This window comes from Schistocerca piceifrons, chromosome 5 (genome assembly GCF_021461385.2).
Source record: "Schistocerca piceifrons isolate TAMUIC-IGC-003096 chromosome 5, iqSchPice1.1, whole genome shotgun sequence".
Taxonomy (NCBI): Eukaryota; Metazoa; Arthropoda; class Insecta; order Orthoptera; family Acrididae; genus Schistocerca; species Schistocerca piceifrons.
The window spans coordinates 594,403,771-594,547,949 of NC_060142.1; positions in this window are offsets into that span (position 1 = coordinate 594,403,771).

Consider the following 144,179-nt stretch of genomic DNA (forward strand, 5'->3'; position numbering starts at 1 on the left):
CTACGAATGAGACTATGTGGTCGTTCCATTCCATGTAGACTGCATTTCCCTAGTATTCCACCAATGAACCGAAGTCTACCACCTACTTTACCTACGAATGAGACTATGTGGTCGTTTCATTTCATGAAGACTGCATTTCCCTAGTATTCCACCATTGAACCGATGTCTACCACCTACTTAACCTACGAATGAGGCTATGTGGTCGTTCCATTCCATTTAGACTGCAGTTCCCTAGTATTCCACCAATGAACCGAAGTCTATCACCTACTTTACCTACGAATGAGACTATGTGATCGTTCCATTCCATGTAGACTGCATTTCCCTAGTATTCCACCATTGAACCGAAGTCAACCACCCACTTTACCTACGAAGGAGACTATGTGATCGTTCCATTCCATGTAGACTGCATTTCCCTAGTATTCCACCCATGAACCGATGTCTACCAAATACTATGCCTACGAATGAGACTATGTGATCATTTCATTCCATGTAGACTGCATTTGCCTAGTATTATGCCAAAGAACCGAAGTCTACCACCTACTTTACCCACGAATGGGACAATGTGGACGTTCCACTCCATGTAGACCCTATTTCCCTAGTATTCCACCAATGAACCGAAGTCTACCACCTACTTTACCTACGAATGAGACTATGTGATGGTTCCATTCCATGCAGACTGCATTTCCCTAGTATTCCACCAAAGAACCGAAGTCTACCACCTACTTTACCTATGAATGAGACAATGTGGTCGTTCCATTCCATGTAGACTGCATTTCCCTAGTATTCCACCAATGTTAAGAAGTCTGCCACCTACTTTACCCACGAAAGGGACTATGTCGTCGTTCCATTCCATGTAGACTGCATTCCCTAGTATTCCACCAATCAGCCGAAGTCTACCACTTACTTTACCTACAAATGAGACTATGTGGTCGTTCCATTCCATATAGACTGCATTTCCCTAGTATTCCACCATTGAACCGAAGTCTGCCATATACTTTACCTACGAATGAGACTAAGTGGTCGTTCCATTCCATGTAGACTGCATTTCCCTAGTATTCCACCAATGAAAAGAAGTCTACCACCTACTTTACCTACGAAAGAGACTATAGGGTCTTTCCATTCCATGTAGACAGCATTTCGCTAGTATTCCACCAATCAGCCGAAGTCTACCACCTACTTTACCAACGAATGAGGCTATGAGATCTATCAAGTCCATGTAGACTGCATTTCCCTAGTATTCCAACATTGAACCGACGTCCACCACCTACTTTACCTACGAATGTGACTATGTCGTCGTTCCAATCCATGTAGACTGCATTTCCCTAGTATTCGACCAATGAACCGAAGTCTACCACCTACTTTACCTACGAATGAGGCTATGTGATCGTTCCATTCCATGTAGACTGCATATCCCTAGTATTCCACCATTGAACCGATGTCTACCACCTACTTTGCCTACGAATGAGACTATGTGATCGTTCCATTCCATGTATACTGCATTTCCCTAGTATTCCACCAATGAACCGAAGCCTACCACCTACTTTACCTACGAATGAGACTATGTGGTCGTTCAATTCCATGTTGACTGCATTTCCCTAGTATTCCACCATTGAACCAAAGTCTGTCACCTACTTTACCTACGAATGAGACTATGTGATCGTTCCATTCCATGTATACTGCATTTCCCTAGTATTCCACCAATGAACAGAAGTCTACGACCTACTTTACTTACGAATGAGACTATGTGATCGTTCCATTCCATGCAGACTGCATTTCCCTAGTATTATGCCAAAGAACCGAAGTCTACCACGTACTTTACCTAAGAATGAGACTATGTGATCGTTCCATTCCATGTAGACTGCATTTCCTTAGTATTCCGCCAATGAACCGAAGTCTACCACCAACTTTACCTACGAATGAGACTATGTGGTCGTTCCATTCCATGTAGACTGCATTTCCCTAGTATTCCACCAATGAACCGAAGTCTACCACCTACTTTACCTACGAATGAGACTATGTGGTCGATCCATTCCATGAAGACTGCATTTCCCTAGTATTCCACCATTGAACCGATGTCTACCACCTACTTTACCTACAAATGAGACTATGTGGTCGTTCCATTCCATTTAGACTGCAGTTCCCTAGTATTCCACCAATGAACCGAAGTCTACCACCTACTTTACCTACGAATGAGACTATGTGATCGTTCAATTCCATGTAGACTGCATTTCCCTAGTATTCCACCATTGAACCGAAGTCTACCACCCACTTTACCTACGAATGAGACTATGTGATCGTTCCATTCCATGTAGACTGCATTTCCCTAGTATTCCACCATTGAACCGATGTCTACCAAATACTATGCCTACGAATGAGACTATGTGATCATTTCATTCCATGTAGACTGCATTTCCCTAGTATTATGCCAAAGAACCGAAGTCTACCACCTACTTTACCCACGAATGGGACAATGTGGTCGTTCCACTCCATGTAGACCCTATTTCCCTAGTATTCCACCAATGAACCGAAGTCTACCACCTACTTTACCTACGAGTGAGACTATGTGATGGTTCCATTCCATGCAGACTGCATTTCCCTAGTATTCCACCAAAGAACCGAAGTCTACCACCTACTTTACCTATGAATGAGACAATGTGGTCGTTCCATTCCATGTAGACTGCATTTCCCTAGTATTCCACCAATGTTAAGAAGTCTGCCACCTACTTTACCTACGAAAGGGACTATGTTGTCGTTCCATTCCATGTAGACTGCATTTCCCTAGTATTCCACCAATCAGCCGAATTCTACCACCTACTTTACCTACAAATGGGACTATGTGGTCGTTCCATTCCATGTAGACTGCATTTTTCTAGTATTCAACCATTGAACCGAAGTCTGCCATATACTTTACCTACGAATGAGACTAAGTGGTCGTTCCATTCCATGTAGACTGCATTTCCCTAGTATTCCACCAATGAAAAGAAGTCTACCACCTACTTTACCTACGAAAGAGACTATGTGGTCGTTCCATTCCATGTAGACAGCATTTCGCTAGTATTCCACCAATCAGCCGAAGTCTACCACCTACTTTACCAACGAATGAGGCTATGAGATCTATCCAGTCCATGTAGACTGCATTTCCCTAGTATTGCAACATTGAACCGACGTCCACCACCTACTTTACCTACGAATGAGACTATGTGGTCGTTCCATTCCATGTAGACTGCATTTCCCTGGTATTCGACCAATGAACCGAAGTCTACCACCTACTTTACCTACGAATGAGACTATGTGAACGTTCCATTCCATGTAGACTGCATCTCCGTAGTATTCCACCAATGAACCGAAGTCTACCACCTACTTTACTTACGAATTAGACTATGTGGTCGTTCCATTCCATGTAGACTGCATTTCCCTAGTATTCCACCATTGAACCGAAGTCTACCACCTACTTCACCTACGAATGAGACTATGTGATCGTTCCATTCCATGTAGGCTGCATTTCCTTAGTATTCAACCAATCAGCCGAAGTCTACCACCTACTTTACCAACGAAAGAAACTATGTGGTCGTTCCATTCCATGTAGACTGCATTTCCCTAGTATCCCACCAATGAACCGAAGTCTATCACCTACATTACCTAAGAATGAGACTATGTGGTCGTTCCATTCCATGTAGACTGCATTTCCCTAGTATTCCACCAATGAATCGAAGTCTACCACCTACTTTACCTACGAATGATACTATGTGGTCGTTCCATTCCATGTAGACTGCATTTCCCTGGTATCCCACCAATGAACCGAAGTCTACCACCTACTTTGCCTACGAATGAGACTATGTGGCCGTTCCATTCCATGTATACTGCATTTCCCTAGTATTCCACCATTGAATCGAAGTCTACCACGTACTTTACCTACGAATGAGACTATGTGATCATCCCTTTCCATGTAGACTGCATTTCCCTAGTATTTCACCATTGAACCGATGTCCACCACCTACTTTACCTACGAATGAGACTATGTGATCGTTCCATTCTATGTGGACTGCATTTCCCTAGTATTCCAACATTGAACCAAAGTCTACCACCTACTTTACCTACGAATGAGACTATGTGATCGTTCCATTCCATGTAGACTGCATTTCCCTTGTATTCCATCATTGAACCAAAGTCTACCACCTACTTTACATACGAATGAGGCTATGTGATCGTTCCATTCCATGTACACTGCATTTCCCCAGTATTCCACCACTGAACCGATGTCTACCACCTACTTTACCTAAGAGTGGGACTATGTGGTCGTTCCATTCCATGTAGATTGCATTTCCCTAGTATTCCAACAATGAAAGGAAGTCTACTACCTACTTTACCTACGAAAGAGACTATATAGTCGTTCCATTCCATGTAGACTGCATTTCCCAAGTATTCCACCAATCAGCCGAAGTCTACCACCTACTTTACCAACGAATGAGACTATGTGATCGTTCCATTCCATGTAGACTGCATTTCCCTGGTATTCCAACATTGATCCGACGTCTACCACCTACTTTACCTACGAATGAGACTATGTGGTCGTTCCATTCCATGTACACTGCATTTCCCTAGTATTCCGCCAATGAACCGAAGTCTACCACCTACTTTACCAACGAATGAAACCATGTCTTCGTTCCATTCCATGTAGACTGCATTTCCCTAGTATTCCACCAATGAAAAGAAGTCTTCTACCTACTTTACCTACGAAAGAGACTATGTGGTCGTTCCATTCCATGTAGATTGCATTTCCCTAGTATTCCGCCAATGAACCGATGTCTACCACCTACTTCACCTACGAATGAGACTATGTGTTCGTTCCATTCCATGTAGACTGCATTTCCCTAGTATTCCACCAATGAACCGAAGTCTACCACCTACTTTACCTACGAATGAGACTATGTGGTTGTGCCATTCCATGTAGACTGCATTTCCCTAGTATTCCACCATTGAATGCAAGTCTACCACGTACTTTACCTACGAATGAGACTATGTGATCATCCCTTTCCATGTAGACTGCATTTCCCTAGTACTTCACCATTGAACCGATGTCTACCATCTACTTTACCTACGAATGAGACTATGTGATCGTTCCATTCCATGTAGACTGCATTTCCCTAGTATTCCAACATTGAACCAAAGTCTACCACCTGCTTTACCTACGAATGAGACTATGTGATCGTTCCATTCCATGTAGACTGCATTTCCCTAGTATTCCACCATTGAACGGTTTTTTACCACCTACTTTACCTACGAATGAGACTATGTGTTCGCTCCATTCCATGTAGACTGCATTTGCCTAGTATTAGACCAATGAACCGAAGTCTACCACCTACTTTACGTACGAATGAGACTATGTGCTCTTTCCATTCCATGTAGACTGCATTTCCCTAGTATTCCGCCAATGAACCGAAGTCTACCACCTACTTTACTTACGAATGAGTCTATGTGGTCGTTCCATTCCATGTAGACTGCATTTCCCTAATATTCCACCAATGAATCGAAGCCTACCACCTACTTTACCTACGAATGATACTATGTGGTCGTTCCATTCCATGTAGACTGCATTTCTTTAGTATTCCACCATTGAATCGAAATCTACTACGTACTTTACCTACGATTGAGACTATGTGATCATTCCATTCCATGTAGACTGCATTTCCCTAATATTTCACCAATGAACCGAAATCTACCACCTACTTTACCAACGAATGAGACTATCTGGTCGTTCCATTCCATGTACACTGCATTTCCCTAATATTCCACCATTGAACCGAAGTCTACCTCCTACTTTACCTACGAATGAGACTATGTGATCGTTCCATTCCATGTAGACGGCATTTCCTTAGTATTCCGTAAATGAACCGAAGTCTACCACCTAGTTTACCTAAGAATGAGACTATGTGGTCGTTCCATTCCATGTAGACTGCATTTCCCTAGTATTCCACCATTGAACCGATGTCTACCACCTACTTTACCTAAGAATGAGACTATGTGGTCGTTCCATTCCATGTAGATTGCATTTCCCTAGCATTCCACCAATGAATGGAAGTCTACTACCTACTTTACCTACGAAAGAGACTATATAGTCGTTCCATTCCATGTAGACTGCATTTCCCTAGTATTCCGCCAATGAACCGAAGTCTACCACCTACTTTACCAACGAATGATACTATGTGTTCGTTCCATTCCATGTAGACTGCATTTGCCTAATATTCCACCATTGAACCGAAGTCTACCACCTACTTTACCTACGAATGAGACTATGTGATCGTTCCATTCCATGTAGACTGCATTTCCCTAGTATTCCACCATTGAACGGATGTCTACCACCTACTTTACCTACGAATGAGACTATGTGTTCGCTCCATTCCATGTAGACTGCATTTGCCTAGTATTAGACCAATGAACCGAAGTCTACCACCTACTTTACGTACGAATGAGACTATGTGCTCTTTCCATTCCATGTAGACTGCATTTCCCTAGTATTCCGCCAATGAACCGAAGTCTACCACCTACTTTACTTACGAATGAGTCTATGTGGTCGTTCCATTCCATGTAGACTGCATTTCCCTAATATTCCACCAATGAATCGAAGCCTACCACCTACTTTACCTACGAATGATACTATGTGGTCGTTCCAATCCATGTAGACTGCATTTCTTTAGTATTCCACCATTGAATCGAAATCTACTACGTACTTTACCTACGATTGAGACTATGTGATCATTCCATTCCATGTAGACTGCATTTCCCTAATATTTCACCAATGAACCGAAATCTACCACCTACTTTACCAACGAATGAGACTATCTGGTCGTTCCATTCCATGTACACTGCATTTCCCTAATATTCCACCATTGAACCGAAGTCTACCACCTACTTTACCTACGAATGAGACTATGTGATCGTTCCATTCCATGTAGACGGCATTTCCTTAGTATTCCGTAAATGAACCGAAGTCTACCACCTAGTTTACCTAAGAATGAGACTATGTGGTCGTTCCATTCCATGTAGACTGCATTTCCCTAGTATTCCACCATTGAACCGATGTCTACCACCTACTTTACCTAAGAATGAGACTATGTGGTCGTTCCATTCCATGTAGATTGCATTGCCCTAGTATTCCACCAATGAATGGAAGTCTACTACCTACTTTACCTACGAAAGAGACTATATAGTCGTTCCATTCCATGTAGACTGCATTTCCCTAGTATTCCGCCAATGAACCGAAGTCTACCACCTACTTTACCAACGAATGATACTATGTGTTCGTTCCATTCCATGTAGACTGCATTTGCCTAATATTCCACCATTGAACCGAAGTCTACCACCTACTTTACCTACGAATGACACTATGTGATCGTTCCATTCGATGTAGACTGCATTTCCTTAGTATTCCACCAATGAACCGAAGTCTACCACCTACTTTACGTAACAATGAGACTATGTGGTCGTTCCATTCCATGTAGACTGCATTTCCTTAGTATTCCACCAATCAGCCGAAGTCTACCACCTACTTTACCAACGAATGAGACTATGTGGTCGTTCCATTTCATGTAGACTGCATTTGCCTAGTATTAGACCAATGAACCGAAGTCTACCACCTACTTTACCTACGAATGAGACTATGTGATCGTTCCATTCCATGTAGACTGCATTTCCCTAGTATTCCGCCAATGAACCGAAGTCTACCACCTACTTTACCAACGAATGAGACTATGTGGTCGTTCCATTCCATGTAGACTGCATTTCCCTAGTATTCCGCCAATGAACCGATGTCTACCACCTACTTGACCTACGAATGAGACTATGTGTTCGTTCCATTCCATGTAGACTGCATTTCCCTAGTATTCCTCCAATCAGCCGAAGTCTACCACCTACTTTACCAACGAATGAGACTATGTGATCGTTTCATTCCATGTAGACTGAATTTCCCTGGTATTCCAACACTGATCCGACGTCTACCACCTACTTTACCTACGAATGATACTATGTGTTCGTTCCATTCCATGCAGACTGCTTTTGCCTAGTATTAGACCAATGAACCGAAGTCTACCACCTACTTTACCTACGAATGAGACTATGTGATCGTTCCATTCCATGTAGACTGCATTTCCCTAGTATTCCGCCAATGAACCGAAGTCTACCACCTACTTTACCAACGAATGAGACTATGTGGTCGTTCCATTCCATGTAGACTGCATTTGCCTAGTATTAGACCAATGAACCGAAGTCTACCACCTACTTTACCTACGAATGAGACTATGTGATCGTTCCATTCCATGTAGACTGCATTTCCCTAGTATTCCGCCAATGAACCGATGTCTACCACCTACTTGACCTACGAATGAGACTATGTGTTCGTTCCATTCCATGTAGACTGTATTTCCCTAGTATTCCTCCAATCAGCCGAAGTCTACCACCTACTTCACCTACGAATGAGACTATGTGTTCGTTCCATTCCGTGTAGACTGCATTTCCCTAGTATTCCACCAATGAACCGAAGTCTACCACCTACTTTACCTACGAATGAGACTATGTGGTTGTGCCATTCCATGTAGACTGCATTTCCCCTAGTATTCCACCATTGAATGCAAGTCTACCACGTACTTTACCTACGAATGAGACTATGTGATCATCCCTTTCCATGTAGACTGCATTTCCCTAGTACTTCACCATTGAACCGATGTCTACCATCTACTTTACCTACGAATGAGACTATGTGATCGTTCCATTCCATGTAGACTGCATTTCCCTAGTATTCCAACATTGAACCAAAGTCTACCACCTGCTTTACCTACGAATGAGACTATGTGATCGTTCCATTCCATGTAGACTGCATTTCCCTAGTATTCCACCATTGAACGGATGTCTACCACCTACTTTACCTACGAATGAGACTATGTGTTCGCTCCATTCCATGTAGACTGCATTTGCCTAGTATTAGACCAATGAACCGAAGTCTACCACCTACTTTACCTACGAATGAGACTATGTGCTCTTTCCATTCCATGTAGACTGCATTTCCCTCGTATTCCGCCAATGAACCGAAGTCTACCACCTACTTTACTTACGAATGAGACTATGTGGTCGTTCCATTCCATGTAGACTGCATTTCCCTAATATTCCACCAATGAATCGAAGACTACCACCTACTTTACCTACGAATGATACTATGTGGTCGTTCCATTCCATGTAGACTGCATTTCCCTAGTATTCCACCAATGAAAAGAAGTCTACTACCTACTTTACCTACGAAAGGGACTATGTGGTCGTTCCATTCCATGTAGATTGCATTTCCCTAGTATTCCGCCAATGAACCTTGTCTACCACCTACTTTACCTACGAATGAGACTATGTGTTAGTTCCATTCCATGTAGACTGCATTTCCCTAGTATTCCTCCAATCAGCCGACGTCTACCACCTACTTTACCAACGAATGAGACTATGTGATCGTTCCATTCCATGTAGACCGAATTTCCCTGGTATTCCAACATTGATCCGACGTCTACCACCTACTTTACCTGCGAATGATACTATGTGTTCGTTCCATTCCATGTAGACTGCATTTACCTAATATTCCACCATTGAACCGAAGTCTACCACCTACTTTACCTACGAATGACACTATGTGATCGTTCCATTCGATGTAGACTGCATTTCCTTAATATTCCACCAATGAACCGAAGTCTACCACCTACTTTACGTAACAATGAGACTATGTGGTCGTTCCATTCCATGTAGACTGCATTTCCCTAGTATTCCACCAATCAGCCGAAGTCTACCACCTACTTTACCAACGAATGAGACTATGTGGTCGTTCCATTTCATGTAGACTGCATTTGCCTAGTATTAGACCAATGAACCGAAGTCTACCACCTACTTTACCTACGAATGAGACTATGTGATCGTTCCATTCCATGTAGACTGCATTTCCCTAGTATTCCGCCAATGAACCGAAGTCTACCACCTACTTTACCTACGAATGAGACTATGTGATCGTTCCATTCCATGTAGACTGCATTTCCCTAGTATTCCGCCAATGAACCGATGTCTACCACCTACTTGACCTACGAATGAGACTATGTGTTCGTTCCATTCCATGTAGACTGCATTTCCCTAGTATTCCTCCAATCAGCCGAAGTCTACCACCTACTTTACCAACGAATGAGACTATGTGATCGTTCCATTCCATGTAGACTGAATTTCCCTGGTATTCCAACATTGATCCGACGTCTACCACCTACTTTACCTACGAATGATACTATGTGTTCGTTCCATTCCATGTAGACTGCTTTTGTCTAGTATTAGACCAATGAACCGAAGTCTACCACCTACTTTACCTACGAATGAGACTATGTGATCGTTCCGTTCCATATAGACTGCATTTCCCTAGTATTCCGCCAATGAACCGAAGTCTACCACCTACTTTACCTACGAATGAGACTATGTGGTCTTTCCATTCCATGTAGACTGCATTTCCCTAATATTCCACCATTGAACCGAAGTCTACCACCTACTTTACCTATGAATGAGACTATGTGATCGTTCCATTCGATGTAGACTGCATTTCCTTAGTATTCTACCAATGAACCGAAGTCTGCCACCTACTTTACGTAAGAATGAGACTATGTGGTCGTTCCATTCCATGTAGACTGCATTTCCCTAGTATTCCACCAATGAATCGAGGTCTACCACCTACTTTACCTACGAATGAGACGATGTGGTCGTTCCATTCCATGTAGACTGCATTTCCCTAGTATCCCACCAATGAACCGAAGTCTACCACCTACTTTACGTACGAATGAGACTATGTGGTCGTTCCATTCCATGTAGACTGCATTTTCCTAGTATTCCACCATTGAATCGAATTCTACCACGTACTTTACCTACGAATGAGACTATGTGATCATTCCATTCCATGTGGACTGCATTTCCCTAGTATTTCACCATTGAACCGATGTCTACCACCTACTTTACGTACGAATGACACTATGTGATCGTTCCACTCCATGTAGACTGCGTTTCCCTAGTGTTCCACCATTGAACCGAAGTCTACCACCTACTTTACCTACGAATGAGACTATGTGGTCGTTCCATTCCATGTAGACAGCATTTCCCTAGTATTCCACCAATGAACCGAAGCCTACCACCTACTTTACCAACGAATGAGACTATGTGGTCGTTCCACTCCATGTAGGCTGCATTTCCCTAGTATTCCACCAACGGACCGAAGTCTACCACCTACTATACTTACGAATGAGACTATGTGGTCGTTCCATTCCATGTAGACTGCATTTCCCTAGTATTCCAACGTTGAACCGACGTCTACCACCTACTTTACCTACGAATGAGACTATGTGATCGTTCCATTCCATGTAGACTGCATTTGCTTAGAATTAGACCAATGAACCGAAGTCTACCACCTACTTTACCTACAAATGAGACTATGTGGTCGTTCCATTCCATGTAGACTGCATTTCCCTAGTATTCCACCAATGAACCGAAGGCTACCACCTACTTCACTTACGAATGAGACTATGTGGTCGTTCCATTCCATGTTGACTGCATTTCCCTAGTATTCCACCATTGAACCGAAGTCTACCACCTACTTTACCTACGAATGAGACTATGTGATCGTTCCATTCCATGTAGACAGCATTTCCCTAGTATTCCACCATTGAACCGATGTCTACCACCTACTTTGCCTACGAATGAGACGATGTGATCGTTCGATTCCATGTAGACTGCATTTCCCTAGTATTCCACCAATGAACCGAAGTCTACCACCTACTTTACCCACGACTGAGACTATGTGGTCGTTCCATTCCATGTAGACTGCATTTCCCTAGTATTCCACCAATGAGCCGAAGCCTACCACCTACTTTACCTACGAATGAGACTATGTGGTCGTCCAATTCCATGTTGACTGCATTTCCCTAGTATTCCACCAGTGAACCGAAGTCTTCCACCCACTTTACCTACGAATGAGACTATGTGATCGTTCCATTCCATGTAGACTGCATTTCCCTAGTGTTCCACCAAAGAACCGAAGTCTACCACCTACTTTACCTGAGAATGAGACTATGTGGTCGTTCCATTCCATGTAGACTGCATTTCCCTAGTATTCCACCAATGAAAAGAAGTCTACCACCTACTTTACCTACGAAAGAGACTATGTGGTCGTTCCATTCCATGTAGACTGCATTTCCCTAGTATTCCACCAATCAGCCGAAGTCTACCACCTACTTTACCAACGAATGAGACTATGTGATCGTTCCATTCCATGTAGACTGCATTTTGAATCGAAGTCTGCCACGTACTTTACCTACGAATGAGACTATGTGATCATTCCATTCCATGTAGTTTGCATTTCCCTAGTATCTCACCATTGAACCGACGTCTACCTCCTACTTTACCTACGAATGAGACTATGTGATCGTTCCATTCCATGTAGGCTGCATTTCCCTAGTATTCCAACATTGAACCGAAGTGTACCTCCTACTTTACCTACGATTGAGACTATGTGGTCCTTCCATTCCATGTAGACTGCATTTCCCTAGTATTCCACCATTGAACCGAAGTCTACCACCTACTTTACCCGTTCTCGCTTCCCGAGCACGGGGTCCCGGGTTCGATTCCCGGCGGGGTCAGTAATTTTCTCTGCCTCGGGATGACTGGGTGTTGTGTGATGTCCTTAGGTTAGTTGGGTTTAAGTAGTTCTAAGTTCTAGGGGACTGATGACCATAGGTGTTAAGTCCCATAGTGCTCAGAGCCATTTGAACCATTTGAACCTACTTTACCTACGAATGAGACTATGTGATCGCTCCATCACATGTAGACTGCATTTCCCTAGTATTCCACCAATGAACCGAAGCCTACCACCTACTTTACCTACGAATGAGAGTATGTGGTCGTTCAATTCCATGTTGACTGCATTTCCCCAGTATTCCACCATTGAACTGGAGTCTACCACATACTTTACCTACGAATGAGACTATGTGATCGTTCCATTCCATGTAGACTGCATTTCCCGAGTATTCCACCATTGAACCGATGTCTACCACCTACTTTACCTACGAATGAGACTATGTGATCGTTCCATTCTATGTAGACTGCATTTCCCTAGTATTTCAACATTGAACCGAAGTCTACCACCTACTTTACCTACGAATGAGGCTATGCGATCGTTCCATTCCATGTAGACTGCATTTCCCTAGTATTCTAACAATGAACCGAAGTCTACCACCTACTTTACCTACGAATGAGACTATGTGGTCGTTCCATTCCATGTAGACTGCATTTCCCTAGTATTCCACCATTGAACCGAAGTCTACCACCTACTTTACTTACGAATGAGACTATGTGGTCGTTCCATTCCATGTATACTGCATTTCCCTAGTATTCCACCAATGAACCGAAGTCTACCACTTACTTTACCTACGAATGGGACTATGTGATCGTTCCATTCCATGTAGACTGCATTTCCTTAGTATTCCACCAATGAATCGAAGTCTACCACCTACTTTACCCACGAATGAGAGTAAGTGATCGTTCCATTTCATATCCCACTAAAGTGTTCCACCCACGTATTTATATGAGTTAACTTACTCCGGCTGTGACCCAGTCTGCCTGACTGCCATGATTCGTTCATTTCAGCACTTCATGTGAAAAAAGTGCGAGCTGGATTTCATATGATCGATGTTTTCGGAATCCATGCTGTTTTGCATGGACGAGGTCATTGTGTTGGAGATACCTGATTATGTTTCAGTTCATAATGCATTCTATTGTTCTGCAACAAATAGGAGCCAAGGATCTTGTGCCGGCCTAAGTGGCCGTGCGGTTAAAGGCGCTGCAGTCTGGAACCGCAAGACCGCTACGGTCGCAGGTTCGAATCCTGCCTCGGGCATGGATGTTTGTGATGTCCTTAGGTTAGGTAGGTTTAACTAGTTCTAAGTTCTACGGGACTAATGACCTCAGCAGTTGAGTCCCATAGTGCTCAGAACCATTTGAACCAAGGATCTTGGGCGATAGTGTTGCGGATCACTTCTGCTGTGCCCCTTGTAGACAGGTGTGACCTATGCTTTTTTGCAACCACTGGGCACGGTTTTTTCTTCGAGGATTCTACGGTAAATTATAGTTAAAAGGTTGGCGAGCTCAGTCACAAATTCAGTATAAAATCGGAAAAGATTCCATTGCTTCCTAGAGTGTTGTTAAATTTTAAGAATTTCAGCTGTTTCTCAACGGCACTGTCACTGATATTTATTTCACTCATCTTTTCAGTGATACTAGAATTAATTTGGGGCAATACTCCTAGGTTTTCCAGTATAAAGGATCATTTGAAAATGGAGTTAAGCGTTTGTGCTTTTGCTTTGCTACCCTCAGTTTCAGTTTCTGCCTCGTCCGCGAGTGTCTGAACACTAACTTTGGTGCCACTAACTGCCTTCACATATGATACGAATTTCTTTGGGTTTCTATTACGGTAGTCAATGAAGGCCTCGCGCATTGCTCTCTTGACAGCCAAAAGCTTTTCATTCGGCAGGTCTGTCTATAGCCCTCGGCTTTGTTTTGTAGTTACTATGCAGTAGTCTCTGTTTGCTTAGGAGTTTGTTTACAACGACTGTATATCATGGAGGGGTCCCTCCGATCACGAACTGTTGTACTTGGGTACATATCTGTCAGTGCATGGTCAACTGTCCATTTAAACTTAAGCGGTAGCTTCTCTACATGCTCCAGTCCTGACCAAAGAGCTTCAGGTTCGTCATTGAGATGTCAAGTTCGTCTTCATCTAACTTACTGAACATTCTACTTTGGAAATCATCCTTGCTACAACTGCCTCATCGTCACTGGTTTGTTTTGATCATCCTGTCCCTTCTTCTTGTGAGTGTTTTCCTTACACTCCTTTCCTCTCCGATTCTGCGCAGAACCTCCACATTCCCTACCTTATTAGTCCACTTAATTTTCAACATTGTTCTGTAGCACTACATCTCAAACGCTTCGATTTCTTCTGTTCCGGTTTTCTCAGAGTCCTTGTTTCCCTAGTATTCAATACTGTGCTTCAAACGAACATTCTCAGAAATTTCTTCCTCTAATTAGTTTGTTTGATGCTAGTAGTCTTCTCTTGGCCAGGAATGCCCTTTTCGCAGATGCTAGTATGCTTTTTTATATCCTCCTTGCTCCGTCCTTCATCGGTTATTTTGATACCTAGGTAGCGGAATTCCTTAACTTCATCTACATCGTTTTCATCAATCCTGATGTTAAGTTTCTCGCTGTTCTCATTCCTGCTACTTCTCATTACTTTTGTCTTTCTTCGATTTACTCTCAATTCATATTCTCTTGTCATTAGGCTGTTTATTCCATTGCGCAGATCCTGTAATTCTTCTTCACTTTCACTGAGGATAGCAATGTCATCAGCGAATTTTATCATTGATATCCTTGCACCTTGGATTTTAATCCTACTATCGAACCTTTCTTTTGTTTCCATCATCGCTTCTTCGATGTATAGGTTGAACTGTAAGAGCTACATCCCTGTCTTACACCCTTTTTGATCCGAGCACTTGGTTCTTGGTCTTACACTCTTATTATTCCCTCTTGGCTCTTGTACATGTTGCATATTATACTCTCTCCCTATAGTTTACCCCTATTTTCTTCAGAATTTGAAACATCTTACATCATTTGAAATCGTCGAATGCTTTTTCCATGTCGACAAATCCTATGAACATGTCTTGATTTTTTTTAGTCTTGCTTCCACCATCAACCGCAACGTCAGAATTGCCTCTCTGGTGCCTTTAACTTTCCTAAGCCAAATTGATGATCGTCTGACACATCCTCAATTTTCTTTTCCTTTCTTCTGTGTATTATTCTTCTCAGAAACTTGTACACATGTGCTGTTAAGCTGATTGTGCGATAATTCTCGCACTTGTCATTTCTTGCAGTCTTCGAAATTGTATGTGTGCAGTCCTGAAGCATCGATTGCACACAGACCAGCGCAGCACCGCGAAACGGCACCAAAAAGGCGCTGACCCTCACGCCAGCGGAGAGAGCGGGTAGCGCCACATCTCCAAGAGGACAGCGGCTCTGCCAACGCTGACTTAACGAGCCGCCCATCGCAGGTTGGCCCCTGTTCGGTCGCAGACTTCGAGAGCATCAGTAATGAGTAATAGGAAGACGTTACTCAGCCTGCGTTCTGCGAGAGGTAATAAAGAATAAATGTAACTGCATGTAGTAGGTACAGGAAGCACATCCAGAAACCTCATAACGAGAAGTTATGTTTCCTCCCTTTTTAGAAGTAAAGTGTTCCATTAATTTGAAAGTTTTATGTATAGATCATTTTGGATTGCTGCCACAGGCCATCGCAAGTTCTCCTCTTCTTTGTTTGTGTCGATGCTGATTCCCACAGTAGCCGACACAACAATATGGATGATGTTTTTCGGAAAGTCAGATGGAGTATAGTCAGACTCATACACTGTACACACCAACACGAGTAGTCGTTTTGTTGCCACTTCCCCGAAAGATTTTAGAAATTCTGATGGAATGTTATCTATCCCTTCTGCTTTATTTGGTCTTCAGTCTTCCGGAGCTCTTTTAAATTCTCATTCTAATACTGGATCCCCTGTGTCTTCTATATCGACTTCTGTTTGTTCTTCTGTCACGTCATCAGACAAACATTCCTCCTCACATCGGCCTTACTCTTTCCACCCATCCACTCTCTCCTCTGCACTTAACGGTGGAATTCCAATTGCTCTCTTACTGTTACCACCGTTGCTTGTAATTTCACTGAATGTTGTTTCGACTTTTCTGTATGCTGAGTCTCTCCAGCCGAGCGGTCTAAGGCGCTGCAATCATGGACTGTGCGGCTGGTCCCGGCGGAGGTTCGAGTCCTCCCTCGGGCATGGGTGTGTGTGTTTGTCCTTAGGATAATTTAGGTTAAGTAGTGTGTAAGCTTAGGGACTGATGACCTTAGCAGTTAAGTCCCATAAGATTTCACACACATTTTTGAGTCACTCCTTCCAACATCATTGATTTTGCGGTTTCTTCTCATTTTTCATGCAGCCATTTTGTCTTAGCTTCCCTAAATTTCCTTTTTATTTCGTTCTTCATCGAACTGTATTTCTGTATTCCTGATTATCCCTGAGTATTTTTGTACTTCTTTCTTTCAGCGACCGGCAGAAGTATTTCTTGTGCTACCCATGGTTTATTCGCAGCTACCTTCTTTGTACGTATGTTTTTCTTTCCAACTTCTGTGATTGTCCTGTTTAGGGATGTCCATTCCTCTCCAACTGTACTGCCTACTGAGCTATTCCTTATCGTAGTATCTATATGCTGACGGAACATCAAAGGTACCTCTTCATTCCTTAGTACTTCCGTATCCCACTTCCTTGCACATTGATTCTTGCTGACTAGTCTCTTAAACTTCAGCCTATTTTTCATCATCACTACGAAATTGTAATCTGAGTCTATTCTTGCTCCTGGGAACGCCCTACAATCCAGTATCGAATTTCGGAATCTCTGTCTGTCCTTGATGTAATCTAACTAGAATCTTCCCGTATGTGCCGGCCTTACCCAAGTATATCTCCTCCTCTTGTGATTCTTGTAGAGAGTATACGCTGTTACTAGCTGAAATTTATTGCACAACTCAATCAGTCTTTCTCCTGTCCCATTACTAGTACCAAGCCCTTATCCTCCCGTAACCCTTTCTTCTAGTCCTTCCTGTAGAACCGCATTCCATTCCCCCATGACTATTAGATCTCCTTTTACGTATCAAATTACCCGTTTAGTATCCTCATATACTTTCTTTATCTCTTGATCTTCAGCTTACGACGTCGTCATGTATACTTGAACTATCGTTATTATCGTTGGTTTGTTGTCGATTCTGATGAGAACAACCATATCACTGAATTGTTCACAGTAACACAATATCTGTCGTACCTTCCTACTCCCGCTGCTTCTTTTGCCGTTGATATTACCTATACTCATCTGACCAGAAATCCTTGTCTTCTTTCCATTTTAGCCGGCCACTGTGGTCGAGCGATTCTAGGCTCTTCAGTCCGGAACCACGGGGCTGCTACGGTCGCAGGTTCGAATCCTGCCTCGGGCATGTATGTGTGTGATGTCCTTAGGTTAGTTAGGTTTAAGTAGTTCTAAGTCTAGGGGACTGATGACCTTAGATGTTAAGTCCCACAGTGCTTAGAACCAATTGTACCATTTTGAACTTCTTTCCATTTCACTTCAAAATGGCTCTGAGCACTATGGGGCTTAACATCTATGGTCATCGGTCCCATAGAACTTAGAACTACTTAAACCTAACTAACCTGACAGCACACAACACCCAGTCATCACGAGGCAGAGAAAATCCCTGACCCCGCAGGGAATCGAACCCGGGAACCCGGGCGTGGGAAGCGAGAACGCTACCGCACGACCACGAGCTGCGAACCATTCCACTTCACTGACCGCAACTATATCTACTCGTAGATTGAGTCTTCGCATTTCCCTTTTTATTGTAGCTTCCCTACCACGTGCAAGCTTCTGACATTCCACGCCCCGACTCGTGGAACGTTATCCTGTTGTTGGTTATTCAGTCTTTGTCTCATGGCTTCTCATGGTCACCTCCCCCCTGGCAGTCTCCTCCCGGAGATACGAATGGGGGATTAGTTCGGAGTCTTTTGCCAATGGAGATATCATCATAACAATTTCGCCTTGACTTCCCTGCACCTGTTTGATTTAATTGAAAAGTGACTTTTATTGCTGTACACCTTTTTCTGAATGTTTTTCTTTTTTTTCTTCTTCCATCTTCCTGTGGCCCAAGGTTTCTGTGCAGTCACCTTCGTCGTAACTACATTTGTCTGTCCAGTTTCTCTGAATGTCCTTTTAAGAGCTGCCCATTCTCACTGAACTGAAGTTACTGCTGTCGTACTCATTACGACGATATCTGCTGCTTCAGAGAACATGAAACACACGTCATTATTCCTCGGTGCTACGGCACGAACTTCCTTACACACTGATTTTTTCTGACGATTTCTTAAACTTCATCAAACTGTTCATCATTACTAAACAGTGGAACTATATCTGCTCCTGGGTGAGACTTAAAGTAGAATATCTGATTTCTTAATGTCTGTGTCAACATGGTTAACTCAGCTGGTACTTTCCCCTGTCTCCAGACCTTTTCCAAGCATGCCTCCTCTTGTGATTCTCGAACAGTGTGTTTGCTATTACCAGCTGAAATCCTATCACTGAACTGTTCATCGCAAATCAATCCCTGCCTTGCCTTCCCATCATCGTATCTTAACACAGGATAGAGGGAAGACAGGGGCTGCAGGTCAGTCTCCAATTTCCGAGTGGTTAGGAGCTAATGCACAGAGACAAACTTGCAGTGAAGGCAGGCTGATTGGATGAAACAGCGCCAAACACTGTCACAGGACATACTGCACAGAGGCGGATGTTGAGACTCGATAACATGCTTGCAGCAGGAGACTCAAGGATATTCAGTGGTCTGATTAACGCTATTTGTTTGGAATTAGACTAACTAATACACTGAAGGCTAATTCTAAACGTAAGAAAGAGCAAAGAAGGCAACTGGTTGTGGAATATAAGTCAGTGTTTTAATCCTTGAGTTGAGTGCTAAAAGAAGTATCGAACACTGGCAGCATCGTTTTAAGTACAAACTTTGAGAGCAGCACTCCAAGTGAGATGAACAGACATGTTGCAGCTTACTGAGGCCGGCCACGAGGGACACGGAGATGGCGCCCAAATGATCTGAATGAAAACTCTCTATGAATACAAAAACATGCGTTTTTAACGGATTGTGACGGCGCACTATTTCTTCGTTTTTATAGTCGACCCACCAGTCCACTGCCACTCCACACGCTTCGGCCATTCTGATGAGTGGCCCTGCACCTCCAGGGCGCCCTTGGCCAACCACTTTCAGATACCTCCCCTTCTCCTACTCGGTAGGTAGGGATAGTTCTGGACCTTACGTTAACAAACTGCAAGTTTGGTAGCAACAGCGTTCAGCTGACAGCTAAGCGTCACTGTACTTTCTGTTACGGCTGGTAACAAAAGTGTTTTACGTCACTTGGCCCTGCCCAGTTGCCTCTTGTGAGAGGAGACAGTGGCTGTAGCACGGTAACCTGTGTAAACGCACTGACGTTGCAGTTCTCAGGGGTGTGTATCGAGCTTGCTGCGTCTGACAAGGCGTGCCTTCTTCTAATGTGAAGCCTTAAAACAGCGTCTACGCTGTGGATGGTGTCAGCAGCTAATTCTCTGAAGTGAAACTTCTAGCCTGCGACAGCTACCCAGAGTGTCTGCAAATCGCACGTCTTTAGCGTTACTGTTTACCTCTGGTAACCTATACGCTACTATTTTTATCTGCTCATCTGCTCCCTGCATTGTGTCTCTGATTTCCTATACTGGAGTATCATTGCTGGCTTCGAACAGTCTTGAGCTTAAGAATGTACAAGTCATTACATCGTCAGTATATGACACTGTTCAAACGAATACGAGTTCCGTTTTGTCATTCTTCTCTGTTGCCGATTTTACCCTATATTTGTGCGACCAGAAATCTTCTTCATATTCTTTCCATTTCACAGCACTTACTCCTAGCACATCTAGAATGAGTGAACCGTGATTTTTGTGGTGTCACCGTCAGACACCACACTTGCTAGGTGGTAGCCTTTAAATCGGCCGCGGTCCGGTAGTATACGTCGGACCCGCGTGTCGCCACTATCAGTGATTGCAGACCGAGCGCCGCCACACGGCTGGTCTAGAGAGACTTCCTAGCACTCGCCCCAGTTGTACACCCGACTTTGTTAGCGAGGGTTCACTGACAAATTACGCTCTCATTTGCCGAGACGATAGTTAGCATAGCCTTCAGCTACGTCATTTGCTACGACTTAGCAAGGCGCCATTATCATTTGCTATTTATCTTGTGATGCATGTACGGTCAGACCGACGTTCACCAATTATGGATTAAAGTTAAGTATTCCAACAGCTACGTACTTTATTTGCTAGACTCAAATCCTTTAACTGTTCCAGACCTCACGCCAGCCTGCGTGAGCTTAAACGCGTGCCTTTCGGCTACCCGTCACTGTGGATTGGCTGTCTTGCCAGTCCACAACAATTTTACTTTCAAAACTTTTTCTTAAGAATTTACTTTATTTACTAGCGATTCATCAAGGACATTAACACATTTAATCACACTGTGTGAGCGTTAACTGATGAAATCAAAATGAAATTGCTTTTAACAAATGGGAATTTTATTCCTAAAAGCCTTTTTTTTTAAGAAACAGATTTAAAATTATAAGCAGAAAGCACCCTCTAAATATCAAGTTACAATTTATTCAGAGGCAGAAAGAAACAAAATTTTGGGTGTATGAGCTTTCGGGCTGAGAACCTTGCCGCTCCCTTTTGACACGGCCGTAGTCACGACCGCTCATAACAACCTCTGAAAGACTACACAGCTGCAAATCTGCAACACACCAGATTACCTTAAAGTAAAAGTTTTAACAATTCACACAAGCACGCAAACTATGCACCCCGTAGGAGGGATGGAAATGGTACAAAACACTAAAATTAAAAGATTAACTTGCCACCGAAGGTGCAACTTGATTTTAACTTCTAAGAAAAGTTTTACGGTGGAAGGGTGGCATCTTTATATACTAAAATGACCATTTAAATAAAAGCCCATGAAAGGCAATCTTACATAAAATTATACAAGGTTGGCCAAACATGCTCTACAGTACACATATACCGCCTCTCAAGATGATAGGCAAGATAAAAACATATTTCAGGAATTAGGCCGTTACACTTCAAGCAATAAATTCGTTAACACACCGAATCCGGCAAACATGACAGAGGCAGCTATTAACGCATGGAAGATTACCGATCAACCCGAACCGCAGGTTGCTCTAACCCGCCCCTACTTCACAAGGGAAAAACGGACCACCCAATTCATAAACAACCGCCTTCCCGCGGGTGGGCAAACGGAGAAGAATGGTGGGACGACCCCAGAACAAAGCGGCTGGTGACCTCACCAAGAAAACAAGTAGAATTTAACAAGTAAATGAAACAACATATCACCGATCACTTCTAATAAACTGCGATTTCTGGCGACGACCTGGCGCAGCCCTCCCAAAACGCTCTCCCGAACCGTCCGCTGCCAGCCGCTTCAACGGACGCAGGAAGGCGCTCCGATCTCCCGTCTCACGGCGTCGCAGCTCGCCCCGGCCAGACCGATGTCGTGGGTTGACCCCTGTTGCTTTCGTGTCGGCCGCAAAGTCACTACCCCTCGCTATACGGCGTGGCCCACTGGACTCACGTGGCGACCTCACATGCGCCGACGCTCAAGGCGAACAAATCATCTTGTGTCTCAGTGCGCGACCGACCAACCGATCGATCCAACCGCCAATGACCGTTGCCTGAGCAACTCGAGCAGACTGGCGGTCTAAGGCGCAGACTCAGATGCAGTGAAACGGAACTTCTTGTACCGTTCCAATGTTTTATTAAATTGCTAGCACGCAGAAATTATTAGCAAGAGTTTCCTCTCTTGCAGGTAATACCTCAGCTGGTGTCCAAAAGGAGAGAATGGACTAAACAGTGTTATTTATTGATTTTTTTTCTGTTGTGTACCACGTTTCCCATTTTCCTTTCCTTTGTGCGGCCTGGACGGTGTAAATCAGTGAGTGTCTGAACTAGCAAAAGCTTTAGGCACAGATTGTAACACTGCATGAATGGTCGTTCTGGGTTAGGGTAGTACTAACCCCCCAAGCGTGAACAAATTTAGCAGAGACCAAGTTTGCAGGTCAGGGCAAAGATGACACGTAGGCGCGCGAATTGGCTCTGTCAGGTTGGCGCGCCACCCCCACCACGTTTGTAAGCGGAACGGTTAGGCGAATTCGGTTGGAAGGGCACTTGTTCCTGGGTCGTGGTGCTGGACAGACATGGAGACGCAGCTCTCGTTTTGGTAATGTTAACATAGGTATTAGATTGTCTGAAATCTGCTCTGTAATGAAGTCCAGATGTTGAAATCAGGTGCGAAATTACCACTGAACCCCATAAGGGAATTGATTTTCTTAATTTACTCGAATTTCAGTAGACCTTGCGTTAGTGCCTTGTTCAGGCAACGCACCATGTGCCTTAAGCTCACGGTCACGTTATCGCTCCGTGCTTAACGGAAATTCACTCATTCAATGTATTTTAATCTGCTCTTCCATTTACAGTAATATTTTGGGGATTTTTATTTATTTTCCATATGTTTTCTTTGTGAACTTGCTTTCGCGCCACGTGGTCGGTTGGAGCAACCGCCGCATTGATAAATTGTTGTTTCGGTCTGAAAATGTATTGTACACGATGAATAATCATACGATAGTGAGCGAGTGTAAAATAGGGAAGGAAAATCGTGTGTGTCCATATTTTTTTGGGTTTCTGTTAGCTACTGAAACTTGGCCATGTGGGTTGAACAGCATTGAAGTGATGTTTCTTATGCACCCTCATAACGATTTGATTTGTTGGCGATGCGGTGCGTTAAGTAAAATGCTCGTGCCACGAGGAAAAGTATCGGATTTTAATGCCCACTGATTTGATAAAGATTTGCGAAATACTCTTCCACCCTGACCTAGTTTTGCTTGTAGTGTCTTTGCGGAACTTGTTCTGAGTAATCTATAGTAGCTGAATGTAATAACCGTGGGTTTAGATATAATTGTGCGGTTGTATAAAATTACATTGAAGCCAGGTCTGCGCTCCTCTGTCCCATTCCATAATTACGTGACGAAACTGAACCATGTTAACTGGAGACCGGTTTTGATGATGTAGATTGCAAGAGAAACACGACTAGTTGTTGAAATACCATCGGTACTGAATAAATATCAATTAATCTCTACCCTCTACTGATTATTTCCTCCGTCCATCATGAAGAATAGGTGGCAGTCAGTACCACAGTCGAATTCTGGGTCATGCCTCTGTAGCGGTTGAAAAAAAGTGCGTTATCCGTTGCGTTCAAATATTTACCGGTTCGTTAAAACCTTCCGCTAGAAATTATTAATACCCCGCAATAACTCGGAGGGGCCAGTAATTTCGTGGACCACACGAATTTGAGAAACCATTTACTGCAGACGGTAGCTTGCAGGAGCGGTAGGACATGTCAAGCGATGGTAATCTACGTACTTAGGTAGACTTTTACCACCACCAGTACTGGAAGCGTACGTTGCAGCAGGAACTAAGCCCCCGACCGTGCGGCCACTCGTTGAGTTCTCTCACTGCGCCACAAATTCGCACGAGAGACAGACTAGCAAGCTGGGGACGAGAGACTGACCCCAGACTGACTCCAGACTGTGCTCAGATTGACTGACTGGCGAGTTTTTTTTCCTTTATTGTAATTTTAATCACCTATACAGGCGGGCTGTCAGCAGCATATTACGCTGCTCTTCAGCCTTAAGTGGAACAATAACATGACAGAGAGGTGATACAGTAATACAAAAAAACGGCGGCAAAAAATGGAGATACAAAAAAACAATAAACATGAAGCCGTTCACGCTGGACGATAAAAACACTAACACTTGTTGACACGGCGTACAAAACACGGAGACGGCGACGGCACATGTGAACAGTGGAGTTGGAACTGCGAAAGAACGCGAAACACAAAACGAAGCACACACACGAGACACTGATGGCGATGATCTCCGGCGCGCGAATGTTCACTATGTGTGTGCGAGTCCGGGGACCTGCCAAGAGAGGAGGAGGAGGAAAGGGAGTGGGAGAGCGAGAGGGGAGAGCAGAGATGCCACGGGCAGGGGAGATAGGGGGAGGGAGGAAGGGGGAGGGGAAGCCCGGTGGAAGAGGGGTGGAGTGAGGGGACGGGGGAAAAGGAAAGAGAAGGGAAGGGAAGAGAAGGGAGGGAGGGTGCCTAAAGGAAAGGACACCGGAGGTGGGGGGTGGGGCAGGGTCAAAGTTGATAGGAGGGGTAGATGGAGGGGAGGAGGACATCATCAGGGAGAGGGAGCTGGCGGAAGCCACCTTGGGAGAGGGTAAGGAGGGTGGAGAGATGGAGACCGGGTGGGACGTGGGAATACAGGCGCGGCAGCGGGCGGGGTGAGAGAGGATCGGGGAGATGAGCGGGTGAGGAGGATTGAGTTTACGGGAGGTGTACAGGATCCGTATCCTTTCAAGGAAAAGGAGGTGGTGGGGGAAGGGGATGAGATCGTACAGGATCCGCATAGGGGAGGGGAGACGGATGCGATAGGTGAGGCGGAGAGCATGGCGTTCAAGGATTTGGAGGGATTTATAAAAGGTAGGGGGGGCGGAGATCCAAGCCGGATGGGCATAACAAAGGATAGGGTGGATGAGGGATTTATAGGTGTGGAGGATGGTGGAGGGGTCCAGACCCCACGTACGGCCAGAGAGGAGCTTGAGGAGACTGAGTCGGGAGCGTGCCTTGGCTTGGATTGTCCGGAGGTGGGGAGTCCAGGAGAGGCGACGGTCGAGGGTGACGCCAAGGTACTTAAGGGTGAGAGTGAGGGCGATAGGACGGCCATAGATGGTGATGTAGAAATCAAGGAGGCGGAAGGAAGGGGTGGTTTTGCCTACAATGATCGCCTGGGTTTTGGAGGGATTGACCTTGAGCAACCACTGGTTGCACCAAGCGGTGAACCGGTCAAGATGGGATTGGAGAAGGTGTTGGGAGCGCTGCAGGGTGGGGGCAAGGGCAAGGAAGGCGGTGTCATCGGCAAACTGGAGAAGGTGGACGGGGGGTGACGGCGGCGGCATGTCCGCCGTGTACAAAAGGTACAGAAGGGGGGGAGAGGACGGAGCCTTGGGGCACACCGACGGAGGGGAAAAAGGTGTAGGAATCTGTGTTATGGTTGGTGACGTAGGAAGGACGGCGGGAGAGAAAGAAGCCGATCAGACGGACGTAGTTAATGGGAAGGGCGAAGGTTTGGAGCTTGAAGAGGAGACCGGTATGCCATACGCGGTCATAGGCACGTTCGAGGTCCAGGGGGAGGAAGATTGCGGAGCGACGGGAATTAAGCTGTTCGGAAAGGAGATGAGTGAGGTGAAGATGAAGGTCGTCGGAAGAGAAGGACGGCCGAAAGCCACACTGGGTAACGGGAAGGAGGCGGTGACGGCGGAGATGCTGGTGGATGCGTCGGGTGAGGATAGATTCCAGGACCTTGCTGAAGACCGAGGTAAGGCTGACGGGACGGTAGGAGGAGACGGCGGACGGCGGTTTGCCGGGTTTTAGGAACATGAGGATACGGGAGGTTTTCCACAGGTCAGGGTAGTAACCAGTGGACAGGACTATATTGTAGAGCTTGGCCAGGGTGGAGAGACTGGCGAGCTAATAGCGCCCCTTAAATCTACGTGAACAGGCAACCTTTCCCCTTTCCCACCAGAGGGAGACAGCAAAGCGGCGCCACAGCCAGAAACGGAGTGCGACTGCTTCACACTAACCGCTGCGGCGCGCTCTTCAAAACAGCAATTTTTACCACGACTCAATGAGCCTTCGCATTTCCTTTTCCTGATTTCTAACTTCCCTACCAAATTCAGATTTCTGACACTGCACGCTACAACTCGTAGAGTGTTACCGGTTGGCTGGTCTTTCAATCTGTACCGTTCTCAGCTGAGCAGACTCTCGGGTGACGGCCTACAGGCTCGTGGACGCGATGACAGACAGGTGTGGCCGCCCCAGGCCGCTTGAGGACGCGGAGCCTGGGGAGAGGTGGAGGCAGGGAGGCCGCCCTCGCCTCGAGCCGCCCGCCGCCGCGGCTGCGCTGAGAGCCTCGGAATTTCTAATCTCCAATTTTGTTTTGCATTAGGGCATCGCGCCGCGGCGCGAGTGGATGATGAATGTGTATTAATGTTAACGACGGCTTTAATATTCATCGCGGCCGGTGGAAGCGCACTCTTAAAGTAGCAGCGGGGCTTTTTGCTGCGCGGCACTTTTACCTCGGGCATCGGCGCTCGGATGGGGATCGAGGGTCGGTCCATTGCGAACGGTAAGCGGGCGCGCTAGCCGCGCCGACAGCGTCACCGCTCGGGGTCTGCGCAGGCTGGGCCCAGGGGCTCAGGGAACTGTCGCAGTGGTTAGCACAGTGGACTCGCATTCGAGAAGACAGCAGTTTAAATCCCCCTCTGTTCACCTATATTTAAGTTCTCTGTGATTTCCCTAAGTTGCTTAAGGGGGCACTTACTGGGTAGATGTGGTAACCGTCACATCACCGAGGCATTATGGCTAAGATAGCTGCACAGAATACCCTAGTCCAATGCCCTCCCCAACACAAACTTCAGTTCACCCGTTCAGCCCATTTTCTCCTTCTTAAATCGTCAGTACTGACGAGGCTCTTAGGTATTGTAATGGCAAAAGAATGGCTCTGAGCACTATGGGACTTAACTGCTGTGGTCATCAGTCCCCTAGAACTTAGAACTACTTAAACCTAACTAACCTAAGGACATCACACACATCCACACCCAAGGCAGGATTCGAACCTGCGACCATAGTGGTCGAGCGGTTCCAGATTGTCGCTCCTAGAACCGCTCGGCCACCTCGGCCGGCTTGTAATGGCATCCCAGCCTTATACGTAATAGGGAAAACCTGCCTGTACTTCAGATGTAGGTGATGATCTATTGATCTGATGGAATAACATTTCCTTCAGACATATGAGTCTCAACTTTCTCTTATATAATAATTTGTCCTTTATAAAATTTACAATATTACAATGCTAATTTATAAAATAAAATACATGGAGTATTATATACAGTATAGTATAATATTATGCAGGCTTTGTTTCATATCTCATTCTCCCAGAAGTCCACAAATGCCCTCGCTGTTTCGCTTCACGCTATCAGGTCTTGGGCCGTGCGCGCTCTTGGATGGTTTACTAGCGGACATTGAAGCAGGTGGTTCATGGTCTGGATGTTCCCACACGGACACAAAGCTCTTTCACTAATTCGTGCAGATTTTTGTTACATCTGTCCATTCCTGAACGCAGACTGTTCAGGGTTTTCCATCTCTCCCACTCAAGTTCCGCACCTGGTGGCAGAACTTCCTCAGAATCGTGAGCAGATTCTTGTTGTTCCTGCCACAGTCTTTTTCTAGCAGTTTTTGGTGTATCTGTGACTGGTTCGGTTGAGTGGAGAAAACTACTTCTTGACTTAAGGCGTTTTGGTACCATTTGGTACCCATTTAGCGGATGAGGTTGATCTTGAACCTGTTTTGTTTGTTCAATTCTGCTCTGTATTGAACGTCGGACGTTTGGTGGAGCAATTCCTGATAAGGAGTATAGGTGTCCTACTCTTGTTGGCTTAAGACATCCGGTAATATGTCTACGCGTCTGCTTCAGGACAGTGTCCAGTTTGTTTGTATGGACTGACCGCTCCCAGACAGGACCTGCAAATTCAGCAGCAGAGTAAAATAGTGCCATTGCGGTGGCGCGTAAAATTTTGGATTAGCTCCACATTTTGATGTTGTTACCTTGCCAAGTAAGTTATTCCGTGATTGCACTTTTTCCCTCTCTTCTCAATGTGCCACTTGAATGACAGTTTCCTATCAAGAGTAACTCCCAGTGTGTTAATCTTGTGTCATTCCACCAAACATTCAGTTCTCGCTTCGACTCTCTGTTGTTAAGGTGGAATAGGCAGGTCTGGGTCTTACTTGGATTGGGTTTCAGCTGATTTTTATTGTAATAGTTGGTGAGATTTTCCAGATTCTCAGCTAGTATTTCCTCAACATCCTTGTACTTTGATGCTTCAACCTGCTATTGCCCTATCATCAGCATAAATCAAACATCTTGACCGGGTACTAATAGGCTGGTCATTTGTAGAAATATTGAATAATATGGGAGCAAGAACACTGCCCTGGGGAAGCCCATTTTTTTTTTTTTTTTTGTAGTCTCCATCTGCTCTTGTTACCCTGGAACTCAACAAAATATCTTTCTTCAATAATGGTAGGAGCTGAAGAAATGAATTAAAATTTGCGCCACACCTGGGATTTGAATCCACACTGCTTGCTTACTAGGCAGATGTACTAACCATTACAACATCGTAACAGTGTAGCTAACACAGCTCCACCTACTGCGGTAGTCCGATGTCCTCCTCAACACAAGCATCAGTTCGCATCTTCAGCCCATTTCCCCTTCTTAAATCGTCAGATACAGGCAGGATTCCTCACTATGTACAAAGCTGGGGTGCTATTCCAATATCCCGGAGCCTCGGAAACACTGACGATTTAAGAAGGGGAAACTGGGGACTAGGTGTGAACTTAAGTTTGTGTTGGGAATGTCACTGGAGTAGGTTACTCTGTGTAGGTGTGTCAGCCATACTGATGTAGTGTTGTAATGGTTGGCACATCTGCATAGTAAGCAGGAGACCCAAGTTCAAATCATGGTCATGACAGAAGTTTTAATCAATTTCTTCAGCTTCTATCATTATCGAAGGTAACGCTGAGACTCATATGTCTCAAAGAAAATGTAATTCCTTCAGATCAATAACTCATACTGGAGTTTTGAGCTCACTCCCCATGCTTGTATTTCTTATTAATGACGAACAAATTACAAAACTGACTTTAGACTTGTATTGCACTCACTTAGGGTTGTATATTATGCACTTCTTCAAGTAAAAAAGAAATTGCACCCAGAGGACATTACACGACATCGACGAAAGGTCTTCAAGGAGTGGAAGGGCAGGTGGTGGGAGCTATGAACGCCCCAATTTTCAACCTGGAACAAAATTTCAAAAACTACTTTGAACTGTCGATATTCTCTAACATAGTGAAAACGGGCATTAAAAGAATGTTTCAACAAAATGGAGCCACTCTGAAACCAACGTCAATTCTTTCGACAAAAAATTTGTTATAAAAACGTGTATCAGAAACCAAAATTAAAATACATCGCAGAAATCCTACGTACTACAATACAAAAAACGCTGATTCACGAGTTACCAGAAGATATAATGTAATTGCTTGCATATTTCACGAGTTACAACTCTCGCCAACTTGAAAAATGTTATTTTGGAAAAAAACAAGCGTTTACAGTTTCAACTTAAGTTTTTTCTAAATACTGAAATTGAACATACCTTTAATAAGCACTGTACAGTTGACCTTTCTTTCTCCGATGGCGAACACTCTCATTTTGAAGCAATTATATCGGTTAGTGGCTTCCGCATACCAATCGAAGCGGATTTTGTACATTCGGATAACTTTTAGAATCTTTTCCATCCGTGTAAACACTATTGTTTGTCGTTTTCAAGCACTCACGTTTAACTTAGTATAACAAAAAGTGAATGACAAGTTAAGCACACGCGAGACAACCACGTCCTTTCAGACTGTTCACCATAAACGAATCATGTTACGAACAGAAATATCGTTGAGTTGATATTGGTGCCCTCTGTGACATTAACTGTAGCTAACAGCCTCCGTATTCCGTTAGTAGCTATTATAGTAGCATATCGGTTAAATTCGAGCGCGCAGATGCACCAGGCTCTCACGCAGTAAATCGCGGTTTTAATATATTTTAACATAAGGCACAATTTATATGAGTGGATCTTAAAAACAGACTCTCTAAGGAAGATTTTAAGCAAAAAAAAAAAAAAAAAAAACATTTAGGCTACAAAATTTCTATCTTGGTCTATCCCCCCCCCCCCCCCCCCCCCCTTGTCCCTCCTAAGTCAAATGCCGAGATGGTTCCTTCGAAAGTGCATGGCCGATTTCCTTCCTCATCCGTCGCTATTCTGAGCTTGCGCTCCGATTACCCCTTTGTCGACGGGACGTTACACAAATCTTCCTCCCTTTTAGATCCATGTCTGAGGAACCGTCTCCGGTGTCCCGAGAACGCACAATGTGATGCGTCCCAGCGAAGTCCCACGGGGCAGCTGCTGTTCCTCTTATACAGTTTAAACGGTGCTTTAGTTCGTTGCTCGGTGCTTCCGTGGCGTCGCGCGAAATCACACTCTCAAGAGCGGCCAGAATCGACACACTGTTAGCGATGTACGACTCGCGGGACAAATTACGCGACGTAGGCTACTGCCCCGCGGAAGTACTCCGAAACGTTTATTGGCAGACCTGGAATAATAATCTGCACTGCCACACTATCCAGTCAGTCTAAATAAGGATCAGCAGGCTAGTTGTGACCCGCAAGGCAGGGTTAAACTTTGCACCACTCCAAAGCCCTGTAACAATCCGAACACATTCAGAAAGATTCCGAGGTCCGACTACTGCACTCGAATGTGTTTATCCTAAGATCTTAATACGTCTACATATACAGTCTGCAAGCCACCGTATGGTGCTTGGCGGAGGGAACCCTGCACCACTTCTAGTCATTTCCTTTCCCGTTCCACTCGCAAATGTTGTTGTTGTTGTGGTCTTCAGTCCTGAGACTGATCTGATGCAGCTCTCCATGCTACTCTATCCTGTGCAAGCTTCTTCATCTTCCAGTACCTTCCGCAACCTACATCCTTCTGAATCTGCTTAGTGTATTCATCTCTTGGTCTCCCTCTACAATTTTTACCCTCCACGCTGCCCTCCAATACTAAATTGGTGATCCCTTGATGCCTCAACACATGTCCTACCAACCGATCCCTTCTTCTAGTCAAGTTGTGCCACAAACTTTAATACTTCCTCATTAGTTATGTGATCTACCCATCTAATCTTCAGCATTCTTCTGTAGCACCACATTTCAAAAGCTTCTATTCTCTTCTTGTCCAAACTATTTATCGTCCATGTTTCACTTCCATACATGGCTACACTCCATACAAATACTTTCAGAAATGACTTCCTGACACTTAAATCTATACTCGATGTTAACAAGCTTCTCTTCTTCAGAAACACTTTCCTTGCCATTGCCAGTCTACATTTTATATCCTCTCTACTTCGACCATCATCAGTTATTTTGTTCCCCAAATAGCAAAACTCCTTTACTACTTTAAGTGTCTCATTTCCTAATCTAATTCCCTCAGCATCACCCGACTTAATTCGACTACATTCCATTATCCTTGTTTTGTTTTTATTGATATTCGTCTTATACCCTCCTTTCAAGACACTATCCATTCCATTCAACTGCTCTTCCAAGTCCTTTGCTGTCTCTGACAGAATTACAATGTCATCGGCGAACCTCAAAGTTTTTATTTCTTCTCCATGGATTTTAATACCTACTCCGAATTTTTCTTTTGTTTCCATCACTGCTTGCTCAATATACAGATTGAATAAACAAAGCGAGGGAAAAACGACTGTGTACGAGTATATGCCTCCTCCGTACGACCTCCAATCTCCGTAATCTTATCTTGATGGAGCTTATGCGAAATGTCCGTTGGCGGCAGTAGAATCATTCTGCAGTCAGCCTGAAGTGCCGGTTCTCTTAATTTTCTCAACAGAGCATCTCAAAAAGAAAGCCGCCTTCCCTCCAGTGATTGCCATTTGAGTTCTCTAAGCACCTTCTTAATACTTGCGGTAACGAATCTAATAGCCCACCTCTGAACTGCTTCGATGTCTCCTTTTAGTCCGACCTGATGCGGATCCCAAATACGCGAACAGTAATCAACAATGGTGAAACCTGGTACTTAGGGAAAGGTAGGATTCGCTAAGGACGGGGCCGTAATCTGTCACCGTTGGTTGCCCAGTTTTCTTTTCTTTTCTTTTTTTTTTTTAAAGTCACGTACACTTTATTTGGAAACAATTGCAAGTAAAGTTGACAATAAGGAAGAATTATCAAATTTGACTGTTAAGACACAATGTCTAATTAAAAAAATTCTTAAGCAAGTTGCACTCACGGCTGAAGGCCTTACTGTCCAGAAATTCAAATTATTTGTCGGCTGAAGGCTCCATTAGTAATAACTCAAAACAATTTGACGGCTGAAGGCCTGAATAGCAAATTCTTAAGAACCACTTAAACTTCTCCAAGCACTCCATCTTCCGGCCACGACTGCCGTACCGGGACCATCCGACCGCCGTGTCATCCTCGGTGGAGGGTGCGGATAAGAGGGGCGTGGGGCCAGCACACCGCTCTCCCGGTCGTTACGATGGTATTCCTGACCGAAGCCGCTACTATTCGGTCGAGTAGCTCCTCAATTGGCATCACGAGGCTGAGTGCACCCCGAAAAATGGCAACAGCGCATGGCGGCCTGGATGGTCACCCATCCAAGTGCAGACCACGCCCGACAGCGCTTAACTTCGGTGATCGCACGGGAACCAGTGTATCCACTGCGGGAAGGTCGTTTCCAAAAAGGGCAAGCATCAAAATTTCACTGTTAAGAGACAATATCTAATTAAAAATTCTTAAGACGAATTGCATTCACGGCTGAAGGCCTTGTTGACAAGAAAATCAAGTTGTTGGTCGGCTGTAAGGCCCCAATAGTAGTAAGTCAGAAAACAATTTGATGGCTGAAGGCCTGGATAGCAAATTTTGTGATGCAATTAAACTTCTTCGACAGATATTTAAAGAACAATCATCAACATTTCAATGTTAAGATATTTGTTAAATTAAAATTTCTTAAGACAAGTTACACTCATGGTTGAAGGCCTTATTAACAAGAAATTAAAACTCTTTGTCGGATGAAGGCCCAAACAGCAACAATTAAAAATTAATTTTTTTTAAAAAAACGATCTTCACAATCTGACCAAACCAAGAGAGAAGTGGGCCACAGACAGTGCTCCAAGGATCGACCTGGGAAAGTCGCTCAACTTCGTAAACGATGAGACAGGCAGCCAAGAGTTATATTCACTTAACTGTATGGTAACTCAAACTAATGACACTTTAACCGCAGACCAAAACTCTTACAAAATCTACCTAGCGTCTGATAACTAATACAACGATGGAATAACCCAGGCAAGGCGGAACCGGCGGACAGCACTGTGTCTTCAGAATCCGGTGTTTAGAACGTCCAGATGCAGAAGGAACCACTACGACCAAAGCAGAACGAAAGAAACAAAATATCCGAACCACAATCAAGGAGGCTGTCGAACTGCACGCCTTACCGGACAGCAGCAGCAAAGCGAGGAAAGGTACACTGCCGCGAAAATGCGCTGACCTCCAGGGCAGATAACTGGGGCGTTAGCGGCCACTAGGCAGAAAATACCGCTGGCTGAACTTCACCAATAATAACACAAGGAATTCAGTGATTAACAATAAGACGTGGAGGACGGCTGGTTAATTTCGCCAACTCCACACACTCCACTCGTTGCTCTTCGTCTCAGCGACCCTGCGAGCTACAATGCTCGAACCAACGGCGTGATCTCAAAACAGTGAAGGTTTCACTACTGGGTTAATGTTCACTCAACTCAAACGTCCTGGGTCCAGTGGACAACGAGGTTTCGGCCCTCGCAACCAGAGTCCCTCGATCCGGCAGTGCCTGCATGCCACCAGCAGTTCGGCATGTCTCCGCACTGCCGGACCTCACCGCTGTTCCCTCCCGACCGAACTCGCTGACACACTCCGACCCGGAAAACACTTGACGTCCTTCCAAAGATAGTACCACCGTACTAGATATCGATAACGCTGCTGCTGCCACTCACGGACAGTCAACGCTAGCAAAAGTAGTCGCGCCAATAAACGGAAGAAGAAAACGAGACGCCTCTATCTCTCTATTACACGATGCCAACCTACCAAAAGCACCAAACCCGAGCCGCAACACGGCTCAGATGGGTCGGACTAGTGTCCTGTTTACGATCTCCTTTACAGATGAACCACACTTTCCTAAAATTCTCCCAATGAACCAAAGTCAGATATTTCCCTTGCCTACTACAATCCTTACATGATCATTCCATTTCATATTGCTTTGCTACGTTACGCCTACGTGTTTAATCGTCGTCACTGTGTGAAGCAGCACACTACTAATGCTGTATTCAAACATGACGAGTTTGCTTATCCTACTCATCTGCATTAACTTACATTTTTCTACGTTTAGAGCTTGTTGCCATTCATCATACCAAGTAGGAATTGTGTCATCTTGTATCCTTCTGCAGTCACTTAACGATGACACCTTCCCATACAACACAGCATCATCAGCAAACTGCCACAGACTCCAGCTTACACTGTAAGGTGTCAGACAAATACAACACCTTCCATGAAAACCCTGACATGATAAGCAAACCCAGTAGTATGTCACATACCTCCGAATAAATCGTGACATTGAATTAACCAAAGTAATACGAGTAACGAGTGAGCAAATGGAATACCACAGACTAACACAAGAATGCCTAAATGCATGTCGTACCTTCCCACCGTGAGACAGACGCAGTTCCGAGGGGAGAAACGAGAACAGAAGCCGAGAGCAGAACAGTGTTAAGCTGGAAGGCCCTACGGTAAGGGACGGACATCCAGGTCGCCAGCTAACCGCTAGGAACACCCCCCAGCCCATGTTAAAAGATAGAGCCCTCCAGAAGAACAGTATAGATCTTACGATAACACTAAAAGGACCGCACCAGCTGCAAGTTTTAGCGTGAGACTTTTTCGCATCTCTGTTACGTTGCAAACTTTAAAAACAATGCCCCACCACGAAAAGTATAACGTTTCTCATTGGATAGACAGAATTTTTGTAGGCGGAGCTTATGGTTAACATTGAGACCCTGATTGGTCAGATGAAAATACAGCCACATAGTTTCTTTTAAACCAACTTCAGTAAATTGTAGTAAGGAGAAGTTAGGAGAGAGTTGCTTCCGAGACGGCGAGGTGAGCGGAGCTGTGCTGCCCGACGCCCCCTGACGAACACCGACAAGGTAATGAACGCACGCGATGCCGCATAACAGCGCATAAAGCTTCACTCAGAACTGCAGAAGTCTCATCTGTTACACCCCCTTTTTGCGTAATACTAGTGTCGATCGTCAATTACAGCTCATGGTGTTCACATTTGCCACTTGAAGTAAAAATCTGAAACGCGATGATTTTTCTGTTATATAGTTATTGAGAAGCCACATCAGCCACTGTAATTTACGACAAGTTAGATAAGTAATTAAAGATAATTGAGGGTCACTGTAGACCATTTTGATAGTTTTCTCTTTTGTGAAACTTAATTTAAACCTAGATTATAGATGTGATATGTCATAGGTCATCCTTCGATCCATTGTAGAACTTGGAAACCCATTCAGGGAATATTCGTTCACATTTTTCTTGAACGCAGTTGGTTTTTAGCATCCTGTATTAAAACATTTCCTTTTATCAATAGTGCAATTTATAAACAATGGTTTGTGAGTAGAATAAAATTTCCAATGGTAAACTTAACTGCTTTTTCGACGTTATTTTGCCAGCTAACTAAAAATAGGAAAGCCTTGAACCCTTCCACTAAATCTAGTTAGTATTAAGATTCATATACAGGGAGTGCAGTGGAGCTGACGCTGAAATCATTAAGTATTTGGTTATATCATCGCTAGTCTCACTGAACTCTTCTGAACTCTACATGTCATGTGTGGTCTGACGTCTCCTTACCAGCAACAGGTCCCAGGTTCAAACTAGTCAATTCCCTAAAAAAACACGTTCAGAGCGTAGTTGCGCGAAAGTGGTAGGGAGACACGATATAGAACAGACACCACGCAGAATGTTAGAACACTGTCCACCAGATCAGTTAACTATACAGAAATAAGAGCGGTCCTATCATACTTCGTTGGGATGCTCCTGACGATACCCTTGTCTCTGAATAACACTCGCCGTTGAGGTCAACGTACTCGTAATGTATTCTGTTACTTAATATGTCTTCGAGCTACTGACCTGACTGAGAAAGAGCCATTCTGTATGCTTGTACGTTCATTAACAGTCTGCAGTATGGGATCGTGTCTGATGCTTTACGGAAATCTAGGAATATGGAGTCCGACTGTTGCCCCTCATCCATGGTTCGCAGCATCTGATTCGAGAAAGGGAAAGCAGAATTTCGCACGAGTGATGCTTTCTAGAACCGTTCTGATTTGTGGACTGAAGCTTTTCCCTCTGAAGGAAATTTATTATATTCGACTTGAGAATATGTTCGAGGATTCTGAAGCAAAGAAATATTAAACATATTGGTGTGCAATTTTGCATGTCCGTTCTTTTACCTTCTTATATACCTTCGCTTTTTTCCGGTCGCTTCTGACTTTATACTAGGCGATAGATTATCGATAAATGCTAGTTAAGTCAGGCCCAGTCCCAAACTTCCATATGTCGTCGTTACTGCGTCGCAACATGTACTCGCACACATTATGTAATTCCCGTATAGGGAAGGGCATTTTAATTGAAGTCTCTGCCTGGTATTGGCGGATAAATACGATATTGCAGTGCCTGTGTTGATAAGAAATTATTTAACATTTAGGTCTTGTAGCCTATGAAAATAAGGAGCATTGTCAGTGTCGATTTCTCGCTCCTGGTTAGAGCGCTTCTGTAGTTGTACTGCTTCCTGTCTGGTCTCCAAGTAGTTTCTCTACAATGGAGAACACCAGCCATCATGGGGAAATCAGTCGACCTTGAGCCGGCCTCTCATGCCGAGCCCACTACCAATTTAGGAGGATTATGAGAAGATCTACCCATCAGCCCCAGGCTAAAGAAAGCCACCTTCCGCCAGAAACCGACCATCTCGTTGTCAATCGCGAGAGAGAGAGAGAGAGAGAGAGAGATTGAGATAGAGAGAGAGACAGCTCTCTTGGATCCGTGCTGGGGTGGCGTTGTTATGAGCAGATCTAGCGAAGAGCGGGATTGAGTGATACTGTGCAGCTCTGGGAAGCTAATGGAACATCATTCACTCCGTCTTCAGGCCATGAGTGGCCTACCGGAACCATCCGACCGCCGTGTCATCCTCAGTGGAGGATGCGGATGGGAGGGGCGTGGGGTCAGCACACCGCTCTCCCGGCCGTTGTGATGGTATTCTTGACCGAGGCCGGTACTATTCGGTCGAGTAGCTCCTCAACTGGCATCATGAGGCTGAGTGCACCCCGAAAAATGGCAACAGCGCATGGCCGCCGACCACGCCCGACAGCTCTTAACTTCAGTGATCTCACGGGAACCGGTGGATCCACTGCGGCAAGGCCGTTGCCCACATGGAACATCATTCAGTAAACAATAATTTATCCTGGGAGAAATGCATGGTAAAAACTGTGCTATCTTACAATATATTTATTCACAACCGTTTTCGGTCACTGATCATCTTCATAGTGGAAAAATATGGTGACAACTTCACATGTCATAGATGCTATTTAACCAGAAAAGATGCCATAGCTGAACTGAAAATGTAGGAAAAGATACTTCAGGCCATAATGCCGACTTAAGCAAGCAAAAAGCATTTAAAATGTAACCACGTGACAGCAGTTGCCCGGCTCGGGTGACAACAGTTCTCTCTTTGTCGTTACTGTCGACGACAGGGTCATTTTCTGGCGGAAGGAGGCTTCCTTCAGCCTCGAGCTGACGGGCTGGTCTTCTCTTAAACCTCCTAAATGGGTAGTGACGCTTGGCTATGGCACCTTTTCTGGTTAAATAGCATGTATGACGTGTGAAGTTGTCACCGTATTCTTCCACTAAGAAGACGATCAATTAAGGAAACCGACAGTGAATAAATAGATTGTAAGGCAGCACAATGTTTACCATGCATTCTTCCAAGTATATCGATGCTGTTGACGGTCACCTGAAAAAACTTTTGAATAATTTATTGACAGGAGTTTTACAATCACTCCACCTTCTTACCTGTGCTGCCTAGCAGCAACCGTGCTGTGTCCACGCTGCCGGAAAGTATGAGGTAGCAGGTCAGTGCCCGGCGAGGAAGTTGCTGAGCGCGGGTCCTGGTGGTGCGTGTCGTCAGCGCTGTGGCGCTGTTGCAGGTGGCTGCGTTGCCTTGCTTCCCCGCAGCCTGGCGCAGCTGTGGACGTCCGTCAGAGGCTCAGCACTCTCGATGAGTGTAGTTTCACTTAGCCTCGTCCCCAGAAACCTGCATGTCCCAGTCGTCTATTAAGCAGAGGACCCCAGACTGCAACAAGGACAGCTCGGATGGCAGTCCCAGCGTAGAGCCGTTAAGGTGGCACTTGCACTGCCTCAGTGGCATCGACACGGGCAGCCAGTGCCTATGTTGAACAGCTTGCAGGTGGGCATATCGATCCTCGACCCTTGGAAGATCGGCCAACCCTCCATCGCCAGTCACCTCTGTGACTGCTGTGGCTTGCACACCGTAAGTCTTCACCGCGGCTGGACGGCTGCAGATTTGTAGCTGTGGACTGCAGGTTGGTGGCAGCTTGTAGACACTTGTTGAATTCACCAGACTATCCTGCAGCTTAACAGAGCTGGTCCTCACATCGGTATCCGTAATGCAGGTAATGGCCTAACTCTGAGGATAAGCTTGAGGAGGCCGGAGGTTTTATAGCAGGCGATGGCGTGATTCATCTCCAAATGGTGACCGAATGTACTCTCGTTTTCTGAGACTGTTAGACTCTTGTCTACTCTAGTGGTTAACTTCAGGCTTTCACAGTTTCTTTCAAGCGAAGTTTGCTTGTTGAAAGGTGTTCTTAAATCTCTAGTTGAATTTCCTGTACTTAGCTCATTACATTAGAGCGTTTTATCTGTTCCGCACTGTTGTCAAAGTGATGAATCAGTTGTTCTTCGTTTCCCTCTTAAAAAGTCTCATGAAATAAGCTCCCAGATTGTTTGTACTTGGGCCTCCCGTGTTGACTTTCGACTATGACACCACTGCGTAGCCGGCAGATGCACCTCATGAAGTGTCCGTCAGCGTGTAACAAAATCTAATTTGTGGACTTACTTACTATTTTACTGTCGCGTAGTACCAAGGTACGGCGAGGAAATGAGTTGTAGCATAATTCCCATTACATACCGACAGAGGTTGCACAGGTGCTTATAAAAGAAAGTTCTACACAGGACGATACAACTTAATCTTTTCCAGTAACTCATTGTGACGTAGGTCCACAGCCTGTATCAGTTGTTTAAAGGATATCAATAGGACACATGGTTATTGAAATTTTTGTTCTGCTATTCCAATTCAGGCGTTACACTACTGTTAAGAGCAAACACTGGATGCCCTGTTGATCACAGATGCAAGTTACCATTAACACCGCCCTTGCGGGGTTGTTTCACCCCGTAGGAATGGAGGCAACAGTTGTTGTCATCGACTCAAGTAGTCGAATGCATAAACTAACATTGTTCACATCCAGACTGAAGTTATTTCTAGTTAGAAAACTAACACTGCCCACAAAATCAGGTCTACTATTTCTGGGATCTCTTTTCCATTTCTAATTCGTACACCTCAGATCGTGTAAATCATTCTTATATCATCTTAAAATATGTTTCCTGTTATTTGCAAAACAGAGGCCGCAGACATTTATACAAGGGTTGGGGATTAGAAAGAGGTGGAGGGCGGGAATTGCTGATGACTCCATAATTGTAATTTTTATTATAAATAAGTTGGCCGGTATAGATACGCATAACATCACAAGCTTTAAATTTTAGAGTTGGTACAAACACACATCATATTCCAGAGAACTGATGGTTATGTAAGACGTATGATAATTCTGTAATGAACAAAACTTTATATTCCAGAGCAGGCGAGCAAGGGACAGGCAGCATATGCCACCTCTTGCCTATGGTTCAAATGGCTCTGAGCTCTATGGGACTTAACTTCCGAGGTAATCAGTCCCCTAGAGCTTAGAACTACTTAAACCTAACCAACTTAAGGACATCACACACATCCATGCCCGAGGCAGGATTCGAACCTGCGACCGTAGCGGTGCGCGGTTCCAGACTGTAGCGCCTACAACCACTCGGCCACTCCGGCCGGCACCTCTTGCCTATCCTCCTCCTCCCCTCCCACTCCCCCTCTACCTCTACTCACAATAACGAAATATAAATAATAGTAAATGATGTTTAGAGCGAAGCCTGCCTGTCGTTTTGCATTGCATTAGTTGTATGCCAATGATCTCACGGAGAGCATTCTCTCGTATGAGAAAGAAGTCATTCTTTGATTAGATTGATTATTCATTCCATAGACCCATTAAAGAGGAAATCCTCCTGGGTGTGGAACATGTCAGATAAACACATTCAGAAATGTAATTAGAAAAACTTGAGTTTCATTAATTTTAATGCTCATCAGTCAATAAACAGTAAAATTATGTACATGAATTAAATTTAAACTTCTAATATTTACAGGTTTAATACTTACATCTGCTTTCATTAAATCCACCATTCAGACATTTGCTAGTTTCTTGGCTATTACAACCAAGTATTGTCAAAAATTAAAGTAAATTATTCATTTCAGTGATCCTCAGTTAAGAACAGTCAGATTATGTACAAGAATTAAAATTAAACTTCCACTATTTACAGAGTTAAGACTTACATCTGCTTTCCATACATCCATCATTCACACAGTAGGTAGTTACTTGGCTGCTACAACCAAGTATTGTCAAAAATTAAAGTATAATAAATTTTCATTAAAATGGTCTACTGCACTTGTTGAGAAACTCATGGATGGAATAGAAGGAGTTGGCCACCAAAAATTCTTTTAAATTGTGTTTACATTGTGCCTTGTCTGGAACTAAACTCTTAATGGTTGCTGGTAACTTATTGAAAATATGCGTTGCTGAATACTGGACTCCTTTCTGGGCAAGAGTAAGTGATTTTAAATCTTTATGTATATTGTTCTTATTCCTAGTATTGATACTGTATGCTAAGCAGTTAGTTGGAAAAAGAGATGTATTATTTACAACAAACTTCATTAAGGAATAAGTATACTGAGAAGCTGTGGTTAATATGCCCAATTCTTTGAATAGGTTGAAAGGCTGTTGGATTCCTTTCATGTTAATTTCTTAAATCTGTTTACGGCATAACTTCCTCTTCTAAATTTAGTGTGGCATTTCTGACTACCTGGGAGGAGACTGAGAAGTGGAACATGTTACTTTTACACGTAAACAAGATCGATCTGTCACACTACGACACTTTAAAACACAGTTGATATGTAATTCATGTCACACAGTCTCATACGCAACCTACATCCGCTTTCTTTTATATACTGTATACGATAAGATACTATCTTCCCCCTTCCTTTCTGTGTGAGAGGATGAATGAGCAAATGTATTTCTAGTTGCATGCTGGATGGTAGCAGACAAGCCTGTCTGCTAGAGAACAGTAGGACCAACGTCGGAACAGGTAGCTACGCTTTCTAAAAGCAAAGAGGTTTCTATCCTTAGTATGGTCCTGTCCGTCCCTTGTCATGTTGGTATAGGAAGCTGCCTCTCTGGTCATTTCCGTTTGTATCTGTTAAGAACGCTCGGTAGAAGCCAGGCCAGTCTGTCCGCGGCGAGCGTCTGAAGTGGTAAGATCTCCGGCTAAGCGCGTGTCTGCTAAGTCCGTAGGACAATGGATTTCTTAAATTCAGCCTAACTGAAAATTTAATCACCTTTATTTCAGGTTTAGCTCTAAAATATCTAATGTTATCTTAAATTGCAACGCAGTGTAATTCGAGTGTGAAGTTCAGAATATATTCCGGTAATTGCTTTGTCACTACTTTGTGAGTAAAGTGGAACCACGTGTTGATCACTAATTCTAACTAGCATCATCAATCTTCAATGCGAATGTGCGTGAGATTATAACGTCTCGTCTTGACAATAGTTTTCAATATAGCAACTTTTTTATATGTTCAACCCACGTGGGGTGTACTTTGTGAGACCAGTACCACGTGCTTATACAATTGTTTGACCCATCAGGTTAATAGTAAGACGATAGTAACCAGTTCGAGGTTTTTCTTTTGTAAATTGCGTTTATGTAATTTATTTTAATTATCAAAATTATTGTGGAGTTACACTCTTTGTGTAAACCAAGTTGACCACGTGAAGCATGTGGTGTCAGCATCAAAGTAGCCCTCAGCTATTCTTTTCGGGAACATTTCACAGAGAGTTAGTATGCATTTAGTATACCAGTGTGTGGTAATTTCATGACGGACAGGATTGTGCTACGAACGTAACTTCTTTGGGCGAAAATTGAATCGGTTGGTTGCGGTTAATTTCCTCTTGGATATGTTTCAACATTCTTCGTGTGTTATTTTATGAATGCAATGTTGTATGTAGTCTCTCAATCTTGGCTCACTATTTGATGTGTTCCATAAGGTTAAAAAAATCACATTTTCACAATCCTAAATAAGGCACCAGCTTAGTTATGATTCAAGTTTAATATGCTGAAATTTCAATGATCAAAGTCAAAATAAATTTCCAAATATAAACTGATTTATTTCTTTTTATTTGAATTCTCCTTTTTTTATATATATATCACCAGTTGTCGTATGACTATTAAAAGATTATAATTAATGTTAGTCTGGTTGGGAATTTGGTAAGCTAGACTGGATACCTGGTGAAACAGTTGCTCAGTAATGCAAGGTTAACTTCCCCAGTCAGCTTACAGCTTTTAACCCACTTTTATGGTATTGAATACCAGCACCGCTTGCAGAACAAGTTAAAGTAACAACATTACACATGGCGACCTTGTTCTGTGATTCCGCTAGACTCTGGAATCTCTGAAACGTTAGATTGCGAGCATTGTATAATCTTAATTTTTTTCCCTGCAGCGCTCAAACAACTTCTGCGTTGTTTCTGAGCAGACTTTCAAAAGATTCACGGCGTTGTTGAGCGACGTTGTGTTGTTTGTCTTGTTTTGTTTTCTATATTTGTGTGTTTTATATGTATGTGTTTTTTTTTCTCGCTTGTAAATTGCACTGACTTCGATCAAAGATATAAATTTGTTTTGTGTGTGAAAAAGTGCGTACTAAGTTGGGTACCTTTCGTGTAACTGTCGTTAGTTTTGGGGGATACATTTATTCTGATTAGTGTGTTGCATACCGGGTATAAATTAAACTAATGCAGACTCGTAACCAAGCTAAAAGTAGGCAGTCCAACTATTTAAGCAACAAGGACCAAGGGGATAATTTGATTTCGAATATTAACACGTCGGACGGTTCCGAAAATGCAATGGGGAATACAGAGGAAATGCAAAACAGGATGAACAGGCTCACAGCAGAGCCAGAAATTAATTTGCCTGCGACTAACCAAATTGATTTGGCAGAACTCATAAAAGCCTTATTGCATCAAAATAAAGAAAACGCAGAGAAATCAGAAAAATCGTTCCGAGAACAAAAAGAATCATCCGAAAAGTCGATCCGAGAGCTAGGCGAACAAATGACGCAGAAATCTGAAAAATCGATCCGCGAGCTAGGCGAACAAATAGACGAAAAACTAATCCGGCAGACAAATAAAGTCGACAAGTCGATGCAGAGAGTGTCCGCTGATATCTCACAAAGAATAAACAATCCGGCAAGTGAAATAAAAAGTGATATTATGAAAGAATTAGGCCGTACGTTTGAACAAATCGATGATCGTCTGCAAGCCTTAGAACAGGGCAAGCGGAGTCGCGATGTGGAATCGAAAGAGAGCGAGGAACAGCTACTTAGGAATTTCCAAGTGCTGAGAGAAGAATGCCAAAGGGAACGCCAGCAGGTACTCTCGAGGGTCCAGGAGGCGGAAACGCATTGTCCCACATCCCTTAGCAACACAGTAGCGGACAACAGTCAAGCGATTCACGCACTGGAACAGCAAGTAGAACAATTGAAGCAGACTGGGACAGAGGACAACAGACAAATACATGATAAGATTGCGGCATTAGCAGACATCGTAGGCACGATGAAGATGACGGATACCGATAACAATACTACACAGGTAGCGGTCGCAGAGACCGAAGAATTGCATTCGCTTCTTAGATTTCAGAAGGGACAGTTCAAAGTGAACAGGCAGCACAAAGATGTAACAGGCGAATTACAAGAACGCGTGGCGCATCTGGAAAGCCGCATTGGGTGTGATTCTGAACTCGCCAATAGCACTAAAAATAGCCGTATGAAGAGTGCAGAGAGGGATTCTGGCCACGAGGGAGATTTTGACGACAGGGAAGAATGTATTTTGGGGGGCAGACATGAGAAAAATAGAAACATTCAAGGGCCTCGCCGGGAGGAAATGCGAGGATTTGATTTCAAACATTTCCTTACGGTGAGAAAGTTAGAGACATTTCGAAATTCGCAAAAAGGAATACATCCACGAGCATGGCTCGAGCAATTTGAATTCTGTCTTCCCCTCGACTGGGCAAGTTCACATAAGGTAGAATATACACTCCTGGAAATTGAAATAAGAACACCGTGAATTCATGGTCCCAGGAAGGGGATACTTTATTGACACATTCCTGGGGTCAGATACATCACATGATCACACTGACAGAACCACAGGCACATAGACACAGGCAACAGAGCATGCACAATGTCGGCACTAGTACAGTGTATATCCACCTTTCGCAGCAATGCAGGCTGCTATTCTGCCATGGAAACGATCGTAGAGATGCTGGATGTAGTCCTGTGGAACGGCTTGCCATGCCATTTCCACCTGGCGCCTCAGTTGGACCAGCGTTCGTGCTGGACGTGCAGACCGCGTGAGACGACGCTTCATGCAGTCCCAAACATGCTCAATGGGGGACAGATCCGGAGATCTTGCTGGCCAGGGTAGTTGACTTACACCTTCTAGAGCACGTTGGGTGGCACGGGATACATGCAGACGTGCATTGTCCTGTTGGAACAGCAAGTTCCCTTGCCGGTCTAGGAATGGTAGAACGATGGGTTCGATGACGGTTTGGATGTACCGTGCACTATTCAGTGTCCCCTCGACGATCACCAGTGGTGTACGCCAGTGTAGGAGATCGCTCCCCACACCATGATGCCGGGTGTTGGCCCTGTGTGCCTCGGTCGTATGCAGTCCTGATTGTGGCGCTCACCTGCACGGCGCCAAACATGCATACGACCATCATTGGCACCAAGGCAGAAGCGACTCTCATCGCTGAAGACGACACGTCTCCATTCGTCCCTCCATTCACGCCTGTCGCGACACCACTGGAGGCGGGCTGCACGATGTTGGGGCGTGAGCGGAAGATGGCCTAACGGTGTGCGGGACCGTAGCGCAGCTTCATGGAGACATTAGCGAATGGTCCTCGCCGATACCCCAGGAGCAACAGTGTCCCTAATTTGCTGGGAAGTGGCGGTGCGGTCCCCTACGGCACTGCGTAGGATCCTACGGTCTTGGCGTGCATCCGTGCGTCGCTGCGGTCCGGTCCCAGGTCGACGGGCACGTGCACCTTCCGCCGACCACTGGCGACAACATCGATGTACTGTGGAGACCTCACGCCCCACGTGTTGAGCAATTCGGCGGTACGTCCACCCGGCCTCCCGCATGCCCACTATACGCCCTCGCTCAAAGTCCGTCAACTGCACTTACGGTTCACGTCCACGCTGTCGCGGCATGCTACCAGTGTTAAAGACTGCGATGGAGCTCCGTATGCCACGGCAAACTGGCTGACACTGACGGCGGCGGTGCACAAATGCTGCGCAGCTAGCGCCATTCGACGGCCAACACCGCGGTTCCTGGTGTGTCCGCTGTGCCGTGGGTGTGATCATTGCTTGTACAGCCCTCTCGCAGTGTCCGGAGCAAGTATGGTGGGTCTGACACACCGGTGTCAATGTGTTCTTTTTTCCATTTCCAGGAGTGTATGTGTAGCTATTTGGAAGGCGAACCGGCGATTCGCATGAGGTCGGCAGCGCGTCACTGCAACTCCACTCGGGAGTTTCGACAAGCCTTTCTGTCTGCCTATTGGTCGGAAGCGGCACAAGATAGGGTCAAGCATGGCATAATTACGCTGCCAAATTTGAACCAGTCTGGTTTCGGCAGCCCAGCACGCCTATTCGACCACATGCTGAAGGCAAATCAATTTTTATACGACCCATACGGGCCTGCAGAACTAATTAGGATATGCATCACCAAATTGCCGATGCACTTGCGCCACGTCATTCTTGCGGGACGATGCAAAGAGGACGTGGAAACGTTTAAGACACTTCTCCAAGAGTTGGAATACAATACAGGAGAATGCCTGCCTAATCAGGCACAAAGTTATTACGGGGCACAGCAGCGCGATCGCAGTCGTGGCTGTAGTACTAATCAACGGCGTGACTGGTCATCGCGACGCGAACGGAACAATAATCGGGACAGGCCGTATAGGAACTGGGGTAACAGTCGAGAACACAGGTGGAACAACGGAAACGATCGAGGACGTGGACAGGATCGTGAACGCTACAGGTACGACAACCAGAATCGATACTACGATGAACACGGTCGGAATAGGATTGTAGGCGGAGCACCACATGATGTTGAAATTCGGCCGGCCAACCCTAGACATAATCCAGCAAATGGAAATGAACGAAACCGGCAATGACAAATGATGAGCGTAGAAGGCGCCCAATCGGAACAAATGAGCGACATGGCAAATGAGTACATAGGGTATATAGAGAGGACAGTGCGGAGTATAGAGGACGGTGAGGAGAAAGAATTGATTAGTTTAAATTTGTGACATATGCATTTTGAATAATATGTTGGTAAAAATAATGATAAAGATGTTACTGTGTGATTGATTGAAGTGATGTTTGCGGTTTTTTTTTCCTTTCCTTGTACAATGAGGAATTAGGTTGGTTCAAATGTGAAGATAAAAGGTTTCTTTGTGAACGAGTGAAATGCTGTTTATGTTTTTTTTGTGTAAATTGAAACGAGTCGCTCCTGAGGGAAGCAAGATCTGTGTTGAATTAATGCAAAACTCAGGGGAATATCCGATCTGTGGGTATTATGGGTCTGGCAAACCCAGGTCCCCAGCTGTTAGTAGCCTTGTTTCCGATTTTCTGCTTTCAGTGCTACTATCTATCTATTACTATTCTAAGTCTGTCAGTATAAATGAGGATCTCTTACTATAGTATGCGTGCTGTATGAATATTTTAAGATAGTAGAACTCTGAGAAATGAATGAGTAAGTTTAGAATCTTGAAAACAGAATGCGATAATACGATTGTTTAACCATTGGCTTCCCAATATGCTATGATATGTTAATATTGATGATATATGTCTTTTTTGTTCTTTATAGCTGAGTATGTAAAGTGCTGTCTGTGGATTTCGTCAGTATATTGATTCCCTTCAAGGTGAAGGAAGAATTGTGGTTTGTGTAATTTACGTGGCCCTGAAATATTATTGTGGTAGTCAAATACGAGCAGTTTTTCAGCAAATGGAGAATGGAACAAAAATATGGATCCTTTCTGTAGTCTTGATTGATGTTGAGCCAAAGCTTGAAAAATTATTCTGCGTTAATACTTGTCCTAGAAAAGCAACGTTTATGTGTTTTGCTGATGCTGTGAGCATTACAGCTTACTGTTTTTACTGGTGCGGGATGCACCGCAGCCTATATGATTTGTACTGAGGAAATTTCCCTCTTGAAGGCAGAGGAAGATTAAATAATTTTGATTATGGGACCGAAGGAAAACTTGGTTTAATGTAATAAGGATGAAGCAAAACATTTGTCATTTAAACTACAGGAGGATTCGGATCTTTTGTGTCAGTTGTAAGTTCAATAGGATGTTAAGATGAAACTGTTTTACAGAATAGAGGAGACCACAATTTTGCCATCCATGAGAAATGAATCCAGAATAACCACCACAGGCAAAATAATTGATTTGGCAGCGAAAGGTAACTTAAAGAAGGAACGAAATGGGTAAGAAAATGTAGTATAACCTGTATAATAAAAATATTTTTACCCTTCTCAGAATCATCTATGTTATTAATTGTAGATGAAATTGCCTTACTGTGTTATGTGTGAATATATGAGTATGATAAATGTATAATTGCGAGTCTCTTAGCACGTGTGTCAACTGGTAAAAATGTTTTTGTGTGTAAATAACCATTGTTCTTTTTACTATGTATGTTTAAGGAAAGTTTCTCCATATTTATCATGTTACAAGACATATGCCGTGAGCGTCAAGAAGAGGAAGAATTAGAACAATGTTGTAGTGGTATAAACACTGTGTTGAAGTAGCATTGAAGTAGCTTGTTGGATTAACTAGTAGTGGATTGAAGTAGAATTTTTGAGTAATACCTGTTTATGGGTAGTTAGTTTGTAGTATAGACAACAGGTGTGCATGTGTGTGTGTGTGTGTAAATAACATGTGAACCCTATGCTGTCCTGACCTATACTTCCACAAGGCAAAATCCTATTCATTTTAGTGAATTAATAAGTAGCATTTGATTTCTTAAAATGCAAGTGAACCACATTAGTGATGTGGATTTAGGTATTATATTGTCAGTTCATTTAATTTTTATTTTTATACTGCCAAGTCATTTCACTTTTATTTTTTATATTGTCAAGTCATTTAACTTTTATTTTTATATTGTCGATTCATATAACTTTTTTATTAAAAAATTAAGTCTCACTTTTGTTCTTAAAAATTGTGAAAGACAATACTAATTGGTATTATGTATGACATTTTGTAATCACATAACTATGATGAACAATTCTGTGAATGCAGTTGAGAACGTGAAAGCGAACCGGCTAAACTCTTACAAGACAGCGGGAGCAGCGAGGAGGAGGGCTAGTTGTAAACTGACGGGTTTCACAGCAGGACACACCGTCAACCGGGCCACTTCGGGAGCGCAGTCGACCACAAAAGAAGGGTACGTGGCAAACACTTTCCTTTGCACCCGGAGCTAATGGCCGGCGGCACCAGTGCGACCCTCCGTGGAGGCGATGACCTGAGATGGCCGAGCGGTCCACCGCGCGGAAATCCATCTGCTGGCAACGCACCACACACACGCGACTGTGATGAGACGGCCGCGGTGAAACGACAAAAGACAGGGGATAAAGGGGCGTGGAGCGTTTTGACAGGTACTGTCCAGAGAAACTTGCAGACGTCAATGACGCCTATCGACATTTCCTGACGGATGCCCACTGTCAAGCGACAGTAAATCATGGTTAGATGTTTTCTGGTCGCTAAGGGTGGCACAAAGAAGAGCCATTAAGTGTCATCCTTGCCCAGGAATATCAAACCGGCGAGCCAATTGAGGATAACTCAAGAATGTAACAACAACAGGCATGGAACCTTTTGACACATATTGTCCAGAGAAACTGGCAGACTTCAACGACACCTATCAACATTTCCTGGCGGATGCCCACTGTCAAGCGACAGTAAATCATAGTTCGATGTTCTCTGGTAGCTAAGGGTGGCACGAAGAAGAGCCATTTAGTGTCATCCTTGGCCAGGAATATCAACCTGGTGTGTCAAACGAGGATACCGCACGAATTTGACAACACAAACATGGAACCAAATCGAGATGTATGTGACACGGGCCACCAAGAGAAACTTCATGAGAGGGCAGAGACGGCGGGATTGCTCGCAACAGATGGACAAAAATCCCTACTGACAGCTGCGGCGACGAACCCTCCCCCCCCCCCCCCCCCTCATATATTGTTGCCTCGGAACAGTGGAACTGCGGCCCTTTGATATCTGGTTTGATATCTGGGATTCGACTGTAAAAGTGCCTCCCGGATGATGGGGTTCCGCACACACACACCGCTACCACACTACATGGTTGAGTTAGCCGACTCGGCTGATTCCCGCGCCATCCTGCAGATAGAGCTTTCTGCGGATGGACGTACATGTAGAACTTTACGAACCACCCAACGTCCCCCAACAATGCAACAACTGCCAGCGGTTCGGCCACTCGGCCCTCCGCTGCGGCCTGGCAACTCGCTGCCGCGGATGCGCTGGCAATCACAGATCCAACACTTGCACACAAACACAGCCAAACCAGCGGCGCTGTGCCAACTGCGGTGGGCCCCATGCGGCAAACTTCAGACAGTGCAACTCATACAAACAGGCGCTGAAGCGAAAACAAGACAAAAACAGGGTACTGTACGACATACCACGCCCAAGGCCAGCACCGAACCCAGTAAGGAACGGCGTAACGTTTGCCACGGTTGCACGCCCTGGTGGAACGGTACAGGCTGCGGAACCTCTGCGTCCTACACATACACGTGAATCAACCGCTGCAACAGCCACACAACAGCCACAGGCAACACCTGAAACCCAACAAGCATCGGTACCAACACCTATGCCCCCAAACAACACGACCACACTCCCGGAAATCACGTGCTGCGAAGAAACGCACCATATACAGGAAAACACACCCACAAAAGAACCCCCCCGAACCCCAAGCCCAGAGGAGGAATAGATGTACACGCAAACACAGGGCGGGGAACACGAAATCACCACAACAGGCCACACAGCAACAACAGAACAGCAACACACAGGAAAACAGTCAACAAGACACCGAGACTGTAACTCACACTACCATCCCCCTCACCACAGAAGTAACACAGGCGCCACAACCTCTGTCACAAAGCACAAACGCCGCTCCTAACAACACACCAATACCCGCACAAGAGGCCGCTAACTCCACAACAGCACCTCAGGCTGCCACACCCATCACCAACACACCACCTGGGGGAATACTGGAAACACTATTCCCCCGACACACGACCGTTCAAATCCCTACCAAGGTGCTGACGGCCGTCACTACACTCATCACCCAGCTCATGAGCGCCGAACCCGGGCAATACTGGGCTGTCATACACACTGCCATCACAACACTCTTTCACACTCTTACATGAATAATATGCCACACCCGGCCCATAACGCAGACCCGCATACACTATCACAGATCCTGTTCTGGAATGCAGACTCGATCCACAACAAAAGGGCAGAATTTGCCGCGTTCATGGAGCGCAAGGGAATCCTTGTCGCGCTACTGGGCGAGACTAAACTTAAACCGCACAAACAATTAAACTTTCCTGGCTATTGTGTCTATCGTACCGACCGACCGGGCGACGCCGTGGCAGGTGGTACTGCAATCGTCATACACAAAGACATTGAGCACACAAACATAGAGCTCCCTGAACTGGAAAAAATCAAGGCTACGGCCGTCAGAGTCAAGTTCAACGGAGCCTACACCACACTGATATCGGTATACAACAGCCCTGTAGGCATCTCAACACGCGATATCAGCACATTACACAACATTTCACCACAGTAATAGTCGCTGGAGATCTGAACGCAAAACACCCAGAATGGAATTCACGCATACGAAATCCCAACGGCAAAAAACTGTACGAACATTCGCTAGGCAGAAACTACATTATACTAGCGCCGACTGAACCGACGCACATTCCCTATCAGAGGGGACACAGGCCAGACGTGATAGACATGGCCCTCATCAAGGGCATTACAGCGACACTCAACGTTGCCGTTGAAAACGATCTGCCCTCAAACCACCAACCTGTAATACTATACATTGAGGAAACACTGCAGCACACGGAACAACGCAAGATGTTGGACTACGGGCGTGCGAATTGGACATTGTTCAAGCAAACGCTTGATAGCCACATCCCACCTATACGCGAAATTAACGAAACAGCACAAATTGACGAGGCAGTAGAAACCCTCACTAACGCCGTCCGGGACGCAATGGCAGGCACCATACCTGATCGCACCTCACAACAACGCAGTGCGGCCCTGTCCCAGGAAATCCTGGGCCGAATCTCAATGAGGAATCGCCTCAGGAGACAATAGCAGCGCACCAGGCGTCCGTACTTCAAACGGTACATTAACAGACTACGGGGCATCATATACGATAAAATACAAACACATAGAACACAACAGTGGAATCAAAAACTCGAAGGGCTGGACACCGCGCGACCTGGCGTGTGGCAACTAGCCCGACACTTCACCACGGAGAAAATATACACCCCAACGCTTCAAGGGCCAGACGGACCTGCATACTCAGCGGAAGAGAAAGCAGAACTAATGGCCCGAACACTCGCAGCGTCATTCACACCGAACCTGGTACCATCAGATCCAGTGTTCACACTTACTACTGACCAAGAGGTTACACGCATTCTAGCCCAACCATCGCGCGACGACATTCGACATGCTAGCACAGCCGAAGTTTCCTGGGCTATAATGCATTCCGCTGCTAGGAAAGCCCCTGGTCATGATGGCATTCAAAACCGTGTCCTCCAGGAGTTCACGGATAAATCAACTGAGTACCTAACACACATAACGAATGCCATACTAAAACACCAACACTTCCCCGCCTTTTGGAAGACGGCCAAGGTCCTGATGTTCAGGAAGCCGGGGAAAGACCACAGCCTCCCACAAAATTACCGACCCATCAGCCTTCTGACCTCGCTCAGTAAGATTGTTGAGAAGGTGATTCTCAAACGCATCACTAGGCACTGCATAACAAATGACATCCTGAGACCGGAGCAATTCGGCTTCAGGAATCACCACTCCACAACACAACAACTCCTACGGGTCGTTGAACATATAACACATGGCTTCAACATAAACAAAGCTACAGGGGCAGTGTTCCTGGACATCGAAAAGGCTTTCGACCGTCTATGGCACAACGGCCTCATCCGCAAACTCAGCGACGCGGGATTCCCCGACGGGCTGCTGCGTCTAATACACTCATACCTCACAGACAGGAGTTTCAACACTGACGTGCAGGGAAAACAATCAACACGACACGGTATACACGCGGGAGTACCCCAGGGAAGCATCCTAGGGCTCCTACTGTTTAACCTCTACATAAACGATCTCCCAACCACACACAACACAATGATGGCATTACTTTTGAATGCATTATGGGAACAGCAGTGATCAATAAAATTGTAAATAATTACTATTAAAAACAGTCTTGATCACAATTTATTTTATAAGGTGACCGGTTTCGACCACTGCTGTGGTCATCTTCAGACCATTGAGTGGAAACCCCTTTCTGTTGGAGAATCACAATTGTGATTCTCCAACAGAAAGGGGTTTCCACTCAATGGTCTGAAGATGACCACAGCAGTGGTCGAAACCGGTCACCTTATAAAATAAATTGTGATCAAGACTGTTTTTAATAGTAATTATTTACAATGATGGCAATCTACGCGGATGACACAGCCATCCTTGCGCAAGATTGGAAACCATCAAACATTACGTCACGCCTACAGACTGCACTCAGAGTGGCTGAGCCTTGGTTGGAGAAATGGCGTGTTAGAGTAATCGTCGACAAGTGCGAAGCCGTTCTGTTCACTAGAAGACCGAAGCAACCGCGCAAACACCGCTACTGCAGACCAATAACTCTATATGCACGTCCAATACGTTTCTGCGAGAAAGTCAAATACCTCGGTGTCTGGCTGGACCGGAAATTACTCTGGTGGGACCACATACAGCACATGACCAACCGAGCTAGCGCGAGGCTCAAACAGCTATATCCTATGCTCAACAGGCGTAGCACACTGAACAGAAGGGTGTCGAGGTCCATGTACATGACACTTATCCGACCCCTGATGACGTACGCAGCTCCTGTCTGGGGATACGCTGGGCCTACACGCCTGCGCCGTCTGCAGCTCATACAAAACAAAGTACTCAAAATCATAAGCAATGCTCCACGATACACACGCATCGCGGACCTTCACCGGGAATACCGACTTGAGACTCTCACGGAGGTAATCCACAAACTCACCACAAGACTATACAGAAACTCCAGACATTCGCAGAACCTGTTTATTCTGAATCTGGGGAACTACGACCACAACCATAGATGGAAACCTAAAAGACCAAAAGACATACTTGTAAGGACATAACATCTATGGCCAAGCATATGCAAACATAACGACACAGGCGAGCCCCTGTTAATCAGACGCCATTACTGGATATCCAGCTGAAATACACTGTCGAATAACAGGCACCACACAGGAAAGCCGTACCGTACACTGCATGCAAACATGCTCCACACATCCCCCACACAGTGAGATGATCTATGGCCGATCTCCCACTACTGTATAACGACCTTGATTGTTCCAGGAATGTAGCAGCTGCAGCAACTGGGACACATCGCCATCGCTTGTCACGGTAATGATGCATGATACCCATACTAACAAATCCAACCTTGCATGAGCTATCGCAGCTAGTAAGCCACTACTGCTCTTACTACCCATCCCACTGTCGCAGAGGTTTTTTTCCCACGGCACGAGCCATGGCACTTTTTCCCTCTGCTCTTCAAATCGCTACCCTCACTCGCGTTTCGTCCACTATCTATCACCTGATAGACCGTGTTAATGCGTAGCCTTACCCAGACGCACGGACAACATCACAGCCCAGCATTCTGTGATCCACTTACTAGATAACTAACATGTTTACGGAGGTGACAGTAGAACTTTTGGTTTGGTCACCACGTTGGTGCGGGCGTTGAGGGGCCCCATTTCTATTAAAAAAAATACTTAGTGTGTCAGTGAATAGTGATTATACGGCTCCTGGTTCAATGCATATACGTGTGTTTCTGTCAGAGAAACTTTGACTCGTGTGTTTTGCAGGGATTCGATTTATTGGTGTTTATTAGACTAACTCTTGTATTTTGCAGGTGTTCTATTTATTGTTTTTTTAGGCTTTGACTCTTGTATTTTGGAGGTGTTTTATTTATTGGTGTTTTTTTTTTAGACGTTGACTATTGTACTTTCAGAGCTGTTTTATTGATCAACGTTTATTTTTGTGTGATGTATTAGATTTGTGATATTTTGTTTCGTAAATTCATTCCTGTGGCATTGCTTCGTTTATCAGTCAGATAGCTATTCACTCTCATTGGACTGTGATCGATTAGCCTTTGCATGGGACATATTTACAGTGAGGAACCCCTTAAGGGTAACAATCACATAATTAATTCTAGTTTCAGTATAATGACACAGTGATCATTGTTTGCTAACTAACTGAGAGATAGTAGAGTGATTAAATTAGTGCCACAAAGTTATTTTAATTCTACAAATTATTAGTTTTATAAGATATAGAATTTTTTTGCGATAACCACTTTGTAAAACATGTTTTTTTCTCTTATTTTGTTTTTTGTTTTTGCTGATTGTGCATTGTAATGTTCTGCTTTATAATACTGATGTTATTTTCATGTTTTTTTTAATTGCTGTGGCACCTTTGCTATTTTCATAAATTTTACTTGTTAATAAACAGTCATAAATCTTCCTGTGATCAGATGGCTCTTGCAATGAGCAAATACTGGTGAACTCCATAAGGGTAACAACCAGAAATTGTTTTCATATTAATGACACAGGAGCCATTGTTTTTACTTACTGACTGAATTAGGTCTACACTATCTTTTAAATAGGTGTCACATATTATTTTTTTCTCTTTGAAATTGGTAGATTCTAAAGATGTGTTGAAATTATTGTGTTTTAGCAAGTAGCTGGTGACCTTTTGCCTTTTCTTTACATTTTTGGTTTAAGTTGGGTGTGAGAAGCCTGCTTGGGAATGTACTAGCATGGCCAGAAGATTCCCTGCACAGTCTTTTCCCGGAGCGTTGGGGTTATGAAAGGTATCTGTTGCATTCCTTTCAATTTAATTTCTTAAATCTGTTTACGGCATAAATTCCTCTTCTAAATTTACTGTGGCGTTTCTGACTATCTGGGAGGAGACTGAGTAGTGGAACATGTTACTTTTACACGTAAACAAGAACGATCTGTCACACTACTACACTTTAAAACACAGTTGATATGTAACTCATGTCACACAGTCTCATATGCAACCTACATCCGTTTTCTTTTATATACTGTATATAATAAGATACTGTCATCCCCCTTCCTTTCTGTGTGAGAGGATGAATGAGCAAATGTATTTCTAGTTGCATGCTGGATGGTAGCAGACAAGCCTGTCTGCTAGAGAACAGTAGGACCAACGTCGGAACAGGTAGTTACGCTTTCTAAAAGCAAAGAGGTTTCTATCCTTAGTATGGTCCTGTCCGTCCCTTGTCATGTTGGTATAGGAAGCTGCCTCTCTGGTCATTTCCGTTTGTATCTGTTAAGCACGCTCGGTAGAAGCCAGGTCAGTCTGTCCGCGGCGAGCGTCTGAAGTGGTAAGATCTCCGGCTAAGCGCGTGTCTGCTAAGTCCGTAGGACAATGGATTTCTTAAGTTCAGCCTAAATGAAACTTTAATCACCTTTATTTCAGGTTTAGCTCTAAAATATCTAATGTTATCTTAAATTGCAACGCAGTGTAATTCGAGTGTGAAGTTCAGAATATATTCCGGTAGTTGCTTTGTCACTACTTTGTGAGTAAAGTGGAACCACGTGTTGATCACTAACTCTAACTAGCATCATCAATCTTCAATGCGAATGTGCATGAGATTATAACGTCTCGTCTTGACAATATTTTTCAATATAGCAACTTTTCTATATGTTCAACCCACGTGGGGTGTACTTTGTGAGACCAGTACCACGTGCTTATACAATTGTTTGACCCATCAGGTTAATAGTAAGATGATAGTAACCAGTTCGAGGTTTTTCTTTTGTAAATTGCGTTTCTATGTAATTTATTTTAATTATCAAAATTATTGTGGAGTTACACTCTTTGTGTAAACCAAGTTGACCACGTGAAGCATGTGGTGTCAGCATCAAAGTAGCCCTCAGCTATTCTTTTCGGGAACATTTCACAGAGAGTTAGTATTTATTTAGTATACCAGTGTGTGGTAATTTCATGACGGACAGGATTGTGCTACGGACGTAACTTCTTTGGGCGAAAATTGAATCGGTTGGTTGCGGTTAATTTCCTCTTGGATATGTTTCAACGTTCTTCGTGTGTTATTTTATGACTGCAATGTTGCATGTAGTCTCTCAATCTTGGCTCACTATTTGATGTGTTCCATAAGGTTAAAAAAAATCACATTTTCACAATCCTAAATAAGGCATCAGCTTAGTTACGATTCAAGTTTAATATGCTGAAATTTCAATGATCAAAGTTAAAATAAATTTCCAAATATAAACTGATTTATTTCTTTTTATTGAAATTCTCCTTATATATATATATATATATATATATATATATATATATATATATATCACCGGTTGTCGTATGACTATTAAAAGATTATAATTAATGTTAGTCTGGTTGGGAATTTGATAAGCTAGACTGGATACGTGATGAAACAGTTGCTCAGTAATGCAAGGTTAACTTCCCCAGTCAGCTCACAGCTTTTAACCCACTTTTATGGTCTTGAATACCAGCACCGCTTGCAGAACAAATTAAAGCAACAACATTACAATGTTTCGACATGACATGGATTTACACTACTCTTTACTCTTATTATACGCTTCTGTACTCTAAAAATTTTTTCTCTGTTTGTGGAGTTACCCCAAAATATGATAACATATGACTTAATGGAGTGAAAATAAGCAAAATATGCCCGATTTTTTAATATTTATATCTCTTATGTCTTACATCATTCGCATTGCAAACACAGACTAGTTTAGGCGCTTTAGCAGTTCGTTAGTATGTTGCTCCCAACTGAATTTATTATCAAGTGGTAATCCCAAGAATTTTACACTCTCAACTTCTCGTATTTCCATGTCATCATATTTTATACACACACAACAGAAGCATAAGATGGTCATCTGGCAGTGGAACCAGCAAACTGTCGCGTTCAGCGAGCGGTGTAGACGCTCAGTAACATTGGAGACCCGAAATGGTTATTGGAACTCGGCCGGGAAATAATCGAACAAAGAAAAGACTTGAATAATTACAATCTTCAATTGCTCTTCTGAGCAGGAACTGGATAATGATTTGAATGAAAGTACACTACTCCTGAATGCAATATCCCGTGGAAGGAGGTACGCGGCTAAGTATGAGCGCGAACAGAGCCAGAGCGAATACAAGTCCAGACTCCAAGCCTGGCCCGCAGAGACGCCCCTCTTAGGCCGCTGTCTGTACTGCTCTCCCCCACGGACTATGCAACATCCACCTCTATACCGCGCAGCAGACTACGCCACCTGTTCCACGTTGGCGCTCCCGGACACCGCCCTGTGGGGCCTCGTGTTTGATGATATGTGGTCGCTGCCAACGCACCGCCACGCCTTGCGGCTCGACACGTGACCTCACGTGATGACTCGTGAGTCTACGCAACATTTCCCGCCAACGCCCAAACCACACTCTTCCTGTGGAGTCTACTTTGTACTCTGAGTACTTCCTAGAAAGCTTATTCAGAATGGCTGCTGTTCTATTGCATTTTTTAAACATGCGACAAAATGTCGCTGCAGTACCTGTCCATCTTCGTGACCAGAACCAAGAACATCCGAACTAATTTCAGCGCGACTCATTCCCTTTAGCTGCTTACTTGTGAGGAAATTCCGGAACACGAGGCACTGTTGGGCGTGATCAAATCCCCCTCACTCCCTACAGCATTGTTGTTGTTGTTGTTGTGGTCTTCAGTCCTGAGACTGGTTTGATGCAGCTCTCCATGCCCCTACAGCATTAAGTTGCGTAAAAAAAAAAAATTTTCTCTGTATGAAAAGATATGTGACGCTTGGGAACTAACGAAATCCGCCACTCACTCAGGTGAAATCCAACAAAGTGTGTGCATGAACGAGAGGACCGCCATATAACTGAGAGTATGTAGGAAGCTTGAGCAGCTTCTTCTTTTATTGGCGGAATAACATATTAAAGCTGAGGAACTGCGTAAAACAGGCAAGGACTGGTGTTCCAGGAGGTAAAAAAGAGGGTCGAATTTCCGCCTTTTGAGTGGGGATGGCGGCGCAATGTCGAGACAAAAAAATGGTTCAAATGGCTCTGAGCACTATGGGACTTAACTTCTGAGGTCATCAGTCCCCTAGAACTTAGAACTACTTAAACCTAACTAACCTAAGGACATCACACACACCCATGCCCGAGGCAGGATTCGGACCTGCGACGTTAGCGGTCTCGCAGCTCTACACTGTAGCGCCTAGAACCGCTCGGCCACTCCAGCCGGCAATGTACATTGCTAAAGTTGTAACACTAGGAAGAACAGTCAGTACCGAAATTTTACTTATTGCACATATACAATATGGTATGAAGAAAACATGATGAGATTTGTAGCAATTTGAGATTCACAATGTGATAAATTTAGTATACAGAGCTGCCATCTCTGGCCGTGTAACAGCTCTAACCTGACTGCACATCGACTCAAAGTGAGCTTCAACTACATTTACGGTTACGTCATTCCACGTTGCTTCAAGTCTGTGCCAGACTACATCAAATGTAGTGACTGGCGAATAGTGGCATTCCGCCAGATGTATTAAAAGAGTGAGATCTGGAGAACGTGCCACCCAGGCGAACAGTAGAACACTCTGTTTATCGGGTAGGTGAGAACAGCACGGGCAACTTGCAGTCTTATGTTATCTTACTGAGAGATGATGACATGGAGACCTCGAAAATAGGCCACACGGCACCTGACTTGACACGACAGAAATGCAGGAGCTAATGTCCGCATTACCAGTTAGTGAATCCGAGGTGATCGTATAGTGTACGTAATAGCACCAGATAACATAACAACAGGTGATGGGTCACTGCTACTACGACGAATGCAATCTGGGAACCGATACCAGTACTGGGACTGGGACTGCTCTGAGAGGACGACACGGTGCCCCTGCTGTGTCCAGCGTCTTCTTTCGGCGTGCAATTGTCGCCGCTCCTCTCTCTGCTTCCGCATTAAAGCAAACCGCAACAATTGTCGCCTTGGTGATGGTACGCTGTGCTCCGCGTGTCATCGTGCGGTTCGTCTTGCTATCAACAAGCCCATTTCCACAGTCATGTTTGATGACGTGAGTATACGATCTTGCATGTTCGAACGAGCAGCACGTCTGTGCTCTGGGTGACAAGCGTGATGAGGCCGCTGAAATCCTGCATGGCGTGGGGTGTGGCCCTCCGGAACCCACCGACTGCATATTCGCGTGGCAGTCGTCGGATCATGACTAACGTGAGCAGTACAGTGACTCACAGACACAGTGGGCCGCTATCCTGCCTCTGACGAATTCCGACACGTCCTGTTGGGCTTCTGTCCCTTTTATGTGAGACATAACGTGATCTTCCCCCCCCAAGAACTACGGACCCTGCCGTCAGTGGGGTGGCTTGCGTGCCTCAGCGATACAGATAGCCGTACCGTAGGTACAATCACAACGGAGGGGTATCTGTTGAGAGGCCAGACAAACGTGCGGTTCCTGAAGAGGGGCAGCAGCCTTTTCGGTAGTTGCAGGGGCAACAGTCTGGATGATTGACTGATCTGGCCTTGTAACGTCATCCGAACCAGCTTTGCCGTGCTGGTACTGCGAACGGCTGAAAGCAAGGGGAAACTACAGCCGTCATTTTTCCTGGGGGCATGCCACTCTATTGCATGGCTAAACAGTGATGCCGTCCTCTTAGGTAAAATACTCCAGAGGTAAAATACTTCCTCATTTGGATGTCCGAGCGGGGAGAAACAAAACTGGCTTTCTACGTATCGGAACGTGGAATGTTAGACCCCTTAATCGGGCAGGAGGTTAGAAAATTTAAAAAAGGGGAATGGAAAGGTTAAATTTATACGTAGTGGGTTTTAGTGACGTTTGGTGACAGGAGGAACAGGACTTCTGGTCAGGTGAATACAGGGTTGCAAATAAAAATTCAAATAGAGGTAAAGCAGGAGTAGGTTTAATAATGAATAAGACAATAGGAATTTGGGGAAGCTACAATGAACAGCAGAGTGAACGCATTACCGTAGCCAAAGTAGACACAAAGCCCACACCTACCACACAAGAAGAAGTTTACATGCCAACTTGCTCCTAAGATGATGAAGATATTGAAGAAATGTATGATACGATAAAAGAAATTATTCAGATAGTTGCGGGAGACTAAAATTTAATTGTGATGGGGGACTGGAATTCGGTAGCAGGAAATGGAAGAGAAGGAAAAATAATAGGTGTACTGGGCGAAAAGAATGAAAGACGAAGCCACCTTATGAAATTTTGCACAGAACATAATTTAATCGTCGCTAACACTTGGTTTAAGAAGCATGACAGAAGGTCGTGTACGTGGAAAAGACCTGGAGATACCGGAACGTTTCAGACTAATCACGTAATGGTAAGACAAGGATTTCGGAACCAGGGGCAGATGTGGACTCCGATAACAGTTTATTGGTTATGAACTGTAAATCAAAACTGAAGAATCTGTGAAAAAGTAGGAAAGTAATGAGACGTGACATGGATAAGTTGAACGAACCAAAGGTTGTTGAGAGTTTCAGAGGGAGCAATAGGTAACGGCTGACAAGAACAGGGGAAAGGAATACAGTAGAAGACGAGTGGGTAGCTTTAACAGATGAATTTGTGAAGGCAGCAGAGGATCACATAAGTGAAAAGTCAAGGCCTACCAGAAATCTGTGGATAACGGGCAAGACATCGAGCTTAACTGATAAAAGGAGAAAATATGAAATTGCAGCAAATGAAGCAGGCGAAAGAGAAAACAAACGTTTAAAAAATGGGACTGACAGGAAACGCAAAATCACTAAACAGGAGAGGCTAAAGGACAAATGTGAGGTTTTGGAAGTATATTTCACTATGGGAAAGATGGATACCGCCTACAGGAAAATTAAAGAAGCTGTTGTAGAAAAGAGAAGCAGCTATATAATATCAAGAACTCACGTGGAAAAACAGTCCTAAACAAAGAATGGAAAGCTGAAACGTGGAAGGAGATGAACTTGAAAGCAATGATATAGGATGTAGATAAACATGAGATGGGAGATATGATACTGCAAGACGAATCTGACAGAACACTAGCTGGCCGCTGTGATCGAGCGGTTCTGGGCGCTTCAGTCAGGATCCACGCTGCTGCTACGGTCGCAGGTTCGAATCCTGCCCCGGGCATGTATGTGTGATGTCCTTGGGTTAGTTAGGTTTAAGTAGTTCTAAGTTTAGGGCACTGATGACCTCAGCTGTCAAGTCCCATAGTGCTTAGAGCCATTTGAACATTTGACACAACACTGAAAGACCTAATTCGAAACAAAGCCCTTAGAATAGCCTATATTCCGTCGGAACTATCGATAGGCCTGGGCGAGCCAGACATGGCAAAATTCTTCCATCTGGTGTGCAAGATGTATGAGGGAGGCGAAATGCCCTCAGATGTCAAGAAGAATGTAATAATGCCAACTCCAAAGAAAGTAGTTGCTGACAGGTGTGAATATTACCATACTATAAAATTAGTAAGTCCTGGCTACAGATTACTAACAGGAATTCATTACAGAAGAATAGAAGAACAGTTAGAAGCCAGCGTCGGGGAAGTTCAACACGCGTGGCATTACTGATCCTACGACTTATCTTAGAAGATAGGTTAAGGAAAGGCAAACCTACGTTTATAGCACATGTAGACTCAGAGAAAGCTTTTGACAATGTTAACTGGAATACTCTCTTCGAAATTCTGAAGGTAGTAAGGGTAAAATACAGAGAGCGAAAGGCTGTTTACAACTTGTACAGAAACCAGACAAGTCTTTGAGTTAAGGGGCAAGAAAGGGAAGCAGTGGTTGAGAAGGGAATGAGACAAGGTTGTAACCTATCCCCATTGTTATTCAATCTAAACACTGATCAAACAGTAAAGGAAACCAAATCAAAATTTGGAGTAGGAATTAAAGTGCAAGTAGAAGAAATAAAAACTTTGAGGTTTGCCGATGACACTGTAATTCTGTTGGAGACAGCAAAGGACATGGAAGAGCAGTTGAACAGAATGGACAGTGTCTTGAAAGGAGGGTATAAGATGAACATCAACAAAAGCAAAACAAGGATGTTGAGGAAATTAGATTAGGAAACGAGATGCTTAAGGTAGTGGATGAATTTTGCAATCTGGGCAACAAAACAACTCATGACAGTTGAAGTAGAGAGGATATAACATGTAGACTGGCAACGACAGGAAAACAGTTTCTGAGGAAGAGAAATTTGTTAGCATCAAATATAGACTTAAGTGTTAGGAAGACTTTTCTGAAGGTATTTGTATGGAGTGTGGCCATGTAGGGAGGTGAAACATAGCCGATAAAAATTAAGAAGAGAATAGAAGCTTTTGAAATGTTGTGCTATGGAAGAATGTTGGAGATTAGATGGGTGGCTCAATTAACTAATGACGAGGTACTGAATAGAATTGGGAAGAACAGAAATTTGTGGCACAAGGGAGCGGGCGGTTGATAGGGTAGATTCTGGGATTTAATGAGATCTCCAGTTTAGTACTAGAGGGGAGTGTCGTGTGTGTGTGTGTGGGGGGGGGGGGGAGGGGTGTTAAAATCGTAGAGGGAGACAAAGAGATGAATACAGTAAGCAGATTCAGACGGATGTAGGTTGCAATAGTTATCCGAAGTTGAGCAGACTTGCACAGGGTAGAGCAACATGGAGAGGTGTATCAAAGAAGTCTTCGGACTGAGGATCACGACACACACAACATGATCAAACGTTATATCTCAATGTATTGTTTCCTTGCATACAGACCCACCTCCGTTGTGCACGTGCGCTGAAACGATAACCTTTTCATACCCAAGTATGTGGTACACATCATGGCACTTTGACGTTTGTTGCATCTCACCTTGATTGTGCTGCAGTTTTAGTAATCATCAGTGGATATATCTGACGCACAATCGCTTTTCGATTCCCACAGTGAGTAATTAAGGCGCAATCAACCTTCCACGTAGGAGAAGCGCTCTAAGAAATTGTTCATTTTTTTGATTTATTGAAAATACACGTTGTTTATGACTAAAGTTATTCCACTATGGGGGCGAGCTACATTTAATTTCAAAATGTTGTGCCTTTATTAAAATTTCTAGTTTCTGCATATTGTGTTGCTATCTTCGGATATTAAGCAGTACACTTCAAAGGATCTCGTCCATGTGTACAATAATTTGTGTCACATAATAAAAAGACATTCAAAGAATATATATGGCAGATCTATCGGCATGTCAAAAGTAAAACAATCGTTATATAAAATATAATACACAATACACCGCATATACATGCTCATGCTCGCTTAAAAGCTGATACAGACCATATGTCTTACTTTTGAGATGTCGGTACACTAAGCCATGCACGTTTTTGGAATGTCTGTTTATTGTGTGACACGATTAATGTTCGCATGAGACACTTTGCAGTGTAGAGCATAAGATCCGAAGATGGCAACATAATTAGCCGAAACCGGTAATCTGAATAAATGGTCTATTAAAGCAAACGTAGCATTTTGAAGGTTTTGTGCTTCTGTTTTCATGAAAATACGTATTACTGGTGCATTAGTGATTTATTCACTGTTTTATATTAGCTACTTTCCTACACGTAATGTGTCCTCGGAACAACAAAATTTGGTCAGTGTTGATGCATCTTCAATGGTGTGGTGCCCTAAATCAATCTATCAAAAAGGGCCAGTAAGATGGGAGGTTCACTACATAATTACCGAGCAATGGGATGCAGAGACAGGGCACTAGATTTGCATTTGGGAGGACGTCGGTTCGAATGCTCTAAAGACTGTACAGATTTTCTCTAATTCACTTCAGAAAATACCTGGATGCTTCCCATGAAAAGTACATGGCTAATCTCCTTTCCCGTGCTTTCCCAGTCCAAGGTTGTAGTCCATATCCAGTAATATAGTCATCCATGGGACGTCGTCTCCAAATCTGCAGTTTTCTACATAATTGGAACCCTAAAAGGTAACTGCTATGGTGAATAAAGACCAATTCACACTTTCTGTCGCATGAAGACATTGCACAATATATTTCAAATGGCGACATTCAATGGCACGGTGCGTCACGTCACGTCACGTCACGTCATGTCACGTCACGTCACCGACAAGGTTTCTCGGAAATATGGTTTCAACGGTGACATTGGTGTAGGGGGGAAGTCAACTATTTTAGCCGCGGTTACTCATGTTATAGTAATGGAGTTCTCAGGCTTTATTTTATTATTCTGATTTATTTTCGTTGCGAATTGAATATGTTCCATGACGACTTGGATATTTTTCCACTGAGTCTTCTTCCCTAGGCGAAGCCAGATATCTGAAAACGAAAAGTAATTTAAGTTTTACAATAACAGCACAGAGCTGACACCTGTACTGTGTATAAATAAGAACATGCGACGATGAATCAATTTTCATTAAATAACATTTTTTATGTGAAGAAGTCAGCTCTATTGAAGGAGAAAAATAAATTTGTTTGTTATGTGTTTGGTATATAAGAAAGACAATGATAATGAATAAGGTGAAGAAGTTCTATTTATTCCCTTATAAGTATTGTTTGGTGTGCTAGCATGTGTATATTTTCGATAACAAATGAATGTCGATATTTTGAAATGTTGCTTCGCTCCTCAGCACTTGACCACATAAAATTAATGAAGAACATCCGTTATTTTGAGCGTTAATAAACTTTGTTGACTTTATTGTTGTTATTCCCTCATTTCCGCTACTGTACTCCGATTTTTTGTGTCACGTGTTGTACCTCATCAGCTCACTTTCGCAGTTCGGTGCTGGGCTGAGAGAATTGACGTGACGTGACGTGACGTGACGTGACGGTCCGTCGACGTCTAATGTGAAGTGCCCTATAAAGACGAGTGTGATTCTCCAGATTTTCGCCTCCTGTTCCAGAACAGCCTTCTTCGTAATCAGAAATATTAGGCGTTGGGAAGAAGAGAGGACTGCCGCGGTGACGGACAGGACCGCGGAGCGCCGCTTCCCGCTCTCCCGCTGCCTCCCCTGGTGGTTGTAAGAAGGTGGCCTGGGGGGACGCCTTCCTTTGAACTGTCGCGACTGACGTATCTGACGCATCTTCTTAGCAGGTCGTGGCGCCCCTGTTGCCACTCAGCCGCCTTTGATGTGGGTTTTATGCCGCGCGGCGCAGCACCGGGCACAAAAACTGCTCTCCAAATAGGGCGGCAGCGACGGGGCTCCGCGGGCACCGCTGTTATTGTTGTAGAGGTAGCAGTGGCAGCAGCAGCAGCAGCAGTAGGAACAGGGGAACAGAACAGGTCGCGGGGGCGTTGCGGGGGAACGCGCCGGCCGGCGGGGTCGGTGGTGCCGCAGCACTAGGGCTTCCCAAGATACTAGACGACTGGCCATTGCGCAATTTGGGTGCATAGATCCTGAGAAATCAGTACCCAGAACAACCACCTCTGGCCGTAATAACGGCCTTGATACGCCTGGCCATTGAGTCAAACAGACCTTGGATGGCGTGTACGGGTACAGCTGCACATGCAGCTTCAACACGATACCACAGTTCATCAAGAGTAGTGACTGGGGTATTGTGACGAGCCAGTTGCTCGGCCACCATTGACCAGACGTTTTCAATTGGTGAGAGATCTGGAGATGTGCTGGCCAGGGCAGCAGTCGAACATTTTCTGTATCCAGAAAGGCCCGTACAGGACGTGCAACATGCGATCGTGCATTATCCTGCTGAAATGGAGGGTTTCGCAGGGATCGAATGAAGGGTAGAGCCACGGGTAGTAACACATCTGAAATGTAACGTCCATTGTTCAAAGTGCCTTCAATGCGAACAAGAGGTGACCGAGACGTGTAACCAATGGCAACCAATACCATCACGCCGGGTGATACGCAAGTACGGCGATGAAGAATACATGCTTCCAATGTGCGTTCACCGCGATGTGGCAAACACGGGTGCGACCATCATGATGCTGTAAAGAGAACCTGGATTCATCCGAAAAAATCACGTTTTGCCATTCGTGCACCCAGGTTCGTCGTTGAGTACACCATCGCAGGCGCTCCTGTCTGTGATGCAGCGTCAAGGGTAACCGCAGCCATGGTCTCCGAACTGATAGTCCATGCTGCTGCAAACGTCGTCGAACTGTTCGTGACGATGGTTGTTGTCTTGCAAACGTTCCCATCTGTTGACTCAGGCATCGAGACGTAGCTGCACTATCCGTTATAGCCATGCGGATAAGATGCCTGTCATCTCGACTGCTAGTGATACGAGGCCGTTGGGATCCAGCACGGCGTTCCGTATTACCCTCCTGAACGCACCGATTCCATATTCTGCTAACAGTCATGGGATCTCGACCGACGCGAGCAGCAATGTGGCGATACGATAAACCGCAATCGCGATAGGCTACAATCCGACCTTTATCAAAGTCGGAAACGTGATGGTACGCATTTCTCCTCCTGACACGAGGCATCACAACAACATTTCACCTGCACCAGGCAACGCCGGTCAACTGCTGTTTGTGTATGAGAAATCGGTTGGAAACTTTCCTCATATCAGCACTCTGTAGGTGCCGCCACCGGTGCCAACCTCGTGTGAATGCTCTGAAAAGCTAATCATTTGCATATCACAGCATCTTCTTCCTGTCGGTTAAATTTCGCGTCTGTAGCGCGTCATCTTCGTGGTGTACTAATTTTAAAGGCCAGTAGTGCAGACACGCTAGAGGAAGTTTCACTGACGTATGATGAACGCCATACGGTGGGCAACTACGAGCAACTACATCAGACACTTACCTTGCAATGTTCAGCAGCCACTTTCTCGCTGATGATGGGAGACGTGATGCGTCGTTCTACAGACAGCAATCACACTAAGACTGTTCGCCAAAGATGTTATTGTCTATGCAGGGAAGTGTCGTAATTGGGCGATCCGGCAATACTATCACTTTGTTTGAAACGATGCTGTTGTCCACAAGAAAATACGGGGGAAACATGAGTTCAAAACAGGTTCCAGTCGCTTGGGTTGGGTAAATACACATCCTGCATGGATTTCAAGGTAATTTCGTACCTTACTTCTTGCAAAATAGTGACAAGTTCAGGTAACTATGATGAAGGTAGGTAGTGATCATGCACTCTTCTCTCCAAAGCAGACCACAAATGCTGAATTATATTGCTATCTGCTGACTGTGGTCGCCAGGTGAGATTCGAAAATTCATCCTCGTGCTCACAAAACCAATCCTGGACAATGCAAGCTATGTGAATAGGGGACCTGTCCTCTTGGAACATAACATGATCTTAGGTGATCACACTTTGTACCATGGGATGAACCTGACGGGCCAGAATGGTACCATAATCCTTAGCAGGAATCTCATCTTCCAGAGGAACGAGGGGGCCCATGGGACAACACGATATGTCTGCCCAAATGATCACAGAACCCCTGCCATGTTTTACTTGGGGCGTAAATTCAGCCAGAGGTTTCAACATTGGATTATACAGCCAACTGGTTGCACATAACTGGTACGTACATTGACCTAGGTTTTGACGCCTACAAGAGTTGTCTTCAGTTTTGCTAAATCGTAAAATTACAATGCTAAAAAGCAATGGTCAGAATTTAGAGCAACTATGCTCAAGCCAAAAGTGAAACTGATGTTCCCAGCTAGGCACACGTGGCAAAGGCTAGAACGTTTTATTTTACTTCTGACTCGAGCATCATCATTTTCTTTGGGCCTTTGTCCCACTTCAACACAGGGTCGGCCTTGATACTACGGATTTGGCAGTTTTATTGTCAAAGGGTGGCCGGATGGCCTTCCTGTCGCCGCCCCATACCCCTCCCCCCCCCCCCGCCCCCCAGGATGTAATTTGTGTACCCCAGCTGCCTGTGTTTACTGTGTCTAGTGTAAACCATGAAATACTGCGAACGTTTTTCAAATATCTGCGAGTCACGTAACTGAGGCGGAACGTGGGGACCAGCACAGTATTCACCTAGTGGGATGTGGATCTATTTACGAAATTTCAGTCACCAACTTTCTCTTCAGAATACGAAAATATTTTGTTGACACCCACCTATGTAGGAAGAAATGATCATCGTAATAAAATAAGAGAAAACAGAGTTCAAACGGAAAGATTTAGGTGTTCCTTTTTCCCAGGCGCCATTCGAGAGTGGAATGGTAGAGAAGTAGTATGAAAATGGTTCGATGAATCCTCTGCCAGGCACTTAAGTGTGAATTGCAGAATAACCACGTAGATGGCCGGCCGCGGTGGCCGTGTGGTTCTAGGCGCTCCAGTCCGGAGCCGCGCTGCTGCTACGGTCGCAGGTTCGAATCCTGCCTCGGGCATGGGTGTGTGTGATGTCCTTAGGTTAGTTAGGTTTAAGTAGTTCTAAGTTCTAGGGGACTGATGACCACAGCAGTTGAGTCCCATAGTGCTCAGAGCCATTTGAACCATTTTTAACCACGTAGATGTAGATGTAGATGTCTAATGAGTACTAATTTCGCTCATATGGAGTAGACCGCCTGGCAATAGGTGGCAGCACAATGCACCTAATATGAAAACATATGTTTTTGGGGATGTCCGAATACTTGTGGTCACATAGTGCAGATACATACGGAGTAATATCTGTTCTGTCGAACATGTCTGACAGAACAGACATCACTCGTATACAGTATATACGTACCGTACCGTAAACTGAAGCTCGGCCTAAGCGGAAAGCCACAGATGCGCAGTGTCGCAAACAAGGTACCTCAATCGAAATGTTGGGGGCTGGCTGTATTTTTTTAATACCATCGGTAATAAGGAGAAACAATACATACTGTTTCTGAGTCGCTCTGACACTCCACTCCTTTTCACATTTGTCAGACATTAGCAAAAACACCCTGTGAGTGCGTTAGTGTCACTAGAATAAATGACTGGGGATAGGAGTGGACCCTCATTTTATGACAGAACTCATCGGTGTTTAGCTGTACACAACTTGTTTGGTTTCAGAATTACTGTCAAAGAAGAATTCGAATTTACATAGACTGTGACATGAAAATATCAGGACAGTTGTGAAGATAACGCATTACGTCCTGTTCAGCAGAAATGACACTGAACACAAAAATATCAAATTTAAGTCAAAGGTTCTCTACAAGATTTTTCTTACTTATACACCGTGAAATCGGCCAATATTACGACCGATCACCCAGTTCCAGTTCCAAGTTCGGTACTATTTAGGATGACAATCAAGTCTATGGAGGATGGTTAGTTTTTGTGACAAGATGAGCAACAGATTACTCAAGGTTGTTGGAGTTCACAGTGGACGCAAGCTGGTGAACTAACAAGTTTACGCCACTGCCAGCGACATTTACCTTTCAGCTGCGATGTGTTGTCGGCTGCATGGCTCCTCTCGCCCTCTGAAAATCCTGTAAAAAGCTAATCAAAATCTTTATTGATTTTACCAGCTGAAACTGTCCTATGTTTCTCGTTAGGTGAGAAAACATGCACTCGTCCCTAGTCTGCAAAATATGGCGGTACACATGTGCATAGATGGTGCAGCGTGTAGCTTCGATGCAAGAACAATTAACAATTCAATGCAAGAACAATTAACTATGTGGCTGTTTCGTTACTCCGCTATCGGATCTCAACGACTCTTCAGATAATTTCTATCTGAATGTCAGCCAATGTGAAAGCAGTTCTTCTTCTTTCGCTTGCGCCATTGTCCTGCATTTTTACGCAGGGTCGGCACTGTTAAATCGGATTCGGCATGGTTAATTTTTAAGGGCTGGCCAGATGCCCTTCATGCCACCACCTCACACCCCCGGGTACGGCATTAGTGTATCCCAACTGTCTGCGTCTAGTGTAAACCATGAAATAGTGCGAATGTGTTTCAAGTGGTTGCGAGGCGTGTAACTGAGGTGGGAAGTGGGGGCCATCCCGGTATTCATATAGTGGGATGCGGGAAACCTGCCTGAAAACCACATCCAGGCTGGCCGACACACTAGTCCTCGTCGTTAATCCGCTGGGTGGATTCGATCCAGTGGTCGACGCGACTTCCCGAGTCCAGGAAGCAGCGCATTAGCGTTCTCGGCTAACCTCGCGGGTCCGAAGTGAACACAGTGTTCACACAAAATTCCTCTTTTGGCGCCGTATAGAGTATGATGCACCCTGTTCTACATTTGACGCTGATTCAGAGGAGGGTCCTCGAAGTTTTCGATATTGTGTCTTTCGTAGCAAACTGTCCCCTACCTGTGTCCTTTCGTGCTTCACGTCACGGTTTTTTCAGTCCAATAGGAGCGTTCCTTTCATCTTGTGGAAAGTACCTCTGCCAATCAGAAAGGGCCTACCCCTAAACTGCGTGGAAATATCGCCCCTTTCTACTCCTTTCGAGTTTATTTCAGCCAATCGGACATTTTGTGCCCGCTCCTGACGTCTAAAAGTTACACGCATACATCAGGAATGTACCACGAGCACTTCACGTGATCAGCTGCATTCCTGGTCTGTTTGTATCCATTTGAAAATTCCCCACTGCAGTTTTCTAAGGAATTTCTCCGTAGCAGGCAGCGCTGCGCCACTACCTGCTCCCCTCGATGTATAGCCTGGCTGATTTGTTGTCGGTCTCACCGTGGGTCACCAACCTGTTTTAGAAGAGTTCTGTTGTACTTGGGACATGACGGTACAACTTGTGTCTGCCCCCTATCTAAAACTTTTTTTTTTTTTTTTTTCCAGCAGCTTTTCTCACCTTTTGCTCACTGACATGCAGGATTTGGGTTTGGTGTGTTAATACCATCAAATCAAGTTTCATGCCTTTGCAATACATACTGTACATTTTGATAGGCAAATCTGCTCAGTATTTCTGGTGACATATTCGTCTACTTGTTATGACATATAAAATTTCATGTAAGGTGCGACACTGGCAATCACTCAAGTTGCCACTTAACATATTCTCCTCCTTCCATGTTCAGTTTTGCGCTGGGTCAATCAATGGTTGAGAAATTGATTGAAGGCAGTGCAAAATTGTTCTCAACTGCTGAATGTAGCAATTGTTATATATTTATATTAACGAACTATTTTAATATGGCATCAAACAGTTTTTCTTACCATCTCTTTTTTGTTATTTTTCCACCACAATTGATTTGCTATATTATACTGAGCTGAGCACTAATGCAATGTTTTTTCAAATTTTTACATGTTTTCCTTAGTTTTCTGATTTAATAAATTATTTAAATAATATGAAGCCTTTTCTATTTTAATTTTAAAGTTAAACAAATTAGAGATTCTCTATAAATTTTTACCACTCATGATTTTTAAATTTGAGACTGATTTTTTTTTACATCAAGATTTGTGTTAAGTGAAGATGGAGATGTATTGAAGTTGAGGAAACCTTCATGTAAAATTATCCTCTCCTTTTCAATACATATGTTTCATTCTCAACCTCAAAAGTTTTTTTGGTAGTTTCTATGGAAATTATAATTCAAGAAAGTTTCATATCTTACAATAATTTCTTAATTTATCTTATACCTAAGAGCACCCTTCTCATAACTTTATAAGCACAATCCCATCCACAAACATATTTATTTCCCCCCAAAAAATCTTAAACTTTGACATTATAACTTTAGGGAAGAATTAAATTATTATTGGCTTTTACAAAAATATTAAATTTCTAATCCTACTAATTACCTTGTAAATATTGAATCAGCTTCATCAAATAGCCAAACCCTTTGTTCTGTGTAACCTATATTTTAACAAACACTTTACTTACTAGAATCTTAGCCTCCAAAGAAAAAAATATGACATACAAGAAAATATTGTTGATTTATCAAGATCAAAACTTAAAATTATTGTTAACAAAAATCTGTTTCTTGCACAAAACTCTTCAAAAATTTAATATTTTTAAGCAATAACAAACTCTGTGTGATCGTAAAAATTTTTTTCAGTTTAATCTGATACTAGTCTGTCACAGACAGTCTTTATATATATATATATATATATATATATATATATATATATATATATATATATATATCTTCAACGTGGTTCACTGAAGTCATCATTCTCATCTTCATGTGCCTCGAGGTGTCTGCTCTGAGCATGGAATGGCGGTCGGCAGAGAGAAAGATTGCAGAAGGTTTGAGTGTATGTGAATGCTTGGTTGCCGTTGTTCCATTCCGCATGTACCCATGGCGAAATTATATTAGAAATCTATTATTAGCAGCATGAAACTTACATTCTTCGTCAATCCTCGAATCGTTATTCCAATCCATTGTTGATTAATTTGTTCCCTGTTTTCTATACAAATAGTCATCTCTCATCTCTCTGTGTGACATTTGAAAGTGTCGCAATTTGCCGTAAGTAATATCGGACATTTGTATTATTGGAACAGTTGAAATTGGATTCTTTGTTGATAGATAGATGCAATAATGGTCTTGAATGGGAAGGCATTTAGAAAGTTTTCTTGATTTATTCTGTCCAGGCCTTCTTTTCTTCCTAATTTTCTGCGTTGAATCTTCTTTTCTTGTTGCATCTTGCTGTCTTCTTACTTGTGCCTTCGTTCTTCCCTGGACAGGTAATTGGTACTTAAGACCTGCTTAACCTCGTTATTGTATAATCCGTTCTTACGGTATTTTTTTCAAATCGTTGTGTATCCTTCATTGTATCAGGATGTTCATCAGGATAGACTGGACAGCCTTCGATCGTTCTCTTGCTTACTCCCTTGAGTGTCCAGGGAATGTCTCGCAGTCACTGGATTCCGTATGGTATGACGATAGTTTCAACCATTCTGTATCTTGGGTTACAGAAAAGCGCCTCTTATTTTCCCGGTGAATTCAAACCTTCGTTTGTCCTTTATGTAACATTTCCGCCTCTATTCCAGTTTGGTGGACATCCATCATATCTCCTTATGCTGCTATAAACAGTTTGCGACAGGAGTGATAAGGATCCAGCACTGTAGCAAAATTGTTGTTCTGAGGATCACATGTGACTTTCACAGGAATAAAGATCGCGCCATGGTACATGTTGAGTGTATCCAGGATTCGTCGTAGATCCCCATACTTTTCCCCAGAGGCGTTATCCTCTTGGACTGTTGCTTCCACCAAGCATTTCCTTTCGTCATCTCGAAAGCTGACGTACCAGGCACCTACCCTCAGTGTTCCTCCCTCTCATGCCTAACTGCTGGAGCTCAGTTCTGCTTCCGATCTGACTGCAATGATGATGCATCGTTCTTGATGACGTCATGCATTATACAACATTGTGCACACTTTTGTCTTTCGTACATCCTCAAATTTCTCTAATTTACATGATATTACTACCTATCTTATCACAACTCTTTCTCCCTTAAGATACATTAGAAACTACTATGAGACTTTACAAAACTTCGTATTTAAACTATACATAAGATTCTGCTTATTGTACTCTTGATAACTTTACAGCTTTTATTCCCATTCTATATGAACATTTTTCCCCCTTTTTTCTATTAGTATAAAGGTAGTGGTTTCCTCATCTTCATCACTATGGTAATAAGAGGCAAATTGATGGTGATGAAGGTTGGTGTATTAGTAGGCCTGTTTTTTTCTTTAACTCTGTAGTTCTTTAACTCTTATGAAGACTCCGCACCTTGACTCCGACTCCCGCGTCTTTTTCTCTGCAATTTTCTGCAAATTTCTGCATAAACTGTAACAGAACTTCAAAATACAATTTATCTCCCTTTTTTTTGTTCCCTTTTCAAAAGTTTCTCCCCTGTCCAAACCCATGATTTTAGAGCTTGTACTTTTCTTAGTTGGAGTTATCCTTACCTCCTTCTTCTAAACAGTAAACTTCTATTTTTCTTTCTCCCCCTATAATATTCTTCCTTATTAAAATCATCCCTGTGTTAAACTCACATCCCTCTGTCTACATCCTTCCAAAAAATAAAATGTTTCTCGCTTTCGTTAATAATTCAATTCTCTCTCTTAATTCTTATTTCCTAACAATCTTTTATATCTATTTCCCTCACATCTCCTTTTAATATCAACTTGTGGTAACTTCCACAAATCATAAATACTTCTTATTTTCCCCCAAAATATTTCCTCAACTAAATGTTCTCTGTCCACGACAGAACAAACCACAAATGAATACTTCCTTCTTACCTAAGTCTTTGTACACCTAATTTCTTGGCTTCCTTTCATCCACAAAAATCAACTTCTTTCTACTTCACACTAAATTTTAAGAGAGAACCTACTACTATTTCGTCAAACTATCCACATGCTGATCCCTGTCTTTCTCCTTGCTTACTACTCATTCACCATTATACATGTCGTTTGCAGAAGAGTTGCTTCAGTTCTTAGTTTATTGTTCTTCTTTCACAAGTATCCTTTTGATACACTGAGAAAGTTAGCCAATTTATTTTACTGAGATAAGCACAATATAAATTTTTTTATTTGTATGCATTTTCTTAGCTTCTCTAGTCTTTGACTCCTATATTTTGCTCTTAATAGAATCTGGATATTTGATACATCCAATTTTTCTTGTGGAGTTAATATTTATTGTTTTACCCTTTATACATTTTCAAGTGACTCATATGGTGCAAGCCCAATGATTTTCCTGTTTTTGGGTTAATCATTTCGACTGCATTATCATGAACCACTTTATTTACTTCCATGGGGCCTTTATATACCGAAAAGAATTTCTAACTTTGATGTTTTTTCTTGCAAGAGAGATGGTCTGTTTTCACAAGTGCCTTTTTTCCTAGTCAAATTAGTGGTGAGGTTGCCGTTTTGTCTGCTCGGTTTTCTCTATTTAACGCCGCAACCTTCAAATTGCTCAGTTCCAATTTTACCAGATGTTCATGTTGTACTCTGGGCACTGGTGGGAATTTAATTATTTTCCGGATAAGTCCTTGTCCTATATACAGCAGCTGAGTTGGGTATCAATACTGGTGTTACCAGTGGTGCATTATCCTCTTGGCATATCATTTCTCTCTCGGTTTCGTATAAATGAACTACATCCTCCAGAATCTGGTCATCATCAGGTTTTGTACAGCTACGTACATTAACTGTTGACAACCCTTGTTCTTCATCATCGGACGATTCCCAGTCAATTGTCTCCCAGCACGTTGGTATTTGTATCTGATCACCTCCTAAACCCACTTCAGAATCTTGTTCATCAAAGCTAAGTATATTTACGTATTTAATTACAAAACCAACTTCATTTGGCGACTGAATTTCTTGTGACTGGTCTTCGTACCGCTCATCTCGTCAATTCTGTTTCTTACCAGGGTTTGCTCAAATGTTCAAATGTGTGTGAAGTCTTATGAGACTTAACTGCTAAGGTCATCAGTCCCTAAGCTTACACACTACTTAACCTAAATTATCCTAAGGACAAACACACATACCTATGCAAGATGGAGGACTCGAACCTCCGCCGGGACCAGCCGCACAGCCCATGACTGCAGCGCCTTAGCCCGGCAGATGGTGGCTGAGCGGTTCTAGGCGCTTCAGTCTTGAATCCGCGCAACCGCTACGGTCGCAGGTTCGAATCCTGCCTCGGGCATGGATGTGTGCGATGTCCTTAGGTTACATAGGTTTAAGTAGTTCTAAGTTCTAGGGGACTGATGACCTGAGATGTTAAGTCCCATAGTGCTCAGAGCCATTTGAACCATATTTTTGCAGCACCTTTGACCGCTCGGCTAATCCCGCGCGGCCAGGGTTTGCTGCCCTCAACTCGACTTCCTGTACCGATTCATCTCGCGTGTGTTGTCCTACTGAAGTCTGATTCTCCCAAACTTCCTGCATTCTGGGCATTGTAGTTCTGCTCGAATAATTTGGGTTTTGTGGTGGTAAACCTGTAAACCTTCCTGCTTCGTTTGCATGGTGATCACATCACGAATTATAGTTACCACCATAGTTTCTGGAACCAAAGCCATTATTGTAATTCCGCAGCTCACCAAAACCATAGTTATTGTTTGATCTCTGTGAGTTGCCAAAACCGTAGGTATTATTATCCCGTGGGCGATTACTATTCTTCCCAAAACGATTACCTTTCCCAACATTACTATTGCCATTGTAAGCATTATTAAAACCCAAAAGGTGCTATTATTCCCCCCTCCATTGGTTTCTCTCACTGCACGTTGTTTCTTCGTGTCATCTTCACTGAAGATGAATTCAAGTTCTCTTAACGTCCCTTTAAATGCCTGTATATTACTTACAGCTCCGCCAACCAACGATTGCTGATAACGCAATGGTAACTTCATTGTGCACATATGTATCAGTTCCCAATCACTGCACGGACTGCCTAAACACTGATTCTTTTTCGTCATTTCTTCAAAAAATCTAACTGGCTTCTTTTCTCCCGAATTTTCAATAACAATTCATATTTTATCCTATTCTGGATTTCCGCGGAGCAGTATCGCTCCAAGAAAGACGACTTAAATTGTTCATACGACTGACAGTTTGCAGCGACTCTCTGCGTGTTTTCCGCTATTGCGCCTTCAAATGGTTCAAATGGCTCTGAGCACTTTGGGACTTGACATCTGAGGTCATCAGTCCCCTAGAAATTAGAACTACTTAAAGCTAACTAACCTAAGGACATCACACACATCCATGCCCAAGGCAGGATTCGAACCTGCAACCGTAGAGGTCGTGCGGTTCCAGACTGAAGCGCCTAGAACCGCACGGTCACACTGGCCGGCTATTGCGCCTTCCGTATGACCACAAATGAAATCACCTTTATGGCTAAGTGGACAATTTTCTGGTAAACCGATCTGGAATTGATGTATAAACATGCTGGGGTGTAAGCCGTTCCCGTTTTCTTTGTAATGTCGGAATTTTCTGGCTGTCAAAAAATGATCATTGTTAAATTTTCCTATTGCAGCATATGGCGTTTGTGTTTTCGCAACATTTTCCGTTCCCTTCAAGTGCGTCATTTTTCCCTTTATTCGTGCTACCACATTTGGATCCTGAGACGACATATTTGAGTCCCATCTAGCAGCACATCTACGCAGTGGTGTGCAATAATCTAAGACGTATCGTTCCTCGTGTATCGGAATGGAAGATATGTTTAAGTTTCCCGTTACTGGATCAGTGTTTTGTCTTTGTACTTGCTTCATATTGACCTGCGGTATATGGCCTGTTTACTGTAACTCGTAAATTGAGAATTTGGTACGTGTGGCGCAGTAAACTGCTCTGTTACCGCGTCATTCGCGTACGTTCGGAGGGTCGGCTGCCGCTCTGCTAGTATACGCTCTGTTGACGCTTCTCGCATCATTGTCTGCTGTGAACGCACATTACCTGCTTCGCTCACCTGTCTCAACTGCACCTCTACCACTTGCTTCTGTTTCGGATCGGAAAATACTGACGCAACATCTTGTGGACATACAAGTGGAATCACATGACTTTTTTGTGTTTCGGCAACTTACACGGAAGATTACATAACGGACTTGGTTACCTCTGGATTTTGTTCCACCATTATGTCAGATGATACTACCGATTCCGTTGCCTCACTACCGCTTTCTGTACGGTTCTCAATACACTGATTCAGTTCTGTACGAAGCTGTTCATACTGCTGCTTGTTTTTCGAGACGATGTTTACAATGCATGTATCGAATCTTTTTTACGCGGCTCGCGTGACACGTTTTCTGACATTGATTTCTTCCACGATTTGTTGCACCTTACCAGACGCTTTACGTGCTAAGTTATCAACTCCTTGGTTGATATTAGACACTGCATCCTGCACCTGGTCAATGTCAGTACGCATCTTTTTATGACCGGCCACAAGCGATTCAATTAGTTCTCGCGAGTCTCTCGCCTCTTTCCGAATTTCAAGAAACTGTTCATTAACTTCCGTTCGCAACCTTTGCTAATGTTGCCAACTTTTTCGAATCCAGTATTGGTTTCAAATGTGAGACCATTTAAAGCAGCATTTGTTTCTATTTTTAAGTCTGCTAACCTTGCATTTTTCTGTTTTTAAGTCTGCTAACCTTGCACTTGTTTCTGTTTTTAAGTCTGCTGTCATCGTTTCGCTTGTTTGCTTTACAACAATAGTGAGTTGCTTCAACACTATCAGACTCTTCGCGATCGTCATCTGTCACCATTTGGTGTAAATTTTGCCTTCGCGTCTTTCATACGTCTTCTCACCGACTTCTGTGCATAGTGCTGACGTACTTACACAACTCCTTTCCGTAGGAAACTGCCCCGTTTGATTCAGAATTACAACATATGGTTCAACGTACTGACGTTGCACGTCCTCTGATTTCGCTTCTGAACCACTAGATCCGTCATCTGTTCGCTTTTGTGCGATCGCAACCTGAGATACCGATAGCGAAACTGCCACAATTCCCTTTGCATTTTCACTTCGTTCGGTTTCGTGACTTGCATTCGCTGCATTTTGTTGTACATCAATTTCTATCCTATCACGCTCTTCAGTTTCCACCATCTCACACCGTCCAACTAATCTCTGTCTTTCACGATTTGCGCGAGCCTGAGCTCTAGTCAGCATGAAGTTATATGACCTGACACGTCTCCAAAATATCATAGAAAGTCTCTTATGCCTTTAACACATAATTATCAATGCCGTTAACAGTTTGTGGGTACTCAAACCAACTCAACAACTTCGCGCGCCCGAAAGGTCATGCACAAAATACTTTTACTCAAAACACAAAAATTTTTCTTGACTCGTTAATACAACCTTTTCAACTCTGTGGATCGCACATTTACAGTACTCTGACAACTATGCAGACACATACATTAAATACCTTCTCACTTTTTGTATTTGAAATTTTTTTCTTAACACCAAGTTTTAATTACTCTTTCTAATTTGACTAATTGCCTTCCTGGCAGACCAGCTGCCATCCTGGCAGGCCAATTGCCACCCTGGCAGGATCGCCATTTTCTGACACTCCACTCCTTTTCACGTTTGTCAGACATCAGCACAAACATCCTGTGAGTGCGTTAGTGTCACTAGAATAAATGATTAGGGTTACGAGTGGACCCTCATTCTGTGACAGAGGACATCGGTGTTTAGCTGTACACACTTTGTTTGGTTTCAGAATTACTGTCAAAGAAGTACACAAATTTACATAGACTGTGACATGACAATGTCAGGACAGTTGTGAAGATAACGCATTACGTCGTGTTCAGCAGAAATGACACTGAACACAAAAATATCAAACTTAAGTCAAAGGTTCTCTACAAGATTTTTCTTACTTATACACCGTGAAATTGGCCAATATTACGACCGATCACCCAGTTCCAGTTCCAAGTTCGGTACTATTTAGGATGAAAATCAAGTCTTTGGAGGATGGTTAGTTTTTGTGACAAGATGAGCAACAGATTACTCAAGGTTGTTCGAAAAAGTGGTTCAAATGGCTCTGAGCACTATGGGATTTAACATCTATGGTCATCAGTCCCCTAGAATTTAGAACTACTTAAACCTAACTAACCTAAGGACATCACACAACACCCAGTCATCACGAGGCAGAGAAAATCCCTGACCCCGCCGGGAATCGAACCCGGGTACCCGAAGCGAGAGCGCTACCGCACGACCACGAGCTGCGGACCAAGGTTGTTCGAGCTCACAGTGGACGCAAGCTGGTGAACCAACAAGTTCACGCCTCTGCCAGCGGCATTTATGTTTTAGCTGCAATGTGCTGTCAGCTGCATGGCTCCTCTCGCCCTCTGAAAATCCTATAAAAAGCTATCAAAATCTTTACTGATTTTATCAGCTGAAACTGTCCTATCTGTCACGTTAGGTGAGAAAACGTGCACTCATCCCTAGTCTGCAAAATATGTTGATGTACAGGTGCATAGATTGTGCAGCGTGTATGCTTCAATGCCCTCACAGTTCTCGCAAGAACAATTAACTATAGGCTTTTTCGTTTCTCCGCTATTGGAGCTCAACTACTCTTCAGATAATTTCTAGCTGTATGTCACCCAAAGTGAACGCCTTGTTCACACAAAATTCATCTTTTGGCGACGTACAGAGCGTGATGCAGCCTGTTCTAGAACTGGTTCAGACGAGAGTCCGCAAAGTTTTCGGTATTGTGTCTTTCGTAGCAAACTGTCCCCCAACTGTGTCCTTTCGTGCTTCATGTCACGGCTTTTTCAGTCCAATGGGAGCATTCCTTTCATCTCGTGGAAAGTACCTCTGCCAATCGCAAAGTGGCTACCTTTAAACTGCATCGAAATATCTCCCCTTTCTACTCCTTCCTAGTTTATTTCAGCCAATCGGACACTTTGTGCCCACTCCTAAAACCTGAAAGTTATACACGTACATCAGGAATGTACCACGAGCATTTCACGTGATCAACTGCATCGCTGGTCTGTTTGTATCCATCTGGAAATTCCCCAACGCAGTTTACTAAAGAATTTCTCCATAGCAAGCGGCGCTACACCGCTACCTGCTCCCATCAATGTATCGCCTGTCGCATTCGTTGTCCCTCTCGCCACAGGTCAACAAACCCTTTTAGAAGCATTCTGTTGTATTCGCGTCTGCCCCCAAACTAAAATGTTTTTCCAGCAGCTTTTTTCACCTTTTGCTCACTGACATGTAGGATTTGGGTTCGGTGTGTTAATATCGGCCGATCATGTGTCATCCCTCTGCATTACATACTGTACATTTTGGTAGGCAAATCTGCTCATTATCACTGAAGTGTGTCGGGTGACATATTCATCTGCTTGTTATGACGTATAAAATCTCATTTAAGGTGCAAAATTGGCATTCATTCAATCTGCCACCTTACATCACTTATGTCCAAATTACTGTTACAATTAATTTCTACATGTTTCCATATACTGTCAAGGTTCCTATAGGGCATAATACCCAGCGCATTGCCCTTACAATTAATAAGTATGCATGCAGACGGAATTTCCTTAGAAACATGGACCGAATGAAGGAATATTATTCATTTAAGTACTCAAAATTATCTAAGATGTTTCTGTGACGTAGATGTTGAGAGGCATCCACATGCCTTGCTCATACTGTGGCATCAAGCAGTCAGACCTGCAAGGTGAGTGGTCTGCCAAGCGAGTGGATTTATTCTTATTTATCGCAAAACATCAATGACTGATTATGAGCTCCAGTACTCACAATTAAGCTAGAAATTAATCCAACGTTTGAATATTACGCAACGGAAACGGATAACGCACTTCTGACTATTAGTAATTTACACAACTCTGATTGTTCACTACGCACTGGCAATACCATATTTTCTTTCTTACTCAACAGCTTTGATCAACACGTGGCCATCGCACTGAATGTGAATGGCGCACACATTATAAATTCTGGATATCATGACAAGGCCACTAATCTTTTTCTTTTCACTATCTTTTTTATTCCGATAAATTCTATAACCTAAACACACCATTACATTTTCTACAACAATTACACATGAGAAACTCCGCCCAGTGGGCATGGCTTTACATTGGTGATTCTCTATCTTATGGTCTCGTAATTATCTAACACTACAGTGCACTTTCTGGATAGGATGGTGGATATTTCGCTATATCTCACACTTCGACTCGCACACCCATCATCACGAAAATTTCCTCCAGACCGAGCGGTACAAAAAGGAACATGAATAACCCACTGCCTCTGAACCTATCTTGCTACTCTCCCATGCAAACCACACATACTTAAATTACATGAAATACACCACACTGGCAACATGGAATACAACACAAGGAATAGTCACAACGTTATAATCACATCACTTTCAGCTTTCCCACTTCAATTAGTATTCATCCCTGTTTCACACGACACTGCCCCACTTCGTAACTTTTCTTTCCTACTACGAACTCTGGAGGATATGTGCACGTCTTCCTGCGCAGTGCAAGCCAAGTGGCGTTGCTGGATAGACGGCTGACTCACCTTGCTTCTCTCTCAGAGTATTAGAAAAAAAATTAAATCGCTCTGCGCACTATGGGACTTAACATCTGTGGTCATCAGTCCCCTAGAACTTAGAACTACTTAAACCTAACCAACCTAAGGACATCACACACATCCATGCCCGAGGCAGCATTCGAAGCAGAGTATTATAGCTTGAATCAAGCGTCACACGGAAACATAACACGCAAAGTAATATTAAGAGCATATTCGTCACATACGCGAGTCCTCAACTGATACCATGGACGAGTACTTCCCTTTATCCTTTGTCTCATACACAGATTGAGACACACACAGTACTCACCACGTGGAAGTACTCGTCTCTAACTTCAAGTCCTGCACACGCCATTTCTTAAATATTTCCAACTTATAGTACACACGCTAGTAATTCAGCTTAACTTTTGCACTCGGAAGTATTTCAACTTATTGCTACACGTGGTTTCATTGTGAGCGTTGGTCACTTCCGAAGATTACTATGATCCCATTAATATTACCTGCCTAACATTTAATTCTCCCCACAAAAGTTCCTGAAATAGAGAAATTAACTACTCTTAAGCATTCCACATGCATACCATTCTCTCCATTCTTTTGTCTTTACGGAGCACACCTAAGACAGATCTTACCAACACAAGATCCAGCACCAGAGTGCTGAAACATGGCCGTTCTTCAGGTCAGCTCGCACCTCTGTCAAGGTGGAGGAGTACCTTGCTACCATATTGGTCAGCCACATTTCAGGCGCTCAAAGCTCAGGTAAATTTCATCTCTCTGGTTCCACCAAAGGTGACCAAAGGACCGTCTCAAAGATGACCACATATTGCACATTCACTATCTATGGTTAGCAGATGACCATACATTTACTCATTCCGCAGATCTCACCAAATTGGATGTAGGGATCTATTTTGTGGGAGTGCACATGTGATCAATTAAATAAATAAATTGTCATTCTTTCGTACACTGGTATCCGGCTTCGGTGTATTAAGTGAAATTGAGTTATTATTACAAAAAATCTGTTGTTCTGACAAGAATAACGAAGAATGTTGTACCTGTTTTCAATGTCGGGTGGTACTGTTGAAATGTCCCCTTAGAAAAATTGTACATGACTGTGCTTAAACTGACACACAATATTTTTAGCGCAACGGAATCTGACTTTCAATAATCCCTACAAAAGAATGGCCCTGACTAACATTGAACTATACCTTTCACAAATCACTCACCTCACAAAAATCTTCGTTACTCAAGCTACTGCAATAAGCGAGCGCCACTACTGCCAGCTAAATAAAAGATTCAAGCTATTGAAGGCACTAACTACTGATAGGCATAGTTAGCAAATGAAAGATTTTTATAGAGAAAAAACAATGTATTTACCTTAATATTGTTCAAAAGTCATATTATATATATATATATATATATATATATATATATATATATATATATATATCAGTTCATGACATCCAGTCTTACAAATTTACTGTCTCTGTCCAGATCATCCGCTCTCACAACTCCTCCACCTCACTCCCCACATCCACCACTGCTGGCGGCTCACCTCCAACTGCGCAACGCTACGCACTGTTAACAGCCAACTGCCCAACACTACAATGGCCAACAACAATGCAAACCAGCCACAGACTGCTCACAGCACAGCCAGTGATTTTCATACAGAGCGCTACGTGGCGTTACCAATTTAAAAAACCTAAACAGCCTACTTACACTGTACCCTTTCAATGTATCCATGCTAGATGGGGAGCAACGTCATACTGATATATCGAGTTGCACTGCCAAGTTCTTTGTAAATTTGACTGTTCTGTAATCATTGCAATAATATTAGATACCCTCTTAAAGTGTGCTGTTTCATTTCGGATCCCCCTCGCCTTCTGGATCCTTTAGGGTTTTTGTTGTAGAGGCCCTGAAATGGTTTATATCTCTCTATAACAAATAAACAAACACAACAGAAACTAGAATGTCATGAGTCACTTCAGCGACAGAACAGGCAATAACAAATTATATGTGCATTTTTAACGTACTAACATTTTGTTAATTCCCGAATTTTAAATAGTCACAAAGCCTTGAAATGATTTATTCCTTTTCATTTTGTATAATATGCTTGTATAACAACTAAAACGTGAACAGTTACTTTCTTAAATATGTAATAAAAAAATGTGGTCTTTAACAGTAACACGACTTTTTAGCCTTATGACATTGTCAATATGACTTATTCGGTTTGAAATTTAATCAAATCATGCCGCAAAAGTCTTTCGCGCATATGGCTGGTTTGATTAGTCACTACAGAAAGAATTTTCTACCTCGCAACGTTCCATCATACCCGGGTTACTCCTCCTAACTGATGTCCTGAGCTGGAGGGGGTGATACACTGATCGGCCAGAGCACTATGACCACCTAGCTAATAGCCAGGATGTCGACCATTGGCACGGATAACAGCGGCGACGAGTCGTGGCGTGGAAGCAATGAGGTCTTGGTAGGTCGATGGAGGGAGCTGACATCACATCTGCACACCCAAGTCATCTAATGCCCGTAAATTAGGGGGAGTGGGGGGGGGGGGGTATGATGTCTGACATCACGTTCAATCACATCCCAGATGTGCTTAATCGGGTTCAGATCTGGCTAGTTAGGGGGCCAGCACATCAATTGGAACTCGCCACTGTGTTCCTCGAACCATTCCATCACAATCCTGGCCTTTTGACATGGCGCATAATCTTACTGAAAAATGCGACTGCCATCGGGAAACATGTTCGTCATGAAGGGGTGTACGCAGGCTGCAACCAGTGTACGATACTCCTTGGCCGTCATGGTGTCTTGCACGAGCTCTAATGGACCCATGAATGCCCTAGTGAGTGTTCCCCAGAGCACAATGGAGCCGCCGCCAACTTTTTTCCACCCTGCAGCACAGGCGTCAAGGAGCTGTTCCCCTGGAAGCAGACGGATTCGAAGCCTGCCACAGACGCGATAAAGTTGGCATCGGGGACATGAGATCATGCAACGCTATATCACTGCGCCAACGTCCAGTGCCGATGGTCACTTGCCCATTTCGTACGTAGTTGCCGATGTCGTAGTGTTAACCCGATGTCGTGGTGTTAACCCGATGTCGTGGTGTTAACGTTGGCCCATGCATGGGTCGTCGGCTGTGGAGGTCCATCATTAGGAGTATTTGGTGCACTGGGTGTTCAGACACACTTGTACCTTGCCTAACATTAAAGCCTGATATTAATTCCGCCACAGTTCGCTGCCAGTCCTGTTTTACCAGTTTGCTCAGCCTACGACGTCAGACATGTGTAATGGGAGGTGGTTGCCAACCGCACGGCGACTGGACGTGGTTTCACCTTGCTTTCTCCACGTGTTGAAGATACTCACCACAGCACTCCTCGAACACGCGACAAATCGTACAGTTTATGAAATGCTCGTGCTGAGCCTCCGAGCCATCGCAATCTTACCTCGATAAAACTCAGATAGATCACGCGCCTTCCCCATTCTACACACGGACAGCACGCTGACTAATACTACATGCACCGTGTATGAGTCTGACTAGCAGTCGTTCGTCGGCAGGTGACGCCACTATTGCCTGGACGGGTTAGTGGTCGTATTGTTCTGGCTGATCAGTGCATTTGTTCGTAGTTGCCCTCTGTTGCCGCGACTGCCGGCCGTGTGTGGGCAGCACTGTATGCCGGCCGCGGTGGTGGGTTTGGTTCTCGGGAATCGAGTGGAAGACCAGACTGCGATCTGCCTTCGTCGAGCTCAGCGTTGTGCGTCCGCTGCGTTTGTACCACCTACAGTGCTTGTTTCCGCGCTTGGCTACGTTGAAGTCCGTCCTATTTATTGATTAGCGTCTTTTGCAGCCGGATTTCGATGGCCTCCTTGTATAGACTGAAACGTTTTCTTCTTCTTGATGTACCTCTTTACATTTTGGTAATTTGTGGTAAGGTCTTATGGGACCAAGCTACTAAGGTCATCAGTCCCTAAGCCTATACATTACCTAATCTAAGTTAAAGTAACTTACACTATGGACAACACACACACCTATGCCCGAAGGAGGACTCGAACCTCCGACGTGGGGAGCCGCACGGACACTGACAAGGCGCGTAAGACTGCGCGGCTACCCCGTGCGCCTATATCAGTTTTGTTTTGCTATAAATGTATCTCTTTTTATATCAGCTTTGTTTTGCTATGAGACGTTGTGGGGTTCGGCAGCTGTCGTTCAATCTGCATGCCACCCTCACGAACTGAGCAAAAAGAAAAAAATATAACACTTACCCAGCGATTTCAAGCCTTCAAAAAGCCATTCATTCATGCAGATCTTTCCGGAGAAAAGTCCTCAAATTGATCGAAGTGACGGGCACCTGTATTGCAAGGGATCGCTGGCACGGATTAAAATATGCCATTGTGACTGAACATACTTATAAGATTTTCAATAATGAAGGGTCGCCTGTTCAGAGTCATGAAGCTGAGAGAAATCAGTTAAATGGATCACTTTTGATGAATCTAATTTATATGTTGATGTAAAGTATACAATACAATCTGAGGTCAACGTTACTCATAAAAAGCAGAATTTGTAGCAAAATTGGTGCAGTAGGGAAAAGCTAGACTGAAACCAAAAATCTTGAAATCTTAACTATCCACAGATGCTAACACAGGGTTTAACATGGCGGTGCAGCACCGCTAAACTAATTATTTAAACGATCTCTTCTCCAAGAAGATCGATTTATCAAACCAGATTATATCCCAGTTATTAATGAGCAATTGGAACTACAAGCTGTAACAAGGAAAACTGCTATTGGATGTCCCTAACCACGTTCCTCTGGACGTGGCAAAAACCTGACAGGCAAAATAACGCTCCGCAGCCTAGTGGAAGGTGGAATTCTACTCTCTCCGTCACTAGATCCTTGTCCGGGGCCGACGAGAAATATGGGCTCCACAACGAACCTGTGAAGTCAAACTAATCGGCTTGTCCGCCATACTTCGGGAGCGCTCGTCAGCGCGCAGAGCAACGGGGAAATCAATACGTCAATGAAATGGTGCCGGCTGAACGTTCTAATTTTGTCTTGTGCTACTGGGACTCTGCATGCATTTAAACGTGCAGTTAAGGCTTTTTAAAGTAGTCTGAAATACACTACTGGCCATTAAAATTGCTACACCAAGAAGAAATGCAGATGATAAACGGGTATTCATTGGACAAATATACTACACTAGAACTGACATCTGATTACATTTTCACGCAATTTGGGTGCATAGATACTGAGAAATCAGTACCCAGGACAACCACCTCTGGCCGTAATAACGGCCTTGATACGCCTGGACATTGAGTCAAACAGAGCTTGGATGGCGTGTACAGGTACAGCTGCTCATCCAGCTTCAACACGATACCACACTCATCAAGAGTAGTGACTGGCTTATTGTGACGAGCCAGTTGCTCGGTCACAATTGACCAGACGTTTTCAGTTGGTGAGACATTTGGAGAATGTGCTGGCCAGGGCAGCAGTCGAACATTTTCTGCATCCAGAAAGGCCCGTACAGGACCTGCAACATGCGGTCGTGCATTATCCTGCTGAAATATAGGGTTTCGCAGAGATCGAATGAAGGGTAGAGCCACGGGTCGTAACACATCAGAAATATAACGACCACTGTTCAAAGTGCCGTCAATGCGAACAAGAGGTGACCGACATGTGTAACCAATGGCACCCCATACCATCACGCCGGGTGATACGCCAGTATGGCGATGACGAATACACGCTACCAATGTGCGTTCACCGCGATGTCGCCAAACACGGATGCGACCATCGTGATGCTGTAAACAGAAGCTGGATTCATCCGAAAAAATGACGTTTTGCCATTCGTGCACCCAGGTTCGCCGTTGAGTACACCATCGCAGGCGTTCCTGTCTGTGATGCAGCGTCAAGGTTAACCGCAGCCACGGTCTCCGAGCTGATAGTCCATGCTGCTGCAAACGTCGTCGAACTGTTCGTGTAGGTGGTTGTTGTCTTGCAAACGTCCCCATCTGTTGACTCAGGGGTCGAGACGTGGCTGCACGATCCGTTACAGCCATGCACATAAGATGCCTGTCATCTCGACTGCTAGTAATACGAGGCCGTTGGGATCCAGCACGGCGTTCCGTATTACCCTCCTGAACGCATCGATTCCATATTCTGCTAACAGTCACTGGATCTCGACCAACGCGAGCAGCAGTGTGGCGATACGATAAACCGCAACCGCGATAGGCTACAATCCGACCTTTATCAAAGTCGGAAACGTGATGGTACGCATTTCTCCTCCTTACACGAAGCATCACAACAACGTTTCACGAGGCAACGCCGGTCAACTGCTGTTTGTGTATGAGAAATCGGTTGGAAACTTTGCTCATGACAGCACGTTGTAGGTGTCGCCACCGGCGCCAACCTTGTGTGAATGCTCTGAAAAGTTAATGATTTGCATGTCACAGCATCTTCTTCCTGTCGGTTAAATTTCGTGTCTGTAGCACATCATCTTCGTGGTGTAGTAATTTTAATGGCCAGTAGTGTAGTTACTGGCTCCCAGCCGGAGACGATTACTGGCTCTCGTAACACCAGCAGCGTTAAGTGATGTGACGTACACGCCGCGGCCTTTCTTACTCGCTGGCCTCGATCCTCGTCCACGTGCAGTTCTGAGTCCCGCGAGAGAACGGCTTAAGCGTGGCGCGAGTTGTGTGGCCCACGAGGGCGGCAAACTTTTTCTGAACTCCTGGAACGGACGGCCGGCCGGTCGGGCAGCCGCCGTCGCCGCGCGGACCGCCTAATGAAAACGGATGGCCGCGCCGCGTAATTTCGGAACCGCAAATTACGAATTATAAATCCCGGCCGCTGTAAGCGAGCGCAGCCCAGTTAACGGTGTATTTATGACGCGTCCAATTAGCAGTGATAAATCCCCAGGCGTTTCCTCGGAGATAAGGTTATCTGCTCGTAGCGATGGGGAGGCCGGCGGCCGCTGCGGAAGTCGGACGAATATAACGGAAAAGGGGGTGGCGTGGGTGGGGGCGAGAAATAGGATCGCGTGATTCGGAGAGACGCACGCGATGACGTAGGCGTGGCGGGTACTGGCCGGCCGCAGTCTGCCGTCAGCTGCGTGGCTCCCTGCAGCCGGGGCTGTCGGCTCAGTGTCGTCTGCAGCGACTCTGATACATTACGGGCTTTAGAAGTGGCAACTGCAGGCAGGACTACAATGGATAAACTTTTACTTATTGCACAAGTATAGTTTAACGTATCACTATCTTTACGACGTTTCTCATCGAGCCATATAAGTTATCTCGCGTTTCTAGCTGCTTCTCTCACACAAATAATGATAAAATTCAGACAATCAGGGTCACCACCAGCCCAAGCCCTTCCTAACCATTTAGAAAAAATGGAGCTGGAAATTATTAGTTTAATTACTTTAATAATTTAATTACAAGTATGTAAATTTCTTTAATTAGCCAGATAAATAGCAGTCCATGTCGTGCATGAAGCAACTTGATTAATTCAGGATTGGAAATCGGAGTAAGTGGGTGAGATCAACACCAGAGAATTTATCTTTCACGTAGATTATTTATTGTATCTAAGTATTTGGTTGCATATCCTAAATACACACAACTGGTGCCTGACTAGAAATATTTAAGTAAGAATTACGTGAGAATGTAACAGAGCACAATTTAACTACAGCAAGAAGAAACACAGAAAACGGGGGTGGGAGACAATGATACTATCATCTCCTTTGCATTCATACCATAAAAATATCTCAGTGAGATTCGCATTACGATTCTACGCATGCACTATTCTGCACAGAGATTTAACCAATGCACGGGGTTGCTCGGTAATTATTCAAAAAACTAACTGCGTCTGCTGCTTGCAAACGGCCGAACTAGAGCACGTGGTGCATTCCGAATCAAACGGCTGTGCTGCTTTGTAGAAAGCGCACGAAAGAACAGATATTCTTGCAGAAATTATAGCTCATTAAACAAGCAAACTGTTAAAATAAATCCTATTGCGGAGCCGTGGTGGACCAGAAGGGTCATTGATTACCAAACACGTGGCACAAAATGCACACACAAAGCCAAAAGCAACTTCCACAAAATATTAGATTAAAAATCATTAAAAATTATACTCGCCTCGACACAGAATTACACTCACGTACGGTTGAAGTGATCCTAACCAACTTTTCCTAATCAGATTTACCGTTTGAAATTCTACTTCATCGTTGTTCAAAATGAACAAAGTAACTTCCACACTTTTAACTCAAACACCCAAAAATCACCTATGTCAAGCAATATAAATATGGCACATTCGGAAAAATAACCTGAAGTTCTTAAGTATTTCAACAGTTAAACATAACGAAGTCCAAACTCAACCTGCTTCCTATCACCTGAAACCCCCTTAAGAGCTACGATCCGTACTCACCAAGCGTTCACTTTTTGTCACGAGATTACCTAGCTCCCCCTGCAGCGGAAGCTACCAGAGGGGTAGCCCTCCGTCACCAACCTCACACACAAAAACAGCCTTCGACACAATCTTCGACTAAGATGGGTAAACCTCTCTGTTCAGGTTTTGGAAACCTAAGTTGGTCATCCCGTGCTCTCCTTCAAACGAGAAGAAACATCGTCTGCTCCCTGCAGACGATGACCAACTCACCGTTTCCCACAAAACAAAACCGAAACCCCACATTGAAACACACATATAATATTCAATAGGCGTTATTTGAGTGCCCAGTCTTTCTGGAAAAGTTCATGAACTGAGCTAAAATCAGGTAGTAATGTGAATAAGCTGTACCGAATTCGACAAGCGTCTTATGAAACGACTTCACAGAGAGGTTTCAATAGTACAAGAGCAAGAATACACGAGTAAATTTGTAGTTGATTTGGGAGTATACATCAAACTAAATTGTACTGCACTGATCAACCTGTTTCAACACTATTCCAGAATTCGAAAATCACAGTGTTTGCTGAGTGGTGGCGTGCTAGAAGTTTGCGGCAGAGGAAAGAAATGCGGAATGTACTGGTCACAGAAACAGTCGAAAACCCTTGTATAGCTGAAGGTGAAGACGGCATGGACAGTATGTTGTCTTGCGTTAACTTGTTGCAATATAATGTTACACAGCCGTAGTCCTTTTTTTTGCGTCATCAGTCTTCAGAGTAATTCGACGACTTCCTCTCCTGCACCAACCTCTTCATCTCGGTGTAGCACTTGCAACCTACGTCCTCAGTTATTTGCTGGATGTATTCCAATCTCTGTCGTCCTCTATAGTTTTTGACCTCTACAGCTCCCTCTAGTACCATGCAATTTATTCCACGATGTCTTAACATATGTCCTACTATCCTGTCTCTTCTTCTTGTCAGTTATTTCCCTATATTCCTTTCGGCGCCGATTCTTCGTAGATCCCCCTCATTCCTCACCTTATCAGTCCGCACCACATCTCAAATGCTTCGATCCTCTTCTGTTCCGGTTTTCCCACAGGACATGTTTCTCTACCATACAATGCTGAGCTTCAAACGCACATTTTCAGAAATGTTATCTCAACTGAAGGCCTATGTTTTATACTAGTAGGCTTCTCTTGGGCAGGAACGCCCTTTTTGCCAGTGCTAGTCTGCCTTTTATGTCCTTGTCCGTCTGTCACAGGTTATTTTGCTGCCTAGGTAGCAGAATTCCTTCATCTACTTTGTGATCACCAGCCCTGATATTAAGTTCCTCAATGTTCTAATTTCAGCTACGTCTCATTACTGTCGTCTTTCTTCGATTTACTATCAGCCCTTTCAAAAATCGTGTAATTCTTCTTCACTTTCGCCGAGGATGGCAATGTCATCAGGGAATATTATCATTTATATCTTTTCATCTTCAATTTTAATTCTACTCTTGAACCGTTCTCTTATTTTCGTCATTGCTTCTAGCATGTCTACGTTGAAAAGTAGGGGCTAAGGAATATATCGCCGTCATACACCTTTCTTAATCCGAGCGCTTCGTTCTTGGTTTCCATTTTTATTGTTCCCTCTTGGCTCTTGTACGTATTGTATATTACTCGTCTTTTCCTATAGCTTACCCCTACTTTTCTCAGTATTTCGAACATCTTGCATGATTTGACATTGTCGAAAGCTTTTTCGATAAAATCCAATGAAAAGTCTTGATTTTTGTGTAGTCTTCTTTTTTTTATTAAGATTTACTATAAACAGCAGTGGTAAGTAGGCATATGTTTGAGTATCGGTCGAAAATGTCGGAATCGAGACCATTTACGCCATTAAGGGACGCACAAAAAATCCGTAGTATTAAGCTCCATTCACATTCACTCAATGGCACATGCCTCATATCTGTTCCCAGGTCCAAAGAGGATTTCCAAGCAGAGTTGGATGCAATAACATATCCTACCTCTACCAATGGCTATGGTCTGTTTGACCATATCTTGCATAGGAAACAACAATTGAAAATTATACATCTCCTCTACACTTCAAATGCCGACCCTTCACTCTCTTCAAGAAATGATTTACTATACCTTACCTAGGTCAGGTATCACAGACAACACTGAAAACCTGCCACTATAGGATTTCCTACTGTGTGAAAAGCTCACAGCCCAGTGTATTTTCAATGGTAAAGATAAGATACAATTACTAGCAGACAGTGGAGTGTACAGAATTACTAGTCCTGATTGTTATAAGTGTTATATCGGTCTATGAGGCAGAGACGTAGCAACTAGAATGGCTGAACATGAACCCAACTGGAGGTTGCATAATTATTAATCTACATTCGCTGAGAAGGTACTGAGAGGGTCACAACTACCAGCCACAGTTCGATGTCCTTCACTTAGCAAACAAAGGGCTAAAGGCTCAGTCTGTTGGAAGCCCTGCAAATCAACAAACATCTAGCTCAACATTCTGATCTAATCTTAGATGACAAAATACAGCTTAATACTCTTACAAGCTTCTCATAATCCTCTCAGTTTTCCATTACTTTCCATACTTTCTGTTCCTCCATTTCATGTATGTATTCATTTCTTTTTATTTTATTGTGATTGCTTATGTACTCCATATATTGTTAATTCTCTCTTTTGATTGGTTTCTGTGGGGGATAAAGAAAGAGCGTCCGAGAAGAGTGAGAAATATCCACTCGGGCGTCCCCTGGGCAACGGCATTTTGCCGGCTAGTCTTTCTACCCAGCGCCTAAAAAACCTCATGAGAGTACGGAAAATGAGAAATCACAAAAGGCTCCTTTCAGAGCCAACACTGACAATTATCTCATTAAACACAGAAGGACTGTCACATGCAAAACAAAATCTTATTTAAAATATGTGCAAGGATAACAGGTGCGATGTTCTGTGCCTCCAGGAAACGCACAGAGGGCCAGACTCCACAAAGCCAAGAATACCAGGCGTGCAGCTAATCAAAGAGATTCCCCATAACCAATACGGAAGTGCAGTTTTCATCAAGAACGATCTCAAAATCACAGAAGGTAGAACTAATGATCAGAATAGCGTAGAAATAGTCTCTGTAAGTCTGGGTAACGGAAGAACAAGGATATACCAAACATAATAATGAGAGACTTCAACAGTCACAATATGGCCTGGTGATGTACACAAACTAACAAAGATGGGGAACTAGTGGAACAGTGGGCTGAAAACAATAAGCTCCATTTGCTCCACGATCTATGTTTCACCAGCAATACTCTTGCGAACATAAGCCAAAAACTCGTATTGAATCCCATCCCAAAGTCCCTGCACCGGCCAATACTCTGCAAAATCAACCCAGTGATACAACCAACAGAGTTTCCCGTTTAAAATAGACTTAATTGCCAAAAAGCTAACTGGGAAGCTTTCTCGAAAGGAGTGGACAACAAACTTTCAGTTCTTCAACCTCTACCAGAAAACAACAGTGACTTTGTTAAAACTTTAAAATAGTGTGCACGGCAGAGTATACCGAGAGGATGTAGAAAATCGTACATTCGAGCCTACAGCAAAGAGACAAAAGAGAAATACGGAAGGTATTGTGATCTCCATGACGCCAACCCATTCTCCTTAGAAACAATGGAGTCGGACGAAAAATGGTAACAACAACGATTGGAAGTATAAGACAGAATTGGCAACACACTGTAGAAAGCATTAACATGACCCACAGTAGTAGGAAAGCGTGGAGACTGCTCAAAAAGCTAGATGGTATATCTGCAGGTACACCAGGCTTTGTTGGCGTTACAGCAAACCAAATAGCCTCCCAGTTGCTGCAAAACGGTAAAGCGGAACACAGCCTGAAGAAAGGGCATACGAGAAAACTAACTGCTTCCCAGGAAGAAAATAATGAAACACTCGATCACACATTTACATTATCAGAGCTGAATGAAGCAATCAAAAGTTTAAAGATTGGGAAGGTCGCAGGCATAGATGATATTAAAAATGAACAGCGGATACATCTTGGTGTTCGCTCTAAATTGTGGCTGTTAGAGTTTATGAACTGCTGTTGGGCAACTGGACGAATCCCTAAAATCTGCAGGCAGGCAAAAGTAATAGCAATTCTTAAGCCTGGTAAGGACCCAGAAGATCCTGAGAGTTATCGGTCGATCTCTCTTTTGCGTACAACTTACAAACTGTTTGAAAGACTGATACTAAACAGATTCATAGAGCTGATTGAGGGCATCCTAATAAGAGAGCAAGCAGTATTTCGGCCAGGCAAATCTCAGCCTAACCCAGTATACTGAAGATGGGTTTGAGAAAAGACTAGTTAGAGGGGTGGTGTTTATAGATTTGACGGCAGCATGTGATACTATCAACCACAGAAATCTAATTGCGAAAGTGCAAAAAACAACAAATGCCCTCAACTCACTGCTGTACTCAAATCAGTTCTATTTAACGGAAGATATTTTGTTGAGTTCCAGGGTAACAAGAGCAAATGGCGACTACAAAAAAATGGGATTCTCCAGGGCAGTGTTCTTGCCCCCATGTTATTCAATATTTATACAAATGACCAGCCTATTAGCCCCCAGTCAAGATCTTTCATTATGCTGATGACAGGGCAATAGCAGTTCAGGCACCAAACTACAAGCATATTGAGAAAATACTAGCTGAGAACCTGGAAAATCTCACCAACTATTGCAATAAAAATCAGCTGAAACCCAATCTAAGTAAGACCCAGACTTGCCTACTCCATATTAATAACAGAGAGTCGAAGCGAGAACTGAATGTTTGGTGGAATGACACAAGATTAACGCACTGCCCTTTCCCAGCGTACTTGGGAGATGCTCTTGATAGGACACTGTCATTCAAGCGGCACACTGAGAAGAGCAGGACAAAAGTCCAATCACGGAATAACTTACTTGGCAAGCTAACAACATCAAAATGGGGAGCTAATCCAAAAGTCTTACGCACCGCCGCAATGGCACTCTTTTATTCTGCTGCTGAGTTTGCAAGTCCTGTCTGGGAGCGGTCGTGTCACACAAAGAAACTGGACACTGTCCTGAACCAGACGTGTAGACATATTACTGGATGTCTTAAGCCAACAAGAGTGGAACACCTATGCTCCTTATCAGGAATTGCTCCGCCAAATGTCCGACGTTCAATACAGAGCAGAATTGAACGAACAAAACAGGTTCAATATCAATGTCATTCGCTACATTGGTACCAAATGGTGCCAAAACGACTTAAGTGAAGAAGTAGTTTTCTCCACTCAACCGAACCACTCACAGATCCACCAAAACCTTCTAGAAAAAGACTGTGGCAGGAACAACAAGAATCTGCTCACGATTCTGAGGAAGTGCTGCCGCCAGGGGCGGAACTTGAGTGGGAGAGATGGAAAACCCTGAAAAGGCTGCGTTCAGGAATGGGCACATGTAACAAAAATACGCACAAGTGGGCATGTGATCTATGTGCTTTGTGTCCGTGTGGGAACATCCAGACCATGAACCACCTGCTTCAATGTCCGCTAGTAAACCATCCAAGAGCGTGCGCGGCCCAAGACCTGATGGCGTGCAGGGAAACAGCGAGGGCATATGTGGACTTCTGGAAGAATGAGATAAGACTACATAATATTTTATTACACTGTATATAATGTTCCATGTATTTTATTTTATAAATTAGCATTGTAATATTGTAAATTTTATAGATGACAAATTATTCTATAATGTGTGAATTTATTGTAAATTGTTTGTAGTACGCATACGATATATATATATATATATATATATATATATATATAGGTTTCTGTATCACTTTCCATGTTTAATACCTCCTGAAGTAGCTTTATGAAATACTAGGGCCTCCCGTCGGGTAGACCGTTTGCTGGGTGCAAGTCTTTCGCCACTTCGGCGACTTGCGCGTCAATGCGGATGAAATAATGATGATTAGGACAACACAACACCCAGTCCCTGAGTGGAGAAAATCTCCGACCCAGCAGGGAATCGAACCCGGGACCTTAGGATTGACATTCTGTCCCGCTGACCACTCAGCCACCAGGGGCGGACGGTTCGTTTATTAACGTCAGTGTTATGCAGGCACAGTTTTTTACATTTACTCCTTGGTCATCTTTTTACCTAGTATATTGCTTCACCACCAACTGTCAGAGATGACATTTACCGTATGTTTGAGCCTCAATGTAGATGAGTAACATCTTTTCCAGTGTTGTTTGCAACTTATTGGACGACGAAAGTCAGTTAAATTTTGATGATGGCCTTATAAGCTTGAAATTGGTTAATCTTCTAGATCATAAATGATAAGTCCTTTTAATTTATTAGAGAGGACTTCTAGTTAAGGTATGAAATATACGGTATCATTCGACCTTAAAAAGGAAAAGACAAAAATGCTCATGAAAATGTGAGAATGACATGTGTCTTCATTAAGGGTGTATTTTATGGAGAGATTAATGTCTATGTTCCTGTTTTCACAATGGGCAATAGTACACGTCCCTCCCATGCAATTATAAAACCTAATTGGGATATACTGGTCAGTCAGGAACTCCTAAACGAATATCGTAACAAAGTTACTGAAGCATCCATTGGGTGGCAAAGCAATATTTTATCGACCGCAGATAAGGAATGGGGTATGCTATGGCACTGTCTGCCGAGGTATGTTCTCGATGCTGGTGGATCCGCCGCTCCTGAGTTGTATATTCCAAGAGCTCAGGTAAAAATGGATTTTTTAAGTGATATTTACATTACGTAAAATAAAAAATGATCCACAATATGACAGTGGACACCATAAGCACATCCAAAGCAGCAGCCACAATAAAGAAGGTTTTATGCACTTACATATTAATGCATTTAGTTTACTTACATCCACTATCTGCAGATCCACGGTGCAGATAGAACTGCCTTACAAAACCACTAGGAATTCCATAAAGTCTGCTGTGGAATAAGGGGAAAAAACTGAATGCTTAGCAATGCAGTATGAGAATGGAGGACTTGAGTTTCAAAATAATTACAACTGATGTCTTCAAAAATTTTTGCCATTGTCAAGAAACAAACCCGACAGGGTAGCCGAGAGCACTAATATGCTGGTTGCTGGACTCAGATAGGCGCACTGGCCCTGGATCGAATCCGCCCGGCGGTTTAACAACAAGGGCCGGTATGCCAGCCAGCCTGGATGTGGTTTTTGGCGGTTTTCCACATCCTGTTAGGTGAATACTGGACTGGTCCCAAGTTCCGCCTCAGTTACACGACTCACAGACATATGAAAACGTTCACGCTATTTCATGACTTACATTAGACACAGATAGCTGGGGTACACTACTTCAGTCCTGGGTGGTTCGGGCTGGCATCAGGAAGGGCATCCGGCCACCCTCTGGAATTAACACTGCCAAACCCGTAAAAACAAAGCCGACCCCATGTTGGAGCGGGACAAAGGCCCCGAGAAAGAAGAAAGAAAGAAAGAAGGAAAGAAAGAAGAAACAAATGCAGTGAGAGAGTACTGTGTATGGAAATTTAGAATGTGCAACCGAAGATGATCGGCATCAGCTGCTATCGATAGTGAATTTTTGTATCTAATACCACTACTACCCTATGGCAGCCTTCAAGATGAAAAGGTATGACGTAATGATCATATAACCATCTTGGGGATTTTATACATATATAGTGATTTAGGAGGTAGATCTGACCCTCAAAGTGTTCTTCCTCTTCTTCTTATCACACCTGTGCAGAATGGAAATATGTCCAATGTCCACATTCATTTCCAGATCAGACTGCTCCATACAGTTCAGCAGAAATAGTGCTGGAACGAGTGTGGCCTAAATAGAGCATTCAGGAGGGGAGGTAGCATCCATTGATGAGTCAACATTAGTATTGGGGAAAGGGGGGTATGGCCCCGAAGTACCAATATCCAAGATGGCGGCGATGACATCATCAACAAACGTCAGTTGATGACGTTATCCAAGATGGAGTCCATGACCTCAGTTGATGACATCATTCAAGATGTCGGCCTTGACGTCAGATGATGATGCAAGTAACATTATCCAAGATGGCGGGAAATTGACACACCCCCCCCTGCCACACCCCCATGCCACACCCCCCGGTGGGAAGTACAAAATTCCATCAGGACAATGCAACCTCTTCTAACCTAAGAAAATGGCAGGAAAGAAAGGGCACTTGGACTAGCTCCACTAATCTAAGTCATCCGACTGCCACCTCATCCTAGGAAACGGTGGGGAGAGGACTCGGCCTGTGGTCAAGGTATTTAAGCAATTAGAGGCAGAACCACCATCAAGTGTGTTTTTCACCACGAGGTCTGGGTCTAGTACACAGTACCACCATCAGAGGGTGCTGTCATCCCTTCCATGACATAATCGAAGATGGCGGTCTGGTGGTGGAGAGGAAGGGCCTCATAACAGGAAATTCAGGGATATATTGTTTATTTATAGGAAAAATCGGTTTGTGGGGGTTGGATTTCTCTTGCTCATCATTCTCTGCTGTTGGAAACTCGTAGGTCTTGTAAGAAGTAATTACATGGGGCAAACATGATGCATAACCGAATATTCGGCACCTGTACCCTGGGTGTCTTAACCTAATGTTGCGCCCATTCTCAGCAATTAACCTAGCGTTTTTTGATTTTCCATGTCACCGCCATTTCCTTAAACTATTCTACCGCCATTGATACCAAATTAAGTAATTAGTTACGTCCTCCCACCATTTTCAGGTACACTTTTCGAATTTCACATGCTTTTGAACGCCATTTCTGGTGCATTCTTCTTTGTCACCCACCCCCTTAAACTTGAGTACTGCGTTTTACATAAGAATTATGCAAATTAACCTAGTGTTCTGCACTTAACCTGATGTTATGCTCCATGTCACCTGCTCACGCACCCCCCCTCCCCCTTAACTGTTGTACCACTGAAACCACGTTGATATAAAAAATTTATGCAAATTAATTAAATCGATATTTTTCGATGTATTAGGTAGTTTTTTTTTAAATCTGCAGCATCCTATTGGTCGGCGAAATTGATGGAAACAGTTTAAACAAAAGATCACTAGTAAAAACACATCCCGCCACTCGATGCTCGACGCTGCAGCTGTCCCTGCCATGGCCACAGCCACCACCGCCACTGTCCCTGGCCCCAACCCCACCCTGGCCGTGGCCACCACAGCATCGCTATGCCGTCCATGGGCCTCCCTCCCTCAGGGTTACGGGTTAGGGCTGCAGCAACCAGGCTGCTCGCACTGGCCCGATTCCACAGTATCGCCTCCTCCACCATCACGTATTCGCTGATCACGTGAGGTACAGCACATACTCCTGTCCACCTCGCCACAGAACTCCACGGCACGCTCACATCAATCCCATACATGAAACGCCTCCGGGCAGCACGTGTGTTTGCCATTGCTGCTGCTATACCTATGGATACTGATGTCAAGAACCGTGCTATAGAAATCTGTTCAAGAATAGCACAGGCTGCTTTCTCCCTAGCGATACTAATGGAACATACAGTCTGCATCCAGCCATGTCTACCTGCCCCTGCGTGACTAACACCTCGCCGCGAAATGTCTGCATGGCGACTCATCATCTAAAAGATTCTCAATGGTATTCTGACATTACATGGCTATGTAAAATAAGAGTCAAGTCGACATCTCGGAAATTGTATAGTGTCCCAGAAATAGTTAACGCTCACTTTCTTGATGTCTCAGCGTGTATGCACAGAAATTCTTGCCCTAACAGAATCTGTGTACGCAAATAGCGCAGAATAACGTCGAATGCGGTCTTCCTCGTGGTACTAACGTGGTACCCCACACATCATGTGTTACCCTTCCTGCTTTCGGCACACACAAACGGACCCACCGCTATGTAGAGACTCCTATATCCCAGCACAAAAGGATGTCTTGTGAATGAATCGAGCATTATGTTTGGCTCTTATCGAATTTACCCGCCAAATTGCTGATGCTGCCGATATCGAAACACCAGCTGCTTTTTTTTTTGTTTCTGCAGACAAGACTTTCAGTGGGAAAAAAACTATTTTACACAGATCGCCATATTGCACCAACAATTAAACCCTGCAAAATACCCCCACATATAATCAAATACGGAAATACTCTTACTCAATTACACCGCTCTCCCACTGAGGACAGGAGCTTGAATATTAGAGTGCGAAACCGATCTCCAACCCAGGAATACATCACCACGTACCATGTCGATGTAGTAAACATACATCTCCTATCCTGCGCAATACAAAATCATCCGTTTTACATCATTTGTACATATACTGTGAAGACAGACAACACTGTATATACTCCTCGCAGCACTACATATTTCCATGCAAGGCCAGAGGTCACAAGTCATCCACTCCCAATGCGCGACCAAAGTGCCCTCAGTGGACCAAAGTCACTCTCACAACTGTTCTATAAATTCGGGCTCGTTTTCTGGTCCAGACCTGCTTGCTTACTTGCTTTTCTACACCCATCTCCACACTGTGGGATTACAAGAACACATGTATTTTCGCAAGGTTTGCCATAAAATTATACCATTTTCACTCTACTTTTCGATATCAAGCACACCCATCGCTTGCATAGCATAATTCCGAAGACATAGACTGGAAATTATTTCTCTACAAACCTGAAACTTTAGTTAGGTCAAGCATGCTGTAGACTGAGTAACTAGAAACTTATCCCATCTACGAAGACATGTACTCGGAAACTTGAAAAAATAGAAAAAACTGATATTTCCACTCGCTAATATCGATCTCGGTCATGTAACAGATTGCAAATCATCCCTATAATTTATAAGGTCAACTAATGTGTTTCTCATGTCTAGAGAACTGGCAAACGTTTCTTCAAATGGTTCAAATGGCTTTAAGCACTATGGGACTTAACATCTGAGGTCATCAGTCACCTAGACTTAGAACTACTTAAACCTAACTAACCTAAGGACATCATACACATCCATGACCAAGACAGGATTAGAACCTGCGATCGTAGCAGCAGCGCGGTTCCGGACTGATGCGGCTAGAACCGCTCGGCCACAGCGGCCGGCGACAGGCTCAATTTGCGAGGCTCTTTGTCTTCAACAAATCATCCCATTTTTCTGCAATTGTAACCATTTGTCTGTCTTCACCCGCCACATCTACAGATTTCCGTCACACTCATACACTACTGGCCATTTAAAATTGATACACCAAGAAGAAATGCAGATGATAAACGGGTATTCATTGGACAAATATATTATACTAGAACTGACATGTGATTATATTTTCACGCAATTTGGGTACATAGATCCTGAGAAATCAATACCCAGAACATCCACCTCTGGCCATAATAATGGCCTTGATACGCCTGGGCATTGAGTCAAACAGATCTTGGATGGCGTGTACAGGTACAGCTGCCCATGCAGCTTCAACACGATACCACAGTTCATCAAGAGTAGTGACTGGCGTATTGTGACGAGCCAGTTGCTCGGCCACCATTGACCAGACGTTTTCAGTTGGTGAGAGATCTGGCGAATGTGCTGGCCAGGGCAGCAGTCGAACATTTTCTGTATCCAGAAAAGCCTGCACAGGACGTACAACATGGGGTCGTGCATTATCCTGCTGAAATATAGGGTTTCGCAGGGATCCGAAAAAACAACGTTTTGCCATCCGTGCACCCAGGTTCCTCGTTGAGTACACCATCGCAGGCACTCCTGTCTGTGATGCAGCGTCAAGGGTAACCGCAGCCACGGTCTCTGAGCTAATAGTCCATGCTGCTGCAAACGTCGCGAACTGTTCGTGCAGATGGTTGTTGACTCAGGGATCAAGACGTGGCTGCACGATCCGTTACAGCCATGCGGATAAGATGCCTGTCATCTCGACTGCTAGTGATACGAGGCCGTTGGGATTCAGCACGGCGTTCCGTATTATCCTCCTGAACCCACCGATTCCATATTCTGCTAACAGTCATTGGATCTCGACCAACGCGAGCAGCAATGTCGCAATACGATAAAACTCAATCGCGATAGGCTACAATCCGACCTTTATCAAAGTCGGAAACGTGATGGTACGCATTTCTCCTCCTTACACGAGGCATCACAACAAGGTTTCACCAGGCAACTCCGGTCAACGGTTGTTTGTGTATGAGAGATCCGTTGGAAACTTTCCTCATGTCAGCATGTTGTAGGTGTCGCCACCGGCGCCAACTTTGTGTGAATGCTCTGAAAAGCTAATCATTTGCATATCACAGCATCTTCTACCTGTCGGTTAAATTTCGCTTCTGTAGCACGTCATCTTCGTGGTGTAGCAATTTTAATGGCCAGTAGTGTATAATTCGTTCGTGGTGCGTCGTATCGTCTTTGGCTTAGGCTGTAGAAGAGCAGCCGAATTTAAATGAGTGAGAGGTAGCTATTTTTCGAATGGCAAGAGGAGGCACATCCGAGTGATCAGTTGGTACGCTGACGTTGATAGAAGATTGGTCATGCAGTGGGGCAAAAGTGGCTTGTGGAAGGTTGTAGAAGGTTGTCACTGGACACACTCCGGCGAAAAGAAGTTGTAAGAAGCAGTGTGAATGAAGAGAAGCCGCTTGGGCCCAGCAGAATGCTCTGCCTGTGGTGGGGAAGACACAAAATTATCCGTCGGTAAAGGTTCTGTTTGTAGTATAGGTAATACAGATACTACAGTTCTCGTATTACTAAGGAGACCTACTAAGGAGACTGCCTACACTACGCTCGTCCGTCCTCTTTTAGAATACTGTTGCGCGGTGTGGGATCCTTACCAGATAGGACTAACGGAGTACATCGAAAAAGTTCAAAGAAAGGCAGCACGTTCTGTATTATAGCGAAATATGGGAGAGAGTGTCACAGAAATGATACAGGATTTGGGCTGGACATCATTAAAAGAAAGGCGTTTTTCGTTGCGACGGAATCTTGTCACGAAATTCCAATCACCAACTTTCTCCTCCGAATGCCAAAATATTTTGTTGACACCGACCTACTTAGGGAGGAACGATCACCAAGATAAAATAAGGGAAATCAGAGCTCGTACGGAATGATACAGGTGTTCATTCTTTCCGCGCGCTATACAAGATTGGAATAATAGAGAATCGTGAACGTGGTTTGATGAACCCTCTGCCAGGCACTTAAATGTGATTTACAGACTATCCATGTAGATATAGATGTAGATATTCTGAGTATTTTAGCGTTCATAACTGCTGGGGCAAACAAAAGTATTTTAATTATATGTGCTATAAAAATTGATGTACCTGACGTCACAGACATGGAAGAACTTAGAATAAGGGCAGCAATCCCTTGTTTCAGGCAGAAAATTGCAAAGGCTGGCTGAGCACTGTTCAAGTAGTTGGTATCGGTCGAATCTTAATGACGCAGTAAGCTGAATTAGTAGTTTATAGCCAAGGAAACATGTTCAGTTTGGGTATCCCACAGTGTCTTTGATTCCTCACCCAGCCAGAATATCGACAAGGAAGAGCGGTCATAAATACTTGAGCTTTACACTCGAGCCACAGCTTACTGCTGCAAGGGGAACTGCTGCAATCGCAGGCAGATCACGTTGACCCATCTACACACGTGAGTGTGCTGGTAAATACCGCGGCCCGACTAGTCTGTGAGCCTCGCTTGTACGTTCAAGCCTTTGGTTCATGCCGTCATTTACTAGCATTACTGACTGGACTGCTTGTGGATACATATGACAACTTCACTATGTTTGAACATTTTCTTCCTGGCCAAGCTTTCACTTTATAAACTCCGCAGTCACTGACCTCAGGAACTACCTGTTTGTTCCAGCGATCTCTGCGTTGCTCCCAGAGCGAGTGATCATAAACTGTGTTCTACCTGCATAGAGTAGGAAACAAAAGTGACGGCGAGGACTTTCTCACGATGCAGCTATTCCAGTGAACCATGGATTGAGAGTATCAAAAGTTATGACACCAATAGTTGCAGCTACAACAGCAACAGCAACAACAACTGCAACAACAGCGACAACAAGAATGGCTATGGGAATTTTAGCAGCAACATCAATTGCAACAACAGCAACAACTAGAAAAACAAATTTAATTACAGTTGCAGCAGCACAAACAACAGTGGGAATTCCAATATCAGCAGCAGAATTTGCTGTTAGGACTGCTGCAAAACCATCAACAGACTGCAGCTACTGTTACCTCATCTGCCGCTGCGCCATTCGTTTTGTTCGACGAGGCAAATGAAAGTTGGAAGATATGTTGATGTTGCTTTGTTATTCATTACAAAGCATGTCAAACAACTGACACAGAACGTCTATGTGCTCGTACTGTCTACCGGTAAAAAACCGTAGGAAGTGGTGTAGCAATTACGTCCACTCTCTGACCCCAGTAGTTTCAACTTTTCTGGTTTTCGTGGTTTGGTGACTGACTGATACGGTCACCAGACTCACGTACTTGCAACTAGGCTCAAATGTAACCACTGTGTGAAGAAGTGTGATCAAACATACGCATAACCTTTCTCCTGATCGTGTGAAGACTTTAGAGTAGTGTGATCCAGCCCTGAGTAATCCACTCGGGAGTTTAGACAAACCTTTCTGTCCGCCTATTGGTCGGAAGCGGCACAAGACAGGGTCAAGCATGGCATAACTATGCTGCCAAATTTGAACCAGTCTGGTTTCGGCAGCCCAGCACGCCTATTCGACCACATGATGCAGGGAAATCAATTTTTATACGACCCATACGGGCCTGCGGAACTAATTAGGATATGCATCACCAAATTGCCGATGCACTTGCGCCACGTCATTCTTGCGGGACGATGCAAAGAGGACGTGGAAACGTTTAAGACACTTCTCCAAGAGTTGGAATACAATACAGGAGAATGCCCGCCTAATCAGGCACAAAGTTATTACGGGGCACAGCAGCGCAATCGTAGTCGTGGCCGTAGTACTAATCAACGGCGTGACTGGTCGTCGCGACGCGAACGGAACAATAATCGGGACCGGCCGTATAGAAACCAGGGTAACAGTCGTGAACACAGGTGGAACAACGGAAACGATCGAGGACGTGGACAGGATCGTGAACGCTACAGGTACGACAACCAGAATCGATACTACGGAGAACACGGTGGGAATAGGACTGTAGGCGGAGCACCTCATGATGTTGAAATTCGGCCGACCAACCCTAGACATAATCCAGCAAATGGAAATGAACGAAACCGGCAATGACAAATGATCAGCGCAGAAGGCGCCCAATCGGAACAAATGAGTGATATGGCAAATGAGTACATAGGGTGTATAGAGAGGAGAATGAATTGATTAGTTTACATTTGTAACATATGCATTTTGAATAATATGTTGGTAAAAATAGTGATAAAGATGTTTCTATGTGATTGATTGAAGTGATGTTTGTAGTTTTTTTTCTTTCCTTGTGCAATTAGGATTTAGGTTGGTTCAAATGTGAAGATAAAAGGTTTCTTTGTGAACGAGTGAAATGCTGTTTATGTTTTTTTTTGTGTAAATTGAAGAGAGTGGCTCCTGAGGGAAGCAAGATCTGTGTTGAATTAATGCAAAACTCAGGGGAATATCCGATCTGTGGGTATTACGGGTCTGGCAAACCCAGGTCCCCAGCTGTTAGCAGCCTTGTTTCCGATTTTCTGCTTTCAGTGCTACTATCTATCTATTACTATTCTATATCTGTCAGTATAAATGAGGATCTCTTACTATAGTATGCGTGCTGAATGAATATTTTAAGATAGGAGAACTCTGAGAAAGGAATGAGTAAATTTAGAATCTTTAAAACAGGATGCAATAATACGATTGTTTAACCATTTCTTCCCAAGATGCGATGATATGATAATATTGATGATATATGTCTTTTTTGTTCTTTATAGCTGAGTATGTAAAGTGCTGTCTGTGGATTTCGTCAGTATATTGATTCCCTTCAACGTGAAAGAAGAATTGTGGGTTGTGTAATTTACGTGGCCCTGAAATATTATTGTGGTAGTCAAATACGAGCAGTTTTTCAGCAAATGGAGAATGGAACAGAAATATGGATTCTTTCTGTAGTCTTGATTGATGTTGAGCCAAAGCCTGAAAAATTATTCTTCGTTAATACTTGTCCTAGAAAAGCGACGTTTATGTTTTTTGCTGATGCTGTGAGCATTACAGCTTACTGTTTTCGCTGGTACGGGATGCATTGCAGCCTATATGATTTGTACTGAGGAAATTTCCCTCTTGAAGGTAGGGGAAGATTAAATGATTTTGATTATGGGACCAAAGGAAAGCTTGGTTTAAGGTAATAAGGATGAAGCAAAACATTTGTCATTTAAACTACAGGAGGATTCGGATCTTTTGTGTCTGTTGTAAGTTCAATATGTTAAGATGAAACTGGTTTACAGAATAGAGGAGACCACAATTTTACCACGCATGAGAAATGAATCCAGAATAACCACCACAGGCGAAATAACTGATTTGGAAGCGAAAGGTAACTTAAAGAAGAAACGAAATGGGTAAGAAAATGTAGTATAACCTGTATAAGAAAAATATTTTTACCCTTCTCAGAGTCATCTGTGTGATTAATTCTTGTGATAACGTAATTTTAGATGAAATTGTCTTACTGTGTTATGTGTGAATATATGAGTATGATAAATGTATAATTGCGAGTCTCTTATCAGGTGTGTCAACTGGTATAAATGTTTTGCGTGTAAATAACTATTGTTCTTTTTACTATGTATGTTTAAGGAAAGTTTCTCCATATTCATCATGTGACAAGACAGATGCCGCGAGCGTCAAGAAGAGGACGAATTAGAACAATGTTGTAGTGGTATAAACACTGTGTTGAAGTAGCATTGAAGCAGCTTGTTGGATTAACTTGTAGTGGATTGAAGTAAAATTTTGAGTAATGCATGTTTATGGGTAGTTAGTTTGTAGAATAGACAACAGGTGTGCATGTGTGTGTGTGTAAATAACATGTGAACCCTATGCTGTCCTGACCTATACTTGCACAAGCCATAATCCTATTCATTTTAGTGAATTAATAAGTAGCTTTTGATTTATTAATACGGAAGTGAACCACATTAGTGATGTGGATTTAGATATTATATTGTCAGTTCATTTAATTTTTATTTTTATACTGTCAAGTCATTTCACTTTTGTTTTATTGTCAAGTCATTTTACCTTTATTTTTATGTTGTTGATTCATGTAACTTTTTTATTTAAAAAAAAGAATAAGTCTCACTTTTGTTCTTAAAAATTGTGAAAGGCAATACTAAGTGGTATTATGTATGACGTATTGTAATCACATAACTATGATGAACAATTTCTGTGAATGCAGTTGAGAACGTGAAAGCGAACCGGCTAAACTCTTGCGAGACAGCAGGAGCAGCGAGGAGGAGGACTAGTTGTAAACAGGCGGGTTTCCCAGCAGGACACGCTGTCAACCGGGCCATTTCGGGAGCGCGGTCAACAACAAAAGAAGGGCATGCGACAAACACTTTCCCTTGCACCTGGAGCTAATGGCCGGCCGCACCAGTGCGACCCTTCGTGGAGGCGATGACCTGAGATGGGCGAGCGGTCCACCGCGCGGAAATCCATCTGCTGGCAACGCACCACACGCACGCGACCGTGGCGAGACGGGCGCGGTGAAACGACAGAAGACAGGGGATAAAGGGGCGTGGAACCTTTTGACAGGTGCTGTCCAGAGAAAATGGCAGACGTCAACGACGCCTATCAACATTTCCTGACGGATGGCCACTGTCAAGCGACAGTAAATCATGTTTCGATGTTCTCTGGTCACTCTGGGTGGCACAAAGAAGAGCCATTAAGTGTCATCCTTGCCCAGGAACATCAATCTGGCGAGCGAACTTAGGATAACTCAAGAATGTAACAACGCAAGGAGCGTGGAGCCTTTTGACACATACTGTCCAGAGAAACTGGCAGACTTCAACGACGCCTATCAACATTTCCTGACGGATGCCCACTGTCAAGCGACAGTGAATCATGGTTCGATGTTCTCTGGTAGCTAAGGGTGGCACAAAGAAGAGCCATTAAGTGTCATCCTTGCCCAGGAATATCAACCTGGCGTGTCAAACGAGGATACCGCACGAATTTGACAACACAAACATGGAACCAAATCGAGATGTACGTGACACGGGCCACCAAGAGAAACTTCATGAGAGGGAAGAGACGGCGGGATTGCACGCAACAGATGGACAAAAAACCCTACTGACAGCTGCGGCGACGAATCCGCCCCCTTCCCTTATATTGTGCCTCGGAACAGTGGAACTACTGAGTGTGTCAGTGAACAGTGATTATACGGTTCTTAGTCCAATGCATATACGTGTGTTTCTGTCAGAGAAACTCTGACTCGTGTGTTTTGCAGGAGTTCGATTTATTGGTGTTTATTATTATTGCTTTGTTTATCAGTCAGATAGCTATTCGTGCTCATTGGACAGTGATCGATTAGCCTTTGCATGGGGCATATTTATAGTGAGGAACCCATTAAGGGTAACAATCACATAATTAATTGTAGTTTCAGCATAATGACACGGTGATCATTGTCTGCTAACTAACTGAAAGATAGTAGAGTGATTAAATTAGTGCCACAAAGTTAATTTAATTCTACAAATTATTAGTTTTATAAGAAATAGAATTTTTTTGCGATAACCACTTTGTAAAACATGTTTCTTTCTCTTATCATTTTTTTTGCTTTTGCGGATTGTGCTTTGTAATGTTCTGCTTTATAATACTGATGTTATTTTCATGTTTTTTTAATTGCTGTGGCACCTTTGCTATTTTCATAAATTTTACTTGTTAATAAACAGTCATAAATTTTCCTGTGATCAGTTGGGTCTTGCAATGAGCAAATACTGGTGAACTCCATAAGGGTAACAACCAGAGATTGTTTTCATATTAATGACACAGGGACCATTGTTTTTACTTGCTGACCGAATTACTTCTACACTATCTTTTAAGTAGGTGTCACAGATTGTTTTTTTCTCTTAGAAATTCGTAGATTCTAAAGATGTGTTGAAATTATTGTGATTTAGCAAGTAGCTGGTAACCTTTTGCCCTTTCTTTACATTTTTGGTTTAAGTTGTGTGTGAGAAGCCTGCTTGGGAATGTCCTAGCATGACCAGAAAATTCCCTGCACAGTCTTTTCCTGGAGCGTTGGGGTTATGAAAGGTATCTGTTGGATTCCTTTCATGTTGATTTCTTAAATCTGTTGTCATTTACGGCATAAATTCCTCTTCTAAATTTACTGTGGCGTTTCTGACTATCTGGGAGAAGACTGAGTAGTGGAACATGTTACTTTTACACATAAACAAGAGCGATCTGTCACACTACTACACTTAAAAACACAGTTGATATGTAATTCATGTCACACGGTCTCATACGGAACCTACATCCGCTTTCTTTTATATACTGTATATGATAAGATACTGTGATCCCCCTGCCCTTCTGTGTGAGAGGATGAATGAGCAAATGTATTTCTAGTTGTATGCTTGAGGGTAGCAGACAAGTCTGTCTGCTAGAGAACAGTAGGACCAACGTCAGAACAGGTAGCTACGCTTTCTAAAAGCAAAGAGGTTTCTATCCTTAGTATGGTCCTGTCTGTCCCTTGTCATGTTGGTATAGGAAGCTGCCTCTCTGGTCACTTCCCTTTGTATTTGGGAAGCACGCTCGGTAGGAGCGCAGGTCAGTCGGTCCGCGGCGAGCGTCTGAAGTGGTAAGATCTCTGTCTAAGCGCGTGTCTGCTAAGTCTGTAGGACAATGGATTTCATAAGTTCAGCCTAACTGAAAATTTAATCACCTTTATTTCAGGTTTAGCTCTAAAATATTTAATGTTATCTTAGATTGCAACGCAGTGTATTTCGAGTGTAAAGTTCAGAATATCTTCCAGTAGTTGCTTTGTCACTACTTTGTGAGTAAAGTGGAACCACGTGTTGATCAGTAACTCTAACTAAGATCATTAATCTTAAATGTGAATGTGCGTGAGATTGTAACGTCTTGTCTTGACAATATTTTTCAATATAGCAACTTTTCTTTATGATCAACCCACGTGGGCTGTACTTTGTGAGACCAGTACCACGTGCTTATACAATTGTTTGACCCATCAGGTTAATAGTAAGACGATAGTAACCAGTTCGAGGTTTTTCTTTTGTAAATTGCTTTTCGATCTAATTTATTTTAATTATCAAAATTATTGTGGCGTTACACTCTTTGTGTAAACCAAGTTGAACACGTGAAGCATGTGGTGTAATCATAAAAGTAGCCCTCAGCTATTCTTTTCGGGCAGATTTCACAGAGAGTTAGTATGAATTTAGTGTACCAGTGTGTGGTAATTACATGACGGACAGGACTGCGCAATGAAAGTAACTTCTTTGGGTGAAAATTGAATCGGTTTGTTGTGGTTAATTTCCTCTTGCATATGTTTCAACGTTCTTCATTTGTTATTTTATGAATGCAGTGTTGTATGCAGTCTCCCAATCTTGGCTCCATATTTGATGTGTTCCATAAGATTACAAACTCACATTTTCACAGTTGTAAATATGGTACCAGCTTAGTTATGACTCAAGTTTAATATGCTGAAATTTCAATGATCAATGTTAAAATAAATTTCCAAATATAAACGGATTTATTTCTTTTTATTTAAATTCTCTTATATATATATATATATATATATATATATATATATATATATATATATATATATATATATATATATCACCGGTTGTTGTATGATTATTAAAAGATTATAATTAATGTTAGTCTGGTTGGGAATTTGGTAAGCTAGACTGGATACCTGGTGAAACAGTTGCTCAGTAATGCAAGGTTAACTTCCCCAGACAACTCACAGCTTTTAACCCACTTTTATGGTCGTGAATAGCAGCACCACTCGCAGAATAAATTAGTGCAACAACATTACAACCTATCCAGTGGACATCTCCCATGTACGCAGTTGTGAAGCCAAATGAATCACTTAAGGACATGTGGTGATTTTAACTGTACCATTAATACTCAAGGAAATGTTGATCTCTATACAACTACTTGACTGGAGGAATTGTGGTAAAATTGGCTAGGGGCCGTTACTTTTTGGACAGACCTTACTGACATTTGTTTTCAGTTGCCTAAAGACGATGAAAGGAAACAGTTGTTAATGTTTAATATATCACTTTGTCTGCACTGTTATAACAGGTTACCATTTCAGATCTCAAGAACTCATGAGGTATTTCAGAGATACCTTGATCAACTCATCCATAGTATCCTCAGCTAGGTTAATTAGTGTGTTGACTTGTCACTTATCAGAGCCTACATGTGGGAGCAGCACCCATGCAGTCTACAGACATTGCTTGAGGAGCTCCAATCCTATGGTTTACATTGTTACCTATGTTTCCTAGACATAAGTAGTTACTTTGAACCAAGTATAAAGTAACTAGTGAGCCATGGCGCCATTAAGTTAGTAGACTGTTCTATCTGGCACCAATAGCTCAAGGGTAGTTTTGACTATCCCTCTTGTGACCTCGATGCCAATATCTATGAGGAAGAGTTGGTATCTGTTAGTTGTGTCCTCAGAAGCTCTTTGCTTGTCGATATATATATATATATATATATATATATATATATATATATATATATATATATATATATTCACTGTCCTAAGAAGATTCCCCTCCCGTATGTTGAACTTCGCAGTAACATCTATGCTTCCTTCCAACTGTAACCTGGCCTTGCTCCCCTGCCCCCCACCCCAGGGCCCCCCTTTTCCTCTCCCCTCCTTCTCCTAGAATGGATTTTCCTCCTTCCCCTCATGAGTCCCTGGACCCCCTCCTCAGCTGTTTTCCTCTCCCATCCCTTCCCTCCACAGCCCCACCTTCGGTGTGCCCCCACCTCATACCCTTTCTCTTCCTTCCTTTTCCCTTCTCCCCCATCCTTGGCAGATCCTCCCAGGTTATCATTCATTATTATGTGTGCTGCATTAGTGTTGTGTTTGGTGCCATTATATAGTGTCATCAAGTGATGTGGTTTTAATTGTGTGCTCGACCTGTATATAGTCCATTGTTTGTTTGTGTGATTTTTATACTGTGGCTGACTTTTAACTTGAGTTTGACTCCAGTGATTTTAAGTGTGCAACGACTTGCCAACTGTGTTCTTTTAAATTTCTGTTGACTTTTTAACTGTCCCCCTCTGCATATCCTCTTATTAGTGTATATTTTAACGCCCATCATTTGCATCTACTGTGATTTCATGCCCCCCTTTTATCCCCCCTTTTTTGTAAACATTCCCCTTTCATGTATTTTGTAAAATCGTTTGGCTGAAGAGCGGTGGACTGTGCCACTGCCAGCCATCCCCTGCCCGTATGGGGCAGGGGAGTTGATTACAATAAAGAAAGAAAAACCTGAGAGGGGGCACCAAGTTTGGGGATTGATGGTGTAAGTACGCTGTTTAGGTTTTATATTGGTAATGCCACATAGCGCTCTGTATGAAAATCACTGGCTGCGCTGTGTGCAGTCTGTGGCTGGTTTGCATTGTTGTTGGCTATTGAAGTGTTAGGCTGTTGGCTGTTAACAGCACGTAGCGTTGCGCAGTTGGAGGTGAGCCCCCCGCAGTGGTGGATGTGGGGAGAGAAATGGCGGCGTTTTGAGAGCGGATGACCTGGACGTGTGTCCATGAGAGACAGTACATTTGTAAGACTGGATATCATGAACTGCTATATATATTATGACTTTTGAACACTATTAAGGTAAGTACATTGTTGTTCTCTATCAAAATCTTTCATTTGCTAACTATGCCTATCAGTTGTCAGTGCCTTCAGTAGTTAGAAACTTTTATTTAGCTGGCAGTAGTGGCGCTTGCTGTATTGCAGTAGTTCGAGTAACGAAGATTTTTGTGAGGTAAGTGATTTGTGAAAGGTATAGTTTAATGTTAGTCAGGGCCATTCTTTTGTAGGGATTATTGAAAGTCAGACTGCGTTGCGCTAAAAAAATATTGTGTGTCAGTTTACTGTTGATCACAAGAAGTAAAGAGAGAAATGCCTGAGTACGTTCACTTCTGCTCAGCTGTTTAAACATAAAATAACGTAAGAGGTTTATCAGCACAGTCATGTATAATTTTTCTAAGGGGACGTTTCATATGTCGACCCTTAGCCGAGGATACCTCACTGGAATCTTCTGATTTTTTCTTGTAGTTTGTGTACTTAGTGTAGCTATTGTTTATTGCTAGCGCGTAATCATAGAGAGAATTTCCTTTGTAGTTGTAGTTTTTCATTGTTGTACAGTAAAACAGTTGTGGCATGCATGTAGATTTGCACCAAGTATTTCGCTGCTGCGCTTGCAATTAACTAGATATTATTTTCAGTGCTACATTAATGTGTTTTCTTAGTTTGCTCTTCAAATTGTGGTTTTCTGTGTTATCGTGTGAAATATTGTGACAATAATGGCGTGTGAAAAACGTAACACTAGGCTCCAAAGTAAACTGAGAAATAATAGTGAGGACGAGCGTAGCTTATCAGCACCACTGAGTAATGAATTAACATACATTCAAAGTGGTAACTTGGTAATTGTGCATAGGGAAATGGAGCGGGCGGCAAATAATGGCGTAGACAGTGAAATAATTAGTGAACAGGGAAGCATTATCGATCGATCGGTCGGCAACAGCTCGCCCCAGGAATCCGAAATGACAGGACACAATCTCGCAAATACTGTAGATTCAGGTTTTGGGTCCTCACCGTCTTCTCAAATAAGTCCAGAAACATTTTCTGCTCGTCGAACTGTGAACGTTGCCGGTGCAAATGCACTGCCGAAAAGCATAGAGGAACAGATTCCAGACACTAATACATTATAATTGCAATTAATGCAACAAATAAAACAAAATCAGAGACAAACACAGCAACAGTTGGGCACAATGGAACAAAATCTTCAAAATTTAGACACAATGGAGCAAAATCAGAGACAAACACGCTTGAACAAACACGTGAAGATTTAACTACTGAGTTACATAAAATCGAATCGAAATGTCAAAAAGTCTGTAATGACGTAAAAACACAAATTTGTGAGCATTTCCAACCAATTTTTCGCGTCATGAAAATGTATTACAGAATCACGAAGCAGCCATAAAGGAACTGCAAACTATTGTTCATGAAAATCACAACACCTTCAAGCTAAAGTTGACTCAGTTGCATCTACCGATTCGGTTACGCAACTTGCAAAAACTCAGGAAAACTTAAAGGACACAGTAGATACTCTGATAATTGGTTCAGAAAGACACATGGAGGAAATTAGTTCATTATCAGAAAAAGTAGTTGAACTTTCGGATCAGCTAAATAATTTATCTACGAAGGTAGATGATAATCTGAATGACACAAAACCGGTAGTCTTTAATGACACAGGAGAGTGCGAACAAATTAGGAAATTCAAACAAAATCAGAATCAAATTAATACGCAACACCAAAGAGAAATGCGAAAAGTACAAGATCAGCTGACACAGGTAATACAAGAATTACGTATTTCAGAGGACACTCGCGCTCCAATACGGGAAGAGGGACATAGAAATACGGAACAGCCATTAAATAATAACACAGCGCATTTCGGAAATTATGAAAGAAATTGGCAAGGTGCACTGAATTTTGAAATGGAACCGCCGAAACGACGTAACAATGACCGACATGCGACTCGCCGACACGATGATTTTGACTATAAGCTGTTCATTACTACACGTAAATTCAAAACATTTGAGAATTCTGCCAACGACATTCATCCACAAGCGTGGCTTCATCAATTCTCTCATTGTTTCCCTCCCAACTGGTCATTAAAGCACAGATTAGAATTTATGTGTGGCTATTTAGAGAATGAACCAGCTGTAAGAATGCGATCGGTCATTCACGATTGCCACAGTGAAGGAGAATTTTATCATGCTTCCTCTCAACATATTGGTCTCAAGCTACACAAGACCGAATAAAACATAGCATCATAATGATGAAACATTTCGAACAATCTGAATTTTCCAGTCTTGTGAAATATTTTGAAGACATGTTGCACAAGAATCAGTACCTGTCAAACCCATACAGCCCCTCAGAACTCATCCGCATTTGCTTAATCAAATTACCTGAACACTTACGACATATTACTTTGGCAGGACGTTGCAAAGACGTCATTGAAGCTTTTCAGGGACTCTTACAAGAATTAAAAATTGACACTGACAATTGTGGAAAGCGAAAACAGGAACACAACAATTACAGGTCACATCCGTCGCAATTCCGCGATGAAAGAAATAATAACTGGACACGACAAGGCTATTTTCACAACATAAATCGTGACCGAAACAGCTACCACCCGTATGACAACCGTTGGCAGAGTAGTAATAATTACAGGGAAAGATCACCTCTCCGCGGTAGTGACTATCACAGAGACAGTCAGAGAAACAGACAATATGGGAACCAAAATAATTATTATCAAGGGAGACAGAATAACTTTAGACGCAACGGTCCATTGCGCAGTTACGATTCAGGGAGAAATTCTCCACCACGTGACCGACAAGAAAGAAACTATGGAATCTACCGACATGACGACAGACGATATGATCGTAACGACAGACCTGAATTGCATCAGAACTGGCGGGATTCAAACAGGGCAGGGCCCTCTCGATAAGGTGAATTTGTAGAAGTTAGGTCTCCAAATCCCAATAATGACGCGCGCCAACAAAGACGCAATAGGCAATGACTCATACCGCTGGCAGCCACAAAACGTACTTATGAAACTGACGACGCACCTGCCGTAGCTAGTAATTACGTAAAAACTGAAGACATTAGGGACATCTTACTCCAGGAACACGACGTAAACATAACAACATTGCATATCCTGTGATTCACATTACAGTAAATGACGTAAAATTTACGGCAGTACTTGACTCTGGCAGTCCTATTTCAGTAATTAGTGAAACAGCCTTTAGCGAATGCAACAAATCGAACGATTGCCCCTCACTTCCGTTACGTAAGATTAAATTACAAGGTGCAATCTTTGGAAAAAGTGTAGATGTACGTCAACAAATCAACTTAGAATTCTTTTGTCAAAGCCACAGCTTCTCTATGAACTTTCTTATGGTTCCATTATTGTCGACGGAAATTATATTGGGAGTAGACTTTTTTAATGAACAGAAAGCAATCTTAAACCTTCACGATGCTGAAATAAGTTTATAGAAAGAAGGTAAGTCAATAGCTTTGAAATTTGAAGATTGGCTCTCAAACCATGACGAAGAAATTAATCGGCTTTACCTCCTGTTAGACAACAGTTCGGAATTTTCGACGGAACTTGACACTAACAATCACTCTGCAAGTACTGACAGGGATGATACCGACGGCGCATTTGATACTAATGAGTTAATTCAGAATAAAATTTAAACAATTCAGAATTGTAATAACACTAATAGGCAAGACCTTTTTGAGATTTTACAAGCACATTCCACAGTTTTTACTCACAAAACAGGAACAATCAAGGGATTTCAATACCAATTTCGTGTTCGTGAGCATACTAAATTTTGTGTTAGACCATACGTAATTCCGGCTTATTACAGGGACCGTTTTAGAACAGAAATACAATCTATGCTTGACGAGGGCATTATTGAGCCTGCAGTAAGCTCATACAACTATCCATTACATGTTGTTGAGAAGAAAAATGGATCGATCAGGCTTGTCTTAGATTCGAGACAAATCAATACTATCATCATTCCTGAAACAGATAGGCCGCAAACGTTGGAAGAACTTCTTCAAAATTTTAATGGTGTAAAAGTGTTGTCTTCTATTGATCTCAGATCAGTGCCAGCATTCTGTTTGCTAGAATGAGCATCGTAAGGCCAGGGCGTACCTAGATTCGATCGAGACTACCGGCGGAATGACTGGTCACATAAGTAAAGCTAGGGAGATCACCATGTAATACCTCCAAAGTATCAGCAAGACGCTGGTATTGTACCAAGAGATGCAGGTGAGGTCACGGAATGTAGTTTAGCTGTTGACCGTTCTGAGACAGCCCACTACTAAAGTCTCTGCCAATAATGATGTGGTCATAGCAGCCCACAAAAAGAGTCATAATGTCTTCCGCATAAAACCGTGACTGGTCCCACCTTTTATACGTTCCAGAACGGATATACACATCAATAACTCGAGTCCCTAGCATATCGAACACCAGTCCCCGTGCAAGTACATTACAATGGTTTCCTCTATTCCACATCATACAAGGGCAGCCATTCTACTGCGTCCTATAGCAGCAGCGGTAACGTAAGCAGTGAACCCACAGAAGTCTTGTACAGCCTCCAGTCGAACTTCCTGCAGTGGTGCAACATCCGCGTCCGCCGCCCTGAGCATATCGTGCAGCAGTTGAAGTTGTATAACACGTCAGTCGTGTTGAGACTGAGGGAGGCAGTCTTGTAGACTTGTAGCCCGTCGGCAGGCAATGGGACATTCATAACAACAAAGGGAGGAAGTGTACTCTCAGCAGTAGATAAACCACGCCGAGCCACCCCTTCGACGCGCAAAACATTCTATCGCTACTGCGCTGCCGAGGCAACAGGCGCCTGTGCACCCTCGACCGAAGGTCTGGGGACAATGTCATCCGTCCATGCCATCACGTGAGTGATAAGGTTGAAAGGTTCCTTCTGTTTAGTTATGCATCGTTACCTTTTTATATCTCTCTTCCTCTGTTTCTTTCTATCTATGCTAGAGCGTGCCACACGTGTGTGTGGCCAAGTCGCCTCATTGACACGTGCTTGCCCGCTTGATACATTGCTCGGAAGGATTGAATTTAAGGGGCCGGCCCGACGTATAGTTAAATGATTTGATGATTATTATGTTAATATTGCGCAACGGGTAACGCGGGAGAGGGCTCAAACAACCAAGTGGGCAAGTCAATAAAGGCCAGGCTCCATCTTGATCTATAAGGAAACCACTTTGTTGGTACATTGCTCTCTACACAGGACTGGGGATTGTAATGATCATTAAATTCATGGCGTTGTTCTCGACACAGGCCTGTGGTTTGTAATGACCACTGAATCCATGACATCCAGTTTATAGGTCATTTAATGTCTAGACCCCAGAAATTTTACAAACTTAATATGACATTTATTATCTATATTCCCCAAAACTTTACAAATTTAATAATTGCAGCAAACAAAGTCAAGTCAAATATCTTGTAGTTTTGTCTCACACTGAAGGTGCTTAAACTAACAGGCATCTCGTTTCTACTTAAGCACTGGGAAAGAGGATGGGACTACATTGCTGCCCTTGTGGTCCGTCTGCTGGGACAGTGATCGAATTTCGCACCCAAGATTACTACTAGGACCGAATAACAAAAATTCTCTTTGGCGGAAAAACGGAGGAATAAAGTAGACACAAACATCTCCCATATTCACAAAAGAAAGCAAATTCTTAAAAAATAAAACATCCTGTGAAATACGGCACACGCAAATAATCATCCTCTCCTTAACTAATTTCCAAGAACGAACTGGTAGCTCGCTGGTAGTGCAATTCGGCACCACGTGGGTGACCGACACCAGCAGCTAATTTCTTTGTGCTCACCCCTCTGTTCGTTCTTGCTTTCCGTACTAAACAATCATTCACACGCTCAACCTATTGTTTATCAAAGTAGTTAGGACCTGATGCTTGCAAATGGGGGTTAAAAAGGAACCAAGAACAAAATTCATTAGATGACCTAGAAAAATTTTACGTCTCACGCTTAGAACCTTAAGTACGTCACACTCGCATCTCCTACCAGGTTCCACACGGAATCGTCATCCAAATTACTCATCAGCCATTACGACCACGTGTTAACTAGGCGGGGTGAGGCCCCAGGTTATTTTAACATTGGAAAAAAAAGCGCTGCTTCTAAAAGTGAAACTATACTTTTTTTTATCTATTGCTGGTCTCGTGTGCTGAAGGCACCAAGTGATTGCAGCACTATAAAGGGATCTACATCTACATCTACATTTATACTCCGCAAGCCACCCAACGGTGTGTGGCGGAGGCCACTTTACGTGCCACTGTCATTACCTCCCTTTCCTGTTCCAGTCGCGTATGGTTCGCGGGAAGAACGACTGTCTGAAAGCCTCCGTGCGCGTTCTAATCTCTCTAATTTTACATTCGTGATCCTCTCGGGAGGTATAAGTAGGGGGAAGCAATATATTCGATACCTCATCCAGAAACGCACCCTCTCGAAACCTGGCGAGCAAGCTACACCGCGATGCAGAGCGCCTCTCTTGCAGAGTCTGCCACTTGAGTTTATTAAACATCTCCGTAACGCTATCACGGTTACCAAATAACCCTGTGACGAAACGCGCTGCTCTTCTTTGGATCTTCTCTGTCTCCTCCGTCAAACCGATCTGGTACGGATCCCACACTGATGAGCAATGCTCAAGTATAGGTCGAACGAGTGTTTTGTAAGCAACCTCCTTTGTTGATGGACTACATTTTCTAAGCACTCTCCCAATGAATCTCAACCTGGTACCCGCCATACCAACAATTAATTTTATATGATCATTCCATTTCAAATCGTTCCGCACGCATACTCCCAGATATTTTACAGAAGTAACTGCTACCAGTGTTTGTTCCGCTATCATATAATCATACAATAAAGGATCCTTCTTTCTATGTATTCGCAATACATTACATTTGTCTGTGTTAAGGGACAGTTGCCACTCCCATCACCAAGTGCCTATCCGCTGCAGATCTTCCTGCATTTCGCTACAATTTTCTAATGCTGCAACTTCTCTGTATACTACAGCATCATCCGCGAAAAGCTCGCCTCTGAAAAAGAGACCCTAACTGAAAACTTTAATTGTAAAGGCAAAATTTCCAAAAAAAAGAAAAAAAGAATGAATGGCTGTAACGACACGCTAACTATTTAAGTCCTGAAAAAGAGCGGATTAGTAACAGTGTAAAACATAATACCTCATCCCACGATGAAATTGGGGGGAAAAGACGGAGATTGCCCTCGATTCCTTCCGCTCAGTTCAGCCGCCACCCCAAGAGTGACTATCATGGTGGCTCTCAACGGCCTTTGCCTGACATGGAGGGGAGAGGGACCTGTTACCAACCCCAGACTACACCCTGGCAAACAGGTGCATCATCTCTGTCTTTACTCCAGGCGTAGGCTGGCACTAACCGACCTACAGGGTGACCACATCTCTGCCTTGGCACTACCAGCAGACCCCAAACTTAATCAACACAAGGCAACGTAGTGGGATTAGGGAAAGGAAGTGCTTTTATGTAATTGTGAATTGAATTAAATAAACAGGTAGTCCACTTCTTCGCTGGAGATATCACACTATTTAAATTGAAAAAATGTCGAACGTATAATGCAACAAAAAACTAATTGTAATGAGATGGAACAAACTGTTCCTTCTCAAGGCCTTCAGACACCTGCCCAATGGGACGTAGTAGCTGCAATCGTTTCGGCTATCCAAGCACGCTTCACAGAGAGATACAAATTTCCACATGTCACAGTGTATGCTTCAGATAGTTCCCGCACAATAATGTGATTCCCGCACAGGGGGAGACTTAATTAGCTTTCTAGGCAGGTTGCCTTGGCTTTTGTGGTGTAGTCGATAGGCGTAGGGTGGACATCTGCTGCCGACACCACAAAGATGCTCTTTGCTGTCGGTGCGTTGCTGACTACACCAAGGAGACAGAAGTAGGAAGACACGCCCACAGAAGTTCTCCAAGTCACAGTTGATGGTCTGTCTTGAAGTAGACCGACACACAGACACGAAGTCAGTTCCGCTTCCGCTACGTTCCAGTCAACGCCAAGTCCACAGCTAGCAGTGAGAACCGTACCGTGTCTGGAGAGAACAGAATTAGAGGCAACCACTTAGGTTCTCCAAATTAATCCGCAAGTCCTTGCATATGTTTCTGAACTTTCTCTTTGAACAGTGTTACTAGAAAGGGTTTCTATTCAGTGAATAGTGCTTCGAGTTGTATAACATATGGCAGTGTATTTCATCACAAGTGTTACACTGTGTAACATCTCCTTAGAAAAATTATAAATCACAGTGCTGGAAAACCTCTTACGTTATTTGATTCTAAAACAGCTGAGCAAAACTGAACGTACTCAGACATTTCTCTCTTTACTTATTCTGATCATCACTAAACGGACACACAGGCCGGCCAGAGTGGCCGAGCGGTTCTAGGCACTACAGTCTGGAGCCGAGCGACCGCTCCGGCCGTAGGTTCGAATCCTGCCTCGGGCATGGATGTGTGTCCTGTCCTTAGGTTAGTTAGGTTTAAGTAGTTCTAAGTTGTAGGGGACTGATGACCACAGTAGTTAAGTCCCATAGTGCTCAGAGCCATTTGAACCATTTTTTGAAACGGACACACAATATTTTTTTTTAGCGCAACGCAATCTGACTTTCAATAATCCCTACAAAAGAATGCCCCTGACCAACAATAATCTGTACCTTTCATGAATCACTTACATCACAAAAATCTTCGTTACTCTAACTACTGCAATACAGCGATCGCCAATACTGCCAGCTAAATAAAAGATTCTAACTACTGAAGGCACTAACTACTGACAGGCATAGTTACCAAATGAAAGATTTTGATAGAGAACAAACAATGTATTTACCTTATTAGTGTTCAAAAGTCATATATATATATAAGTTCATGACATCCAGTCTTACAAATTTCCTTTTTCTGACGGACACACGTCCAGATCGCCCGCTCTCAAAACTCTGCCATCCCTCTAACCCACATCCACCACTGCTGGCGGCTCACGTCCAACTGCGCGACGCTACACGCTGTTCACATCCAACTGCCAACACTACAATGACGACTATTCCAACAATGCAAACCAGGCACAGACTGCACACAGCGCAGTCAGCGATTTTCATACAGAACGCTACGTGGCGTTCTACCAATCTATATACATGTACCTACGCTCTCAGCCACAGTCACTGCAAAGGAAAGTTGTATAGCAAAAGACAAGTGCTCGCTTCGATGTAAATATATTTCAGTTTTTACATCTTACGTGTGCAATAATCACGTCATTTATTTCCCGTTCACAACCCAATTAATTCGTGACATTTGGCATGAAATACGTTAGTGCATTGTCTGTATTTGACAGTGTACTTGCATGCAACTCTGAAGGAACATTGTATTGAACTTTAGAAACACCGTCCGATACAGAAACCCTAAAAATGTAAGTGTGTGAAATAATTATCATCGCGGGTATCTGGGAGACTCATCTGCGGATATCCGCATTGGCAGAGGATTTTATGCGCAGAGCCAATAGTGTAGCTGATTTCCTAGGTCATATCCACACCTGCAGAGACCTCTGGTTGGTGGATTAGAGGATTTCAGATGGCAAAGTGTATAAGAAAAATAAAAAAAAAACAAGCGCAGTGCGAGACGTAATGCGGAGACCGCACGCACGCCGGGCGCTAAGCGCCGACGCAGAAGAAGCAATCTGCCGCCGACGCCGTGCGTGGCGCCACCGGAAATTCAAATTAGGGCGCGGGCGGGGCGTCCGCGTCTGCGAGTTCGTCTGCGACTGCGGTCGCGCGACGCCCCGCCTGCCGCGCCGGCGAGAAATCAACTCGAAATGTAATTAAGGCTTAGGCGCCGCCGCCAGCCGCTCTTTGTGCGCGAAAGTAGTCGGCGGGAAATATCAGCCCACCTGCTCCGCTCCTACCTGCGCCGCGCGGCGCCTTTGATGTCAGCGATATGACTTTATAACTTGTAGGCATAACTTCTCTGTCAATCTGCCGGCGCTGGCGCTAGCGGAGCAGCGTCTGCACACACGCGCGCCCCCGCCCCCTGTGAGAGGGCCGCAGACGTGATTTATTACATACGCGCGCCGCTAATATCGTCGCTTTGAGTAGGAGCGGCGCCGCACCGCCCCGCGTCACACCGCCGTGCAACGAGCCCTCCAAGTGGCTGAGGCGCTGCGGCGTCTCCTGCACGCCCTCTGTCGAGCGCCGCACGTCGTACACACACACGCATTACTAATTACCGGAGCACTCCACAATATTGTGACTTTAGAACAGGGTTGTAACAGAGATCGTCTTCGATTTCGAATGTCCAGAACCTCCATATATTACCAGAACATTATGGCCACCTAAATAGAGCCAGTATGTTCACCTTTGGCGCAGATAACGGCGGTGATCCGCCGTGGCATGGGGGCAATCAAGTCTTGGCAGGTCGCTGGAAGCTGTTGGCACAACACGTGAATGTCGATTAACGCAGCATCCATTGCAGCTTTGATGGTGCCTCGAATGTCTCAGACGGGCTTTATAACATGTGTGGTGTGCGGGGTTGATCTGAGATTCTGTTATTCTGCGCAACGGATTAATCTGAGATGTACCCTTTACCCTGTGGCTCCTGCAAGATGCAATTTCCACCCCCACACTACTACAGAAGTCAGACAGACGCTCCTAACGTTCTAAAGAGAAATGCCTGAAAAACTTTCAGCCATAAATATTTTCTGGAGTCGTCCACTGTAAGGAAATGACACAAAAATTCACAAAATTTCTTTCGTAACTAGTGGGATACTTGGGTACTGGAGTAGTGCTAGTTAGTGTAAGAAAAACATAAAACTAACGAAAATTATTATTTATTTTCCAAAAATTCTGAGAAATCACAATGGCACTTTTAGTTATGAATTGAACAATTTATATCCTGGTTCTTTTCGGAATGTGAAGTTACCCCTCAAGGATAGGATTCGCTAATGAAATTTCTCTACAAAGTTTAAGATGGTTGTTGACTTAACAGAATGGCTGAGAGCTGCACCTACTCAACTTGAATAATTATCCTTTAGAATGTTGCTAGGTATGGTCAAGGCTGTTGCATGTGAAACGCAGTGAAGTGAACTGTTGTGGAGGAAATACGTGGCTCGCAATAGCTTCAGCGCACAATACCGTAAGCTGTGATGACTGCTGTCTGTGCTGCTCGCTGCTGACAAATAAGATAACTCTCGTTCTATCTGGATTGACCTTCGCCAATCAAACTCTCCCTACACCTTGATAAAGTCAGGGATTCCTATTCGCCCCTAGTCTAACTATTGGCGTGCTACACCGGTCAGATAACCAGTCCACCGCGATGCCACTCAAAAATTCGCTCACAGGCATTTAACTATAACTCTGTCCATTTACACCGCACAATAAGTGTGTCGGTCAACACAGTGAACAACACTAATCGCAAAGACTCAATGTGGAGTCGCACTTCCATTCGCTCTCAACAGAGGTGCTCTCCCAGTGAAGTACTGAGGAGAGACTTGTTCCTTGCTCCAAGAGCGACAACAGAACAGCGCCTCTCCACACCAGACGTGAAGGGGTATATCTTTCGGTCTCTTCCATTACTCCTTCAGCTCAAGGCGTCAGAAATATGGTCTGCCAATCAGCATTGATCTTCTAAAATGGAAGAATGACGTTTCGTTTAAGGCAACCAATCTGGAAACCTGTAGCATTGGCGTTTGATGTTTGCTGTCTCCGTGTGAAAATCTCTGATAATGCGTGCTATGTGTAAAGAATGCGTAGGCTGGCCACTCCCACACAATATAGCGGAATTAGCTTTTAAGTCGAACATGGGGTCGTTCCCCCTTTTCTCTCGGGTCCATGCTGTCTGCTCCATGGGCGGTCACCAGCCGACATAGGGTGGGTCGTCCTCTGAAGGGACCGGTGTCCCATTGTGCGGTTTCTCTCCCGAACTAAAAGCTCCTGTGACCATTGTGTCTGGAATGTGTGTGTGTACGCCAGCCTCGAATATTTCAACCATGGTGCGCTTACTTGTTAGTTGCAATCGTTTACATGAATTCATACAACATTGACTTTACCTTATCGAGTTTGATTTCGAACGCAGCATCTTGATGTGTGGAATATGATTGTGAGGGCGGAATATGTAAGCAATGAAGCTCAGGAGACCATGATGTGAAGGTCAGGAGACCATGATGTCTTACACATGCACTGGTTAGGATAGGAAAAGATCGCTCTGGCACCAACAAATGACAGACTTCTATTACCCTCTTATCCAAGAACTTAGGGCGCTACCACCATCTCCCAGTCGCCAAGTGGACATCTGTCGTACCAAAGCAAAGCTTCCCACTGTTACTCACCACAGGCTCAAAGGTGCCGTGCCAATGAGATGACGGGTCAGAATTGGTGCAGAACCTCCGTACATCCATCACATCATCTCTGAATGATGGCAAAGACGACGAAAATTGGCACAAGCTCTGGATCTCCCTGATGGCACCACATCTGCATATACATCGCCAAATTGGTACAAGCCCTGGATCTCCCTGTTGGCACCACATCTGCATACATGTCACCAAATTGGTACAAGCTCTAGATCTCCCTGATGACACTGCATCTGCATACACATCACCAAATTGGTACAAGCTCTAGATCTCCCTGATGACACCGCATCTGCATACATGTCACCAAATTGGTACAAGCTCTGGATCTCCCTGATAGCATCACATCTGCATACATGTCACCTAATTACCGTAAATTCCGTGGAGGGGGCGATGAGCTCTGAAGCCACGTTCCATCACGTCCCAGATGTATTCAATCGGGTTCATATTTGGAGATTGAGGAGGGGCGGGGGTATCACATCCATTGGAACTCTCCACTCTGTTTCACAAACCACTCCATCACACTCCTGGCCTTGTGACATGGCGAATTATCTTGTGGGAAAATGCCAGTGCTGTCAGGATACATGATAGTCATGAAGGGGTGCACCTGGTTAGCTACCAATGTACGATACTCCTTGGCTGGCATGGTGTCTTGCACGAGCTCCAATGGAAGTTCATGTGAAAGTTCCCCAGATCATAATGGAGCCTCTGCCAGCTTGTTGTGGACCAAGCCTTAGGATGAGGATGGATAAGAGTGGAGAGAAAGGGATACCTGGCCTTGGGAGGTGCGGTGGATTCTTTTAGATCTGGTAGGATGATCATATATCATGGCAGATTTCATGATCACACAAAGGAAGTCGATTAAAGTTACGTTGGGCAGGACATGGAGAGTATGGAGATGTATCGTTGGAGTAATATGGTAGTAGAGGCGTGGCAGAGTACCAGAAACAGTGAGTCGGGGTGAAACTAGAGAGTAGGTTGTGTCGACTTTAAGGGTAGTATAGGACATTCAGGGGTGTTCAAGATGGAAGAGCAGGAAGGTGATTTTTATAAGCTGACAGAGGATGCAGGTGGGGGAGTGTAAGCAGATCCAAAAGGCTAGTTGGAATGCATGAGGTTGGAGGTTCCGTAAGGTGTGATGACAGAAGAAAGGACTGGAAATTCATGGTAAATTTGCATATCAAAGAATGAATCATGGAATTGTGCAATCCCCATGTTAGGCACCCCTGGAAGTAGATGGATTCGCACTCTCCCACAAACGTGATGGAGAAGGTATCAGGATTCATCATATCATGCAACACTCTGTCGTTGCGCCAACGTCCATGCCGTTGGTCACATGCCCGTTTCAATTGTAGTTGCCGATGTCGTGATGTTAGCATTGGCACATGCATGGGTCATTGGCTCTTGAGACCCATCGTTAGGAGTGTTCGTTGTACTGTGTGTTCAGACGTGATTGTACTCTGCCCATCATTAAGTCTAACTTTAGTTCTGCCACAGTTCGCAGTCTGTCCTATTTTACCAGTCCATCCAGCCTATGATGGTCGACATCTGAAAAGAGGGGTGGCTGCCCAACACCACGACGTCTGGACGTGGTTTCACCTTGGTTTAGCCACTACCACAGCACTGCTGGGAGACTCGACAGGTCATGCTGTTTCTGAAATGATGGTGCCAAGCCTCAGAGGCATCAGAGTCTGCCCTGGGTCAAACTCAGAGAGATTGCGCGCCTTCCCCATTCTACACACAGACTTCACAATCACTGATACTATATGCACCGTGTGTGTTTCTGACTTGCAGTCGTTCCTCACCAGGTGACGCCGCTATTGCCTGGACGGGTTTATATCGATAGTAGGTCGGTGGTCATAGTTTTCTGGCTGACCAGTGTAGATCTCCAGCTTCTGTTCCTATAGTTTTCAAATCGAAGTTTTACACAGGCCACTCACATACTTGACGTGACATGTGATGTCGCAGGTAGCGCTAGAATATACCTGGCAAAAATGGCGTTGCATGCATATGACTGTACGCCAACAGATGTTCCTTTTTTCGTGTCCGAAACGTCACTAAGTTACATATTATAGTGTATAGAACATTCTCACGCGGAATATGAACAAAGAAGCACAACATAGAACTGTAGGTGTAAAAGTATGCAAAGATTACAGTACATCAAATATAAATGTGGGAAATACATATCGTGATTCTAAGCCAGAGTTAAGCATCGCTTCCCTAGAAATGGCCAACATCAACTGCATTTGGCTTTGCTGCCAAAAGGTCCTCTGTAGTGCATTTGGGTGGCGCAGTGTACAGGTGTACATATGAAGTGTTGTTTGCAATAGTCTGCATTCGCAGATGTTGCAGTCTACTAGGTAGCCTCATTTATTAAAGAGTACATCTCAATCTTGCTGTGCCCGTATGTAATCTGTTTAGTGATTTCCAGATTCCGCAGTTTTTATCGCCTCCTGCTGCTGGTTCCTCTTTCAGCTCCATGCAGTGTTGATCTGTCTTCCTCAAAGGCCTACCCTGGTTTTAGGTTCTTCAGTCTTCTGTCGATCTCAGGAAACTTCACCTTGATTTAAATCGCTGGTGAGCCAGTTGGAGACCATAGAGTAGGTGGCTTTCCGATTCTGCTGATCTGAATCGTTCTTTAAATGCTGCTGCCTCTCAATGGATATCTGGAGGGACGATACCAGCTAGTTAATGGATCTAGAACACAGTTGTGGGCTTCAGACATTTGAGGATAATTGTGCTTGTCTCATTGAGGGCGACATCAAGTGGCTTTGAATGTGCTTATCTATACCAAACCGGGCACTCATACACGCCAGCAAAATGACAGAGTGCGAGTGCTGAAGTCTTGAGAATCCTGGGTTTGGCTTCCCATTTAGAGCTTCTCAGCTTGTAAATGATATTACCTCCACCACTAACTTTTAATTTGGTGTTAAGGCAATGCTGCCTGTATGTTAAGGCCCTCTCTAGCGTTACGCCCAGGTCTATAGGCTCGAGGAAATTATTTAACACTACCCCCTACAATTCTATTCATTCCAGAAGTTTGCCTGAAGCGATTTAGAGAAATCGTGGGAAACCTAAATTAGAATGGGCGACGCGGGTATGAAGGAGATATCCGAATGGTACAAAAATCGGTAGATGTGATGCCCCATGTCTAGACAAACAAACGATTAAAACTGGATGATTTCTTCAAGAGAGAGAGCCTCACAAAGGGCACAAGTCTATAAAGCATTGGCCCATTCTCTAGTCCTTATGCAAGCAATCATTCGGCTTGGCATAGATTGACAGAGTTGTTGGTTCTCCATATGAGTAATTTTGTGGAAAATTCTGTCCAATTGGCGCTTTAGATCGCCAAAATGCCGAATTAGCTGGAGGCCGCTGCCCACAATTCTCCAAACTTTCTCAATTGGGGAGAGATCCGGTGACCTTGCTGGACAAGGTAGGGGTTCACAGAAACTCGCGCCGTGTATGGGTGGACGTTATCTTGCTGAAATGTAAGCCCAGGATAGCTTGCCCCGAAGGGCAACAAAATGCGGGCATCGAATACCATCGAGGTACCACCATGGTGAAAGGAAGCTGTGAATGACAACCGAACCGATCCTGCTACGAAATGAAGTGGCACCCCAGACCATCACTCCTGTTGTTGGGTCCTGCAGCAGGCGACAGTAGGTAGGTATTCCACCACTGTCCAGGGCCACTACAGACACGCCTAAGATGGTTATCGTGGCTTAATTCGAAGCAGCACTCATCAGTGAAGACAATTCTATTCTAGTCAATAACATTCCAGGGCGATTGTGCCCAACGCCACTGCAAATAGGCTTGTTGGTGTACCAATGTCTACGGTAGTCGGCGCAAGGGGCGCCATGAGGTCAGCCCCCTCTCTAGTCCTTGTGATCAATGAAGCACCAGTTGCACGCCAGATCGATGATAATGATCAGTCTGGTGCCCTGACTGCTTCTTTGATGACTGCTTTGTCCTCAGGTTCTGTCATCCCTCTAGATGTTGATCACTTCCTTCTTGACACCAGTTGCAGGGCAAAGTTCGTATGACCATATGTTGCGTTGTTGCCAAATTTATTCAAGATAACGGATCCAAGATGGCGGCCATAGGTGTGACGATGTTGCACTGACTTCATGGCGGAAGTACAGATTTTGGCGGGAAAATAGGTCAATTGGGCAATCTCCACCAACATTAACCCCCTCTGGAAATTGGCAGAGAAGAGACTCTGGGCTGTGCTGTTGGATAGGATCGACATAAGACTTTATTTTGTTGCATTGCTCCCCTCCACTTCCCACCCCTCGCCTACTCTCCCCATCTGCAAATTGGCAGGAAAAGTACTCTGTCAGTGCAAGGCTCCCAGACAGGGTGGACATAAGTATGCATTATTCATTTAAAGAATTTGAGTTGTAGCTCCATGTGTTCACCATGTCTGGAGTCCACCTGACCTAATCCACAATACCGCCGCCAGAGGGCGCTGTCGTCCCTCTCCCTCTACCCTCCCATGATGTAATCCAAGGTGACGGTCTCAGGGGAAAATGACGGGAAAGGGACTCAGTCTGTGTCCAGCTGCTGGACTTGGAGGACAGATGTAAGTCTTTATTTTTATGTACTGTTTCTTTAAAAAACTTAAGCTGCAATGGATCGTGAACTAAACAGTGGCCCAGTTTCATAAATAATTGGTGGATATTTTTGATATTAGTCTAGCACTGGAGAGTTGCTCCAGCCAATCTAGCTAACAGTCCTATATGGAAAATAATGATAGGAAGCAGACAATAACTGAAGTACAGGGGAACAGCAGCTGCTGCGAAGAACATAAGGATAGGTGAAAATAATTTTAGAACAGGGACCCACTGTTCTACTGTATATTTCTTGTTTTCTTTTTCATGATTTCATTACCCTGCTCCATATGGGCAGGGAAGGGCTGGTAGCTGCACAATCCACCTCTCGTCATCTGAGTGATGACATTACAGTTAAAAAAGAGGAAACTATATATGAAAAAAGGTGAAAAAGGGGGACATAAAAACATAATAAGTGGAGACAATGGGAGTTAAAATTGTAACACCCCACCCGTCGCTTAGCTGGTTTTGGCGTGTGTTCACCCCAACTAATTGATTAACAGATCAACAGAGAGTGCAAAACTGCCGCAATATCGGATAACGCAAAAAAAGTAATATGGCCCTGTGACTCCTGATTAAACTGCGGTGGCAGTGTTGACATTAATTTATTCAGAATTGATCACTTTTAATTAAAAAGGGGTGCACATTGATGTTATATTCAGTTATTGAACACCAGGTGCAAATGTTGAACATAAAATTAATTAAGAAAGTGACTTGGGATTTCAACTACTTGATTGAAAACAGATGCAGTCGATTAGCACAAATTTATTTTAACTCCCGACCTTCAACCATCACATTACAAGACTCTCCTATCAGACAGTGGTAATAAATTGCGTTTGCGTGGAGTAAAGCTCGATAACTCAAAAGTAATTCCTGACTCAGGCGTAATGCAAGGCGCGAGAAGAATTATACAATACATGGCCCATGAAACCCTCGTGGAAACTTTGCCGACGTGATCCAACAAATTAATCAGTGGCCGGAGTGGGCACAATATCACTGAATACAGCATGGCAGAGCAGCGTCGTTGTGTGGACATCGTCCAACCTCGTGGTGCTGCAAGGCTGCACTCGTCTATTCACTCCTATCTATCTTGCTCAGCACATAGCTGAACCAAAACTTCCTATCTCCAAGCTCAATCGTTCCCTTTGCTAAGTCCTAAACTGCAGAGATGCTCACTCTTTCTCAGGCAAGATGAGTCAAGAACGCCACGTCCGCACTCTAGGCAAGCTGGGAATAGAAGACCTCTACGGAGACTTCTACCTGTCCGCTCTTCGCCTAGGTTTCCCCTCCAGCAAAATCACTTACGCCAATTGCAGCGTAAGTCACGTTAATTATGCGTCACTTCCCAGCGCCGACCAATGCCTGCTCTGGGAAGTGAACAAATTCCCACAAAATTCCCTTCCTCTCACCTTTTATTAGTTAGCTCCTCCCAGGCCACCCATCAAGGTTAGCATTTGCACAAACACCAATTTTTCCGGTATTCTGACTCCCAGGAGAGTACTTCAAATTCCTCGGTCCTACACTCCCATCAGAGGCCAGCATATTTCATTCTGTCGCTCTTCACCTGATTTACTTCAGACTCTGTGGACCGTGAATTCAGTGTGAAGTTGCTATAGTCACGAACACGCATATTTTGGCCTCTGTTGACTGCTTCACTGTAGCTTTGCGCGGCTTTCTCGCATGTTTCACTGAAAATGGGACGACAGACATTTATCAACAGGCGTACGAGTTCTCTGTCTGCTTCCCGGTACACCAGCATGAGGTCGGGGTCAACCACCCATGCTGTCACTCATCTTAAGGTGGCTGGAGGCCATGCCCTGTTACCGCTTTCTCAGAGCTTGAGCCGCCCTAAGCTGCCCATTGTCTCTTCCCTTAGCTGCTCCCCCAGCGACCACGGTCAATTCTGAGTACTTCCCTGGGATAAACTTGCCTCCAGTAAATCGACGCATTTCTGCAAAGTTTTCATGTCATGTGAATTACTTTAAAACCATCACCTGACATTAATTATTTAAATACGTCCATATTATACCCTCTACAAGATGCATTGTGCCTTGTCAGTCATTTTTTACTCAGCCCTACTGTTCACTCAATGTGACTTAGGTGATCTTTAATGACTTCATGTAAGAGGCATAGTTCTTGCCATCTTACAAAATAGACTCTGACATGGGGTCATTCGTTGTAGGACAGTTAGAAAAGTAGACATAAAGTTAAAATAGCACAGTTGGCGAGTCGTGGAACACATAAAATACACTGGGATCATATGCACAAATTAAAATTTTGCCACAGTACACCAGAACGAGAGACACATAAAGTAAAACAACTGCTGGGAGGGACCGGCCAAGTGAGAGAAGGCCTGAGAGGAGGGAAAAGGAGGGAAGGTGCAGTGGGTGAGGGGAGACTGGAGGGGGTGGTAGGAAAAGGAAAAAGGGTAGTGTATCTTTTGTTTTCTTTATCGTAATTTCATTCCCCTGCCCCACATGGGAAGGGGAGGGATGGCAATGGCACAATCCACTGCTCTTCAGCCGAGTGGCGTTACAAAAAATAAAAATGAGAACTTCTTCATAAAAAGGGGCAGAAAAAGAGGGATATAAAAACACAGTAAATGGAAAAAATGGAAGTTAAAATATACACTAACACGGGGCCAGTTAAAAAAAGTTGGCAAACAGTTAAAAAAGTAAACATAAAGTTAAAATAACACAGCTGGCGATTTTTGGGGCACTTAAAATACACTGGAACCACATGCACAAGTTAAAAGTCGCCCACAGTATAAAAACACACAGAGAAAGAGACACTTAAAAAAACCGCTGGAAGCTACAGAGCACACATTAAGAATAAAAACCGATGGTAGGGACCTGCCGAGGGGCGGGAAGCTGGAGAGGAGGTACAAAGGGGGAAGGAGGTGCAGATGGGGGGGGGGGGGCTGAGGGGGCTGGGAGAGGAGAAAAAAGGGGCAGGGGGCACACCAAGAGGCATGAAACGGGTGGGGCAGTAGATGAAGAGGGAAGGCAGGTCAGGAGGGAGCAAAGAGACACAGAAGAGGCATGGGAAGGACGGGGGGTGTAGGAGGCATAAAAACCACTCAAGGGAAGGGAATGGGAGGGCAGAGGGAGCTCTGAGTAGGAGGGGAAGGTGGGGTTAGAGTTGTTAGGAGGGGTAGAGATCAGGGCAAACTTCATTATCTGGGAGGGGTAGGTGCTGGAAGTTGTGTTGGGAAAGGAGGTGGAGGGTGTGGAAATGGAGAGTGGATGAGACATAACGGTAAAAGCGTAGCACTGGGCTGAGGGTGGAGAAGACTGAAGACACCAGGGGGTGTGGGGGATCGAGTCTGTGAACGATGTACAGGATGCAAATGTGTTCAAGGAAAAGAAGAAGATGGGGAAGGGGATGGAAGGCAGATCCAAAAAGTGAGGCAGATTGCTAGGTGTTCTGGGATTTGGAGGACTGTATAGAATCTGGGAGGGGCAGAAATCCAAGTGATGCTGACATAACCAAGGATGAGGTGGATCAATGATTTGTAGGTGTGAAGCATGGTGGAATGATGCAGTCCCCTTGTTCGGCCAGACAGGAGTTTCTGGAGGTGGAGTCTGTCGTGGGCTCTGTAATGGATCATAAGGAGATGGGGGGTCCAGGTGACGTGATGGTCGAGACTGAAGCCAAGGTATTTCAGGGTAAGAGTGAGGTGGATAGGAGGACCATAAACAGAGGGAAAAATCGTGAAAGCTGAAGGAGTGGGTGGGACAACCTATGATGATTGGCTGTGTCTTTGAATGGTTGTTGCAATGGAGACACTGGTTGCACCAGGTGGTGAATTGGTGGAGGTGGGTTTGAAGGGTACATTGGGACAGTTGAATGGTAGGATAAAGGACCAAGAAGGCGGTGTCATCAGCATAGTGGAGGAAGTGGACAGGTGGGGGTGGTTTGGGGATATCTGTGGTGTACAGGAGATGGAAGAGAGCGGTAAGGATAGAGCCTTGGGGCACGCCAGTGGTGGGATAGAAAGTACAGATGTTGGTATTGTAAATACTGACATCGGAGGTACGATGGGAGAGGAAGAAAGCAACAAGATGGAAGAAACTGATGGGAAGAGCATAGGTCTAAAATCTGAAGAGGAGCCCGGGGTGCCAGACACAATCCCAGGCATTCTAGAGGTCGAGGGAAACAAAGATAGTGGAGCAATGGGAGTTAAGTTGAAGTGAAAGAAGATTGGTAAGGTTAAGGAGCTGGTCGTCGGCTGAGGAGGAGGGCTGGAAGCCACAGTGGGTAAGAGGAAGGATGTGGTGCTGGTTAAGGTGGTCATGAATGTGGCAAGAAAGGATGGACGTTAATGAAAATGGAGGTGAAGCGGATGGGACAATAGGAAGAGGTGTCAGAGTTTAGGGAACAGCAGGGCGTGGGAAGTCTTCCCCAGGTCAGGGTAAAAGTCAGTGGAGAGAGGACATTGTACAGTGTACCAGAAACTAGGGGCGAGTGGAGGGATGTATCAGTGCTTTCAAGGATGGTGGGGAAGGGGGAATAAACAAAATTGGGATTGTCAGGAGTGGAGAAGACCTCAGATAGGTGGGAAGCAAAAGATCAGGGTAGAGGCCATTAGAGAGGATGGCATATAAATTGGCAAGATCAGTGAAGAAGGAGAAGGGCATTCTCTGAAGTGGTGATAGGTGACACAGTCATGACCAGGGGCTGTGTTGCGTTTGGACTGGAGGATAAGTTTAATATCTTTTGCTGTGATTGGAGTGTTTATGTTGGAAGGGGTAAATGCATCAAGTACTTGAACTGGGAGTAAGTGTGGCAACAGAGGTATCTGCGCATTCCATGATAGTGGGGAAAAGGGAATAATCAAAGTGGGTATCATCAGGGACAGAGAAGACCTTGGCAAGGTGGGAAGCGATATGGTTGGCCTTTCTGAGGTTGTCGAGAAGGGGGTGGTCGTTTTGGAGAAGGGGGTAGTGGGGTGTAGAATTGAAAACCAGTAAGATGATGGAAGGCTGACCAGTACTTGGGGGAGTTTAAGGGACGGTGGCGTTGAGTCGTGTACACGTTTGGCATCAGTCCTGGCGTTTCTTAGCTGTAATGAGTTTCTGAACATGTCGCTGTATTTGCTGGTGGCATGGGAGTGTATCCCTATCAGGAGTGCACAGGAAGGAGTGATAGAGGTGGCGGGATTCACGGAGGAGGACATCCCATGGAGGGAGAGTGGGACAATGGGGGTGGTTAACATGGGCCTCCACGGCGTCAGTAATGGCCTTCTGAAGGAAGGATGAGGCATGGATGATGTTCATCAGGATGGTGATAGGCAAGAGGGTGGCTTTTGATATGGGTGCCGATGGATTCCCAGTACGCATCCCATTTGGTGCTACGGTAGTCATGGACTACCTTCGGAGAGGGTGCAGAGTGGGCAGCCAGAGGTGAGCAGTGAGCAGATGCTACGGTGAGGACAGGGAGGTGGTCGCTACCTGTGGGGTCAAGGATGTTGATGGTGATATGACAAAGGAGGTTGGCAGAGGCAATGACATTCAGGACAGGTGTGCTGGGGAAGGTCATCTTGGAGCATGAGGAGGAACTGATGCCACTGTCGAAGGGTGGTTGGGGAGTGGCTATGGCTGTTGCTGTTGGCTGCAATCACATAGGTGGAGAAGATGCAGCCAACATGGGAAATGAAGCCATAGGGGATGGGAGCAGTGGGGCAGTCATAGATGATGGCGCAGGTTACATTAAGGGAGGGGGAGAAGACGCTGAGGAAAAGGTGTTCAGTGGGGTCATTGAGGAGGGTTGTGGCAGGATGGGGATGTGCTGAAGGTGGCTGATGGTGACTCCACCCTGCGCTCAGGGACCGTAAGCATCAGTTTGGTGGAGCATATAGGGAGAGGTGTGGATACTATGGTGGGGCTGGGGAAAGGTTTCGCTCAGGAGGAAGGTGTCGACGCAGTGGCAGGAGACAGTGTTCATGAGTAGATATTTGTTGGTGCAGAAGGAGCAGATGCTCTGGAAGAGAATGTGATACTCGTGTCATGCCATGATGGAAAAGGGGTGTAAAGAGAGCGAGGGAAGAGGCGTAAACTGGGGTGTCGAGGTGGGTGAAGGTGGTAGGCTTGGTTGTGGGAGTAAGTGGTGAGTAAGTGGTGAGGGTGTTGCAATGAATGACAGAGTGGATGGTGAGGGAGATCTGTTGGAGCATGTGGGGGCTTCGGAAAGGGTGAATGTTTTGCAGGACTGTGGTGAGGAAACAGATGACATCTTCAGTTGTGGTGGGTGGATGGAGGGAATTGTTGGGGTGGACAGGGGATCGATGGGATGGACAGGGACAGTAAGCTTGGGGAGTGGCAGGAGGGTGCTTAGCCTTACAATTGTGGGAGTAGGTGGGATGGGAGTCATTGCAGGTGTTACGGGAAGGAGGGGTGGAGAGGTTGGGACAGTTTTTCAGAAAATGGGAGGCCCTGCAATGGGGAGATGTGCGTATGTGTGTGTGGGGGGGGGGGGGTCTTTTGCAGTTAGGAAATCATTACACATGAGGCAGCACTGGCAGTGGTAGGATTGGGGAAGGTTTTGGAGGATTCAACAGCATGGCAGCGGTGGATCATCAGGGTTCTCTGGGTGAGGAGGAAGGGGCAGACTCCAAAAAGACCTGCATTAGATACGCGGGACTGGAGGCATTGTGGATATGGCAGGCAGAGCAGATTCCCATGTCAGGATGTGAGTTGAGTTCAGTCAGCACCTCATCCTCTGTGATCACCTGGCTGAGCTTGGTAATCATGGCGGTGTAGGTTGAAGGGCGACAGGAAGGCTAGGGTTGATGAGGAGAGGAAGAGGAGAGGAAGGGTGTCAGGGATGTGTGGGGCCAAACATGATGCATGAGAGTTAATGGAGGAGGTCCTTGAGGGGGAGGGGGGCTTGGTATATGTGACAGGAGGAGGGGTGGTATCCATGGAGATGATTTTTTATTGGAAGGGACTCGAGCAGAGTCAGCATTGACACACTTCTGTAGGCGTTTGGTGAGGGTAGCCTGGGAGGAGGGGGTGAGAGGGATGGGGAGGAGAGGGAGTTGGTGGGTGGCAGATCCTGTAGGCATGGTGGAGGTGCTGGGAGGTGCGGTTGGTTCCATGGTGGCAATTGTGGCCTGGCATGACATGCTGCAGGTGGGGGAGGCAAATGATGAAGTGATTGGGGGGAGGTGAGAGGGGCAAGCTGACCACCTGAGGGGTTGCAGTGGAGGTGGCAGCTGAGGCATATGTGAGGGCAGGGTCAAGAGTGGGAGCCATTAAGGATGTGGATTCTGGGGAAGGGAGTAGAGGTGGGGGTAGACAGCAGGAGAGGAGATAGGGGAATGGGTGAGTGGGAAGAGGGGATGCGAGGAGCAAGGGGGGGAGGCGAGGAGTAAGGGGGGAGGCCAGGAGCGACACTCTTGAAGTGATAGTGGACCTGGGGGAGTGGGAGGTATAGAGGACAGTGGAGATGGGAGGGCTCATGTCAAAGTGGACGATGGATGGACAGCAACGAATGGACCGGCGGCGGGGTGGCAGTTGGCAAGTGACACCAGCAGCGGAGGGTGGGAGATGGAGAGAGGGTGGGACACAACGGTAAAGACGCAAGACTGGGTTGGGGGTGGAGAGGAAGGGTTGCACCATGAGGTGGGAGGGATCGAGTCAGTGGAAGATATACAGGGTGCGGATGTGTTCAAGGATAAGAAGAGTGGGGGAAGAGGATGAGATCATAGAGGGTACATGTGGGGGATGCAAGGCGGATACAGAAGGTGAGGTGGAGTGCATGGCGTTCCAGGATTTGGATGGCTTTATAGAATCTAGGATAGGCGGAAATCGAAGCAACACTGGCATAAGAAAGGATGGGGCAGATCAAGGATTTGCAGGTGTGAAGGATAGTGGAAGGATGCAGCCCCCGTGTCAGGCTGGATAGGAGTTTCAGGAGGCAGAGTCTATTGTGAGCTTTTTGTTGGATCATAAGGAGATGAGGAGTCCAAGTGAGATGGCGGTCAAGGGTGAGGCCAAGGTATTTCAGGGAAGGAGTGAGGTGGATAGGACTACCATAAATGGTTAGGTAGAAATCGTGGAAGGAGCGAGTGGTGTGGTCTATGATGATCGCCTGGGTCTTGGAGGGGTTGATAAAAAGAAACCACTGGTTGCACCAAGTGGTGAAATGGTCAAGGGGTGTTCGGAGGGTGTGTTGCGACCATTGAAGGGTAGGACAGAGAGCCAGGAAGGCGGTGTCATCAGCAAATTGGAGGAGATGAATAGGCGGGGGAGGTTTGGGCATATTGGGGTACTATATCTGTTTTTTTGTCCTTTATTGAATTTCGATTCCCCCCCCCCCCTTCTGGAGGGGGGGGGCGGGCTGGAAGCAGCTTAATATGTCGCTTTACAGGCTACAGAAAAGTTAAAAAACCATAATCAGAATATAACAAGCAATTAAAAAAGGCGATAATACGGTGACTTTTTAAAAACTGTAAAATTGAGGAAAGTTGTGGAAATTAAAATAGAAAAACAGGACGTCGATGATGCTAATGGAGACACACAGTAAGTAGACAGGCACAATTTAAAAAACAGGGCGACAGTCTGTTACTGTCTATACAGAACCCTTGCAGCACTATCATTTGAGAACGAAACACACTTATACCTATTTACGAGTGGCAAGTCGCATTTTATCCAACAGAAACACCGGAAATATATCGTACGATACTTTTTATGGATGTAGTGGCCATTATCTTACCTGAAGACGGTATCTCAAGACGAAAGAGACCAGTCACTTCTAGTCACCTTCAGTCAGCTCCAGCTTAGTCCAGCGCCACCTACCGGCTGTGTTGCGTTACTGATGAGGCAGCCAGCCGCGGAGCTGCCGCTCGCCAAAGGCCTGGCTAATCTTTTGCATCCGACCTCCCTGACAACTCCCGCCACCAGCCGCGTTACAGTGCACCCCTCAGTTTGAAAAATATCAGATGTGGGATGTTCTTTTGTCTATACACCTCGAATTTCTCACGTGAAATGTAGGTTCCTCCTGTTTATACGAGTTATTTTCGTAGATAAAAGTATGACCTCATTCCTTTTCCACACCTGCTCCTAGTCCTCGAACATATCCGCATACTCTACACCTCCCGCCGCCTTGATTCCCCGCACCCCCTGGTTGCTCCTCCCCTCTCCCATCCCCGCCCCTTGGCACGTCTTCACTGTTGTGTCCTCCCTACCCTCCATCTCTACACCCTTCATCTCCTTTCCCAAGGTGGCTTCCATCAACTCCCCCTCCCAGATGATGCCCTCTCTGCCTCCATTTGTCCCTCCTATCAACTCTGATCCTCACTCCCCCTCCTTTCTTCTGTCCTTTTCCTGGGCTCCCTCTCCCCCCTTCCATCCTCTTTTTTCCCCACCTACCCTCTCTCTGCCCCCTTCTCTCCACCGAGTCCTTTTGCATTTCCCTCCTCTGCCTTTTCCCATTCCCTCTCGCGTCTGCCCTGGCCCTCTCTCCCATTATGAGTCCTCTCCCTCCTTTGGTTCCCCCCCCCTTTTCGTTTTTTCCTCTCCTTCCTCCTTTTCCCCCTCATCCAGGTCCCCCCCCCCCCCCAATCTGCCCTTGGCTAGGGAGTGTCATCTTTGTGCCGCCATTTTCGTGCAGTGTTTTACAGTGAGTGTTTTACAGTGAGTGTTCCGTGCTGTGTGTCTTTTGGGAAGTGTTGCGAACGGCCATCATACTGTCGCTGGGTGTGGCTCTTTCTCTCTTGCGAACAGAACCCAGACTATCGCCATGTTTTTTTAATTGTGTGTCTACTATATTACTTGTCTGATTCCTGTGTATTTTATTAACATTGCCAACCTCTTTGCCTTGTGTTTCAACTTTCCACAGTTTTCCGCCGTCTTACAATTTAAGGCTCCGTTTTATCGCCTGTTTTGCTAGTTTATTTTCTTCTTCCGTTTTTAAAAAGTCTGTAGGCTGTAGAGCACCGTACTAAGCTGCTGCCAGCCCGCCCCCTTCGGGGGGAATTGAAATTCAAAAAAGAGAAGAAAAAAAAATAGATAGAAGAAATCAGACGACACACGCGTTTTCACATTGCTAAAGTATCGTTACTTTTTGTGGAAATCCCGCAGACGTCTATGGCATAGGCTATAGACCCTCTAAGTATTCTCTCATCAGGTAGAAAAATATCTTTTTTTATCTGTCACGTCCTATATAACAGGACTAGAATATTAAACTCATTTTCGGTTCATGATGGTATGCTACGAACATGTTCCATCTCTGTCACAGGATGCCTCCTTGCTTTCGAATTCTTCCTGAAAGTAACCAGATGCTTCGCCACAAACGATGCTGTAGGGAAGCAGCCTACTCACGCTGTAGTAAATTCACATTGGTTTCCATCGTGTGCCAGCCAGTCTGCTGTAACTAGCTCTGACGTCATAAATGTTGCGCAATACCTTAAAATCAAGCAAATGAACTAAAACTTTTCTAGCAGGTCAGAAATAATACTTAATTAATGTGTGTTAAAAATCAGTTCGATAACTTCAGCCATTTCCGAGATTTGGACGTTTTTCTGGAAAAATCATTGGCGCAACAGAAAAGAGCTAGAGACTTCAAAATTTATATTTAGATTCATTTTTCATAATGATTTAATAAAAACAGTACTTTGGATTTCACATATTAAGATTTTAGTGGAAATTCATGATTTTGTGGTTTTCATCTCAAAACTGAAGGAAGCAAGATAGATTAAGTAGGCTAGTAAATAAGGCTAGGATGTTTAGATTTAAATAGGTTGGAGGTCCGCTATGATTATGAAGATATGTAAAGTTTCTTTTTAATACCTATAAAATTATAGCAATAGCGGATCTCAAAAGGGACAGTTCAGAGCTCATCTGCTGCGTGCAGTGTAATTTAATTAATTCTCTCGCTCAAAGTATTTAACTTAGCCACGCCAAAATTTTATTATCAATACTTACCTGCGTGCTGAATGCACGTTTAAATTAAGAGCTTCTTCGGCCATCAGCCAAAGAAGCTATAAATTATTATGTAACTTGAAGTGGTGCATTACTAGCCCAGCGGCTAGTCGGGATAGCGGATTTGATCAGGCGTTCCCTCAGCCGTCCGCACCGCGGCTTTATATATAAGAACACTGCGCGAGGAAGCAAGGCCCCAGTTCTCTCCAGACGCTGAATGACACGCCATCTGTGTCGGTAGTCGCGTCGCATCAGTGTATCTGCTACAAACAGCCTCGGGTGCCGTATTAAGTTACTAGAGATATGCGGAACCATGAAAACATTTTATGTGAAGTGTTAATTCTGGAATGATTTTCATTATCTAGCTTCAGTTTGCGTTTTGTCGTATTTTTCACGTGCCGTCGCGGGACAGACATTCTACCAAATATTTTGCGTGGCGTTTGATGAAATATTTTCATCAAATTATGGCGAGCATTCTTTTTAACATTTGATTCGGACATTTATAGTTGCATCAGCGCATTAGACTCTGAACTGTTCTGTTAGTTAGGTTGTAGGGATACTTGTGGTTTTTATTAGTGAATTTCAGAATATACTCAACTATTTTGGAAAACCGTTTTTGATTAGAAATCCCGGACAATCTCCTAATTCCTCAGAGCTATAAGCTGCAGCTATAAGAACATTCTCAGGTAAAGTGGGCACTAGGATATCTATTTACTGGCTCCAAGTTTTATTAAATCACTTTCTGGGGGTCACGGAGTAAATAGAGAGCCAGTGTTGAGAACGGCAAAAGACAGCAATAACAACATTCTAAAAGCTAGAAACTGATTCAACACGCAAGCGTTTATACAGCAATAGATTAATTATTCTTACAAACTCATCCGCCGCCCCACATATGGTGCATCGACCGGGAAATCAACTAAGTGAAAGTGATTTTTAACTATTCGGATTCGCGAGTGAAATGCGACACGCAACTGAGAATAGAACAGTGAATGTGTTACGTGTGTATGTGGACGACGCAATTGGATTAACAACGCATCTGGATTGACGGAGCTGGCACTGAGTCTAGCGGTGCTGCCGGCATCGCGAGGAACCAGTTTTCGCCGTACCGCAGTCGTCCGCTGGAGCAGCCGGCGCAGAGCCTGCAATTGCGGGCCACGCAAACACACAACAGCCGTCGGAGAGCCGTCTGCAGTTCAACGTGCCACGTCGCATCAGGAATCCTGGTACGCCGCGCCGGCAACGCCATACGTCGTGCAGAAGGAACTAAGTTAAGTGAAAAGCTGTTAAAAATTTTACTAACCTGCACTAAAAGACTGTCGGCGATGGAACCGTCAAAAGAAACTGAGGTTAAACTTAAATCAGAACCTATGTCTGTTGAGGGAACTGTAAATACAGACAACGGTTCGAGTGTAAATATGCATGAAAGTAGTAATGTTAAAGTGAAATATGAAGTATTGTCTCCTGACAGTAGTGTGGGAAGGGGCAATGATTCAATAATAGAGACCCCTGTAGTAAAGCGGAAAGTAGAAATTGTAAATTTATTGGATGATAGTTTCTCTGATGAATTAAAAATGAAACAGTCATCAGAGATGGTAGAATTTAAGAAGGAGCAGTTAGATATGACTAATCAATCAGAAGTTTCATTTTGTTTTGATGATTCTGGTATTGGAGCTAGTTTTTCGTCACCTGAGTGTGATAAAAAGCCAGCTCGTGAGCAACCCAAAGATGCTGGGGCTGTTGATCTAAATGTTATATTACAAGCAATAGCTGCCAGTCAAACAAATTTTAATATGCGGTTTGAGGCAATGGACAATAAATTAGAATCCAATAATGCTGAATTAAAGTCTGAAACAAGTGAACAGGTCAAAAGCAGTAATGCTGAATTAAAGTCTGAAATTGTGGCCAGCCAAACCAATTTTAATAAACGGTTTGAGGCGATGGACAATAAATTAGAATCCAATAAAGCTGAATTAGAAAATTCTTTCCAGGCTAGTTGCAAT